This window comes from Tenrec ecaudatus, chromosome 9, assembly GCF_050624435.1.
Source record: "Tenrec ecaudatus isolate mTenEca1 chromosome 9, mTenEca1.hap1, whole genome shotgun sequence".
NCBI classification, from domain to species: Eukaryota; Metazoa; Chordata; class Mammalia; order Afrosoricida; family Tenrecidae; genus Tenrec; species Tenrec ecaudatus.
In genome coordinates this window covers 108,714,294-108,858,472 of record NC_134538.1, presented here as the reverse complement: position 1 = coordinate 108,858,472, position 144,179 = coordinate 108,714,294, and the positions used below count along the sequence as shown (strand labels likewise).

The window sequence follows — 144,179 nt, the reverse complement described above, 5'->3', positions numbered from 1 at the left end:
AAAGAGACAAAGAGGGGCACTATTATAATGCTCAAAGGAGCAGTAAACCAGAAACCAGTTAACATATTAAGTATTTACACTCCTAACAATGGACCAGTGAAATTTGTCGAACTATTCAAAAGATGAAAAAAGAAATCACAGATTTAACTATAATAGTATGTGAGATAGCTAATGTTTATAGTGCCAACCTGGCCAATAAACACACGAAGGGCAGAGAGATAAATGGTTCAGTGAACCTCGTCTTTCTAGTTCTTAGGTCTCTTGCTTTGTGATGGTTGGACCAGGGTGCAGCTGCCTTAGCCAGTTCCCTGCTTCAGCTGCCAAGGCTGACTTCCTGCAAGACATCCCTGAGGAGAAACCACATGGACCTACCCCGATGCAGCCCTGGGTGCTGGAGCAGCCGTGTGGAGACCCCTGCCAGTGCTCTGATGCTTACACACTCACTGATTCGGCTTTCCTCCTGCAGTCAGCATCATTACATATGTCTTGTCAGATGGAGGAGGACTTTGTGGATTGGTGTCAGACATGGGGGTTAATGTTGGACTTGTGGGCTTGGGCAGCACTGGGTTGAGATGTTTTCTTGATGTGCACTTAATCTTTATATAAAACTCTCTCTTATACATGAGTTTCTGTGGATTTAATTCTCTAAAGTACCCAGACTAACACAGTATGTGAATTTAATACACCACTATCAGAGAAAGATAGATCATTGGGAAAGAAGCTCAGCAAGGAAGCTATAGAGCTAAGCAATACAATTAGGCAACTGGACCTGATAGACATTTATAGAGTTTTCCATCCAAATGCCTAAATAATTCACATTATTCTCATGCCCACAAAGCTCATTTTTGAGAATAGACCACCTGCTGGAACACAAGTCAAGCCTGAGTAAATTCAAACACATAGAGATTATTTAGACATATTTTTCAGATCACCATGCATTAAGCTGCAGATTAAAAAAAGATCAGCAGAAAAGCAAGGGTAAACAATTGGAGGATGAACAATGATCTGTGACCTGAATGGGTACTGGCCCTGATGAGAACGGAGGCTAGAAAGTTTCTAGAAACTAATGAGAACGAGAAAATAATGTATCAAAACTCATGGGATACTGCAAAGGCAGTTGTCAGAGGTAGCCTGATACCAGTAAATGCATATATGAAAAAAGAAGAGAGGCTATGTCTAATATAAGGTGACCACATTTTAACATTGGTAAAGCAGGACACCAGCGGGACACTATTGATAAAACTCATATCCTGGCAAAACAGCCACATGGCAGCCAAAAACTGTATACCCTAGCTTGTCGTGCATTCTTTCCAAAAATCAGGACTTTTTTAAAACGCCGCGGGACATGGGAAAAATTGTTAAACATCGGGACTGTCCCGCCAAAAGCAGGATGTCTGGTCACCTTAGTAATAAGTTCTCACAAAACCGCCAGCAACCAGAAGAGAGTTAACAGAACAACCTCTCCAATAGCAGAAGAAAAGAAATAATAAAAATCATGGCAGAGTTAAACCAGTGAGAAGACAAAAGACCGGTGCAAAAGATTAATGCAGCAAAAAGCTGGTTCTTTGAAAGGAACAACAGAATTAACAGAGCGCTGGCAAACCTAACCAAGGAAAGGAAGGAACAAACATCAATAGCCAGGATGCGGGATGAAACAGGGGAAATCACAACAGACCTCAGTGAGATTAAAAGGATAATCACAAAGCACTATGAAGGTCTGTTTTCTAATGAATTCAAAAACATGGAAGACATGGATAAATATTTGGAAAAACAGTCACTCCCTAGATTATCCCACACAGAGGTCAAGAACCTCAACAAACCCATAGCAAAAGAATAAATAGATGTGGTTATCAAGAAGCTACCAACAAAAAATGCCCAAGACCGGACGGCTTCACAGGGGAATTTCACCAAGTATTCAGGGAAGAGTTGACACCAATCCTCCATGAAATATTCCAGAGCATAGAAAAGATGGAAAACTCCCAAACTCATTCTATGAGCCAGTATAACTTTGATACCCAAACAGGGTAAGGATCCCACAGGCATAGAGAACTACAGACCGACATCTCTAATGAACATAGATGCAAAGATACTTAACAAAATGTTGGCCAATAGAATACAAACGTATATAAAACATAACTTCGACTATGATCAGGTAGGATTCATCAGGGATGGTTCAAATCCAAAATTCCATCAATATTATACACCGCATTGATAAGAAAAGGTATAAAAACAACATGATATTATTTATAGATACATAAAAAGCATTTGACAATATCCAACACCCATTCCTAATGAAGGCACTCATGAAGATAGGCATGGAAGGAAAATTCCTCAAGCTAATACAAGCTATCTATGAAAAGCCAACAGCCAACATCATTGTCAATGGAGAAAAGATGAAAACAATCCCACTGAAAAAGGGGACCAATCAAGGATGCTCCTTGTCCTCACTTCTATTCAATATCATACTGCAGGTCCTAGCTAACAACATAAGACAGCAAAAGGACATTAAACGTATCCAGATGGGAGAGGGGGAGGTGAAACGATCGCTACTTCCAGATGACATGATTCTGTACATTGAAAATTCCCAAAGCTCCACGACAGGAATACTTATAGAGATAGAGGAATTTGGAAGAGTGGCAGGAAACAAGATCAACAAACAGAAGTTTACTGGTTTGCTGTACACATCAGACAAGATCATGGAAGAGGAGATTAAGAAGGTGGTACCCTTCACAATAGCCAAGAACAAATTGAAATACTAATGAATATATTTAACAAAACAATAAAACCTAAAGACCTATTCAAGGAAAACTGTAAGGCCCTACTATGGGAAACCCAAAGTGACCTCCACAAATGGAAGAACCTCCCATGCTCGTGGATTGGAAGACTCAACACAGCAAAGATGTCACTCTATAAGTTTAACACTATTCTAATTCAAATATCAACCACCTTTTCAAATAGTTGGAAAAGCTGATCACCAATTTCATATGGAGAGGGAAGAAGCCCAGAATTAATAGAGAACTCCTCAAGAAAAAGGGAAAAGTCAGACAACTCGCTTCACCTTATTTTAACACTTACTACATAGCCACAGTGGTCAAAACAGCGTGGTACTGGCATAATGACAGATACTCGGACAAGTGGAAAAGAACAGAAAGCCCAGAAGTAAAACCATCAGTATATAGACAACTGATCTTTGATCAAGTCTCCAAAAGCCTCAGATGGGAGGTGGATGGCCTCTTTAACAAGTAGTGCTGAAAACAATGGATATCCACATGTAGAAAAATGAAACAAGATGTTTACCTCACCCCATGCACAAGAACAAACTCAAGGTGGATCACAGACCTGAAGAAAAATCCAAAACTATCAGGACCATCAAGGAAGGAATTGGGCCTAGTCTAAGATCATTGGCCCAGAGAATAAATAGGCTTATCACAATAGGTGAACTGGAAATTGACAAATGGGATTTAATAAGAATAAAACACCTGTGTGCATCGAAAGGCTTCACCAAGAGAGTAACAGGGCAACCCATAGACTGGGAGAGGATTTTTAGCAATGATACATCAGACAAAGGGCTTATTACTAAAATCTATAACACCCTCCTGGCCTGCAAAAAGAGGAAAACAGTTAAACCCCTGACAGAGAACAAAAAGGGAGACACACAGCAGGGAGATAATGTGACCTGAATCCCCTGCAGCAGGACAAACCAAGAAGGGAACATAACAGATCAGCAATTGGAGCAAGGTCAATCCACAAAGCCCCTAAAGAGCCCCCCCAAATAGTCTTTGGGCCAGGAGGGACAGCCCCTGGAACTTCCCCAGGATCAGGGAGAGAGATCCATAAAGGCCCCAGACCTAGAACTATGTATGTTTTCGGGGGTGTTTTTTTTCTCCTTTTCTTTTTTTTCAACCTTTTGTTTTCTTATTGTTTAGACAAGGGCATTGCTGGTTTTCCTACTTATATAAGACAGACATGGGAAGCAAGCTTGGGGAGAAAGCAATAGGGGCAACAGCCCCGGAGGGTCTTGGGGGGAGCTGGGTGGGTGGTGGGCAAACAATGCCATAGACAGGGAAACAACCAGGGAATAAAAACCAACATCTAGGAGATTGTAGAGATTAAAGCAACACCAATCTAAGCAGTACTAAGTACTGAGAGGAAGTACTAAGAGATGGAAGAAGGGGGAACATGATGGAGGGGCAGGAGGAGGCAAAAGGAAATAGAAGAAAGCTCTAGGAAGCAAAGCTATATATAGAGTTATTAACAGAGGTTTGTACTTATGTAAATACATTAATCCATAAAACAGAGGTATTGGCTTCGTACGTATATTTATAAGGCAATAATACACTGAGGCTGCGGATGGGCCTTGGGTGTCAGCTCATAACCTCCCTCAATACAAGAAGACTTTGTTCTAACAAAATGGTATTTTGTGATGCTCACACACACCCCACACCCCCACACCCCACCCCACACGTTCGCTGAAGACAAAATGGGTTCATACGCAGATGTGATGAAGACACCGGATGGTGCCTGGCTATTAAAAAATATAGAGTCTGGGGTCTTAAAGGGCTGAAGTTAAAACAAGCAGTCATCCAACAGTGAAGCAACAAGCCCACATGGAAGAAGCACACCAGCTGATGCGATCATGAGGTGTCATTGGGACTGAGTAATAGGCATCAGAAGATTCATGACAAACAACAAACTAACAAACAAAAACGTGTTGGTGAGAATGAGGAGGGTCGGAGCAGAGACCCAAAGCCCATCTGTGGACAATGGAACATCCACAGAGGGGTCGCTGGGAGGGGATGAATCAGTCAGGGTACAGTAGAGCACCAATGGATCATGCAATAAAACTCTGGTCCCTTGAGGCACCCTCACCCCTCACCCCGCTGCCCACGATCATGGCCCCAATGCTGCTTCCCACTCTGGACTGGACCAGAGCATGTACATAGGTATAGGCAAGAGATAAAGCTCATGACACACAGAACCCAGGCACAGGAATGGGAACAGCAATACCAAAAAGGTAGGGGGAAGGTGAGGAGGAAGGAGGTACTGATTGCAATGAATGACACATAACCACAAATACCTCTCCAGGGGGAAGAACAACGGACACCAAAGTGGTCAACGTAGGATATGAAAATAATAACAACCTATAATCTACCAAGGGGCCTCAAGGGTGGAGTGTGGGTAGGGAAAGAAAGAGGAGCTGATCCCAAGGACTCAATAGAAAGTAAATGTCTAGAAAAGAACAATGGCAACATATGTACTGATATGTCTGATACAACTGATGCATAGATTGGAACAAGAGTTGTAAGAGCCCCCAATAACACGAAATATACTGAAAAAGAAATATACTGAAGGCTGGAAAACAACAGAGAATATATAGGACCAGAGCAAATGGTCGACGAGAGCTCACAATAAATATAAGAAAGAATGACAAACTATTTGAATAAGTATATTTTGTTTAGGATATCTACCATATATACTGGAGTAAAAGCTGAGTTTTTCAGCACATTTTTAATACAGTTTTTGTGGTAAAATTATGTGCCTTGGTGGATAGTTGAGTCAGCTTATACCTGAGTATATACGGTGTTTTTAAATAAAAATTCCACCCTGTATTTTAAAAGAGAAAAAAAATGGAAGCAAAGTAACAATTTATCAGCACTTCATATCAGAAGACTAAACCAAACCAAAGAACTAGCTACCATCCAGTTGATTCTGACGCAGGACCAATCCATCATGTCAGAGTAGAAAAGCATTCTGTAGGCTTTTCCATGGCTGAGATTCTGAAAGTAGGCATTTCTTGAAGAAACCTCTGGTTGTAGTTGAAACTCCAACCTTTCTGTTACCCTGTGAATGTGCTAACCATTTGCACCACCCAGGAACTTGTAAGTAAAATAATGACATTAATTCAGGAAACTATGACCTCAAATCATTTATAGTATCCAGGAAATGAGTAAATTTACTGCTATAAAATAGCTTAAGAATTCCTTTTTTAATCAAGCTTGAAATACATAAAGTTCAGTAGTTGCATTACTATATAATTACCTAACAATAAAAGACTAGAAAAATATTGTCCTTAGTACCTTTAAACAATCGTCTCCTAAGATGTACTACCAATTTTAAAAATGCCTTTGTAACTGGTCATCTATTGACAACTTTGGTGATTTGCTTTGAAACATATTACCTGAACTCAAAAATAACAGGAAAAGAATAGAGTTTGTAGTATGTTTTCCTAGTGTCTGTTTATTAAATTTTTTTTCTTATTATTTTTTAAAAATTCACTCAATTCTTTTGCCCATTACTTGAGCATAAACTGATGCTTCCCATATAAATTTGAGCAACTTCAAATACTTAAGACATTAATATTTTGATAAATACATACATTTTATAAAATGTTACCATTTGTTTACCTTTGTTGAGAATATACAGAATTTAAATTTTTAATCAAAATTATAAATCTTTATCTTTGTTATTGCTTCAATCAAATTTTAAAAGCCCCTTCTTTCCAGAAATAGAGCAAATGCTCATTTATAGTTTTCTGATTTTATCATCAGACTTTTACATTTTAACTTTTTGGCATAACTAGAATTTATTTAGGTGTACATTAGAAATGAGGTATATAAAGTTCTTTATTTATACACGCTATCATAAATTCTTACAATGTTTGTATTGACATAAATATTCTCTTTTGAGAGAGCTGAATTTGGATCCATAAAATTCCAACATTATGGAAGCGTTTTAAAATTTCACTCACACACGTTTTAAAATAAATGAACTATGTTAAAAGATAATCAGGCTGAAATTAAAGTAGCCTGTTTTATTCTCTTCCCTTCGTAATCCTCATTGATCCTCTTACAGTCTCATGTTGGGTCGGAAGGTCATGTCTTTAGTAACCATAGTTCAGTTTCACTTCTTAACGCTGGCTTCTTTTATTGGGTATTAACAACAGGATTTGTAATATTTGAGATGACTCAACTACTCCCGGAACCTACCGTCTTAAACTAGGCAAAAGATGATGAAATGGTATGAAACCACAAAGTTATGCCTTTCTGGTGTTGTTTTTTTCCTTTTTCAATAAAGAAATTTAACTATTTGCTACAAAATAACATAAAAAGGGAATTGGTCTATTGAGAAAATGTGTATGGTTTACCTTGAAAAATTTTAAAGTAGTTCACATGAGAGAACTGTAGAATAGATGTTGAACCAAGAGAAACTGAACTGTTTGGTTCTTATTTTTGGTTATCTACTACTGTTTAATAAATTATCCTCAAAACTAACAGCTTAAAACAATGTATTATCTTTCACAATTCCAAGCTGACTGACCTCAACTGGCTGATTCAGCCTCAGTCTTTCGTGCTTTTTCCCTCAGACAGAAGCTAGGGCTGAAGTCTTTTGAAGACTTGATTTCGCTTGACCTCCCAGTGGCTTCACAACTCACATGACTTGCACCTCTGCTGGAGAAGCTGGAACTGCTGGAGACTGGTCAGGCATCTGTCTACTTTCTATGAAATCATGTTGGGTTTCCCCCAAACACTGCATAAATGTCTTCCGATGCCACTTGCTTCTTCAAAGCAGTCATTCTAAGAGATCAAGGCAGGCGCTTTAAGGGTTCTTCTGATCTATCCTCAGAAGTCTCACAGTATCACCACTACTACTGCAGTTGTTTCATGGGAGTGCAGGAAACTGCACAAAGATGTGACCATCAAAAGGTGTAATTCACTGGGAGGTGATCTTCAGAAACCAGCACCACAGGGTGCCTTTAAATATCATTTTATTGGGGTTCTTACAGCTCTTATAACAACCCATATATCAATTGTATCAAGCACATTTGTACATATGCTTCCATCATCATTTTGGAAACATTTTCTTTCTACTTGAGTCCTTGGTTCTCAGCTCCTCTTTTTCCCTCCCTCACCCACACTCCCACCCTTATAAACCCTTGATAAATTATACATTATTTTCATATCTTACACCATCTGCTGTCTCCCTTCACCCACGTTCGTTCTTCATCCCCCAGGGGGAGAGGTGGATTACACACTGGTCATTGTCGGTTCCCCAATTTTCCCCGTTCTTCCCCCACCTTCCCCTTACCCAGACAGTGCTTCTTACAGCATGTTATGTAGAGGTTGGTAACAATGATACGCAAACGACTTCAAAAGAGTTGGATGGACTTTTTTCTGGGTGTGGTTTTTGTTGTTGTTTCTATTGGGGGTTTATCTAAGATGTATTTTTCATTGGGGGTGACCCTCGTGCATTTACGTTATATGTTTTTCAGTATATGCAACCCAGGTTGACGCACCTATAGGGACAGCAAATAGAACAAGGGTTTTGGGGTACAGTGGGGTGATGGGAGTTCAAGAAGGAAAAGAATGTTTTGAAACTGATTATGGTAGCAATTGTGCAACACTGCTTGATGTGACTGAACTCTGTATTAGCTCCCAATGAAATGGTTTTGAAAAAGGTGGAAGAAAAACAAGAATAGCTTTTTTTCACACCGTGAAGTCACTCTGAATCTTCCAGTTAATTTTGCAATCTGTAAATAATCCCACATCCCCTACTTCTCACCATCTTTTCTTCTTTTGCCTTGAGGAATATATCTGTACATTTAAATTAAAATGAGAAATAGAGAATGAATTCCTAAAACTCTAAACTAAATTATTAGAAGTCCAGCCTATTGAAAGATACATTTTCTCTAAAAGTAGGAGCGCATGCTGATTTATTAGAATATAGCCGTAAATATGCTGAAATGCCACTGAATTGAAGAGAACGTTCATTTTGAAGACAATATAACGATAGTCAAAGCAAATATGAGTAAAGAATAAATACCTTGAAAGGAAAAATGAAGGGAGTTATAAACTACAGTGAAAAGATTGACTTAAATTGTTAAAGTTACACAAATATGTTCAAATATAAAGCTACCTTTAAACTGCTTATTAGCACTTGTCCTATGAAAGTAAACAAATTCCAATTTTATTACATAATAATATCTAACTCATATACTGCTTAATACGTACTAGGTGATGTGCATAGATCAACCTATGTAATATTCATACCTATCCTATAAGGCAGAGTTGATAGGAGGCAGATGCTGTTATTGGGCCTTATTTAAGAGAGGAAGAAATTGAAACTAGCAGAAGTTTAAGTAACTTTCCCAAAGTCATAAGAGTGGTAAGTAGTAGAGCTGGTTTCACAAAAAGATTTAAAGGCAATTAAGTAAATGTGAAAGATAATGTGTGGCAGAATTTAAATAATTGCTTATAATGTGAGCGTGGTACTGACTGCAACCGTATAGCTCTTCTGGGTTTACCATACTGGGTTAAAATGAGCTGGGTAATGACTAATTTCTCCCATTATATGTTCTCTTCTTTCGACTGCTAAATGTACACTAGAAGAGCACCAATTAATGCCATTTGGTGAAAAGCAGCACTGTTACAAATTAAAGTCTACATCTGCTCTCATTACAATTTTTAAGACAATTCTTGTATTCTTTTTGCTTTAGTATGGCATTTTCACACACTTTTAGACTCCCTCATAATTCACATACCGTCAAATTCAATTTTGTAAAGTGAATCCAACAATCCAGTGGGTTTTAGTCTATGTGCACTGACAAACTTGTGCAACTATCTAATTCAAGAATACCTTCATCGTGCTGAAAACAACCCCCCACAAACATTAGTAGTCATTCCCCATCCCCTCTTCTCATAATCAGCAGATCCACAGGTATTCATCTTTTTTCAGTCTCTGAGTATTTTCCAAATACCTTGGTTCCTGGCAAACATGATTAGCTGGTAACTGTAGCAGGTAGAATGCACCAAGAAAAGCTGGGAATGGGTGTCCTTAAAGATGGCAGCTAAGAGAACCCTACGGAGCAGCTACATTCTGCAGCGCATGGGTCACCCTGAACTACAGACAGGGCCCTTGGCAGTTAACAACAGCATCAGGTATTTTTCTGAATAGTCTATATAAATGTAATCCTAAAATACGTGGCCTTTTGAACCTGACATCTTTCAGTCACCATTGATTTCAAGGTTTATCCATGTTGGGCATGGGTCAGCACTTCATTTCTTTTTATGGGTGAAGACTCCATTGCATGGATATACCATATGCTACTATCCCTTGATCAACTGATGAGCATTCGGGTTGTTTCACTATTGGGTGATTGTGAAAACATTGCTATGACCACTTGAAAATAAATTACATAGTCATATGTGCTCTATTTCTTCAATGATAGTCTCCACTTGGTGAGATGTTGCTCTCATACATTCCTTTACTATTGGAATTTGTGTCAAATTGCCCTGAAGTTCAGCTATTTGGCAGTTGTGTCGTGTAATGTGGCAGTTACACAGTGATGTAATTATCCTCTGTTTTGTGGTGTGCTTCTATGTCTGTGGCATGGCCCCATTTGGGAGTGAGTGCTCTGTTGTGTTAAGGAGGCAGGATTAGGGTAAGGTGCATCTTTAGTCACCACCTTACTCGAGTATGCGGAGTTTCTTTGAGAAATGGTCTACATCCAATATATAAGAATGCATTCACAAACATTTTTCGTGCTGTGGATCCTGCATCTGACTTGTCATCATCTGATCTCCAGTTTATCAAACTTGAACCATCAGTCTACAATCTGACCTGATGAGGCAGCTTACACAGTTTTGTGAACCAGCAGCCTAATGTATGATGACTTTAAAGATTGAGTTCATTGGCCCCTACAACCACATGAATCCAAAGAAGCCTCCTGACTGATGCTTGACCCACAATGTGTGAGCCCTTTCCTTGACAGTTGTGAGATCTCTGAGACAGTGTAGCAAATTACAAAACCTAGAGATGGGTGGAAGAGTAATGGGGGAGGAAGAGGAGTTGATGAAATGATGAAGTGGCATAGCAGTTTGATTATGTTGGCTATTTGGGACATCTTTAATGTCCCCCTCATAGGGACCAACCTATGTGGATCCTTCTAGAAGAAATTGTGCATACAATAACTCATTTCTCAGTTTTTCAAGTTTGTAGTCAGCTTCTCCTTTTCCTCTGCTATGGCTGCCTAACACAGCTACAACGTGAAATCATTGCCACCGGTGGCATTTAATAAATACCCCCTACAGAAAATGTTGCTCTCACTCGTTGAGCTCAGAATCTGATCAAATAACAAGCCCTGCAAATGGAGGGTCCCCAGGGAACTTCCATGAGGAGCCCTGGTGGTGCAGTGGTTACACATTTGGCTCCTAACTGCCAGGTCAGCAGTTCGAAACCACCAACCACTATGCGGGAGAAAAATTAAGCTGTCTACTCTGGCAAAGCGTTTCAGTCTCGGAAACCAATAGGAGCAGTTCTTTTCTATCCTACAGGGTGGCTATGACTTGAAATCAACCAATGGCAGTGGGGTTAGGTTTGCGGGAACTGCCACACAAGTCACCATTCTGGGAATGACGCCTTTGGAGCGAAAGTGGAATTCAAATAATTTAACAACTGGTTCACTGCCCTAGTGACCATTTTTAATATAAATATTACAGTTACAGTTTTATCTAATGTTTTATACCTCTGGATGGAATGAACATTATTATGAGTGCTTAGTATATGCTGTTGCACAAGTGAACATTAATAAACAATAAGGAATGTAAACTTGTGATTTCCATCTTGGGCAGTTGCCCAGCCATTGACCTTAGAGAGAATCCTGGCTACAGTGCCATTTTAACAACCAGTTTCTGAACGCAACAAAAAAATTAATACCAATTCTGTCAAACTGGTGAGAACTAGCTGACTCCTACTACGGCCTTGGGGCTCTGTCTTCATTTTGGCAGCTTTAGCGGTTGTTTGGCTGCTAGTTTTCAGCAGGACAGCAAAGTGTTTGTTCTTAAGGCCACCACAGAGCTCAGAAGGGATAAGAACAGAGCAAGTTACAACACAAAGCTAATTATTCAAAATATTCCATCTTTTTTCAACCATTTTTCCTGAATAATTACTCTCGGATTGTTGAAAGCCTTTTGTAGATTCCCAGAGTTCTGGAAAAGTTAATTTAGAAAAATTTTACCAGTGTTTTTATTGATGATACCGTTCAACTCCAATTAAAGTACACATGCAAAGAACATGGGCTCTTAGCTTGCACTGTCCTATCAGAAGGTGGTGAATGAACATATCTAGAACCACAACCGCTTACGCTGCTTTTTTAAGATAATCATTAAACAATATATGTATGTTTTTTAATTTTTGATAGCTCTGATTTACACATTGTTTGATCTGTGGACCTAACTCCCCATTCAAAGACAAGAGGCAGATAAAAGCTCTTTGAGTCAGGGGTGGGGTTTATTAAGTCTAAGATTTGAAGGTCAGAGTGAAATCTGAAAAACCAGGTCAGGATGCACCCATCAATTCTGTCCAGATCATCAAATGATGTAAGCACATAAGACAAGGCGACTGCCTCCATATTCTCTTGTTTTCTTCAAATCTGTGAAGAAATGAATATTCCTACCCTATCCTATTCTTTCTGAATCTTTGAATTTTTTTCTTTTCCCACAGGAATCCCCAAAGATAAGCTTCCTTACACTTAAAAAAAGAAAGAAAAAAAGGCATCGTGCTGATTGCATCTCATAGCAACCCTATATGACAGCGGTTCTCAATCTGTGGGTCGTGACCCCTTTGGGGGCCAAACAACCTTTTCACAGGGTCGCTTCATAACAGTAGCAACATTACAGTTATGAAATAACAACGAAAATAATTTGATGGTTGGGGGGGGGTCACCACAACAAGAGGAACTGTATTAAAGGGTCATGGCATTAGGAAGGTTAAGACCCACTACTCTATAGGGTTTCCAAGGCTGTACATCTTTATAGAAGCAACTGAGAGCTTTCCATCCGTGACCCTGCTGTTAGTCATCCAATGCTTTCTGACAGCACGACCAGGTCTCCATTCCTTATACTGAGGCACTATTTGCATTTCAGCTCCTCCGTCTTACATTGCTCCTCAATCAACTTTGACCTACAACAATGCCAAACCTAGAGTCTTTTCTGAGCATTATAATAATTGAAGATAGAATTATTTCATTATTGAAAAGTTCATACAAGTCACAAAAGCAAGGCACTTAAGACATTTTATGGATTCATGACAAAAAATGCCCCAATTTCCCTAAATGCCTTTGCTATTTCCTAAGGACAAATTTAAAACACATACATTTTAAAAGGTGCCTTAAAGTACTCAAAAACGTACAAATAATAAAACCCAAAGAGATACTGATGAGAAAAGCACATCTATATTTTGTAGCATTTTCCCCATTGTTATGAAAAGAAATATAGGACTATGTAACCAAAAATATCCACCATCTGTCATTTTGTCATACCGTGATGATTTCATATTGCTATGATGCTATGGCACTGATATTTTCAATGCCAGCAGAGGCACCCACGATGGACAGGTTTTATGCAGAGTTTCCAACTAGAAAGAAATGCATGGTGAGCGACTTTTCAGTCAATGAAAACTCTGTGGATGAGCATGGAACCTTGTCTTGTATCGCAATAGATGACAAGCCCCCTTGACCACAAGGAAGTAAAAAAAAAAACACAGTACCTGCAACAATGGACAGGAGCATATTAATGATCATGAAAATGGGACAGGGGCAGGCAGCACTTCATTCTGTTGTACACAAGGTCACAGTGAGATGAAGGCCACTCTACAGAACCTAACAACAACAACTAGAAATATATAACTGGCTTTAATCCACTAACTCCACATTTCAGACTAGATCTTGTGGTGGTTGGATGATTTACTGTCAACTTGCACTTATGGAGGCACGCAGTGCATCCTGTCAATCAGGTCACCGTCTCAGGGGAGGCGTGGCCTTTTTATAGGAAAGAAGCTGGGAACTGAACACACTCTCTGCCCCTCTGCATTCTTGTTTGCTGGGATTCGGCCTGCCTCCACGGGTGGTCCCATGTTTCTAGGCCCCAGTGCTGTCACACCGTGCTGTTCCTTGGAGCCGCAGGACTGCGCCCACGGGCCTGTGATCTTCCTGCGTCCGCCGCAGCTTACATCAGCTTGCAGCTACAAGAGTCTGAAGAGGGCCCTGGCTCGCATCAAGTTTTGGACTGGGCTGGGATACTTTCCTTGGCTGTATAATTACTTCATATAAAGTTCCTTCTTACATATATGTGCATGACACTGATTTGTTTCTCCAGTGAACTTAGCCTAACACAGATCTTAAAGAATAATTTGCTCAAGGATGATAAAGCAAGATTACTTATAAAATAACCAGAATTTCCCCCTTAGGTTTAGGGCAATGGAAACATTATTATAAACTATAAAGCTATTAAAGAAGCCTTGGGGGTGTTATGGGTTAGGTTTCATGAACATACGGAACCTAATGGGTTAGGTATTGGGTTGCTAATCACAAGGTTAGTAGGTCAAGCCCACCAGTGGCTCCTCCTAAGAAAGATGAGATTGCTCCCATACAGATTCAGTCTCAGAAACCCTGTATAAGTCACTATAGGTTAGAACTGACTCAATGACAGTGGGTTTTGAGGCCAAGCTCTTTAAGTATTTTAAGGATCCATAACATATTAATGCATGGAAATATGTTCACGAAACAACGTTATTTGAAAAACATTTAGGGTCAAGATTTCATGGGGCATCCCAGTTAGTTATTCTAAAAATGTGTTTAGTACTTTTGTTCCACCTCCTAATTTGTTGAGTAGTTCCTGGGGTCTTAAAAGTTTGCAAGCAGCCATCCACGGACAACATTTGATCTCTATTTCCCTGAAGCAAGAGAGGAAGGAGGAGTCAGAAACAGGAGGCAATGTGAGGCAAACTGCCTTCATCAATGTCAGCCTCCTTCTCCATGAGATCCGAGCAACTGCATGGTGCCCAGCTGCCGTCACTGACAGCCTGGTCAAAGATTGCATAAAAGAACCGCCATAAAAAAGGTTAAGATATTTTGAAAGTGAACTGAGCAAGTGGAAATAAAAAGTAAATACTTTTACAAGTAAATTTAAAGTAAACAACAACCCAAAAATCTATACTTTAATATATTCATAAATGTTTCCATGCCAGTTTGTTTTCAAATTGACAAAAATACACAGGGATTTTTTTGTTGTTGTTTACAAATCAATTAAAAGACGTGAATGTACCTTGACCAATAAATGCAATGCTAATGAACTGAATGGTTTCACACAAATGGTTCTGTGCTTTATTAATTGGCATTGCACACATAAAAGGAACCTGGGGCTCAGAGAAAACTGTCAGATTTTCTGGGAATAGGCTGAGAGGTCTTTACTATAGAAATTCTCAGTCTTAAATCCATATATGCACACTGTGCTTTTCTAAAATGAAGTGGCTCCTCTGTGCTAGCTCTCTTCGGAGCCTGTGATTTTCATGATAATTTATATTAGTTTTATTTGTGTAAATACACATCTATAAATTTTATTTGTGCTTGTTTACTCATTTTTCTTTCCTTCCAAATGACAACTTTCATCAGAACAGGGAGACATATGTATCTTCTAGGAACCATTGTACCTAGTGCCCCAGTCAGGGCAGGTAGCAAAACCTCACTTAATATTTGGAATAAAACTGGAGGAGCCTCTGGAGAGCCTTGGAGTTACACACTCCGGGAATGACCGCTCCAGTTATTCAACTGTATAATAACTTCAAAGGCAAAACGACGCTAACACCTCCAGGCCACTAGAGATCCATTTAATAAATTATTGCTGCGAGTCAGTGGAATCAATTACTACTTCAGGGAACTGAAGAGGGTTTTCAGAGAGCAGCTGATGACCTGGAAAAGGCTTGCGAAATCACTTTTATGCTCTGAAACTTCAAACGACAAACAGTAGTAAAAACGAGAGCTGCTATAACCTGAACTCAAAGAGATCATGCTTTTTGTCAACTGCTGCATTCATCTGTAACAAATTTGATGATGGGGGGCTGTTCTACATGGGCGTGATGGAGCTTCAAAAGTTCATGGAAGAATTCAGGATTCTTTCATTCCATTTTTCCATAAGCTTTTTGAGGCTGTCTCAAATTTTAACAGTTCAAGAAAAAGCCGATGGTCTTTCTGGACAATACAAATTATTATTATATGTAATTCATTATTTATAAGCATAAATTATATAAATACAAACATTTATGGTTTGGGATATTGTGGAAAAGACTATTACCTTTTAGTGACCTACTTTTCTAAATGATATACTATTGTTTTCAAAAATAAGACCAAAAGGCTATATACTTTTCAATATCTACTAAGATTTATTAATTTCCTCAACTGGTTCTCTGGTGGTGCTATGGAGAAAAATAGACAAACAACCCTAATTTAATTTTTTGAAAGTAGTACTGAAATAATAATAAAAGTTGTCATAGTCTAATGACTATTTTTCCAGTTGCTACATGGAAAGTATTTTACCAGCTGCCAATGCCCTCACGCCCTGAAAGGTCACTAAAGCATGGTTTATGCCTTAAACTCTAAACCAAAAGAATCTTTAGGGGTGGAGGAAAAGGTTGACATTTCAGGTCCATAAAAGTAATATACAGTGTGAGTGTTTTCAAGAGAGCATTTGCAAAAATTAATCTATGTCTGGACTACGGGTTAACTGGGCACTGTTCCAAGAATTGTGCCCAGACCCCAATCCGGGTTTTGTTTGTCCTAGTTAATGAGAGAGAATTTTTAAACCTAATTTGCACACGTGGTAATGAACTGGCATAGGGCAATTCCCCCCCTAAATCTTGAAAACTTTTGGTAACCCGAGTTTGTAATTGATGATAAAGATGTCTTGCTTCTTTTATGAACAGCTTCTGCCTAAAGAAAAAGGGATACCTGGCTACCTGGCAATCTGCTGCTGTGGGGCGGGGGTGGGGGTGTTTAAGGTCAGGGGAGGGGGGGTCCGGGAGGGAGATAGGCAGGTTCTCGGAGCTGAAGACCTTGGCACTGATCAGGGATCCCCTAACTCACGAAGCTTTCGCAGCCGGGGACCTTTCCTGGGAACCTCGCTTCTAAGCCTCCCGGCCTAATCCCGGATCGTGCGGGCGAAGCGCGAGTGAAGGTCAACATCATCAGATTAATCCCCGGAGTCGCTGGACTGTGAACGTCTTCCTGCCAAGGGATTTCTTAAACGTGGCTCATCCAGGGCATTTCTGCACGCGGCGTTCCCGGAACGCGGCTCGGCGCGAGGCAACGCACACTTACTCGGGAAAGTACCCTGAGAGCCGAGAGCCGGGCCAGGGCCTCGCAGCCAGAGGGGCGTCCTGGAAACGTCTAGCGTCGGAAGGCGGCCGGCCGGCCGGGGGGAAAGTGGGCTTAATTTTCCCGAGCCGACTCAAAAGGCGTCTGCGGGGGGCCTCGGGGAGCCCCGCGGGGAGCGAGCGGCGAGCGGCGGGGGCGCGCGGGGGCCGGGGGCGGGCCGCGCGGATCCCTGGCGCCGTCGCTCCCCGCGCGCCCGCCCGTCCTCCCGCCGGCCCCCGCGCGCCCCCGGCCCCCCGCGGCGCCGGCTCCTCCCCCGCGCTCTACGGCTCCCCCTCCCCGCGCCGCGCTCCCGCCCCTCGCGCCCCGCGCCTTCCTGGCGCGCGCCCCCGCGAGGCCGTCCTGGGCGCGCTCGCGCCGCGCTCCGTGGTCGCCCAGCCAGCCCCGGAGGCAGGCGGTGAGTAGCCGGCCGCCCGGTCGCCGCTGTGCGAGGCGCCGTCCGTAGGCCTGGAGCCCGGGCGGGCCCGCGGGGAGTCGGCGCCCAGCCCCGAGGGCTGCGAGGGCCGGCGGTGAGCGGGTGGCGGCGGCGGCGCAGTCGGAGTTGAGGGTCGGGATGCAGTGGGCAGCACGCGCGCCATCCCTCCCGCGCGCATCCGCGCCCTCTGCAGGCGTCCGCTCGGAACCTGCGAAGGTCCTTGAGCTCCAGGCACCTGGGCCGGCGGGGGGCGTGTGTATGTGTGTGTGTGGGGGGGGGCGTGCAGAGTGGGAGGGGTGCAGAAGGACCAGCCTGTTTCTCTTGCGCTTCCCCAAGCTCCTGCCAAGTCCTGAGGTTGGGCCCTGGGGGAAGGCGGCCGGGAGAAGCAGCAGCGTCCCCAGGGGAACGCGCCCCCAAAGGCAAGGACAAGCACGTTCCCCGCCGGCTCCCCGGTAGGCTGTGCACCGCTCTGGGCTGGTGCACTTCGTTTCCATGAAGATCCGTAGCGCAGCGCTCCTTGGCGAACGCAGGGTATTTCTAGTGGTCATTTTGTTTATTACCCAAGAATGCAACGGCGGTGTGTTTAAGGTCATTACGTGGCCTCTTCTTTTGAGTGTCCTCCGAATTCATCTTTCAGCCTCAGCCAAAACGTGCTGAAATGTATGCCCTAAAAATCATGCTCTTAAAATAGGGCAGAGAGATCAAGAGATTTCTATTTATTATCCCTCCCACCCCGTGGAGACATATTGGTGTCAGTTTTTACTCCCGGGCAGTTCGTTTTTAAATGGAAAAACTTACTCCAGGCCTTGGTTAATTAATCGCTCACGCCCTGTAGGAGCAATGGAAGGAAATGGAATTTCTACTCCTACACCACCCTCATGACTAGGATTACTATATTCTAGGCCCCTTGACAGTCCCTGGCCGTGAACCCTTGTTCTCTCAGGAAGTAAGAGCACCTTTCCCGCTCCCCAATACACTTTTCCACTTTTTATCTTTCATTGTGGTCTTCTTTATTTTCCCTTTCTGAATTTATTTTCCTCTAAGTTTTTTTTGTTGTTGTTTTCTTTTTGTAGTTAGTTCAGGGATCGTTTGTTGGCCGTTAGGAGTGTTTTCCAGTCTGTTGGGGCTCCATGCTTGCTTTGTTTTCATTCTGCATCTTTCCCTTGTGTCTCCAAAGGTAAAAGCTAGCTGAAGAAAAATATCCATCCTAGATATTTGTAGAACATTGAGGAATACAATCTGAAACGCATATGCTGTCATTGGTATCGATGCACATTTTTCTGCCTCTTGGCGCAAGTCAATCTTTGGAGGCAGAGGGATGAGACAATATCAGTAATGATTAAATGAGCAGGAAGGAAATCAAAAGCTTGATCCCAGCCACTTTTTATCATCTTGGTGCCACAGAAAATGTTCTTGTGGTAAATGAGCATCATTGTATTTTGTTACCAAAGAAAATCACAGGTGAAGATTAGTTTTTAAATTCTATAGAAAGAAGGCAATGCCAAAAGTTTGAAAGACTGAAACTGCAAGTATGATAAAGTACAGAGTCAAGACACAAAGAGGCGCATTTATTCTTGGCTTGGCCTGTAACCTTGACACCGAGTATCACCCAACCTGTCAGGGCCCATGTGTCTTAATCAGCATAATCAAGGGTCTAGCCTAGAAGTCTATTACATTTCTTTTAGACTCATCATTTTTTTGGTGCTTTCAGTGATGAAACCAAAACCAAATTCACTCTCATCTAGTTGGTCTGGCTCATAGTGACCCGAAAAGCACAGAGTATACTCACCTTTTTTTTTTTTTTGGAGGTGGGTGGAGTTTCCTAAACTTTCAATCTTATGGGAGTCAGCAGCCTAATCCTTCTCCCAAGGAGCCACTGGTGGGTTCTGACTGCTAGCGTTGGTTAACAGCCTAAAGTGTAGCTCATTATTTGGCCAGGGCTCTTTGCAGTCAATCATGAAGAATACTTATTTTATTCCTATTTTCTACATACCAAGTACTGTGCTAGACAGAGATGGTTATTCTGGGAAGGACAGGGGGTAGGGGGGAGTAGGGATAGTAAGGAAACATTGATATACAATGATTGCAAAGGAAAAGCTAACGAGGACCTATGAGTGAAAAATGAAAATACAAAAATGAGAATTATTCTACAAAAGAGACAAAAGGGCAGCATGGGCAAATCCCCAAATAGTGGGTAAATGATTGGTCTTTTTTACTCGAGATGCTGAAAGGAGAGTGTGGCTGGCCCACAAGGATGGTGATGAATTTGGAGAAGTGAATTTGCAGGGGTTAGTTAGTTCAGACCTGTTACGTCACGTTCGGGATTGTGACTTTCATTCTACGTGAACTAGAAAATCACAAACCAAGCAAATGAGTAGATTCGAACTTATAAGTGACCCTTTAGGACAGGGTAGAACTTCCCCTCTGGGTTTCTGAGAGTGTAACTCTTTACAGGAGCAGAAAACCTCATCTTTTTGCAAGCAGCTAGTGATTTCAAACTGCTGTCCTTAAGACCAGATGCCCAACATGTACAGGGCTTTCGGAGGGGATGACGTTGGATTTGCATTTTAAGACCAGGTGAGCTGGCCTGAAGAATGATTTGGCAAGGGCCGAAGGAGAAAGTAGGGAAAACCATTAAGAGATCTTTGCAGAGTTCAGGTGAGAAATGATAGGCAACCTCACCACCACCACCCCACCCCACCCCCCACCGGTGGCAGTGGAGAGAGACATAGGGCATCTTCTAGAGAACGGGAGTTGGCGAAGGTCCTATGTCAAAAGTGATCAAGGGTTCAAGAATGACTCCCATGTGACGTGAGACAGGAGGGTGAGAAGTTGTACCACTTTCTGAGAGGAGGAAAACGGGGGTGAGTGGAAACAAGTCTGGCTAGCAAGGAGTCCCACTTTGAACCTGCTCGGGTCAGCGTGCCCCTGACAGGAGGAAGGGATGGTTTTCTGAACCAAGTAGACAGACTGGCGTCTGATAGGTTAAGCTGGTGATTAGGCATTTAAGGTAAAACTATGAGTTTAGCTGGCGAATCTTTGTTTAGCAACTTTCACCTACTTGGATGCATATATAGATGATAGATGGGTGCATTCTTCCAGGACTGGGGTTTTGCCAGATGATGGAGAACACCCGAGTTGAGGAGCTTTTGCAAGGGGTACCACACATCCACAGAGGAAGAGGGGGAAGAACAACCAAGAGGAGGTTACTGGAGTCTGAGGCAGTAGTGGGAGCTCAGATCCTATGTCTTTTGATGTCTAGAATTGTTAGTGCGAATATTAGATTAAGATTGCCAAAGGGTTAAGAAATAGTACTTGGAGGTATTTAAAGTGACCCAAGAGTGACTGAGGTAGAATGGAGTCAAGAAGTCATTGCCTTTGAGAAATAAGCCCAGGAAGCAAGAGCAGACATAATGAGTGGCTCATCCACTTGGATGATGAAGTACAAGGGCAGAATGACAGCTGTCAGGGTCTTCGAGGGGAAGACTGTGGGGGGGGGGGCCAAAGTGTCCGGTGACACAGAATAAGCTAGAAGTCTGTAGATGATAACTTGGAGGATGGAGAGAGGGTTTTTGAGTTGCCATGAACCTCAAAAGTGTTGAGTGTTTGCAGGAGAAAAGAACAGGTCAGATGTGCCTTGCGAAGTCAAGAATATGCCGTCTGGTCTTCTGGCCCTGAAGGATTATATTTCCTTGGTTTAAAACAACAACAATGAAAAAGAATAGCCGTTGCTGTGGAGTTGATCCTAAATATGAGGATCTCGGGTAATTCGGAGTAGAACTGTCATCCATAGGGTTTTCAGTGACTGATTAAAAAAATTTTTTTTGGAACTAGCTCACCAAGCCTATCTTCCAAGGGACCTCTAGAAATCAAACTTCTTCCCATGTTCTCTCTGTTGGACGAGTTAAACTCAAGGCAGAGAGGTCAGCAAAGAGGGTTATGGCAACAGTATTTAGGGATTCCAAAAGAGTAATCTTGATGGACTTCCTCAAAGGACATGGAATGACCATGGGGCATATTAGGAAGATGTTTTAAGAAAATGGAAAAGTGTATTGATGAGAAAACAGCTAGAATAGTTATGCCAAGGGTTTTCCCCCGTCACGACCAGGTACCTGCTTTTTCTTCAGGTGTAGAAAGGACTATGGTAAGAAATTCCTTGGAAAATATTATCCTCTCTTCCCCACAGCCCTGCTCTTGCCGTTTTAGGCTTCTTTTGTTCTTAAAACTCGAAGAACATTGAAAAAGAATACAATTTGAGGCCCTCTGGGATGGCAGAACTCCGCTTTGACATGGTGTAAACCAGAGTGCCGTTGCTTTGTGGAAGGATTAGATGTGGAAACACTGCCCTCAGGTGCATATAGGCTTAGATGGAGGATATGTTGAGAAACAATAGCTTCACATTATGACATTTTTGTTTCTATAATTTGGTACCCATCTGTTTTTACTTGCCTTCACATAGCCAGGAATTCAATGTCTGCTTTCTATTATCAGAGTGTGAACATCGAGCCAAATGCCTGGTATACCGGACTTTTTCAGATTCTGGATGGGTGAGTGGATAGCAATGGCTGGGTGGATGGATAAGTAAAAATCATTATCATCTTTGATTATCGATTAATACCTAAATAGACATCATCTCCAGAGATCCTTCAAGCCAGCAGCATCCAGTAGGCAGTGGCGCTCTTTGTAACTGCAGGTGTTTGTAACCTCTTATAGAATAGGAAATTAGGGGGACAGCTTTGATAGGGCAAGAATTCCAGATCTACCACAGCTGACTATGAACACAAAGTTACTGAAACACAAGAACAACACAATTTGCCAGTTAATAAACTCATGTGTTTGTATTTCAAAGGCCCATCTGCAGCATGGTTATCAAATAAAGACATTATTCCATTTCTGGCGATAGCTTCTACTCCCAGCTTTATGTGTGACATATTCTTGATTATGTTAATGTCCAGTGTGAGAGAAATCCAGGCATTCCCCAGGACACATAATTCTGCTTGAGTGAACAGGATCTTGTTGCTCTAGTTTATTGAAGATAATTCTAAAATTGTATTAACTAAAGTCCTTGGAAAATAAAGTTGCCGTTATTTTGTTTTTTAATTGAATTTCTGAGTTAACCTGAATTTAAACAGAAAATCTTAATATTAATTGGAGTGCTTCCTGCCCCAGTAATGGCAGTTTCATTGTTTGGTAAAACTCGTGTTTAGTGATTGAGGACCTAGAAATATGTTAGAATGATATCTGTATACAGCCATAGTGCATACATGACAAACCTAGGAAATACCTTGGAAATGGCTTCTTTTAACTCTTTGTTATGAAAATTCTGCTTATATAAGGAGTTTTTAGAAAACATGGAGGTAACCCTGCTTTAGCTATAAGATAACTTTTATTGTGAACATTATTTGGTTGATTGTATAAAACATAAACGCAAAATTTGTTTACTGTTCTGGTCATGTATAAACAAAATTTCAAAGTCTAAATTGATACAGTTTTAAACAACTCACTGTTGCTCATTACTGTTGGAAAATTATTTTCAAAGAAAGATGAATGCCAATTACCCAAGAGCTTCAGCTGATGGAATTTAACAGTTTGACGTAAGTGGATTTTAATGTTCAAATCAACAATGAAGAGTGGCTGGACTGTATTATATTCAGGCATTTGTTCTCAAACATTTTTAATGTGCTCCAGGCTCATCCGGAGGTCTTGTTGAGGCATGGATTGCTAGACCTTAGTCTCCAGAGTGTCTGGCTCAGTAGGTCTGGAATGGAATGGAGAATTTGCCTTTGTAACAAGTTTGCAGGTGATGCCTGCTCCGTGTGCTGGCCCTGGAACCACACTGGAAGAGCAGCTCTGTTGGGGAATGGTATTCTTTCACAACCAAAATTGCCTCTTTGCCTTTAAGTGGTTTCTACAGGACTGAATAGCTTCCCAAAGGTAAAAACAGAACAAACCTTTGCCTCCCCAAAAGTCACTCATTTATTTCTAAATAGTTGACTTTTGTTTGTGTAAATACAGAGGATTTAGAGCTTACCTTAGGAAAGCCCAAAGGTTGTGATAGTAAAAATCACCACCAACTTAAGAAAATTGGAATGGGATGTTTGGCATTTCAACTCCAAAATGGATCTGTACCCTTGTGTATTGCATAACCTAACCTCTGGCATCTGCCTCTGTAGGGCCCTTGCTCAAGGGAGCTTTCTTCCCCTCTCTGTGAAGGTTTGCTTCCCAGGAGGGTTAGCGGGCACTTTACTATAGAGCACTTCCTAGTGTCTACCAGACTAGCAGTCATCAGATATTGCAGACCGGTTAAGTAACTTTTAATTGTAATCTATAGAAGATGGCCAAGTAAGATATCTTATTATCTATCACTGCTTCTTATTTTTAGAAAGTACATTTTGACATCGCAAGAGTAAGAAAAACAATACTCCCAAACTAGAAGGCAAGTTGAATAATTTTGCAAATAACCTCCGACTCTGCACATATTAATGTTACTTGCCAAAGGCTGGTGATAACTTGTATTGGGTAGCCCATGACATGACAGACGTTACAGTGAGGTCACAGAAAGGCAGTTTTCTGCTTAGGTTCCTTCAGATTTTAAGTTCAGGAGCCTCGGTGGTGTGCTGTTTAAGCACCCAGAAGCTAACGTAAAGGTTGGAGATTTGAGCACATCACTTGCTTTGTGGGAAAAGGGTGATACACTCCCATGAACAGGACAAGCTAGCAAACCCAGTGGGGCACCTACACTTGCTCTGTTTCAGAGTCTCTGTGAGTCAGAATCAAGTTGTGCTGGTTGTTGTTTTAATTTTGTTTCCTTTAATGCATTTAGGTTTTCTTTTTTTTAAATCATTTTATTAGGGGCTCTTACAACTCTTCACAATCCGTACATACATCATTTGTGTCCAGCACATTTGTACGTATGTTGTCATCATCATTCTCAAAACACCTGCTTTCTACTTGAGACCTTGGTATCATCTCCTCATTTTTCCCCTCCCTCCCCGCTCCCCTCTCCCCCTGAACCCTTGATAATTTATAAATAATTATTATTTTATAATATGTTACACCATCTGATGTCTCCCTCACCCAGTTCTCCGCTGTCCGTCCTCCAGGGTGGAGGTTACATGTAGACCTTGTCATCTGTTCCCCATTTCTCCCTCACCCTCCCTCCACCCTCCTGATATCACCACTCTCACCACTGATCCTGAGGGGTTCATCTGTCCTGGATTCCCTGTATTTCCAGTTCCTTTCTGTGTCAGTGTACATCCTCCAGTCCAGCCGGATATGTAAGGTAGAATTGGTTTGAATTTTTATTATGAATTAAGTGAAAGTTTACAGAGCAGGTAATGTGTACGTGTTTTGTTACAACTCATCCATTGTGATCCTCTCAGTGTACCACCACTTATCCCACTTCCTCCCTGTGTCTGGTCCTCCTAAGGCTGCTGTTTTTATCTTAAATGGTTGATTATTCTAACGTGGGGCTGAGTGCAGCACCAGATTTAAGGAGTAACCCTTCAAATTTCTGACTCTAAAAGTCTGTGACCAAGAAGCCTGGTCTCTTCAGATTTTGAGTTGTTCCCTACTTTTCTCATGCTCCTCCAGGACCGCTTCATGTGATCCTTTTAGAGCAGATGATAATGGTAGTCAGGCACCACCTAGTTTTCTGATCTCAGGGTTGTGGATACTGATGTGTGCGTAGCTCATTAATCCACTGGACTAATGGTTTCCATGTGCCTTTGGATTTTCATCACTCTTCTTTCCTTTGGGTTGGAAGAGGTCAATAGTTACACCATAAATGGCTGCTCACCCACTTTTAAAACCCAGCCACTACTTACTCACCCAAGTGGAATAGAGAACAGTGCCTCTGGGAAAAGCCAAGGCTTTCTATTCCCATAAAGTGTTACAGTCTCAAAATGGGTACGTAAGCAAATGTGGTGAAGAAAGCTGATGGTGCCCAGCTATTTAAAGATATAACCCCTGGGGTCTTAAAGTCTTGAAGTTAAACAAGCAACCATCAGGCAGGGAAGCAACAGAGCCCACATGGAAGAAGCACACCAGCCTATGTGATCATGAGGTGACGGGAAGAGGTATCAGTAATTCAAAAGCAAGCAACCAAATCGATGTGGATGTAGTGGAGACAAAACCCAACTGTAAGATAATTGGACAGTCGGAAGGGCCACACGGAAGGGATGATAAATCCAGGGTGCGATATAGCAGTGATATGACTATCCTTTAGTTCTCTAATATTTCTTTCCTTACAGTTATGGTTTTTATTTATTTTACCTCACTAATCATATTAGACTTGTGTATGTTCATTTGTATATTTAAATCAGGTACATGAAAGCCAGTATAAAATGGTTCACCGGGGCACAGGAAGAGAGGGGTGGGAGAGGAGAATGGGGAGCGGACAGCATTGATGGCTTCCTAACCCCACTCCATGGGATCGAACAGCAGAATTGTGTGTGCATGGAGGTATTGGATTATGAGATATGGTTTAAAAAAAAACCTATTACAGGAAAAAAATAAATACCTGGCGGGTAGGATGAGGAAGGGAGGGGGTAAAGGGGAGCTAATATCAAGGAGTTCAAGAAGAAAGCAATGGCTTTGAAATTGATCGTGGTATCAATTGTACAATACTGCTTGATGTGACAACTATAGAATGTTATGATATCTGTAAGACATCCCAATAAAATGATCAATAAAAATAATAAATAAATACATCAGATTTTAAAGACCTAATATGAAAAATATATAAATAATGCAAAGTATATTAATATTTAAACCACAATGTGTTTAATATATTGGATTCAGTGAACTATAGTATTAAAACTTCTCTCACCTGGGGAGAAAAAAAAAGGGTTACAGTCTCAGAAACGCACAGGGGCAGTTCTACTTTGTCCAATAGGGTTGCTATGAGTCAGAATGGACCCAATAGCAATGAGTGTTTGTGAGCTAGGTCTGCGGATTGACCTTGGTGACTTCCAGACTATGGTCTGAGTCAGAATCAAACTGATGGGACAAAAGGGACTTAAGCTAGAAAGCATCTGTAGTGTAGTCATCAACTTGGATTGAGGATGTTGCGTGTAAATTAGAAATCATTCTATAAATATTATACCAAATACACACACACACACATGCACGAGGTCCTTCAGAATGTGTGGAAAGTGGAATTAACAGGGAAGACTTGTTTGTTGGCTGAGGAGAGATGTTGCTGTGGACCAACAACTGTGACCTTACTGTTCACTCATCCTGACTTATGGTGACCTATTAACATTCTTAACAAACCTCCCTGTTTGGGGGGTCAGGGGGAGAAAAAGGAATTAAAATATAATGGAATTTTACCATGAACTCTTTGAAGCCGCATTTGGTATAGATACATACTGTATAGAAATCATTTGGGTAAAGGAACATTCTTTCTTCACTACTTCCCCTCTGATCTTCCAGAGTAACTCTGCACAGACCATAACTAACATCTAGTTCTTCATTATGTGCAATGTGAGCTTTTCCTGCTGTTGACCACAGGTGCATCCTCTGACCCTCCCCAGAGGGCAAATTCCGTAAGTTAAGCACCATGCCTTCCCTTGCCCTTTATCTCTTACGTACAAAGCTCACAGTGACCTGGATAAATTCATGTTGGGTCACGGATCACTACCGGGTAAACATTCATTTAGGTTATATATTTAATCTGTTAGGTAGCTAAAATCCTTAAATGTTTAGTTTGGAACTTACCTAAAACTGCCCTACATGTGGGTTTATATGTGCCATTTAATGTTAGTGTTGTTTTTGAAATTTTTACAAACCACTACTACTTTGTTGAGCTTCGATTCTTTATGCAGTGTTTGCACTGAAGTTCAAGAATGATCAAATACAAGAAGACTTATTTGAAGCTAGGTTGTGTCATTGTAAACTATACCATCTTAGAAAAAATTGTTTTAAAAAATCTCTGCTTTTGTGTTCTCTTCTTTAAAAAAGACATACTAATATCGTCTATACCTCGGCCATTTGAGAATTAAAGATAAAATTATATAAGAACATTCTGAATGATTAAACAGATCATAAGTATATGCTTACTATGTGCATGTTAGCAATTAAAAAAGTAGTCTCTCAGATTCATTAAAACTTTTTTGCTTTGTGATATTCTCTCGTGGATACTTAAAGTCCTACTGACGAGAAGCTCACATTTGTTAGCTTACATTGGTAGCCAAAGCCGCCTTATTCAAAGGTTCAGTTAGAACTTGCCATCCAAAACGCAACGTGAACAGGGCTCACTCAAACATACTACAACAGAGCCGCTCTTTAGCGTACACTGCAGCAGGCGGCCTCAAACTACGGCCCACCGAGGACATTTATCCGGCCCGCTGGGTGTTTTTGCCCCATTTGGGTTTTTTTGCTTCAAAATAAGATGTGTGCAGTGTGCATAGGAATTTGTTCATCATTTTTTTTAAAACTATACTCCAGCCCTCCAACGGGTCTGAGGGACAGTGAACTGGCCCCTGTTTGAAAAGTTTGAGGACCCCTGCCCTGGAGAGTGAAGGGCCCATAAAACCTAAGAAACCCACTGCTGTGAAGTCAGTTCTGACACAACGTGAACTAAAGGCTAGTTTCCTAGACTGTTCATCTTCGCCAGTGTCTTTCTCCCAGAAGCAGCTGTGGAGTTCAAACAGCCGATCTTTGCGTTAGCAGCCAAGCATAGACCACTGCACCTCCTAAAAGACAGGGCCCAGGATATTGCTGAATAGATCCTGGTGTATGTTCACATGTTCACATTTTGAATTTTAGAAGGAGTTTGAATTTTGTTTGTCAAATAAGTGAATTATTTTGGTTTTTTTAATTTGAAAAGCTCTTGATTATGGAGATGTTTACACTGAAAGAATTTTGTAATTCTTATTTGCTGGGAGATGCTATAATTTCTATTCAGGAGAACTCAGGACTGGGATGTTTTTGTAGGTGGGTCTGTTCACTTTCTTCACCCTTAGCTAACATCCGCAGTTGATGGGGGGTAAGATGGTCATTTCACCCTTCATTTTTGAAGGAGGCGAACATTGATTGAGAGCCTTTGGGTTCTTTTAATGGCTCCTTCTACCCTAGATAAGGGAGCTGTGTCCACGAGAGTGGGGACAGTTCTGTCACACGTCCCCTCCAGCTCCTAACCCCCACCTCGTCCGGCAGGGCACCTGCCTGGCAGCACTCCAAGGGCAAAGCAGACACTTGTCATCCTTCTGTCCTGAAAGTGTCTTGTGAAGTGAAATGTATGTAATAGATTCTAAGACAACTGAGTTTTCTCCTATCTGAGGGGTGACTTGGACATTTAAGATCCCTGGGTAACACAAGGAGCAATGAAATGGTCCGAAGAAGGTTTAATATATTCATGTGAATGTGTGACCATTTCCATGTGCCTCATCTTACATAATGAAAGGGGGGTACTTTTGTTACCCCTTGCTGTTGAGTTGATTCCTACTCACAGCAACCGCGTGTGTGTTTAGAACGGAAGTCCTCCATAGGATTGACTGGTATAGTCTGTATAGAAGCAAATGGCCACGCTTTTCTTCCACGGTGCCACGGGGTTGGTCCAAGCCACCAACCTTTAGGAGAGTAGTTGAGTACAGAATATTTGTGTTAGCCAAGTACCTTAGACCAAAGTAAGAGCAACAACAAACCCACTGCTGTCCAGTCATTTCACCACATAGCAACCCTATACAGCAGGGCAGCTAGCACTGCCCCATTGAGCTTCATCTTCACACGGCAGTGTCTCCACTTCCTCACCTGAAAAGTGAGAGGGCAAAGTAGTAGCATCTCTCTTACAGGATGGCTGTGGGAATTTAATCAGTTAATAAATGTGAAGCGAAGCCAGACCATAGTATTCACTCTAGATGTATGAGCTATTAATACTGTAGCTAATTATTATTTTCTAAAACAATTAAGTTTCTAAATAGTACTATCTTTCCAAAAATTAATTTACTGATATACTAATGAGTCATTGAATGTGACCTATTTCAAGGGTGATACTCAAAACTTCCTGGCTCCAATAATTTCAACCTTTATTTAGTAAAAAAAAAAACAAAAACTTCCAGAGCATGGTGTTTGGAAACTTCAACCTGTGCCTGGAAAATTCATTACATCCTCTGGAGCATCAAAGAAGTTGTGTAATGAGGGTGGAAGGGAAAATTATTTTTTCATTCCCAACAGCCACACTGATTCATAGCAACCTGATTTTGTGGTCTTATGCAACTTATGACAAATTCAAAACTAAAAGAAAGTCAGATATTAATCATGGACATGAAGAGCCCTTGTAGTCTAAAGGGTTACAAATCAAGTTGCTAGTCTCAAGGTCAGCAGTTTCAAACCAGCTGTTCCATGTGAGAAAGTTGAGGATTTTTGCTCCCTTAGAATTTTAGCATTGGAAACCACAGGGCAGTTCTACTCTGTCCTACAGGGTCACTATGAGTTGGATTCACCTCAATAGCAGGGAGTTTGATTTTTGGTTGGAGTCATTTACATAGAAAATAATTTGAAATATTTTTACAGAAAGAACAATTGTTTCACATTCTATACAAGCAATGAGTAAAAGGAGGAGAAAGAGATTTCATAAGCGTTAAACAATTTAAGGCTATAAATATGCTAGTCCCCTTCAACACTGGGCAAGCTATCTTGGTCAATCATAAGTTATAGATACAGGGTAAATGATAGAAATGAGTGACATTTAATTAAACCATTCGTCTATTTTGATACCTATATTAAAAATATGTTTAACCTTTTTTTGAGGGGCTCATTTGTCGTTAGCTGGTAGACCTTTATTTCACAAAAATGACTCAACCACTGAATTTGTGAGGCATACAGTATAGTTTATCTCTACACCAAAATTGTCTTTAGACTGTTTTATTTTAAAATATTACTTTGCTCTTTATACTTTTTATAGTTAGTGCTTTATCAAAGTATGGTCCTCCTCACGGCCTCGTCCAGCATTTATGATTTGCTCTCTCTGATCTGCTGAGAAGCTGGGTGTGTTAGACCAGGTGAACTACAGAAACATATCCAGGGACACGCATATGTGTAAGAGAACTTTATATCAAAGTCCAGATCAGGTCCCTAAGTCCAATATTAGCCCATATGCTGATACTAGCCCACACATTCCTCTTCAGGCTCACACAGCACATGCAAGCAATGATGCTGAATGCAGGAAGATCACAGGCCAGTGGGTGGAAAGTCTTGTGAATCCAGTTGCAGTGGAAGCATGTCAGTGCTGGCGCGGGTCTCCACATGGCTCCTCCACCTCCCTGAGTGTGTCTCCTCAACCGGAAGGCTAAACAGAGAGAGAGTGGCCCTCCTCTCAGGAGAAAGAAAGTTCCCAGAATCCTCATGAGAAGGTCACACCCAAAGGGAAGCACCAGCAGGCTGTGGCCTGATGGACAGGCTGGACTCCTCCCCTACACTCTATCGAGTTGACATGAAATTATGTAACTATAACACTGGGTAGTGATTAAAACTATTAAAATGTTCTGTTCATCACCACCATCTCCGTAGTTGCTGGCACGTCCTCCTGTCTGCAACAGGCATGCCACCAGCACTGGTTGAAACAACTGGATGAAAGGTGTTGCCATGTGAGAGCAAGATGTCACATCTGTGGTGAAGTGGCGAACGCCGTTGAGAAATTTGGAGGAATTGACGTTTTCGTGACTAATGCCAGTGTTCTTAGCTTAACGCGATGGAAACAGTGAGGTTGATGAATGTCAGTATCTGACGCCTACATCATCTACTCTTTCTTGGAAAAGAGCATGATTGCTTATTTCTGCGATCTCAGGCCTCCACTGAACCCAAATCCATTGTGCCTCAAACAGCACTATGCTTATCCTATTACTAAGCATGGTATGTCTGTGTGTACCTGGAAATGGCAAAAGAAATTATAGGTAACATTGGAGTCTAAGGCAGCCATACACACTGCTTCTCTGGATTTGATTGGAGAGTCTGGTATCGAAATCCAAGGTAGAAAAGTTGATATCTTGCAGATACTCCATGTTCCATTTCCAAAACGCTAAAATTTTACATTGGCAGTGAGAAAATTTTCTTAAAAGAAGAAATTAAAAAATTTGGACATCTATGCAATGAAACCAAGCCATCCATGGGTACCAGATTGCTTCTTAGATGAACTCCCAGATGAACTTGCCAAGAAAATATAATCACGTGGCACAGGTCCAGCATTCAAAGAAGGGAAGTAGGAGCCACACCAAAGTGAGGCTCTGGACATGTCAGTGAAGCATTTAGAACTGTCAGCGATGACACAGTTAAAGCCACGCAAGCAGACTGTCAGTTTCAACGCTCAGGGGAAGACAGTGGACCAGAGTCTGAGTTCTGTATCATTCTAGCAAGGGTGGGAAAACGATTTGGAGGACTGCTGAGTGAGCAGATGTGGTGATGAGTGTCTGCTGAAGATACCGTAAAACGGGTTTCTGGGAAAATACAACCAATGATGGCACTCAGGTCAGGAAAGCTAAAAATTAAAGGTAACGTGGCTGGAGATGCTACTGAGCCAGATGATGCCAGACTGAGAGGGGAGAAAAATGTCGATTGCTCATTCAATCAGCAAAAGCTCAGCTGTTCAAACTCTAAACTTTTTCCTTTCCTTTTGTGTTAAAGGACATATTCACTTTTGTCCTGTGAAAATGGAAATTCTCTGTCATGCTCGCCATTGTCATTAACTAGCATTCTAAGAAACTCAAAATAATATTTTGTGAGTTTTCCCCCTCAAAGCCTTAAATCTTTACATCATTTTTTCCCCAAGAAAGCTATAGTGAACAGTCAGTCTGGGTCAAAATATACGACGATCTCTTTTCATAGCTTCTCATGTAAAATGAGGCTAATCCAGTAGTTCTCAACCTGTGGGTCGCAGCCCCTTTGGGGGTTGAACAACCCTTTCACAGGGGTCGCCAGATTCAGAACAGTAGCAAAATTACAGTTAAGGAGTAGCAACAAAAATAATTTTATGGTTGGGGGGGGGATCACCACAACATGAGGAATTGTATGAAAGGGTCTCACCATTAGGAAGGTTGAGAACCAACCACTGGGCTAATCAGTTTTAAAATTTCAGTTTGGGATGGTGTACTAATGGGAATGTCAATGATATTTTGGATTTTTATACACTTGGAGGAAATATTCTGTGAGGTATTTTTCACAGAATCATAAACTGCTTAATAAGTACATGTGAATATTAAGTTTTTTTTAAAGAGTTCTAGGTGCAAATGCCATTCTCTTTCCACATGTGTTACTCAATGAGCCTCTACAGACTAGCCACACTCTTATGCCCAGGAAATTGTTACAAATGCAGATTCTTGCTTTGGCATCTAAATTTAAAATAACTTTTTAAAAATCCCTCTCTTTTTTATTTTTAATTGGTTATTTCCTAGCAGTGCTTCCCACAGTAGGCAATACTGCCCCTTGGGGATGCTAGCTAGAAGGATCCAGGGGTGCTGCAAAAGCAGATACCTACACTTTAACCTGAATTAGAGGCTGTAATACAAGACATGTTCATAGCCAAGGAAGTGCTGAATGAATTTTTTTTTCTGAAAAGGGTACAGTAGGACAAAAAAGTTTGAGAACCTATGAGCTATACAGAGACTTTGATGTGGTTGTTGAGAATCTACATAGCACAGACCAGTTGTAAACTTCCTACTTGTACAATTCAGTGACACTGATTACATTCTTCAAGTTGTGCAAACCTTCTCTCCTCGTCTTACCTAACTGCTTCTCCTTAACCTGAACTCACTGTCACTTCAGCATCCTATCTCTTCCATTGCTGCTGTCAGTTTGGCCTAAAAGATTACGGTGCTCAAGGCTAGTTTAAGCTAAATGAGTTAAGCTGAACTTGCTCCGTAAATTTACTAGTTAAGCTGAACTGTGGTTTGATATTAAAGGAGCCTGTAGGATCTGTGTTTGGTTTACCAGGTCCCGTAAGTGATCTGTGTGCACGGGCGAGCTTGCCAAGGCCTGCTGTGGTGCCCCATCTTTGTTTGATTTTTCCATCTCAACACCTAGCGGTTTAGCTTACTGTGCTTGCCAGAATCTCTGACCTCCGACAGACTTTTATAGCCTCTCAGAGTGTTTCCGTGCGTGGTAATCAGCAGTGGTTGAACATTTTCTTTTCTTCTCTCTAGGACACCAGTGCTTGGTGACCTTCGAAGAGGCCTCACCATGGAGTCCATCTCGGTGATGGGAAGCCCCAAGAGCCTGAGTGAAACGTTTTTGCCCAATGGCTTAAACGGCATCAAAGACGCAAGGAAGGTCACCGTGGGTGTAATCGGCAGTGGGGATTTTGCCAAATCCCTGACCATTCGGCTTATTCGATGTGGCTATCATGTGGTGATAGGGAGTAGAAATCCTAAGTTTGCTTCTGAATTTTTCCCTCACGTGGTCGATGTCACTCATCATGAAGATGCACTCACCAAAACCAACATAATCTTTGTGGCCATCCACAGAGAACATTACACCTCCCTGTGGGACCTGAGACACCTGCTGGTGGGGAAGATCCTGATCGATGTTAGCAATAACATGAGGGTAAACCAATACCCAGAGTCCAATGCCGAATATTTGGCCTCGTTGTTCCCAGATTCCTTGATTGTCAAAGGATTTAATGTTATCTCAGCTTGGGCGCTTCAGTTAGGACCTAAAGATGCCAGCCGACAGGTATGTGTGTGTGTGTGTGTGTTTATTTTAATCTTAGTTATATAATGCTTTGTAAAGAGCCAAACAATGGTCAGACAGTTGAATATCAGAGTCTGAAACTTTCCAAAGATGATTATTTTGAAAACTACAGGAAAGCCTGACGATTAAGGTTCTTACTTTGTAAGGGTGTATTTCTATTCCCAAATCCATAGGGAAAGCTGATAAAAGGACATGTCATTTCCTGTCATAACCTGTTATACTGCTGCGAATTACTTATTATGGTCCTCTAACCATCAAGAGCTCTGGTGACATAGTGGCTTATATGTTGGGTTGCTAACTACAATGTCAGTAGTTCAAATCCGCCAGTTGCTCCATTGGAGAAAGATGGGATTTTCTACTCCCATAAAGATTTCTAGTGTTGGAAACCCACATGGGCAGCTCTCCTCAGTCCTACAGAGTTGCTATAACTCAAACTTAAAGCCATCAAGTCGATTCTGACTCATAGCAACCCTGTAGAACAAAGTAGAATTATACCCTGTGGAATTCTGAGACTATAAATCTCTATAGTCGTAAATAATACAGTAGTAGAATAATACAACTAGGGTATATGAAACCCTACATAGAGATTGGTCTATTTTGCTATACGCTAGGCTTTGAATAATTCAGTGCAGAGGTAGGAACATGAGATCTCAGTGCCATCAAGAGAGAAGAACTAAGAGTGGATCATCACCTTGAAATTCCTGCACTGAACTGAGACACCAGAGATGGCAAGAGACAGCTGCAGAACCAGGAGACCGGTAGAAAATGGTGCAGGGGCCTCCCAGCTATGAGGCAGGAGGCTTGCTGACAAGAGTGGGGTGCCTTCCTGGTACTTCATCAGGGTTGCCAGCCCGTAGAGCTGAGCACTTTCAGGCAGAGGCTTACTTACAGAATGGGCATTTATTGGAAGACTTGAAGGAGCTTTGGAACCTTTGCCCGAGAAGGCCAGAGGCCACATGGTGGAGACCCTGGAGATCATAGAGAGCTGGGCTTGCAGGCATGCTGAGAGGACGCCATCCAGACTGAAGGGCTATAGCCTGCGTGTTTCTGATGCTGCATTATAACTTCTTCTTGTTGGTGATGATGGTGGGTGCTGTGGAGTCCGTTCTGACTCACAGCAACCTTATGCCATCCTCACAACTGCCACCATGTTAGAATCCATTGTCATTGCCACCGTGTCAAGTCATCTCATTGTTATGTCCCCATAATAAACTTCATAATAACTTGAATTTGGTCTGTGAGTTCTGTGTGGCCATTGCAATGAGTTATCAAACCCAGTAGAAAAGTGGGTAGTGTGTACCACGTGAGGGATGTTGATATCCGAGTTGGTTAAAAGGTTGGAAGGTGGAGGCAAGTGTAACCTCTGTCTTAGAGTAATTGGCCATGGGCCGACGCTGATGGTGATTCTCCTCCTCAGGAAGTTAGAGGAGGCCAGATTCCACCACCATCATCATTTTTACATCAGATAATTTTAAAAGAAGGTAAAGTTGCTAAATGAATAATGTGACACTCCATGCATTGTGTCTCCTTGCTTCCTCAAAAATAGAAACAGAAGCCCCTATCCTCCCTGGCCACTTCTGTCCGACCTTCCCTTTTGCTTCCCCAGATGGACCCCTTCCTCTTCCATCCTTCTCTTGTCACTTCCTTGCACCTACTGAATAACAGAATCTTCCACCTCTGTTGGAAACTGTGTTAGTTATCCTCAATAAACATGCGTTAGAAGTACCTTTCTATTTTACATAGATTGAATAATCATAGAATTTTAAATTGTAAAATTTCACTTTAAGTGTAGGTTTTAATCTGTGTGGGAAAGTAGAAATGGGCTGGATTTCTTTGGTGTTCTTTAGCATGAGCATCTGGGTAGTGCTTTATTTAGTGCACCTGGAGATTAAAGCAAATGCTGAGCCTGTTGAGACTGTGATAGAATGAAAATCTTGATAAGTAAACACAATAAGTAGAGCACTTCAGCTGTCTGTTACGATGTGGCCCTGCCTTTATAATTAAGCATGAAGGTAAGTGCTTTTATTGTTTTTGTAAAATGTTTTATTAGATGCTTTAAGCATTAATTTAGATACTAATTTATTACGCAAGTTCTAAGAGTGTAATTGTATAACAGTGTCATGATAACCATTCACTTCCAAGTACGTAAAAGAATACGTACATTCTAATTCTCTCGAAGATATTTCTGGATCCCTTTCTCTCTTTTTTTCATATCTAGCGAAGTTTGCATGTTACAGCTATGACCTGTGAAATGTAGCTGATTTAATCCTTTACTTTTACTTGTAATCGTTTGGACTTTTAAAACATAAAAAGCATTGTGAAACAGTTTATACATATAAAGTCACAGGAATAGTTCCAGTCTTGTTGTATCGTCCTTGTGCCCTTAATGACTTACACTTTTAGGTTTATTATTGGCGCTGACTTCATGGTCCTTAACAACAGGATAACACTTTACAATTTATAGACCAACTGCTTTGCAGTTAAATTTAAGCCTTAGAATATATTTTTTTCTCCACTAGGTATATTGTCATCATTTTAAAAATGGAAGAAGTATACTGACCAATAAAATACATAATTTACTAAATTCCATAGTAAAATACATAGTATAATTTAAAAGACAAAAAACAAACCCACTGCCATTGAGTAGAAAGAGTGCTACTTAGAACCAATCCGCTAGGCAGAATCACCACTGCCCTGGAACCAGTGGGGGACAGCCGGCCAGCCGTGTTCCTGCCTTGTTCCCTCGGGAGTCCTTGGAGAGGTGAGGGGAAGGGTGAGGCAGAGTAGCCGCTGCTCAGGCACCACCTGGCCCTGCACAACTGCAGGAGAGGCCTTCCTTGGTCACTGCCCCCGGGGCCTAGGAAAGTATGCCTTCTTTCTTACCACCTGCCCCCCCTGAGGAGCCACCCCCAACCGCAGGTTCTGCCTAGCTTGCTCTGCCTGTTATTTTCATGTCATAGGTAGCAAGGATTTTGTTATTTGTGTGACACTATTTCACCTGATCATGAATAGAGTAATACATCAATCAAGGCTTTATTTGATACCTGAACCTTAATCTCTTCCATCATTCAGTCCTCACCATCGATGCCCCTGAGATGACGGTGGAAGGTGGCGGCCTTAGCACTTTTATAAACCGCAGTAGTAATGACGAGTCTCTCCTTTTTCCTGCAGGTGTATATTTGCAGCAACAACATTCAAGCTCGGCAACAGGTTATTGAGCTTGCTCGCCAGTTGAATTTTGTTCCCATCGACTTGGGATCGCTGTCATCTGCTAAGGAGATTGAGAATTTACCCCTGCGACTGTTTACTCTCTGGAGAGGGCCCGTGGTGGTCGCCATCAGCCTAGCCACGTTTTTCTTCCTTTATTCCTTTGTCAGGGACGTGGTGCATCCCTATGCGAGAAACCAGCAGAGTGACTTTTACAAGATTCCCATTGAGATTGTGAATAAGACCTTGCCCATAGTTGCCATTACTTTGCTCTCCCTGGTCTACCTAGCAGGTCTCCTGGCCGCCGCGTATCAGCTTTACTATGGCACCAAGTATAGGAGATTTCCACCATGGTTGGAGACCTGGCTACAGTGTAGAAAACAGCTGGGATTGCTCAGTTTCTTCTTCGCCGCCGTCCATGTTGTCTACAGCCTCTGCTTACCAATGAGAAGGTCAGAGAGATACTTGTTTCTCAACATGGCTTATCAGCAGGTATGGAATGTGCTTGTATAATGACTGATGCATAACACACAAGGTTTAAAATAATGTCACGTTTGCCTGCGTTGTAACAGGAAATTCTTTCTGGTATATTGAAGGAGGGGGAAGAATTGTTCTTAAACATATGTCTTTACATAGGGATTTAGTAAATTATGAAATATGAAAGCTGTCACTTCTGTCTTTTCAGAATAAACACAAAGGCCTATAGTAAGGAGGTTTTCTTTTTTAATTTTAGGATCGTAATAATGTCTTTCCATCATTAAGCCATTAAATATTTTATTATCATTATCCAGGTCCCACAAAACAATAACAATTTTGGGCAAGCATATCAATAAAATCGTTGTTGTTAACCACTGCCAACTTTGTTCCGACTCATAGCGACCCTGTGTACAACAGAAGGAAGCATTGCCTGGTCCTGCTTCACCTACCTCCCAATTGTTCTTGTGTTTGAGCCCATTGTTGCAGTCCCTGTGTCCGTCCATCTTGGGAATGGTCGTCCTCTTTGTCACGGCCCCTCTATTTTATCAAGCATGATTTCCTTTCCAGGGACTGGTCTCTCCTTGTAACATGTCCAAAGTACATGAGATGAAGGCATTGCCATCCTTGCTTCTAAGGAGCATTCTGGTTGCGCTTCTTCTAAAGTGGACCTGTTCATTTGGTAACCGTCCATGGTACTTTGAACATTCTTTGCCAGCACCACAACTCAGTGCGTCGATTCCTCTTAGTCTTCCTTGTTCACTGTCCAACCTTCACATGCATGTGATGCAATTGAAAATGCCATGGCTTGTGTCGGGCGCACTAGTCCTCAAAGTCATGTCGGTTGCTTTTCAAGGATGGTCTTGTGCAGCAGGTTTACCCAATGCGATGCATCTTTTTTTTTTTAAACAATTTATTAGGGGCTCATACAAATCTTATCACAGTCCATACATATACATACATCAATTGTATAAAGCACATCCATACATTCCCTGCCCCAATCATTCTCAAAGCATTTGCTCTCCAGCGATGCATCTTTTGATCTCTTGACGGCTGCTTCCTGGAGCATTGATTGTAGGTCCAAGCAAGACAGATCCTTGACACCTGCAAGCTTGTCTCCAGTTACCATAATGTTGCCTGTTGGTCCAAGTGTAAGGATTTGTTCCCTTTCCATTAAGTTATAATCTCTACGGAAGGGCGCAGTCTTCGAGCTTCATCAGCAAGTGCTCCAACGCTCACTTTCAGAAAGCAGAGTTCTGTCATTTGCATATCAAGGAACCTGGGAAGCTTAAAGCAGAGTGAACCGAGACGGGGAGAAAAGGCGCACAATACCCCTCTTCTGGCTGTGTCTGTAGATAGCAGAGACTCGACCAGTGCTTCTCCACCTTCCTAATGCCGTGACCCTTTCATACACTTCCTCACCTTGTGCCCCCCAACCATAAAATTATTTCCCTTTTTTTTCTTCTTATATAAAATTATTTTCATTGCTGCTTCATAACTAATTTTGCTACTGTTAAGAATCAGGCAACCCCTGCGAAAGGGTTGTTCGACCCCAAAGGGGTCGCGACCCACAGGTGGTGAGCCGCTGCTCTACACAGTTCGACTTCGACTGTGAGTCTTCTTAAAGTATGAAGACAGAGACCTTTGTACTAAAGAGTAGAGCAGGCCTTCGTGGGACTCCCTTTTATATTTGCAGCCTGCTGGCAGCTGGTCCTCCCAGCCTCTCGCCCTGTTCTACTCTTTCTTTCTGTCTGCCCTTCAATAGCAATGGCCTCCTTCTAGTACATGGTATGTTTTCCTCGTTCATTCTGTACCTTCGTGGCTGGCTCCTTCTGTCAGGATGTAAGGTCCGTGAGTAGCGAGGTGGTGCTGGTCTGCTCTGTTCACTGATGTGTGCCCAGTGCTTAGAGCAGCAGGGTCTGGCACAGCGTGAGCGTGCAAAAGACTATTTAGGGATGCGGAGCTAACAACACTGAGGACCAGAACGAAGAAAATACTTTGAAATTGCCTGTGGTGATGGTTGCACAACTCTGCTGAGTGGACTGTTCGATTGCATTGTGTGTGAATTATATGCCAATACGACTAATTTTAAACAATTCAGCAGTAACTACATTGTAAAATTTTTCTCACCCCAAAGAGAAACTCTGTACCCATGGGGTAATACGTTCTCTTTCCTCCTTCCCCAACCTACTAGCAACCTTCAATTGACTTTACGGCTCTATGAATTTTCCTACTCTAGGTACTTCATCTAAGAGGAATCACAAAGTATATGTTCTTTTGTGTCTGGCTTATTTTACTTAACATTTCCAAGATTCATTTCTGTTAGAGCAAATATCAGACTTGCCTCTAGGTGCCTGGATAGTAAGTACTCCATTGTATATAAATATATATATATACATATATATATACTGCATTTTATTTATCCATTCATCTGTTGATGTACACTCGAGTTGCTTCTACTTTTTGGCTATTATGAATAATGCTGCAGTGAACATTGCTTTGTAATATTTGTTAAAGTATCTGTGTAATGACTGAATGAACTGGGAGAGCAGGTCGCTCCAGGTTGTAGTTCCTGGGTATGCCAAGAAAAGGAAAACAACTCACTGCCATCGATTCTATGCCGATTTATTGTGACCCCATAGGACAGGGTAGATATCCCCTGTGTGTTTCCGAGATTGTAACTCTTGACAGGAGTAAAAAGCTTTAGTTTTCTCCCTCGGAGCAGCTGGTGGTTTCGAACTGCTGACCTTACCGATTACAGCCAAATGCATAACCACTCCACCTCCAGGGCTCCCTGATGTGCCAAACGAAGCTGCTTAGAATAAATGAGAAGGTTGGAAGATGCTCTTTCCACGGAGATGGGCCCTGTGGTCTCTTTCCTCAAACTTTTAAATACATTTGGTTGACTGAAAATGGACAAAGTTAAGCTGGTATTCAGTTGGAAAACTTTTTTTTCCTATGAATAGATACTTATTTAAATCAAAGTGTTAGCCCAAGGAGGTCCACTGTCGACGTGCATTCTGATTTTGTGTATAAATTCAAAATTCTAAAAGTTGTCCCTATGCAGAATACTGTAAATTCAGAGAAAATCAAGTCCTGACTCCGTGTGTGTGTGTGTGTGTGTGTGTGTGTGTGCATTTTCAGTGTGAGGGAAGACATTTGGGCAAGTATATTACAAATGAGGCAATTGGACCTCCAGAAAAATGTCTTAATAATGAGTCATTTCAGTTCAAAATGGGTAAATATTTTCGCTTTGTCAAGCTTTGTCCTCAGACAACTCACATCTTCCTGAGAATGAAAGAGAACCCACATAAAAGTACAAGTCGTCTAGAGATTTCCCTGCCTGGTTTCTAACTTGACCTAAACCCCAAATGTACCAAGTTACACAATCAAGTGTAAAACGACAACTAGAACTAGCTCAGAATTAAGTGTGATTGTCCACTCCTCTTCCACATCATCCCGAAGCCCACTCTCTTCAGCTTCGTTCTCATGGCTTTGTGACTCCGGACTCTGTAACCTAAGATGTTCTTCATGTAAGATGACGTCTGTTTGTAATTCTCACATGTGCTTCAAAGGAGGAGAGAGGCTCAGTCACCTTTTTGCTTGACTCTCTCTCCCTTTCCCTGACACCGAAGCAGTATCATCCATTGTGTTTTACCACTTAGGTTTGCGGAAGGCTGCCTCGAACAGTGAAAGCCCCAAATCCACTGGCAGAATCTCCACTTGGGTTAAGCTTCCATTGAATTCCTTCAGACCATGAACTGAGACTGTGAACAGTCTTGCGCTCAGGCAAGGCGCATTAGAAAGTGGATTACTGCCACTCCTAAATTGCCCAGGGCGGGCAGCCTCCCTGAGGGGCTTACCTGGGTGTGTTCTTGATGGGGATTGGGGAAGAGGGGTGGAATTCTCCCGAGTCATGTTTGACAGCCTGGTCAAAGGGCCTACGCCCTTCTGGGTAGCATAATATATGTGTCCCAATCATGGTCCCATTCCTAATTCTGTAGTCCAGCCGGCAACTGTGATGTATTGATATGTCACACTCCCATGTCCTGTTTAAGCTATGGGTTCTCCAAAAACCCTTGGATGCTGTTAGGGCCCCGAACTAATGGGATCCCACTTCTGGATGGTCCATCTTGTGCTTGCTGCCTTTGCCCTGATTTAGACTTAATACATGTTCTCCCTCATATATTTGAGATGGGGGTCTCTTTTGTATCCTAAAACAAATGACAGGGTCTCTGGACCAGCTGGTTGAATTTAATCAGTACAACTTAAATATGTCCACATATGTCTTGGTTCTTAAGGCCGGTGTGAACTCAGTACTTCTGTACTACATCAGTTAATGCCTTCACAAATAAATGAACTTCACACTTGCTTTCTTGTCAGGTTCATGCAAATATTGAAAACTCTTGGAACGAAGAAGAAGTCTGGAGAATTGAAATGTATATCTCCTTTGGAATAATGAGCCTCGGTTTACTTTCCCTGCTGGCGGTCACCTCTATCCCATCCGTGAGCAATGCTTTAAACTGGAGGGAATTCAGTTTCATTCAGGTAGGTGGGATTTTGTTGTTTATTTGGGGAGGGATTTGATAGCATAGAAATTAACTGATTTTATAGATACCCCCAAATAAAGGACCTTTCTTAACTGCAAGGGGAAGGCTAAAGTCCCCAGGTAGAATAGAGCGCTTTCTCTCCGCTACTAAATGAAAACATGGCTGTTCCAATCTGCCCAGTAGCCCTGAGGAAGAAAGGCTTGGAAATGAGTTGAGCCTAAAAATCCTACAATTGTACCCTGAAATAGCCTTGGGTCAGCAGGAGTCCGAACTGACTCAACGGCACGAGGTTCGTGTATCTGCTGCTACCTTGGGAAGCCCATATCCCGGGAACCCAGTTTCAGATGACTGGTCCAGTCAGTGGACGCCCAGGCTGCAAGTCCAGGAGGACTTTGATAACACTGCCAGTAAAGAGAAAGGTTAATTTAAAATTAAATGAAAGTAGGGCAGGGGTGAGCCTAGGTAAAATTTAATGTTGAAAGTCGATTTGTTTATTAGATGAAAAAATAGTTTGAATATATTTTGAGTTATCTTGATTTATGCAGTGGGGGGAATCTCATTTGAAGTTAAGGAGTAAGAAGTTCAGGCTGAATATTTTACAAGAAACATGAGCAACACAAACATACACACAAACACAATCAGTGACAAGCCCAGTAACTACGTCAATGGATTACGTCAACAGCCAGGCTTCCATCTTTTTAGTGTATGTATTGTACTTCAGAGTGTCTGTAAAGAGGCTTCAAAACACCATCCTGTTCTTTAATAAGCTCAACATTTTCTTCCAGTAATAATAAAGGTGTATTTTCATAAATATGTAATTCAAGCCTAGACTACGACATATCACAAACTCTGTAATGGTTGTATCTAAAGGGGGTAGAAGTATCCACACACACACACTTGCAGATGCTGTCCTTTGGCGGTGCAGTACGTTTTGTTTCTATTTGCCTATTCGCTTCAGAGGTTTTTTTGCAAATGTCTCACTTAGAATAAGGACTGATCCCTCATCTAAATTCATTTTTTTGTTGAAGACAATGTGAATACTTTCCCAGTTGCTGTGTAATCACACCTGGAACGAACACTGATAAAGGTGTTATGGGTGCAAATTATCACCCATAAATTAAGAAGAATAGTTGCAAACAGAAGGATTTTTCCTGCTGGAAAGAAGACTTGACCCTGTCACAGGGAAGTTAGGCATGATGTCATCACACTGATGTCCTGGTACATCTTATACAATACAGTCCATTTCTCAAAGTAAAAGATTCTGTTCATGAGAATCGTGTAAACTACTTGAATACTTATGATGATGTCATTTAGTGTGGTCAGTAAAACCAGGCGTTTGAATTCATCTTTATATTCCGTATTCATTCTATACGCACTATCACCCACTGCCATTAAGTCCATTCAAACTTCTAACTACTCTACAGATCAGAGTAAGGCTGCTTATTAGGATTTCTAAGATTCAAAATCCTCGTGGGAGTAGGCAGTCACATCTTTCTTCCTCCGAGAGGCTAGTGAGTTTGAACATCCAGCCTTACAGTTAGTAACCCAATGCTTAAATCCCTAAGCCACAGGTTTACATGTGTTACCTATCGGCTTCTATCTGTGTATGTATAAATGTGTGTGTGTATATACACACAGGAAAACACTCCTTCACATTTCATTTTATTAAAAATGATTTTTTAATATACATACAACTGGTAGGAACATGAACAACCTTTCGAAAGAACAATTTGGCAGTTTGTGTCAACACAAGGCAGATGTTTTGACCAGTTATCACACTATTAAAAATCAGCCCTAAGAACATAAACTGGAACCTAGAATGGGGCTGCTTAAGTGGCATTATTTAGAGTTGCGGTGGTCAATACGAAGAAATGGTTGAATAACTGTATCATACATTCACTCAACAGAATAGTGAACAGCATTAAAGTCATGCTTTCAGAGTCGTTAATGGCCTGATGAAAAAGGGTTTTGATCTCTCACTCAAGTTCACTGCCATCAAGTCAATTCTGACTCCTTGTGACCCTAGGGGACTGAGTAGAACTGTCCCTGTGAGTTTCTGAGACTATAACTCCTTACAGAAATGGAAAACCTCATCTTCCTCCCACAGAGCTGCTGGTAGTTTTGAACTGCTAACCTGCGGTTAGCGGCCCAACATGTAACTACTATGCCACCAAGGTTACTCAGGTTCATGATCAGATATCCAACTATAAGCAGTGTCACCTTATTTGTATAACATAGTATAACTATATAAATGCATATGACATATGGAACAATGTTAAAATACCTTGATTGAGAACAAGGAATAGTTCAATAATTTAAGATAAAATAGTTATATCAAGATGCAAACGTGGTGTACCTGCTGGGTTGGTTTGTGAATTTGAATCATTTGTTTCTTTGTCTTCCTTCTCCCACCATTAGTCTACCCTGGGATACGTCGCTCTGCTCATAAGTACTTTCCATGTTTTAATTTATGGATGGAAACGAGCTTTTGAAGAAGAATACTACCGGTTCTATACACCACCAAATTTTGTTCTTGCTCTGGTTTTGCCTTCAATTGTAATTCTGGGTAAGATGATTTTACTCCTTCCTTGCATAAGCCGGAAGCTAAAAAGAATTAAGAAAGGCTGGGAGAAGAGCCAGTTTCCAGAAGAAGGTGTTGGAGGAGCGACCCCTCATCTCTCCCCTGAGAGAGTCACCGTAATGTGACGCTCAGTGGTGCTCACTGATGCTGCTCAGAGCTCTGCTTATGCTGTGATGCTTAGCGATGGGCGGTGAAGGCTTGTGTCGATGGGTGTCACATTGGCTGTGGGCTGAGACCTGTTAATGGAGGTCTTAACCAAATTAGTGGTAGATTTATTTTTTTGGCCAATATGAATTTTGGGAGCTAAACATACTGTTGAAATTTAGGTACATTTTGTTTTGTATAATCGTAACACTTGTTATTTGAACAAAACAAGATTTCATAATCAGGTCAATGTATTTCATTAGTAATATAAACGTACTTCATCGTGTTAAAAACCATTTGCAAACCAGAAGAATTTTAAGCTTTTAATATTGTTCAAAAAATATCATTCAAAGGATATGTTTTTTTCTTTTTCTGAAGCTTCAGGCAGGTTTTAATTGTTTTACAACTTAAGAACCAGAAATACATACTCATTTTTTAAGGGGCATGTTACATTAGCATCTAAGTAAGGATGCATGATAACATTCCTCTCTCATAAAATAGAAGATGAAGACCATCATTAATCATATGCGTCAATGTGACGCTGCACAAATGTAAAGGAGTTACTGATTGGTGATAGGAAACGTATACTGAAAATACATGGAAGGTTTCATTCTTAGTTTTGTTTCAGAACAGTTTAATATGTTGACCAGGTGAGGACTTAGTAATATATTCTGCCTCCAAAACGGATGTTTCTAGCATAGTACCAACCCTGGGATCTTAAAAGTATTCCTTTGTTAGAGGGAAAGTGTCTGTTTTACACACCAACAGTTGTCAGTGAACCCACGTGTTTGCACTGTAAGCCGTTGCTGCGCTCTAGTGTGCAATGGGAGAGTGTTTAGTGTGCCAAGCCCTGCTCGAAGCACTTTACTTGTCCTGTCCCATTCATACTTATGACAACCCTGTGAGGTAGGTAGTTCTTATCCTCATTGTACTTGGGAGGATACTGGGGTTCGAAAAGGACTTTGTCCAAGGTACTAGGACAAAGGTTAGTGCAAAGCTAACCTGGAGTTCCCATCCAGGGGCTGTGCTTTTAACCACTCGGCTCTACTGCCCCTGCTCCAGCCCCATGTGCTTTGCTCAAGATACCCGTCTCAGTAGGTGCCTTCTTGTATAAAGCCATTGACATTTTTTGATTGGGGCATAAACGCATTCTTGCTTGTTGGATAATCCACATTTAGCCATCTGGTCCTACCTGGAACGTGCCCCTTGAGATTAGAAGCAGACACAAGAAATCTCCCTTCTGCGGACTAACAGTCTTGAGCAGGAGGAGGGCCGGAACTCAGATAAGGCAGAAGGTCCTACAGAATCTTTTCAAAATTCCTGTCGGTTTGGTCGTTTTCTCTTCCTTAGATGTCCGCTGCCTGCTCAGCCATTCATTAGGGAGCAATCTGCAAGCATGGACGATATTAGGATAAGTGGTTAATTATAAATCTACTCCCGGAACATATAATCATGTGAATTATGCATAGCAATTTTTCTGTGCTGACATTCTACATTTAAATGCAGTTTGTTTAAAAAAAAACGTTGGCAAGAATGCTCCATTTGTTCTTACTCAAATAGCAAGTGGCAGGCTAGATTCAATTATATGCATTTCTCTTCTTACATTGATAATATATCTAAATTTACCCACTGACACATTGATGGATCCAGCTGACAAAATATAGAAGGACTTTATTTATGGGCTGCCTAGGGCATTGGTCAGGGACTCTGGAATCGCGCTCTTCTTGCCCTTGTGCTTTCTGGAGCTCTCCATTCCCTTCGTTTAGGTATATTCCTCCCTCTTAATGATCACCCACTAGTTCTTAGTAGGAATTCAGTTGGATGATAACTTTTAGGGGTTAAACACCTATAGAAATATTTACTACTTTAGTGCACAAGTGAAAACAGTACTTACTGATCCCTTAAATTTTACCTTCTCAAGGCCATCCTTTAGCTATGTTCTGTGAAAATACAATGGAATTGGTTTAAAAATATGATGTGTTTTGAAGTCTACTGTTGTATGTATATATTAAGTAGCCAGTAATATAGATAAGGAAATCACTATTGCAGATTAATGGAGCATTTGAAATATAAAATGGTGAACTTTTATGAAGGTGCGTAAAAAAATCATACTGTTGCTTCCAGTAGTAATATCTCCTTTTCAGGACTACAAATATTCAATAATTTCAAACTTTTGCCATAAATGTACTGTAGTCATTATTCGTTGACTTTGTGTTAGTTTACTTTGCTAATCTGATTACTCTTAATGGTTATTCTTAATAATCATTATTTTCCTGAGTCATATTCTGGCCTTAAAATTCTGTTGTTACAAATGAGGAAGTGGGTACGGGTGTTGGACTGTAGAGCAGTGGGGATTTGCTTCATGATCTATGTTTGGAGAAGTGCCCACGAGCATATTGTAAGGTTGTACAAAATATATTCAGTCATAATTCTATGCAAAAAAATCAAGTGATTTTTTTCTAAGAGGAAAATAACCATGGATTATATTGTGCTATTTAGCTTTTATGTGAAATTTTCATACCTCTTTTAAGAGCATTTGAAACCATACTTAATATTGAATACTATATATTAATGCTATCATATATTTTTTCAATACATACATAAGAAGTTAGCCCAGATTATCCACATGTGAGATTTTTTATTTCAGCATTAAAATATTTTAAATTAAAAATAAATTATATTTATAGGTATTTATTAAAGGCCATTATTTTGTGGTACACAAGGAAGTGACTTAGCACCAGTGTTAAACTACCTGATTAGTTTCTTATAAATCAGCATGACCTTGTCTTAATTAAGGGATTTTACTTTCCAAATTAAGTCTTTTGATAGTAATAATAATTTAAAGTCTATTCATATTACATTATAGCCCAGTTATGAAAGTTTTGGGTACGAAAAGACTTCAAGAGTATAATATATTCTTTTGTTGTTGTTCACTTCTTAGGCGATGTGATGAAACCTTAATTCTTTTTCATTGCCTTTTGCCATTAAACTATTTCATAATAAATGTACAAAGAAATTCTTCCCCCTCCCAAAATAAGAAGTTTAATTATAAAATTTAAGATTCTTATATGCTATTTTAAAAAAGAACCATAAATGTAATTCATAGCTATTTCTTTAGGTATACTGTAAGTGTTGAACTAATGATACCTGCACCAGACTACAAAATACATAGAACCTCCTGAAATGTCATGGTGACATTGTTCATACAACCTTGACTTAGAGCCATGCCACACGCAGTTTAATATACCTTAATCCATGTTAAGATTCATATCTGTGATATGTTGTGATGAAAGTGTGATGTTCTATTTTCAGTTGACCCTAAATCTCTAAAACGAGTTCTGGTATGTATATGTAATTAGCTCCGAGTGAGACTGTAATGTTTTCAGTGGAAACAGAATTTGTTTGTACCTTTGAACAGTGAGTTTTGTAAGTGAATAGTATTCACTTCTAAAGAAATTATAAAGTGCTTAGAATGCATAGGCTAAAGTTTCGTTCAGCCTCACACATGTGCACACTGAGAGGCTGTTAGCTTCCCTGCGTCCTCCTTGAAGCATCCTAGTTGAGGGCGGAACATACAGGTTTTCTCAGTGACTTCAAATCCTAAAAGCAGAAACTTTTTCATGATTTCCAAAATTGCCAGTTTCATGGGAGTATATTCTTAAGTTACGAAGATTTTCTTTAAAGGAGTTTCCCAGCTTTGTAGACCTTCATCTTGAACAGGTTCTGGAAGGGATCTCCCTGTTTCCCTTCCTTCTTTGAAAAGCTGCTGTCCCTTACATTCCCTCACTAGCCTTGTAGGCAAGCACATCCCTGAAACAGGGCTGGCCAGTGAGCTAGAAAGGGAAGCTTGTATGGCTCTCTGGAGTCCCTGGACAACGCAAACCATGAACTGAAAGTAAAGTTGATGGTTGAGTCTACCCATGAGTGTCAGAGAAAAACCCGATGATCCACTTCCATTGAGAAGCCCACGGGCTCAGTTCTCTGACACATGGGGGCATCAGCAGTCGGGGCTGGTTCCACAGTATGTGTGACTTCCTGGAAGTCTCCCTAACAGGAAAAAAAGCTTGTGTTCTTTATGGTCTTACCCCATCTTACTTCGGGAAATGTGGACAGGATGGCAGAGTGCCTAGCAACCGTTCCAGCAGGATCGAAGCCACCCCGTGAAGAAGGCACACCAGAGACCAGAAAGACGGACCGCATGGACTGCATTTTTCTCAGAGAGAAACACCATCATAGCCTCTGTTGATTTGACTTGCTTTGTTAATGAAGCCAAAACTAATCTTTTCTGTCTTTCAGTTCTCTGTCATGATACCGCCTAACACTGTTTGAATAAACTAGACTGCAATAATTCTAGACCTTTAAGACCTTTTAAAGGATCATGTGCAATTCATATTAGAAGTGATTTTTCATAGGTAATTGAGTTTACTCATCTTCTTGCCTTGATCTTTCATGAGATGCTTTTTTTGTGGGGGTGAGGGCGGGATGTTTGGACAAAAAGACTTTTGGAAAAGATCTGCTTGGAAAATAGTGCTTTCTTGATAACTTTGTAATTGATATTTGCTAAAACTCTGTCTCTAAAATACAGTTATCAAAGTATGTGCCATGTTTTTATACCATTCTCATAGATCTGCCTTATGAACATCTGAATAAAAAGTACTATATACTGCATTTTAACTTCTTTTTTTGAAATGGTTTGTACAAATAGACTTCTCTCTCTCGCTCGCTCTCCTTTTTATTTTGGTTTGGGAGGTTTCTGTTTTGTTTTTAAACAGTTTTATTGGCACTTCCTCCACGTATCTTACAGTTCAATGGGTCAAAAATATCAAGAAAGGTTGTTCAATAAATTTTAGAACATTTTCTTCTTCCTTGTACTCGTTGTTGTTAGTGTAATTACTTTTAATTGTGACACAAATATACACAACAAAACATTTTCCAAATCAACAACCTCTACACGTATAATTCATTGTCATTGATTACACTCTTCATGTGTGCAACCATTATTGATACCCTTTTCCAAATTATTCCTCCACAATTAACATACACTCAGTGCCCCCTAAGCAAAAACTCAAGACATAGCTTCAAAGACTAATGTCAACATATAATGAAGACCATCTCATTCTTTTCTTTTTCAGATTTCATCATTTTTATTTTTTTTAAGCTGGATTTTCCCCCAAGCTAGTTCAGAGCTTTCGTTTTTTAAAAAAAAAATCATTTTATTGGGGGCTCGTACAATTCTTATCACAATCCATACATACATCCATTGTGTCAAGCACAAATGTACATTTGCTGCCATCATTCTAAAAACATTTGCTCCCCACCTAAGCACTTGGCATCAGGTCCTCATTTTTTCTCTTCCCTCCCCACTTCCTCCTCCCTCATGAACCTTTCATAATTCATAATTCATAAATTATTATTTTGTCATATGTTACACTGTCCGATGTCTCCCCCCCCCCGCCCTCTTCTCTGCTGTCCATCCCCCAGGGAGGAGGCTATACGTAGATTCTTATAGTTGGTTCCCCCTTTCTACCCCACATTCCCTCCACGCTCCAAGCATCGCCACTCACCACTGGTCCTGAAGGAGTCATTCATCCTGGATTCCCTGTGTTTCCAGTTCCTATCGGTACCAATGTCGATCCTCTGGTCTAGCCAGATTTTTAAGGTAGAATTGGGATCATGAAAGTGAGGGGTGGGGGGAGGAAGCATTTAAGATGTAGAGGAAAGTAGTATGCTTCATCATTGTTACCCTGCACCCTGACTGGCTCATCTCACAACCCTTCAGTAAGGGGTGTCCAGTTGCCTACTGATGGACTTTGAGTCTCCACTCTGCTCTCACCCACATTTACAATGATAGGATTTTTTTTGTATTCTGATGCTTGATACCTAATCCCTTCGACAGCTCGTGGTTACACAGGCTGAACACGAGGTGTAGAAGGGACCAGTTATCAGACATCAAAGAACAAAAAATCATATCAGTGGGTACCCACCTTCCTGATACGATCACTGAAGACAAGCGGGTGCTTAAGCAAATGTGAAGAAAGCTGATGGTGCCCAGCTATCAAAAGATATAGCGCTTGGGGTCTTAAAGGCTTGAACATCTCATTATTTTCTAAGTATTTCTATTTTAGAAGAATATAGAAAGCAATTCATGTAATTTAGGTTTCCCTTCATTTGATGCTACTGTCATTTGAAAATTATTTAATTTCACTAGCATTCATGGTGGGGTGGTGGTTATGTCTTGGGCTATGATCCACAAGGTCCACAGTTCGAAATCAGCAGGTGCTCCACCGGAGAGAAAGACTTTCTATTCCTGTAAGAAGTTAGTCTCAGTAAGCCACAGGCGCAGTTCTACCCTGACCAGTAGGATGGTGTGAGTCAGAATTAACTTAAAGGCAGTGAATTTTTTCAGAGCATTAGCTAAACTTTAAAAACAAGACTCATACAATATTCATGGTGTAGTGATTACCTGTTGGGATGCAAACCACAGGGTCAGCTGTTCAAAACTACCAACGTTCCCAAGGGAGAAAGTCAAAACCTACTCCCACAATGCGTTACAGTCGCAAAAACCCACAGGGTCAGTTCTACCCTCCCCTATTGGGTCGCTATGAGTCAGAATCGGCCCGTTGGCAGGGAGTGAGTAAGGAGTGAAGCCCCCTGTTGCAGAAACTGCCTTATACCCATATCTACTATATCTCCATTATCTAATACAGTATGATCTAAGAGATTCTAATAAATATTTACTTAATTTATCAGAAAATTATGTCATCCATACAACGAAACCTTTCTCCCGCTACCTCCCTATCCCTGCTTTCACCCACTCGCGTTGCCTTGGGGCCAGTAGCCTGAAGCAGCCCTGTGCTGGGCTGAAGAGCTGCTTCTGCTGCTGACTGCCAACCGCCACAGGCAGCTGCTTACCAGGAGCCCTGTGCACTGCCCCACTGACCAGGAAAACTGACCATTGTGTTTGTGTACCTGACTTGTGAGGCTCTTGCTGAGCAGCTGCCTGGGAAGTCAGGTATGTTGATGGCCTGAGAGCAGGATTGACAGATAAAATCCTGGATGTAGAGTTAAATGTGATTTGCAGACAAACAACAACCTTTAAGTACACGTGTTACAAATGTTTTTTGGGGTGTGGTAAACCCTACTTTAGAAGAGTGCTTTGACTAAAGCGTTGAAGCTTCAGAAGAAATGGATGGATACATTCTCCCTTTCCCCCCAGTGAGACTTTCCACGGTACAAGGATTCATCAGACCTCAGTGAAAATATTCCCTAAGGCATCACACTTTGTTGAAAGCTCTGGCCAGGTTAGCCCCTGTATGTGTGCTTCCTTTTCAGCTGGCTCACTCCATTTCTTCCTAACCAGGCTAACACTCCCCCGGTAAAGTAGAAGCACTTGTTCATTTCGAGAAGGTTCAAGGGAACCTGGGCTAGGGCAGTCCCTGTGGTAGTGGGATATTCACCTGGAGAGTGGAGCCTGAAATGCAAAATGACTTAGACAATGTCAGCCATACATCCTTGAAGAGTCAAAATCCAGATGTGTGAGTGAGAAGGTACATTTGAGAGAGGTATATCCACCAGCCGTGCAGCCAGAGATTCTTCAATCAGAATAGTCTGTCGTGGCTGTAAGACATATTGGTGTCCTTTAGCAAGAAGACAAGTATGGTGTGGTCTTCATCTGCTGATCTTCCTGGGGGTTCAGTCATCACAGTACAACCTCAGTTGGAAAATAAGAGTCTAATGCAATGTCATTCACCTCGCTTCATCTCACATAATTCATATCACAATGTTGTAATTGTTCTATATTACCATTAGTTGATGTTAGCCTCTCACTGTGCCTGGTTTATAAGTTAAACTGTATAATAGGTGCATATATGAGCATAGGCTTAAGTAATCTCTGGAGTTTCAGGTATTATCTCTGATGGAGAAGGTGGGAAGAATGTATTACCTTAACTAAGCATATTCTGTCCTTAATTTCCTTGTAAGAAATCATATTAAATCAAAAGGTTGCTTGGGGACTGTAGAATCAAAACATGGCACCAGTTGTAGAAATTTAATAATTATATTTTTAGAATAAATTTATCTGACTAATCCTGCTCCAGATGAAGACAGTCGTACTTTATTATAACACCACCCCTCCTCCTATGGAAAAATGCTTGGTGGTGAATTCTAAAGGCTAGGGATATTTCATAGGAATCTTCCTATGTTAATATATTTTAAATGAATTTCTCATTTAACATCATTTATTTCATTTCTCTACCAAACATGAATAGATCCTCCAGTTTGCTGTTAAAAGTTGCTTGCCATTTGAATGGCTGTATTGTTAGTACACTTTGTATTAGAATGATTGAATTCAGGAGAGGCTAGTCTACTTTTATTCTGTGCCCCATAAACTTATTTCCCAACTTTGTGTTAATGATTCTGTTTGAAAGAGGTAATTACTGATGTATCTTTTCAGGCTTTCCTTCTATACCAAGCAACATGAAAGATTTTGTAAAATGTTGAAAGAGAATAAACTTTAGCTTTATATGTATTTTTGGTTACATAATTCCACCTAAACTGATCTACTAAGATCATTCTTTAATTACATTTTATAGATGCTATAAAATCTCTGAATAAAATAATTGACTCTGACTCAGAAATGAATTACATTTGCTTGAGCATTCAGAACATCCGGCATTAAGTTAAGCTACAACCACATTCTTGCATATTCCAAAATGCTTATTAGAAACCACCTTAATGCATGCTGATGAATAATTATCATTTTTCTAAGCATTGCTAATTAGATAGTGTGCAAACAAGAACCAGGCAAAACAACAGAAGCAAGAATCATAGTTTTAATAGATTTATTTAAAAATATATATTTAGCTTTATTACTAACTCTGGGTTCTCTAGAGGAATAAAATCAGTGAAACATATATACGAATTTAGAGAGGTTTGCATCAAGGAACTGGCTCCAACAACTGCAGAGACTGGCCAGCCTCAAATCCACGATGGGGTTGCCAGCTAGGCTTCTGTTGACTCATACACATGATTGCAGAGACTGATGAACCCAAAATCTGCATGTGAGGCAGCACACTAGACTTCTACATGCTGACATCCCAGTAACAAGAGGCCAGGCAATCAGAGGAGGGTAAAGTATAAAGAGACAGTGAGTGTGCCCTGCCAGAACACCCACTTACATGCTGGTGGTCTAACGATCCCGAAGACTTTCCCCTTTCCACCCTTTGGCTTATGACACCTCACGCCACAGAAGTGCTTACATTGTATTATAAATTATGGAGCAGCAATCATTCCAGTGTGTGCCAAATCATTGAGAATCATAGCATACCCAAGATGAAGCATAACATTAACTACTACTTACCTAAAAGTAAAAATTCTGTATAAGTCCAGATTTTTTTTCATCATTTTATAAGGGGCTCATACAATTCTTATCACAATTGATGCATACATCAATTGTGTAAAGCACATTTGTACATTCATTGCCCTCATCGTTCTCAAAACATTTGCTCTCCACCTAAGCCCCTGGCATCAGGTCCTCATTTCTCCCCCTCCCCCCTCCTTCATGAACCCTTGATAATTTATAAATTATTATTTTGTCATATCTTGCCCTGTCCGACGTCTCCCTTCACCCACTTTTTGTTGTCCATCCCCCAGGGAGGAGGTCACATGTAGATCCTTGTAATCAGTTCCCCCTTTAGACACCCACCCTCCCTCTACCCTCCCAGTATCGCCACTCACACCACTGGTCCTGAATGGATTATCCGCCCTGGATTCCCTGTGTTTCCAGTTCCTCCTATCTGTACCAGTGTACATCCTCTGGTCTAGCCAGATTTGTAAAGTAGAATTGGGATCATGATAGTGGGAGAGAAGGAAGCATTTAGGAACTAGAGGAAAGTTGTGTTTCATCGTTGCTACATCGCACCCTGACTGACTCGCCTTCTGCCCAAGACCCTTCTGTAAGGGATGTCCAGTGACCTACAAATGGGCTTTTGGGTCTCCACTCCGCACTCCCCACCACCATTCACAATGATATGATTTTGGTGTTCTGATGATGCCTGATGCCTGATCCCTTTGGCACCTCGTGATCACACAGGCTGGTGTGCTTCTTCCGTGTGAGCTTTGTTGCTTCTGAGCTTGATGGCCGTTTGTTTACCTTCAAGCGTTTAAGATCCCAAATGCTATATATTTTGATAGCTGGGCACCATCAGCTTTCTTCACCACATTTGCTTATTCACCCGCTTTGTCTTCAGCAGTTGTGTTGGGAAGGTGAGAATCAGAAAATGCCAAATTAATAGAAGAAGGTGTTCTTGCATTGAGGGAGTACTTGAGTGGAGGCCCAATGTCCTTCTGCTACTTTAATACTAAACCTATAAATATATGCATATAGATCTATTTCCCCATCCTCATATACATATATTTGCATATGCACATGCCTTTATTTAGAACTGTATAAATGCCCTTTGCCTCCTAGCTCTTTCCTCTATTTCCTTTGACTTTCCTCTTGTCCCACTATCATGCTCAGTATTCATTTGGGTTTCAGTAATTCCTCTTGGTTACATTACCCTTGATCACGCCCTACCAGGCCTCCTACACCCTCCTCACCACCGATTTGGATCACTTGTTCCCTTGTCTCTGGGTTTGTTAACACCACTACCTTTCCCCCCTCCCATGTCCCACCCAGAACTGTCAGTTCTGTTTCTTTCTCCTCCAGATTGTTCATCCAGCCTATCTTTAGACAGGCCTTCAGAGATAATAACATGCACGAAAACAAGACAGAGCAAAACCAAGCAACAATATACAACAAAACAACAAACCACTGACCAGAAAAAGAACAAGAATGAAAAGCGTGTCGTTAGTTCAAGGACTGCTTGTTGGCCCTTAGTGTTTGGCCTCAGTGTGGCGGGATCAGATCGGGCACAATTCCCACAATGTCTCTGTGTTGTCCCCTGTAGGGCTATGGGTCAGTGAAGGTCGTCATGTCTCATAGTAGGGCCAGCCATGTGGTCTGCTCTGCGGACTGGCTGCTCCAATCGGGAACATCGTCCTCAAGGCCTCGTGGGCCAGGATGTGCGGCACTCTCCTTCAGGTCAAGGTATTTTTTTAAACTACTACTAAATCTTTAAAGTACATCTCCTTTTATGAAATTGCTATTTGTAACCTAACTGGAAAAGATAAAATAATTCACTGCCAACAAGTCAATGCTGACTCCTAGCAATCCATTAGGAGAAGGTAGAACTGTCCCTGTGAGTTTCTGAGGCTGCGACTTCACAGGGTAGAAAACCCTGTCTTTCTCTTGTACGGTGGCTGGTGGTTTCAAACTCCTTACCTGGCATTACCAACCCAAAGGCTAACTAGTGTGCCAACAAGGCTCCCTTGTAACCTAACAGATGTTAACTTTTACAGAATTTTTATCAGATTGAAACATTTCTCATTAGTTTCTTTGCTATTAATTCACCACGTAGTTAAATAATTTACTAGGCTTCAATTGTTAGTTACTTCACCCTCTTATTTTTCTGTGTACTAGGTTATAAAAATGTCCCCTGGCAACATATAGCCTTCAAATATCTATGTCAAATATTTATGAATAATGGAATATATTAAATCTACAATTTTTACAATTCAGTGTTTTAAAAGTTAAAGCGTGTTTCATTCACTGAGAAGAAAAACAGTTCAATATAATCATCAGTAAAGAAACAAGGGACTTGGAAAATTCATAAATTGTGTAAGGCTGGATTCTCCAAAGAAACACTACCAGTGATGTTTTATTTATTTATATATGTATTTTAACATATATTTACATATATATTATATGAGAAGAGCGCTATAGCAAGAAAATGGTTCACACAATTGTAGACGCAGATAGCAAATCCAGTTCAAGTCCATGGGTCAGATGTTAAGCTGGAGGCTTCTCCTGGCAAGTGTAACTGCAGAGGCTGACAAAGCAGGAAACAGGAAGACAAACCACAAGACCACAGGCCTATGGGTGCAGAGGTGGATGAATCCAAGGTCAGCAGTCAGTTTTGTGTCTGCAGAGTCCAATGAATCTAAGGTCAGTAGATTAGATGGCAGGTTGCTGATGGGACCCAGTTGTTGTTGGCTTAAGTCCACAAGAACTAAGGTAAGTGAGTCAGATGCAGATCCTGGCCCAGCAAGAAGCCAGCCAGCCTCTCCACTACATCCACTTGTACAGGAATTAGGCTATACCACAAGAAACCATCCTTTCCTTTGCACCAGGACTGTGACCTGAGTAAGGAGCTGCACTGTACCCCAATCTTCTTACAAATGATTAGCTGCACACAGCAGATCCCACTATCCAGTTGTTATACCATCATGAAGGATTCAACTGCCAAGCCACTGAGAATCCCGAACCAGCCTAATTGACACAAAAACTAACTGCCACGTTTGGGGGGATTTTAAACATGCTGAAATCATAATAATGAAAACACTATAACAGTGTTTATCAAATTTCAACATGCAAACTAATCACCTAGACATCTTGTCAAAATGCAAATTCTGATTTTGTGCGCCCATTGCGGAGGTGACATCAGTACCCTATTAAAATTTTTTAATTGGGAGCTAATACATATTGAGTAGCCAAGATTTAGAGTGTCATTTATGAAATGCCTTTGCTTGCACATAAATTTCCTTTACAGCCCGTCCTCCTGATGGGCACAGAAAAAAGATAAGCAAATGGGTGCCAGATTCCATTGTGTTTATCCATTGTGATTTCAGTCTCTCTTTGATGTGGGTACATCAAAGAGAAGGTGCCAAAGCAATGAACATGCTCTCACAGTGCACTTGGCACACTCTCTGCATTCAACAGCCTTCAATATCGGAAACTGCTTTTACAATGAGAGCCTCTAGGATGCCAAGAGCACTTGTAAATAACAAAGAAAACCAAGAAGGGTTGTAGCTTTGAATGGAAATTTCAAGGTAGTCAACCATGTAAAACACTATAGAAAACATAGTAAGATGAGCACTACAAGTGTTTTTCTTAATTTTTTTATTGTGATTTATTTGAAAATTCATGGAGCAAATTGGTTCTCCATTCAACAATTAATACACATTTTATTTCATGGCATTGATTGCATTCTTCCCACTCCTTATATTTCCCGTTTCCATTTGTCTTTCTTATCCCTTCCTGCCTTCTGAGATTTATCCCTGGGCCAATGATGCCTTTTTGATCTTGGAGAATTGATTGTTCTAAGCAGTGTATAGCTCCTTGGTATTATTGTTCACCCAATAGACCTATCATTTGACTCAGTGTCAGTTCAGGTCCATTTGAAGCTTGAAGAGTGACTGAGGACCACAGGCTCAGTGGTTCTACGGGTCTCTATCAGACCAGTAAGACTGGTGTGTGTTTGTATTTTATGCCACATTTTTCTTCCATTCTATCCAGGACCTTCACTTGTGACCCATTTTAGAGAAGTTGGGAGAATAGTTGGGCATTATCTAGTTGGGGACTGCGGAGGCTGAGGTTCGTGTGGTCCACTAGTCCATCTTTGAGTTTCTTCATCAATCTTTGCCTTTAACAGGGAAGACCAATAGTTGTACTTATAGATGTCTGCTCACTAGCTTTCAAAACCCCAATCACCAATCACCATAGTAGGACGTAGAACATTGTTATTGTCAACCTTTGACTTAGCTATTTCCCGTGAGTCTGTAGTCATAAGAACCCCATAGCCTTAAGACTAATGACTCATTACTTCGAGGTATTTGGTTATGGCTAAGTAGCTTTCAACTTTGCCCCTTGTTTTCTGTATTATAACCATGAATATGTTTATAGCACAAACAAACACATATGAAGAAATATTCTCTTTTAAAACTAAATATGGTTGTGGGTATTGTCCCATTTGTCTACCCCTACTTGTTTAACTTGCCTATATGCCTATTGTGGTGGTTACATAATCTATTGTCAATTTGTAGCTTAACAGTGAAAAGGTGGAATTTAGCCTGTCAATCAGGTTGTAGCTTGATGACCTCATTTGGAGGCTCTAAGGAGATAAATAGTTGGCGGGAGATGGGACACAGACTCAACCCTGCAAGACATTCCTGGTGAGAAGACACATGAAGCTACACTGGAGCCCTGGAGCTGAAGGAGCCACATGGAGACTCCTGCCAGTGCTGAGATGCTTCCACTGCCACTGGATCCCCAAGACTTTCCACCCACTGGTCTGTGATCTTCCTGCATTCGGCATCATTGCATGTGTTCCATGAGTCTGTAGAGGACGTTATAGATTGGTATCAGTCATATGGGCTAATATCAGACTTATGGACTTGATCTGGACTGGGCTGGGTTATTTTCTCAATATTTAATTGCTCTTGTATATAAAGCTCTTATACACATGAGGTAATGAATTTGTTTCTCTAGTCTACCTGGACTAACATACCTCTGTATACACTTGTAGTTTATTTTTTGTTATTATTGATATTGCAGGATTATTTGTGAAGTAATATTTATCTTATTGTCTAACTCTGTGGATGTCTCCACAGTTTTATTTGCCTAAATGATTGAGGTAGTTAGTTTATTGTGCCAACTTGGCTGATAAACACATGTGGGGTTAATTGAAAGGCAGAGGACTAAATGGCTTGGTGAGCCTGGCCTTTTGAGCTCTCGGGTCTCTTGCTTTGTGGACCAGGGTGCAGGTGCCTTGTCCAGTTCCCGGCATTAGCTGGCAAATCTCACTTCCTGCAAGACATCCCTGAGGAGAAGCCACATGGACCTACCCTGATGCAGCCCTGGGTGCTGGAGCAGCCCTGTGGAGACCCCTGCCAGCGCTGAGATGCTTACACATTCACTGTCCCGGCTTTCCTCCTACAGTCAGCATCATTGCGTCTGTTTGTTGAGATGGAGGAGGACTTTGTGGACTGGTGTTGGACATATGGGTTAATGGGTCAATTTTGGACTTGTGGGCTTGGGCAGCATTAGGTTGGGATGTTTTCTTGATGTGCACTTACCTTTTATATAAAACTCTCTCTTATACATGAGTTTCTGTGGATTTGTTTCTCTAAAGAACCCAGACTAATACAATGATATTGTGCTAAACAATCCCCTATTGTGTGCTGCCCATTCCTTCACCCAAAGTAACACGAACATGAACAATGGGCTCAAATATGGCAACGGTGAGGAAGATACAGGACCAGTTAGTGTTGTGTTTTGTCTTATAAACAGTCACTATGAGTTGTAAACAGCTTCACAGCATGTAACAACATGTTCTAGTTAGTAATTTTTTCTCTCTTACCCTCCTACTCCTGTTAACCAATAACATTTTTCTAAGTATAAATTTTTCCTTGATTTTTTACTGAGTAATGTTTTCAAGATCCATCCATATCATAAAGTGTTTAGGAAATTTTTCATGATTCTTTAATGTCACATAGTATTTTGTTATATGTATGCACCAGAGGTTCCCTGGTGGTGCTGTGGGTTAAGCATTGGGTGGCTAACTGACATGTTGGTAGTTCAAACCCACCAGTTGTTTCTTGGGAGAAAGATAGGGTGCTTACTCCTGTGAAAAGTTACAGTCTCAAAAACCCTGTGTAGGGTCACTATGTGTGGGATATGAAAAGGTTATTCCCTAGCTTTTCTCCCCCAAATATATGTCAAACCTAGGAGACTGCTTGCAACTAATGGTAAATGATTGTCAAGTTATCTCATGAAGACGTCAGCTATCCAGAGCTATCAGACTACTGTCTGGTCCAACATAGGTGCCATTGGTCATTCACTCCCGCCTGTTATGGACAGTGGATTGTTTTCCCTGGAAAGCTTAGAATAAATCAAGTATCCAGCTCAAGGACAATCAAGGTTAGACCACCATCATGAATCTAGGATCCGCTCATTTTGTCACATGTGTACTCTTAATCCCTCCTTTTCCTATAGCATGTACACCCCTAGATGACCCCCCTCCCATTGCTGTATTACCCATGGTACCACCCCTTCCTGTGACGTAGGTCGTTACCTGTAATCAGGGAGGCTTGCATTCCCCCTAAGATATATAAGCCTTGCTTAGAAATAAATTGCTTTCTCCTCTGGTCCTCCTTCCCTCTCCCTCTTTCCTCCTTTCTAGCTCCCTCTCCTTCTCCCTCTCCTCCTTCCCCCTCCCACACTCTGTGCGGACATGGCCATTGAGTTGGTGAGCATGCTACCATAAAACGTGTTGGACTCCTTTATTTCACTCTCTCCCCAATCTCTCTTATTCCCTATGACTTTACTATAATCTTTATATATTATAACTGTACAATTGCGCCTGTGGACCCATGATTTATTGTTAAGGGCTGGTCTCCCTTGACAACTATGTTGAGATAGTTAAAGTTTATTGTACCGACCTGGCAGATAAACACATGTGGGGTTAATTGAAGGGCGGAGTGATAAATGGCTTGGTGAGCCTCACCTTTCTAGTTCTCTGGTCTCTTGCTTTCTGATGGTCCGACCAGGGTTCAGCTGCCTTGTCCAGTTCCCTGCTTCAGCCAGCAAGGCTCACTTCCTACAAGACATCCTGAGGAGAAGCCACATGGACCTATCCCAATGCAGCCCTGGATGCTGGAGCAGCCATGTGGAGACCCCTGCCAGCACTGAGATGCTCTCACACTCATTGACTGGGCATTCCTCCTGCAGTCAGCATCATTGTTGGTGTTTTGTGAGATGATGGAGGACTTTGTGGATTGGTGTCAGACATATGGGCTAATGTTGGACTTGTGGGCTTGGTCAGCACTGGATTGGGATGTGTTCTTGATGTGCACTTACCCTTTTTTATAAAACTTTCTCTTATACATAAGAGTTTCTGTGGATTTGTTTCTCTAATGTACCCAGACTAACACATATGTGTAGAAAAAACTTGATAGGACTAAATTAGCAGTGGGTAAGTTACATATCATTGTTTGTTTACATGTTGGTAAGCACTTAGGTTATTTTTATCTTTTTGCTGTTGTGGATAGTGCTACAGTGAACATAAATATCCATATAACTATTCATAGCCTAGTTCTTCTTTCGCTTGAGATTGCTGGATCAAACAGTGGTGTTTTTTTTCTGTTCAGAAACTCAGCAAGAAAACTCCTAAAACAGATAAAGTGAAGTAGCAGAATTCCAGAGCAATGTACAAAAGTCAGCCAGAATTCTGAAGAAGAACTAAAGAAAACATTACCATTTTCAATAGTTACCAAAATGATAAAATGTTTAGGAATAAACATAACCAGAAATACAAAAGAAAACTACAAAACACTAATGCAAGAAACCAAAACAGACCTACATAAATGAAAGAACATACTGTGCTCATTGATAGGAAGACTCGTTATTGTGAAGATGTCAGTACAATCCTGATCCTGTAAAGAAGGTTGATTCCATCACCCTTCTTTAAAGAAACTGAAATCTATAACTAACTTTATATGAAAAAGAAAGATAATCAAGACAAATACTACAGAGCAAAGGAAACAGGAGAAGGGTCTCACATTCCCTAATTTCAAAACCTACTATTCAGTCACTGTAATCAAAAACATCTGGCACTAGCTGAATGACAGACACATAGACCAGTGGAACAGAACAGAGAATCCAGAAGTAAATTCATGAAGCTACGGATAGTTGACCTTAGGTAAAAAGGCCAACCCATTAAATGGGGAAAGAGACTATTTTTTAACAAATGATGCAGGAAAAACTGGATACCCATCTGTAGAAAAGTGGATAAGATCTACACCTTATATCTTACCATATATACTTGTGTATAAGCCGAGTTTTTCAGCACATTTTTAATGAAGTTTTTGTGGTAAAATTAGCTGCCTCTGCTGATATTGGTGTTGGCTTATACTTGAGTATATACAGTATATAAAAGCCAACTCAAGATGGATAAAAAAATTAATAAAAATTTAATCTAAATGTAAATTAAATATAAATGTAAAACCTAAAACTATGAATATTACCAAAAGAAAATAGGGACAAGCTTATGTGTCCTAATTTATGGCATAACTAGCCTATCAAACAAAATGCACAAATAGCAGAAGCTACATCAGATAACTTTTGTGCACTGTGAAGGTTAGAGTTTATGTCAACTAGACACTCCTGGGTGCAGTTAGGGGTGTACCATCGCCTATCAATCACACCAAAGCCTGATTACACCTACTTTGGGGTCTGGCCTGTCGTATAAGAGAGGGACCATGAGTAGAGCTGAGTGCTCTGGTGCCTTCACTACTAATGTATCTGGATCCTGTGTCTGGCCTGTTGATCTCTTCTCCTGCCTGCCAATCCCAGTAGTCATCAGAAGACTGCTGATCTCAGATTTATTTGGTCAATCTCGCATTTATTTACCTCTGCATCCACCAGCCTGTGGTCCTCCTGCTTCCTCACCCTGCTTCCAGTTTGTCAGCTTATGCTGCTACATCAGTCATGAGGAGCCTCCAGCTCATACCTGCCTGGAACTGAACTTGACTTCCCTACTTCTGCAACTGTGTCATTTCTTGCTATAAGTCTCTTTTTATATACATACACATACAAGTGTCACATGTTTTGCTTCTCTAGAGAACCCAACTTAACACATACACCAAACGATTTCTTCAAAAGAATGTACGTGTTGAGGTACTCTTTCAAATAAGTTGGCTTCTTTAGCAATCATATATGTCACATATAGCCAGTTTAATCTAGTTTTTACACTTCTTTTTATTTGTGAGGCCAGAAATGTCGCTCATTGAATGGAAAGAACCCCTTAGAAATGATTGATTGATTTGATCACTTTATAAGTGAAAGGAGAAAACAAACTCACTGCCATAAAGCTGATTCCAGCTCATAGCAAGCATACAGCACAGGGTGGAACTTCCCTGCGGGCGTCCAACTCTGTAACTCATTACCATAGTAGAAAGCCCCATCTTTCTTCTGATGAATGAAGAAGGAGGCCCTGGACTATTTAAGTGACATCCATTTTAATGGAGTTTGTTAAGAGTAATTCCTTAAATGCATAAATTCCAGAGAAAATATAAAACTTGATTTTCAAGTCTTGAAAGAACATCCTCAAAGTTAAAAAGATGAAAATAATAAAATGATCTGTTAAAAGTTTTCATACCATGGTGTTTGTGGAGTGGTTGTTATATTGACAAGTCATGATGAAAGTTTGCCTTTAAAGTCTTGTCACTTCTAATATTAACTTATAATGAATAGATTTCACAGTAATAGGAAAGATCATGGTATTTTTTATCACTTACTGGGCACTTATTGACATGCATCACTTTACAAATATCACTATTTCTACTCTTAACAACCCTATTTTAAGATGAGAAACGTGGAGCTTCTAGGAGAATAAGAAACATGTGCTAAGTTCAAATCAGGTTTCACTAATCTGGAGGAGAAAACAATGGGACTGATGGTTCCAGGGGGCATGGGAGAGTGGGAGGTGGGGGAAAGGAAGTGGTGTTAACCAACCCAGGGACAAGGGAACAAATGATCCAAAATCATCGGCGAGGAGGGTGTAGGAGGCCTGGTAGGGCATGATCAAGGACAATGTAATCGAGAGGAATTACTGAAACCCAAATGAAGGCTGAGCATGATAGTGGGACAAGAGGAAAGTCAACGGAAATAGAGGAAAGAACTAGGAGGCAAAGGGCATTTATAAAGGCCTTAATACAGGCATGTTCATATGTAAATATATATGTGAGGATTGGGAAATAGATCTATGAGCATATATTTAATAAGTTTAGTATTAAGGTAACAGATAGACATTGGGCCTCCACTCAAGTGCCCCCTCAGTTCAAGAGTACTTTGTCCTATTAAATTGACATTCCATTATGCTCACCTTCCCGACACGATTGCTAAAGACAAATGTGTGCATAAGCAAGTGTGGTTAAAAAAAAAGCTGATGGTGCCCAGCTATCAAAAGATATAGCATTTGGGGTCTTAAACGCTTGAAGGTAAACAGAAAAGTGGGTGAAGGGAGATGTTGGACAGTGTAAGATATGACAAAATAATAATTTATAAATTATCAAGGGTTCATGAGGGAGGGGAGAGTGGGGAGGGGGAAAATGAAGAGCTGATATCAAGGGCTCAAGTAGAAAGCAAGTGTTTTGAGAATGATGATGGCAACAGATGTACAAATGTGCTTGACACACAATGGGTGGATGGATGGATTATGATGAGTTGTACAAGCCCCCAATAAAATTTTTTTTTAATCAGGTTTCACTTAAAAGCCTCCTAACACTAGTTTATTTAACTCTTGAACTCACTCCAGTCCCTTCCGATCTATTCTGGCCCCTTAGAACTGTACAAGAGAGAAAAGCTGCATCAAGGCTGCAGTCTTTGTGCCGTCAAGTTGGTTCAGACTCATAGTGAACCTAAGTAAAACAGAACAAGACACGGCCTGATCCTGCGCCATCCTCACGACTGTCCTCACGTTTGAGCCCACTGTGGTAGCCACTGTGTCAGTCCATCTTGTCAAGGGCCTTCCTCATTTCTGTTACCTTTCTCCTTTACCAACCATGGAGTCCTTCCCCAGGGATTGGTCTCCACTGACATGTCCAAAGTAGTTAAAGACAAAGTCTTGCCATCCTTGCCACGGAGGAGCAATCTGGCTGTACTTATTCCAAGACAGATTTGTTTCTTTTTTTGGCAGTCCATGGTACTTCCAACATTCTCACCAGCACCACAAGTCAAATGCATCAATTCTTTGGTCTTCTTTATTCAATGTCCCACTTTCAAATGCACATGAGGCAATTGAAATTACTATGGCATGGGTCAGTAAAACTGTCAGGACCTTCATTTCCTATGGGGCATGACTCAAAATAAGAAGAAACAGCTAAACGTTTTGATTAATAATTGGAACTTAGAATGTGCGAAATATGAATCCAGTAAAATTGGAAGTCGTCAAAAATGGAATGCATAAAAAACCGATATTCTAGGTGTCAGTGAGCTGAAATAGTCTGGTCTTTGGTATTCTGAATCAGATTATATCCTTTACTGTACTGGGAATGTTCCAGTGAAGAACAAGACTGCAGTCATCATCAAAAAGGACTTTTCAAGATCTAAGCATATAAAAGTCTAAGCATATCTTGAAGTACAATGCTGTTTGTGATAGGATTATGCCTATCTGAATTCAAAGAAATTCAATCAATATAACAACTATTATTCAAATTTGTGCACAAACATCTAAAGCTAGTGATGAAGAAATTAAAGAATTTTACCAGTGTTTTCAGTCTAAAATTGATTGGCAACTAGAATACAAAAGTTAGAAGCAAAAGAGGAATAGTAATTGAAAAGTATGGTCTTGGTGATAGAAATCACGATAGAATTTTGCAAGACCAACGACTAGATGGATGGCAGCAACTACCTTTTCGCAACAACACACGCGGTGACGATTCACATGGACTTCTCCAAACGGAATACACAGAAATCAAATGGACTGTTTCTGGGAGAGAGATGAGGGGAAAGCTCCATATCAGCAGCTAAAATCAGGTCGGGGTGAGGGGTGGGGCCTATCGAACAGATCATCAATTCTAGTTGAAGCTGGAGAAAATATAAACAACTCCACAAGCGCCAAAATACGACTTTGAGTCTATGGCACCTGAATGTGGAGACCAGGTCAAGTGCAGCTGCGAAGCATTGAGAGAAGCCCCGAGGAGGCTGCAGTCTTTCAGGAGGCAGATGGCAGCATCCTTGTCACGCAGAGTGGCTGGTGTGTTCACCTGTGAGGTTTGCAGCCCAGCCTTTAACCAGTGTGCCACCAGGGTTCCCTTTAACTGTCCACTGGGGCCTTCAAGTTCAGGGGCAGCAAAAGGCTGGGGAAGTAAGTGATTAGGTAACCTGCGTGACTTTCAACAGTGTCCATCCATCATGCATCCTCCCACCCACCCAAGCCTGCTGGAAGCAACACCCACTGCAAACTCCCCCGAGCGTGACGCTGTAAAGTGACCGCTGCTGGCCAGACCTCTCCTCCCGGCCCCGGGCTGACGGACGAAGCCGCCGTCTCCCGCAGCGCAGGTGCCAGGTCGACTTGGTGCAGTTGGGTCCCTGCGCTCCATCGGAGCCCGCGCCTCTGGCCCCGCCCCCTAGCAACGCGCCGGCGTGTGTTAGCAACCGGCGGGCGGGGCGGGGCTCCGAGACCCTTTCCCCATCCAGCACCGCCGAGGGGTTCTCCTGCTCCGGCGTAGGAGCGGCGACCCCCCAGCCTGCCCTCCGCCAGCCATGCCGACTGGGGAAGCAGCGGGCACAGCCGAGCTCCTGGACCCGGGCGGCAGGACCAAGTCGAGCAGCCCCCGGCAAATCCCGGTGGTCAGCGTGGTGACGGAAGATGAGTCGGAGCAAGTAAGGGCAGGTGTCTGTCTACCTGGGAGCGGGGAGGGGCCCGGGGCCCGGGGCCAGGCCGGGAGCCGGAAGGCAGTCACGGAGGGAGTCCGCGGGGCGGAGGTTCCCAGCGGGGCGCCGGTCCCCCGGGAACCGCGCGGCCTGCGAGGGGGCCCTGACGTCGCCCCCCAGCCAGCCTGGGACCGTGCCGCGGCGTCCCCCAGGAGGCTGCGCTCCTTGGAAAGAGGCCGCGACGGGCGGGGCTCGGGAGAAGGAGTCATTGGCTTGAGCAGCTTGCTTTTACGTAGATCCCAATACCCAGCGCTGTCCACGTTCTGCGGGTAAATTCCCCTGTGCTGACGTTTGCCGTCGGTAAAACGTACGCCCAGAGGGAAGAAATGGACGTCAGAAACCAACAATTAGAAATGAAATATTTTGATATGAAATCGGAGCATAGGGGTGGGGTAGGTAGGGCCGACGGAATGGAGAGAGCATAGAAATGGGTGGTGCGGTGGGTTAAGCGTTGAGGTGCTGCCGTCAGTCAGGCGAACACTTCAGCCCCACCAGACACTCTGGGAGGAAGATGAAGCTGTCCACTCCAGTAGGTTCCCATAAAGATTTACAGTCCCCAAGTAGTGTGACTACTATGAAAAACAGTATGCAGGTCCTCAGAAAACTGGACAGAAAAACTTACCTGGCAAGGAGACACCCCCATCACAAAAGTGGTTTTCCCAGGGTGAGGCTGGTCCTTTGCACTCCTGACGCGCTGACCCCTGCAGTTTCCCCAAATGTGGAAAACTTTGTGGTAGTGGGGTACTGCTTCTTTACAGTTCCTACACAGTCTCCTTTATTTAAAAAATGGGGAAAAAATGCTACTAAAATACAGCAATCCCACTACTGGGCATATATATTGTCTTAGCGAAACGAGAACCGTGATAGGAATAGATCTATGCACACTCGGGTTCCTTTGAAGCACCATGCACAAGCAGCACAAAGGTGGAAGCAACCTAAATGTTTACAATGGATAAACAAAGCATGGCACATCCGCACAATGGAATACTGCTTTACATTAAAGAATAAGCATGCCTCTGCGAAAAACCTCATAACATGGATGAACCGAAGGGCATTATGCTGAGTGAAATAAGGTAATCATGAAAGGACAAATATTCTATGAGAGCACGCTCATAGAAAGTCAAGAAAATGTTTTCTCACCAAAAAGAAACATTCTTTGACGGTTACCAGAGGTGGAAGCGTAAGTTACTGGTTAGAAGTTGCCCATGTTGAATTGGGTGCAGGGGAGGCAATCAATAATGGAAGCAGAGGATGAGGCTGAGAGGAGTCCAAGCGTTCAAGGCCACAGAGAGAGATTCTGTTAATACACCATCCTCTAGTAGTGCTGATCCATGCGCGTGACTGAGTGGATGGATCCACAGGCTGACTGGGTGAGAGAGGGGTGTGCAACTGGACCTATGGATATATACGTAGGTTTGACAGAGGCTCTTTCGCCACGTTCCAAATAAATCCGTGGATATGGTAAAGCAGACAGGAAGGAAATTCTGAAAACTTCTTAGACCTAACCAAGCAGCAGAGGGGATGAGTCACTGGTCCTGAGGGAATCAGGACTGTAGTCTCAAAAGGCATCAAGGTCAATTGGCATAGCAGAGGTCACAAAGACAGGGCTCTACATCTTTCTTTGGTGAGTAGCGACTGAAGTCTTAAAAACTTGTGAGCAGCCATCTAAGGCACAACCATCGCAGGTCCAGAGGAAAGAGCAATGATGAAAACTGAACGTGTGGAACTTATTTTCTTTTTAAAATCATTTTATTGGGTGCTCATACAACTCTTATCACAATCCATGAATACATCAATTGTATAAAGCACATTTGTACATTCGCTACCCTTATTACTCTCAAAAGATTTTCTCTCCCCATAAGCCCCTGGCATCAGCTCCTCATTTTCCCCCTCCCTTCCTGCTCCCTTCTCTAACTTATTATTTTAATGGACCACTTCAATCTCAGCATCTAAGACCTAGAAGAACTAGTTGATGCCTGACTATTATCAACTGCTCCGGAATGGGTCACATGAGAAAGTCCTGGATAGAGAGGAAGAAAGGTGTGGATCATAATGGAAACCACACACAAAAAACAAACAAACCCAGGCTCGCTGGTCAGAGAGAGACTAGTGAAACCCGCAAGACTCTGGCCCTTAGCCACCCTTTAAGTCTAGACCCGAACTCTTCCCATTAGAAAGGGAATAACAGCTCTTGGGAGGTCTGCATACCTTGGAATAATCAACCATTTGAGATCAAAAGGCCTATATTTACCCAAAGACAGAGTTCAGAAGGGTTGGAAGAGAAGGAAGAATGGAAACAGCAAATGGAAGGAGGAAGTGGGATAAGGGAGATGGCCTTGTGGAGCTTGCAGTCAATTGACGTGGTTGTTGTTGTTGTTAAGCACCATCAAGTTTGTTCTGACCGTGGTGACCCTGTGCACACAGAAGGAAGCCCTGCTTGGTCCTGTGCCGCCCTCACAATTGTTGGAAGGCTTGACCCCATTACTGCAGCCGCTGTGTCGAGGGCCTTCCTCTTTTTAACTGCCCCTCTGCTTGCCAAGCAGGATGTCCCCCAGGGACTGGTCTCCTGACAACATGTCCAAAGGCCATATGTTCAAATCTTCCCATCTCTAAGGAGCGCTCTGGCCATACTTCTTCCATGACAGATCAATATTCTTCTCTAGCAGCACAATTCAAATGCATCAGTTCTCCTTTGAGCTTCTTTATTCAGTGTCCGACTCTGATATGCATATGAGACAACGGAAAATACCATTAAAAATACTTGGCTCAGGAACTCCTCATTCCTGAAAGTCCTTGCTTTTCAATACAGCAGTCAATTAGAAGAAGTGAAATGTATGTGAATTGTTAAGGGGCAACTGATTTGCTCTGTAAATTTCACCAAATTCACAATAAACAGCCTTTTGAAAAATGATTTCGTGTCAGACACCCTGTGGGGCAGTTCTGCTCTGTCCCTTAGGGCCTCTATGAGTCAAAATTGATTCAATGGCAGTGGGTTTGGTTGGCTTGAGGTCATTAGTTATAACAGCAGACACACTTTTTGTAAGCCCTGTGTACATGGGGAAGGGCTTCAAAAGCTGAGGAAACGTTTTCTACACATACCCACAAGGCCTAAATTTCGTGCTACGAACTTCTTGAGCCTGCCTTCTGCTGCTCTCAGGTCAGAACGGTCTTCATTGCCCTAGGACAGCGGCATTTCAAATCGCGTGGTGTCATCTGCATAGGCTACAAGCAAACCGTTGTTGTTGTTGTTGTTGCTACCAGTGTTTTTATAGTCGCTGATTTTGCCAGATTTTCTTGAGAATGAAACGGCAATTAAAAGAAATGAGGGAGAAATCTTTTTAAAGGCCGCTACTCAATTACAAATAAGGTTGTCAGTCACTGTAGAAAGATTCTAGAAAACAACTTTCCTGTTAGTGCCTGTACAATCCAGAGTGCTGGTTGCACAGTGGGTAAAGTGCTCCGCTGGTAACCTCAAGGTCTGCCATTCAGCCTCACACCTCGTTTCACAGGAGAACGATCTGGCCATTTGCTTCGGTTAAAATATGCAGCCTTGGCAGCCCTCCAGGGCCGTCTGACTCCGTCCTATAGGATTGCTGTGAGTGGAGTTGGAATTTCCCTAACAGCAATGGTTTGTTTATTCGTGCCATCTAAGAAACATTCCATCCAACAACTTAGAACTACACTTATCACATTTCCCCTTCTGATTAAATTCGACAGCAGAGATTCTTAAGGACCCTGCGTGGTCTGGTATGGCAGGGGACCCATGAGCAGGGTATAACACCATGAGTTACCACACTGGGACACCAACCTTCGTGATGCTTAGTGGCCCACTCTTGGAGCTCCATTTGTGGCAGGGTTGTTTTGAAAGCCCAAGTTGTTTATTTCCTAATAGGGTTCCACTAGGCCACTAAGGAACTGGGATTGCATGTCTGAAAGCTGTGAATTCTATGGTGGAATCCTGCCCTAGCTCCTCCCAGTCAGCGTGTGGAGCCACTCTGGGAATTCCTGTTGTGGCCTCGAAAGTCTCAGGCTGCGTCAGGGGCAGTGCCTCCTGCGTCCTTCTCCAGGAGCCCTAGAGAGTCCTTGGGAGTGGCCAGTTGACTCGGGACCGCTTTTACTGTAGGGATGGAGTTGAGCTCTCAGAGGACTGTCAGGCTGTTGCACAGTAGCCTGTAGAGCGACCAACATGAGGAGGAGGAGCGGGTATTAGGGGAATTTCCCTAATCACTTTTGTGGAGGCATGATGACCCAGATGGAGATGAGCGCTTTGGAGAACAGCATCTCCCTGCTCCCCAGACTGCAAGGATGCTCAGTACCACCTCTGTGATTTCAGGTTGAGGGCAAAACGGAGAAGCAGGTGAGTTGATATCAGGGGGCTTTCATTCTTTCTTTATGTGGTGCAGGTGGTGGGGCAGAGGGGAGAGACTGAGGGATTAGAGAGGGCCTTAGGCATTCCCAAGAGTCAGAGGATGGATCAGCTAAGGAAATAAACCTGTTTGAAATCTGGAAAAAAAATAGAATGGAGAAATATTTTCTAATCTTTTATCCAAATAGCCCACCACCACACCAAGTGAAACAAAACAAATATGTCTGTGTATGTGTGGTGTGCATGGTGTGGTGTGTTTGCATGTGTGAGGCTTATCTATAGTGTGTGTGGGGGGGTGCACGGTGTTTTCTCCCATCCCTTTTCTTTCTTCTTTCCTTTAATTATTGCCTCTCTTGTCAGTACCTAGGAATCTCTTTTTAGAAGAAATAAATCAGCTTGTATTCAAACATGTTCCTACCTTGCTCTTATCTACTTTCAGTAAGCTATATGTATATATTTAAAATGAAATATTGAGAAGGAAGGATGCTTTCTACCCAGTGAAAGAGAAAATACGAGAATAGACACCTTTTGGAGTTAGGAGAAACCGTAGTGACCATTGACTGTTGCTGTGGATGATTTTACAGAGGAGGGCCTCTGCCGTCATTGAACGACAGCCTTGCAGAGCTCTGTGACAAGCCAGTGGAGACTTCGGCACTGGAAAATGTCCTGGTCTTTCAAACCATGCCCCGCTTACTGCCGCTTCCTCTGGTGGTGCCTGAAAGTGCTCCCTAGTAGCAAAGAGTGAGAATGTGGGCTCTTCTTCTGGGGATTGAGTGTTGCGAGCACTCGAGCACCCCCTACTTCCTTAATTTTATCAAGAGACTATCTATTGCCTTGGTTTTGTGTCCCTTCTAGAAGCACATCAGTTCTTTACGAGGCGTGGGGGCTTCTTTAATCCAGTGCCGTTATCTTTGAATCGAGAGCCATGCCTGGCACTCACAAAGCATTTCTAGAATAAATATGTTATCATGAATAGTTGACTTGCGCAGGTATCAGGATGAGCGTCCTTCCCCAAATTTGCTCTCCCCTTGAGAACCCGATGTTGTTCTCTGTCACTGTCTATAACATTGTCATGGTCTGTGGCCTTGAAATTCTTATTTGAGGCTTATTGTTAGGCATAATCCCCATGATCGTTTGAAGAGTCAGGCAGGAACTAAGGTGCAAAGAACACACACCTACCTCAAAGAGATTTGCTATCCTGTCTACGGTCAGTGTGACCTTAGCAGTTAAGTCTTCAGGTTAAACAATACGATCCCTATGTGGTAGATTTGAGGATTACCCGATGAAGTGCCAGATACATTTAAAAGACGACAACAATAAATATTCATTCCTCTCTCTTTAAGTATCAAATAGTCAGGACTTCTCCCCCCTCTGCAGTCTCTCTTGGGAAATGGGAACATAAGGTCACCCGACCACTCTAGGGAGTTCTAGTGGGATAGTGGATTAAATGTTGGCTCCGAACTGAACTGTAAGGATGGCAATCCATCAGCATTTCCATAGGAGAAAGATGAAGCTGGCCACCCCTCGGAAGCGGTACAGCCTCAGAAACCCGAAGGAGCAGTTCTGCTCTGAGTACAGGGCTGGACAAGTGACAATTGACCTGAAGGCAATGACTCTTTTGCTTTGGTTGGTGTTTGGTATAACTTGATATGAGTGGATGCCTCGCTTTCTTCAAAGAAGTTTACTAAACTTTTGTTCTGAACAAAACATTTATTTTAAAATGTTCTTCTGTTTCTTCATTAGCATCTGATGATAACAACAGCATTTCTTTTCATAGTTGCATTTATATTTTATCTTTGCTTCTCCAATCTCCAAAAGCAAACTCGCTGCCACCCAGTCAACACCAGCCCATAGAACTCAGCCCCTGTGAGGGTCTGAGACTTTCAAGGACGCCTGTAGTAGAAAGTCCAGCCTTTTTCCCACGGGGCGGCAGGCGATTTCAGCCTGCGGGCATGCGGATTGCAGCCCGGTGTATGATCACTGCACTACCAGGCCTCCTTTTGCTGCTGCCCTGTGTTATTATGTATGACCCAAGAATGTGTGTTACATGTATTGCTTCTGCCCTGTGTTATATGTATTAGACAAGAATACGCCTAGTGTAGAAGCAGAAGTCTTTACCAAAAATTTTTAATGATCACTTTAAGTATATGATTCAGAAGTCTCTATTCCAAATTTAACTTATCTCCAGCCCCAACCCAAACCTTTTCTTTTAGCTTTCCCAGTCTCAGCGAACGGTGCCACCGTTTATGGAACTCCACAAGTCAGAGAGTCACCTTCCCGTTCTTCTCTCTCCTAACACAGCCACTGATGTCTAATCACTCTATAGGACTCTGCTGATTCCATCTCAGTGTTCCTTCCTCCATTCACGGTGGTCTGTCCCATTTGGTACTACCTTAGTCGAGGCCCGAAGCTAAAACATTGCTCTCCTATCTCCCGTCCACCTCTATCCTGCTCCTTCATATGCAGGAGACAAATGCTCTTTCCTGTTGTTATATTCCCCTGGTTAAAGCCTGAGAGATAAATGAGGGCCACCCCAGTGAAAACAAACAGATCTATTTATTCAGCGCTTGCTACATAGGAAGCGAGTCAGCACATTATTTGCTCTAAACTAAGACTTGGGGACAAGCTAGGAAGTATGAGAACGCTATACTAAAAGAGGAGGCTTCTGGTGTGCTTCCTTTGGAGGTGGTGAGGAAGCTGGGTAACTTTCTCAAGGGGCATCTCATGTGATTAGTTTGAGGAGCATATTTGACTTCTTCTGATTACTCCTGGGTTAAAGTCAGGGGCGAAAAATAGGAAATCAGGCAGTCCTTGACCAGTTTCTATAAGGTTACAGTTTGTTTGAATTCTGGCCTTCACACATGCTGTTTCTTCTGCCTCCGTTGAGTGTATTTCACTGGATCCTACCCCATCTCAGCTCTTCTGTTTGATCACTTCCTCCAGAAGCTATCCCAGATTCGCCTCTTCTCCTCCTCATGCCATCTCGTGTCTTTGTACTGCCTGCAGCACTTTGTTGAGTGGTTTCTGTATCATTGACATCCCAGACCAGACTGAAAGTTACCTGTGTTCAGGGTGATGTGCTGTCTGTTTGGTTCCTTGAAATAATATTTGTGACCAGAGGAAAAGGAAAGGAAAAGGGAGGGTAGGAGGAAAGGAAAATGAAGGAATCTTAGAAATATATACCAGGCAGTTAAAATATGAAATAACATAACGTGATAATGCAAGGTAAAATCTAAGTGTCTATGCTTTTTTTAAGTCATTTTATTGGGGCTCGTACAACACTTATCACAATCCATACACAATATTGTGTCAAGCGCATTTGTACATTTGTAGCCAGCATCATTCTCAAAACATTTGCTTTCTACTTGAGCCCATGATATGCTTTTATCTTCACTACTTCTTCTTTCATTTAAAATGAATGCCTACGTATTTGGAAAAGCAAAACAAAATATTCTGATGATGTCCAAACCCCAAAACTCACTGTAATTAAGATGATTCCAACTCACAGAGACCCTACAGGAGAGTAGAAATTTAGTGTTGAAGAAAGAAGTCTAAATTTCACTGGCGTCACTGGCAAAAGCAAGGCTTCGGGCATTAATGGAGTACCAGTTGAGATACTTCAGCAGATAGATGCAGTGCTAGTAGTGCTCATTTGTCTATGCCAACAAATTTGGAAAGTTACCTGACCAGCCAGCGCAAAGAGTTCCATATTCATGCCCATTTCAAAGAAAGCTAATCCAACAGATTGCAGAAAATATGAAACAATATCACTTACAATAATAATTTTGCTGAAGATAACTCATAAATGACTATAGCAATACATTAACAAGGAACTTCCAGACGCTCAAGCTGGATCCAGAAGCGGGCGTGAAATAAGGGATATCATGGCAGATTTCAAGTGGACCTTGGGTGAAAGTAAAGAATACCAGATGTTTGCCTGTGTTTTGAGTCTGCACAGGTTTTCAACTGTGTAGATCATAACAAATTATGGATGACACTGTGAAGAATTAAAACTCCAGAACACTTAATTGTGCTCAGGAGGACCTTCTACTTGGTCCAAGAGAACAGAACAAGTGAATGTGGCACACTTTAAAATCATGAACAGTGTGTGTCCTGATTGTTGTATCCGTTCACTATGTTTATTCAATCTGTACATGAAGCAAATAATCAGAGAGGTTAGAGCCTATGATCATATCTCCATGACACCAGGAGAAAGACTCAATCACATCTGTAATGTGCAAATGGCACAACCATGCTTGCTGAATGTGAAGAGAACTTGTAGGCCTTGACTGATGAAGAAGATAGCTTTAGTATGCATGACACAACACCAGAAAGAAAGCAAGAGTCCTCACAATTAGACCAATAAACAACATCAAGATAAATGGAGAAAAGATTGAAATTGCCAAATATTTCATTTAATTTGAATCAGTAATCAATGCCCATCATGCCGAGGGCCTTATTCTTTTTGGCTCCTCTATTTTACCAAGCATGATGTCCTTCTCCAGAGACTGGTCTCTTCTGATATCATGTCCAAAGTACCTGAAGCCTTGCCGTGCTTGCCTGTGAGGAGCACTGTGCCCATAGCCTTCTGGCAGTCCACGGACTGTCCACGTTCTTTGCCAGCACCATCGTTCAAATGCATTGCCTCTTCTTTGGTCTGCCTTAGTCAGTGTCCAACTCTCACATGCATATGAGGCAACTGACAATACCATGGCTTGGGTCAGGTGCACCTTTGTCCTCAAAGTAACATCATTGTTTTTCAAATCTGTTAAGAGGTTTTGTGCATGGCATCATTTGATCTCTTAATTGCTGCTTCCAATTGACTGTGGATCCAAGCAAGAAGAAATCCCTGGAAACTTCAATCTTTTCTCCATGTATCACAATGCTACCCATCGGTCCAGTTGTGAGAAAGGTTGCTTCCTTTACATTGAGTTGTGAGCCATACGGAAGGCTGCGATCCTTGATCTTCATCAGCAGGTCCTCCTTATTTTCAGCAAACAAGGTTGTGTCATTTGCATATCAAAGACTGGCCCCATTCCTGAGTCACATTCTTCTTCATATACTCCAGCTTCTCTGATGAATTGCTCAGCATGCAGATTGAATACATATGGTGAGAGAATGCAGTCCTGGAGCACACCTTCCCTGATTTTAAACCATGCAGTATTCCCTTGTTTCCTTCAGACAGGTTCACATGAGCACAATGAAGTGTTCTGAACTTCCCCTTCTTCTCAAGGCTATGTGTAGTTTGCTATTGCCCATACAGTAGAATGCCTTTGCATAGTCAGTGAAACACCAGTAAACATCATTCCGGTCACCTCTGCTTTCAGCCACGATCCATCTGACATCAGCCTTGATATCCCTTGGTCCATGTCCTCTTGAATCCGGCCTGAATTTCTAGCAGCTCCCTGCCAGTGTACTGCTGCAACTATTGTTGAATGATCTTCAGCAAAATTGTACTTGTATGTCATATTAATGATATTTTCCTATAATTTTTGTATCTTTTTTGGGGGGAGTCACATTTCTTTGGAATGGGTACAAATATGGATCTCTTTCAGTGAGCTGGCCAAGCAGCTGTCTTCCAATGTTCTAAGCAGAGACGAGTGAGTGCTTCCCGTGCTTCATCAGCTTGTGAAACATTTCCATTGGTCTATTCCGCCAACTCCTGGAGTCTTGTATTGAGCTGATACTTTCAGTGCATCTTGAATTGGTTCTGGCTCATGTGTTATCTCGTGAAATGGGAGAATGTTGACTAATTCTTTCTGGCACAGTGACTCTGTGTATTTTCTCCATCTCCTTTTAATGCTTCCTGCATCACTCGTTGTAACTACCAAACCACTGAGAATCACGGCCCAGTGGAGCCAAGTGGACACAAACCTAACCCACTAAGACATAATTTTTCTCCATGGCATGAAAGTGTTATTATTCCTGGTGGTCGCTAATGTCTCTCAGGGCTAGTGAAATTTAAAAATATGAAGATTTTAATATAATACTGAAATCTAGAAAAACTTTTACTCCAAAATTTATTTACTACTATAAAGTCTCATCTATGCTTTATTCTCCCGTCTTTTGTTGTCATTTTTTGTTGTCAAGGGAAAATATCATATGAAAACAATGTTTGATGATGTGTTGACATCTATTACATAGAAAACTAAGTATTGTATTTTTTAGGGTGTTTTAAAGCCTATGGACCTTAATCGTGTCATCAAACTCCTGGAAGAGACTGATGAAGAAAATAAGGTTTGAGAGAAATTTATTTTATTACTCTCATAAATTTTTACCTTCTTGGAATTTCCTAGATATCTTATTCCTTTCATTTTGTTTCAAAGATTTAAAATATTATGTATCTTATATTCAAATTTTGTATGTTTAAATTTAGTATGAATACACTTGATCATGTAGGTAAGAGTGGAGAATAATAGATTGGATTTTGTGGATGGGCAAACCCAAGACGGATATAAGCAGACTTCCTTTTGCATATCGTAAGAATAAAGAAAGAATCATCTAAGCTCTATCATTTTCTTATTACCTGTGAAGATGGAGGAATAGAAAAATGTATCTGGGATTCTACCTAAAATCGCTAGGTATTAAATCAGAAGATACACGTACACATATGTGCATATACACATACATATAAGTATATCATTTATACTCAGAGATATATTTTATAGACTACAATGGAAATAAAACTTTTCCAGATACTAGACTCTAGTTGAGGGTGTAGACATGACTAAAAGTATGATGAACACGTATGTACAGTTGTGCACACACACCCGACACTCTGTTGATGTTATCCAAGAATTGCATGGGTGCCTAAAAGCCAACCCATCATGTAAAACTATTGTGTAGTGATTTCCAAAGAAGATGGTGTATTTTTCAATAAGTGAATATAGTTGGTGATAGTCCAGCCTATTAAAACAAAACAATATCTCTTGAATAGTCAGTGAAAATTTTCATCATTGTTTGAGTATTTTCAGTCTGTCCCTTTTTACATAAAAAGCCATGAAATTAAAATAATGACTATTTGAGAATAATCTATCCTTTCCCGACTATAATTGTTGTGAAGAGATGTTGTTTAATCATGAATATAACTATATCTATATTTAAAGCAAAGTCTATTACATGGAGCTCCACTGACAACAGCCACAAACTCCACACTCGCTGCCATCAAGTAGATTCAGTCTCTGGGTGTCATCATAAGGACATGCCTGTGGGTGGGTGTTGTATTGTGCATGCATGTTTATTATCCTTTCTCCTGATGACTAAACTCTCATCTTTAAATCCTGTATCTGAAATAATTGCATTTCCATTATATTTTATAAAAGACATCAGGGCATCATTCAAAGTAAATTATCGTGACTGCATGTGTATCTTCTGATTTTATATCCAGAAATGTAAGTAGTCCAGCAAGATATCCTGTCTATAATGGGCTACAAATGTTCATAGAAAAAGAGGATTGAAAGGTAACAGATTTTTCCCTATGTGTGGTTCGCTTTACTGAAGTTCAGAAAAAGGCTAGAAATCTTTTCAAGGGTTTTAAAGATGTACATGCAGGATGTGAAAGTGATTGTGATGGCGAATTTGTTGCCAATAGGGGTCGGTTAGCAAGCCGTGGTCAGGCAGTGTTTAAAGCACCCAGCTACTAACCAAAAGGTCAGTGATTCAAGTCCACCAGGCACTCCATGGGAGAAAGGACTAGGGCGTTCTACTTCTCCCAAGATGTGCAGCCTTGGAAACCACATGGAGCAGTTCTACTTTGTTCTACGCATCATTATGAGTCGGAATGGATTCGACCACAGTAGTTAATGTACTTTGGGTTTTTTGAGGAATTGGTTCAAAGTGAGGGCAAATCCACACAACATTAAAAGGCAAGTAGGAGTGGTCGGGGACTACCTATATATATCCATCACTTTTCTGTCCGCTTGTCATACTGCGGTGGGTAGTGTGTTGCTGGGATGCTGGAAGCTATGTCACTAGTATGTTCAGATATGAGCAGGTTCACCCAGAGTAAACCGTTTCCGCTGAGATTCCAGACTAAGAACTGACTGCAAAAAAGGAATAGGCTTCCACCTCAGAGGAATCAGTCTCTGGACACCTGTGGCCACCATTGAAACATTGTCAGATGCTGGGAAACTCGCGAAGAGCAGCAGAGCCTGGTCAGAGGTAGTGGCAGAAAAGGAGAACCTCACGTCAGACGGTGCTCAAAATGTGGCTGAGCAAAAAGTGCCTTCATAAAGGAGGGTTGACCATCACGACGTTGACTGGAGTAAAGCCTGTGGGAGCAAATCCTTCTGGTCTTTCACTTACTGAGAGAGCACAGCTCAAAAGAGTACCAGCTGCTGCAAACATTGATTAATAATTTGAACTTGGAATGTATGAAGTATGAATCAATAAATATTGGAAGACCTCAAAAATGAAATGAAACACATAACAATCAATATCCATGGCATTGGTGAGCTGAAATAGGCTGGAATTGGCCATTTTGAATCATAAAACACTGTAGCGTACTGTGCAACAATGACAGATTCAGGAGGAATGATGTGGTATTCATCAGCAAAAAGGACATGTCAAAATCTGTCTTGAAGAACCGTGTCATCTATGATAGCATATCTATCTGCACACAAACAATCCAGTCAATACAAGTATTATTCAAATCTATGCACCAACCACTAGAGTGGTCATGAAGAAATTCAAGCATTTTGCCAATGTCTTCAGCATGAATTTAATCAAATGTGCAATCAAGGTACATTGATAATTATTGGCAATAGGAATGCAAAAGTTAGAAACAAAGAGGAAGGAACAGAAGTTTGTGGTAGAAAGGAAGCCAGAGGACACATGATAGAATTTTGCGAGACCAAAGACTTCTTTGTTGCAAATACCTTTTTTCAATAACACATACAGCAACTATATACAGGGACTTTTCCATATGGAATAAAAAGGAATCAAATTGAAGACATCTATGGGAAGAGACGATGGAGAAGCACAATGTTAGCAGCTAAAACCAGGTCAGGAGCCGACTGTGGAACAGACCATCAATTGCTCATACGTAAGTTCAGAAGCAGAAGAAAATTAAAACAAGTGCACAAGAGTCAAAATAAGTCCTTGAGTATGTCCTGCTGAATTTTGAAAACATCTCAAGATCAAAATTGACACATTGAACTCTACAGACAGAAGACCAGATGAACCCTGGGAGGACTTCAAGAACACCATACATGAAGAAAGCAAAAAGCCATTTAAAAGACAGGAAAGAAAGAAAATATCAAAGTGGTTGTCAGAAGAGACTGCAACTAGCTTTTAAAGCAAGTTTGCAAATGGAAGTAATGATGAAGTATAAGAACCGAGCAGAAAATTTAATCGGACAGCTCAAGAAGACAAAGTCAATTATTATAAAGAAATATGCAAAGACCTAGAGTCAGAAAACCAAAATGGAAGAAAATGCTCAGTATATCTTAAGCATAAAGAACTAAAGAAAAATTCAAGCAATTATGCTGTAATATTGCAAGATCCTATGGGCAAAATACTGACTGATGCAGAAAGCATCAAAAGAACATGGAAAGAAGACACAGTCACTGCACCTAAGGGAGCCAATTAACACGCCACATTTCAGGAGATGGCATGTGAGCAAGGACCAATGGCCTGTGAAGAAACAAATTCAAGCGGCACTGAAAGCACCAGCCAAAAACAAGACTCCAGGAGTTGGCGGAATAGACCAATGGAAATGTTTCACAAGCTGGTGAGGCTCGGGAAGCACTCACTCGTCTCTGCTTAGAACGTTGGAAGACAGCTGCTTGGCCAGCTCACTGGAAGAGATCCATATTTGTACCCATTCCAAAGAAATGTGACTTCCCCCCCAAAAAAGATACAAAAAATATAGGAAAATATCATTAATATGACATACAAGTACAATTTTGCTGAAGATCATTCAACAATAGTTGCAGCAGTACACTGGCAGGGAGCTGCTAGAAATTCAGGCCGGATTCAAGAGGACATGGACCAAGGGATAACAAGGGTGATGTCAGATGGATCGTGGCTGAAAGCAGAGATGACCGGAATGATGTTTACTGGTGTTTCACCGACTGTGCAAAGGCATCCTACTGCATGGGCAACAGCAAACTACACATAGCCTTGAGAAGAAGGGGAAGTCCAGATCATTTCAGTGTGGTCATGTGGAACTTGTACATGGATCAAGAGGCAGTTATCTGAAGAACCATGGAATACTTCATGGTTTAAAATCAGGAAAAGGGTGATCCAGGGTTGTATCCTCTCAGCATATTTATTCAATCTGTACGCTGAGCAGATCATCAGAGAATGGACCCAGTCTTATTTACATATGCAGATGACACTCCTTGCTTGCTGAAAGAGAGGAGGACTTGAAGCACTTGTTGATGAAGATCAAGGATCGCAGCCTTCAGTAGGATCACAACTCACTGTAAAGGAAGCCACCTTTCTCACAACTGGACCGATGGGTAGCATCGTGATACACGGAGAAAAAACTGAAGTTTCCAAGGGTTTCTTCTTGCTTGGATTCACAATCAATGCTCATGGAAGCAGCAATTAAGAGATCAAATGATGCATTGCACTGGGTAAATCTGCCGCATGAGACCCCTTAACAGAGATGAAAAGCAAGGATGTTACTTTGAGAGCAAAGGTGCACCTTCCCCAAGCCGTGGTATTGTCAGTTGCCTCATATGCATGTGAGAGTTGGACACCAACTAAGGCAGACCAAAGAAGAGGCAATGCATTTGAACGACGGTGCTGACAAAGAATGTGGACAGTCCGTGGACTGCCAGAAGAAGGAGTGCGTCTCTCCTGGAAGGCTATGGGCCCAGTGCTCCTCACAGGCAAGCACGGCAAGGCTTCAGGTACTTTGGACATGATATCAGAAGAGACCAGTCTCTGGAGAAGGACATCATGCTTGGCAAAGAAGAGGAGCCTCAACAAGATGAACCGACAGAGTGGCTGCAACAAGGGGCTCAGACATAAGAACACTGGGGAGGGTCTTGCAGACCTGGGTGTCATGTCATGGTTCTTCATCGAGTCACTCCGCGTCGGAGCACACTAGATGACAGCTGTGTATATGTGTACATGAACATGGAGATTCAGTTTTCCAGTAACTATTTTAGAAGATTAAAGAGCAGAATTGATTGAGTCTTCAAAATACATTGCTGTAACAGGGTCCCCTTTCTCTCCCTGAATTGGATGACATGTTTAAGTTGAGCAAGTAGACTCGGTTTCAGAAGTTAAAATGACAAATTCTAGACTAAAATGCCAAATATTACTCCTAGCACTGCCACTCACTTATTAGTCCTACGGTTCTAGACAAACTGTGTAAAGAATTTTAGTTTGAATTTCCTATTTTGGAAAAGGACAGCAATAGTAACTCCTGAAGAGTGTTATCAAGGAGCGCTTGTGATGCTGTTGCTTGGGTGTTGGAATGCTAACCACCAGGTCAACAGTTCAAAGCCCAGGTCATTCCACAGGACAAAGATGAAGCAGTCTGTCCCCTAAAGATATACAGCCTCAGAAATTATACTTAGCATTGCTACAAGTCAGAGTCAACGCGATAGCAAGGAGTTTGGTTTCGTTTTTAATAATGCGTGGGTAACCTTGATTGCTCAGTAGGTTCCGCACTTTGCTATGACCAGAATGCTTGTTTGGTGGTTCAAACGTACTAAAGGAAGCTTCTGGAAACCTGCCTCTTCTAAGATTGACAGCCTTGGAAACTGCAGAAAGAGTTCTACTCTGTTCTTTAGGGTTGCTCTGAGTTGGAATTGACTCAATAACAGTGAGATTTTGGTTAATAATGTTATTTTGAAGGTTGAATGAAGTTTTATATATAGGGTATTTGCCAAGATACTGCATGCTATAGAATAACTTTTCAATATTTTACCTCTTATTAGTATTATTTCTGGATGTAGTTACTGCTTTTATATTAACCTTGTTTTGATTAATAATTTTCGCTTGAAATTTAAATAACTCGTTTTTATCTTAACTTCTCCAAGAAACAGTTGAGAATGCTTATAGCATAATATTTTAAGAATTACTTGATAATTTTAATGTTTTTCTTATTATGTTAAAGAATAATTTTTAAGTCTCGACAAATTTGATAGCACAGAAGACCTAACCTAGATGGTTTGTTTTAGAACGACTTGGAAGACAAACAGCTGAAGTGTGTCAAGAAATTGGTCCAGTGTTACCAGAATGGACTTGTATCCTTTGCATTTGTGTGTGTGTTCATTGCATCCGTACAGGGAGAATTGGTTTTGCAACATGTATTAGCTTTGTATTGCTTCTGTAGTAAATTATCACAGGTTTAGGGGCTACAGGCAATGCACAATTAGTATTCTATAGTTCTAGGGGTCAGAAGTCTAAACTCAGACTCGGGGACCTATGAAGTCAGTATGTTGGCAGGGCTGGTTCCTTGTTCAGGATCTAGAGGAGATTATTATTCCTTGACTTTTCTAGCTTCCCAAGGATGTCTACATTCCTAAGCACCTGGTTCCATCAGTAGCATTACTGACACCTCCGCTTCCATCTTTGCATCTCCTTCTTCTCTCTCTGGCCCTGTCTTACTTGTTGAAGGACCCTGTCCTTATATTGGGCCCACCTAGATAACCTTCCTATTTGACGATCTTGAAATTAATCGGAACTTCAAAAGCCCTCATTCACAGGTTCCAGAGATTAGAATGTGGCCATCCTTGCAGAATAAGCGTGAACATTATGCAGACAACCACAGAAAACATTTTATATTCTGGAGTACTCATAAGATTATATTTTTATGAATTAGATAATATGAAATTGACAAATCAATTACACAGTGATCTCAGTGTCGATAGATTTTATAAATTCAGAGAGGCAGTGGGTTTAGTTAGGAGGCCTATGTAAAAGTTTTGTTTCTACCAAATACTTGGGCAGTTGTACCTTTGAGAAGCTTCCTAGCATCTGCACTCTTATAAAATGCAGACAACAGCACCTCATAAGGTTGTTATGAAGAGTAGGTGAGCTAACGTACATGCAAATGCTCGGTAATCTATAAAACATTGTATAGATATAAGGTGGTATCCCTCGGAATCAAACATCCTTACCAGAATCCATAGAAACCAATGCTTCTCAAGCTATCTGTGCTGAAAATGTATTACATATTGTTGTTGTTTTTAACGATTGCACACAAATACCATTGTAAAAGTTCAATAAAATATCACAGAAATATTAGATTGTTATAAGTTTTATGTTGTTGTAAAAATACATATCACAGATTTAAAGATTCAACTTTTTACAGCTGTACACCTCTTTGATATTAATTATACTAATCAATCGTGCAACTATTATCCTTGATTAATAAAAATTATCTGTCACTATAAACAAAAATCCAGAGCTCTATAAACAATTGCTTCCTCTTGACTCTCTCTCTTCTGCTGCCCCTGGAGCCACCAACTAACTTTGGTCTCCATAAGTGTACTTATTCCTGTCTTTTTATAGGTGATGTCATACAGTATTTATAATATAGTATCAAATATTTTAAATATCCACACTGATTTCATCACAGATTGGAAACATACAATTCTGGAACTACTAATGTTCCATACAGTATTGTTTGAGGGGAATTAACCTGAATGTTCTCCATCAAAGGTAGCAGTCTGTCATATGAGGTTGTTTCTGTATTTCAAAATGCCCGTTCAAGGAAGTAGGCCTTGTAGGTTTATCTAAATCTTTCCTTGAATCTAGCCTTTGTTTTCTATAGGTTGTGGTGGCATTAATTATTCAAAGGCATGCAGCTATCGAGAATTATTTGCTGGCATCTGAGAAAGTCTTTCAGCAAATGATTCCATTTCCCACCTTCATCCTCCCTCCAATGCTGGCATCCTCTTTTCTTTAGTCTTAGAAGCTCTCTGGGTGGCAAATGCTAATTCTGAGTGTCTTTGGTAGGCTGATGTCAGGGGTAACAAAAAGCAAAGATAAATTAGAGAAGTATCTTATTTCTTTCTCTCGAGAGTTAACAGAGCTTTGTATTTTTGTATATTTCAGTCCTTCCATCTCTTCTTAAGAAATTCCCCCCAAAATAGTTTTCAGTTATAAAACAAAATCCATCTAATTTGCTTATCTACTGAGTTTTAAAAATAGGCAAAATAAAAAAGTTGCTCTTACCCAGCATACCAGTTTAAAATGTACTAAATACCCAATTAAGTTCAACCTTAAATGCAAGAAAATAATCTGACTTCAATGTTAATTAAGCAGCACAATAAAAAAGAGTGAGAGTTAGGGTGCTTGCTCCTTGACGGTGCATATTTGTAATGGTGTAGGGATATGATGAACACATCTGATAAATTACGCTATTTATCAGTGTTTTGTTAATAATAATAATAAGTTATTGATAAACTGAATCTATAGTGTCATAACTAATAAACAACTGCAATGTGTTGAGAACAGAATAATATTATTCTGACTAAGAAGATACGGAGACAGAAATTGAATGATATTCCTATAAACATACATGGTTCTTATATTTCTACCTTATTCTTCAAAATAAATCTTATTAAAAAATGTCAACCACATTTATCCAAATAGGTAGCAGTCTTTATACTTTCTTAAAAGAAGTTCTGTAGAAGATATGTTGAATTAAAACTTATTCTTAATTTTACTTCTTAACTAAAAACATGAAAGCCGCTGAGGGATTTAGCACAGATGTTTAAAATTCTAAATCTGTGTTCTGGAAAAATTGAAAAACAGCCTCCTTTTGTGCACTGTGCATGCGATGTCCTGAAATTGTGTGGGTAAGTCAAACCATTTTGTCTTATGACTTAGAGTATTTATGGTAGTTTATTTTTATTTACAAATAGATTGCACATCACAGTGCTTAGACAAAATAAGTAGCAAAGTGCTAAGGCACTCGGAGAACTTTTGTTGATCCCTTGATCCCACAGCTGACATTCTCAAAGGTTATCAATTTTATTGTCATGTGAGATTGCCAGCCATCTGGGATCAAAACGCTTAGGTACATTGAAATATATTTCCTTACAACCAGCTGCTCTCAAGAGGATGATAAGTACTGATGAAACCAAGATTCTTAGAGAATCCTTGAATAGTCTAATTAAAATTTGATAGGAAAATATCAATCTTCATTTATCTCTCTAGAAAATTGGATTTTCATGGCAATATTAAATTTATTATCAAATTTTATTTGATTTTTCCAAATGTGAATAAGGAATAAAATGTTGCCAACAATTTTGGCATATTTCGAAAAACACAAAGGTAAGAATCATACAATTGACACCACATCCCTCCTCATCTCTACTGCTGTACGTACCTTCAGCTAATTCTGGCAACTCAAGATCCGCTGGGCTAGCTTGCTGCCACATAGTGGCCAGTAGAGGCAAATATTCTCGTATCCGTGGGTAGTCCTCCAGTAGAAAGTTTGCCATCCAGTTGATTCCAACTCACATCCCTCCGATGAGACAGAGCAGCCCCGCCCCTCAGGGTTCTTGGCTACAGTCCCAGTGGGGATGGATCACCAGGCCTTTCCCCTCCCACCTGGGGAGGCTTCCAGTGACTTCAAGTCACCAACCGTGTGATTAGCAGCGAGTACTTAACCATGAACTTTCTGAAAGTGAGAATAAACTTCCTGACAACCTTTTAAATCTTTCCACGAACCTATCCTTCCTAAAGTGGGATTTCTTTTAGTGTGTAAAAAATAGCATTTAGGACATCTCCTCACAGAGGGTCACAAAGAAGCGATGAGTCAACCGGGGCGCAGTAAAGCTCCAGTAAAACACACAATATTCCTCTGGGTCCTTGAGGCTCCGAACCCTGACCTCAGCCCTGCCTTTCACTGTGGGCTAGACCAGAGCACATGCACAGGTACAGATAAGAGATGAGAGCTCACGACACACAGAATCGGGAACAGGAATGAGAGTAGCGATTCAAGAAGAGGAGGGAGACGGAAGGGACAGTAGGGATTGCAATGATTGGCACATAACTACACTGATCCCCCCCCCCACCTTCAGGGGGATGGAGATAGCCGCCAGTGTAAGATATGAAAATAATAAGAATTTATAATTTATCAATGGGTGGGGGTGGAGAGGAACAGAGGAGCTCAATAGAAAGTAAATGTCTAGAAAATCATGATGGCAACATATGTGCAAATATGCTTGATACCATTGATATACGGATTGTTATAAAAGCCCCCAATAAAATGATCTTTGAATAAAAATATGATAATATCATTTGTAGGTCACTGTGCGTATGGTACACTTGCGCTCTCAGTTTTAAAGTTAGCAGCAACAGTGCTTAACATTTTGTAGCCCTTATGCTCATCTCGATTTACTTCTAAATATGTCTATAAAGGCTTTCTAACAGAAACAAAAAGTTTAGGTTATTTATTTTTGTTTGGGTTCAATATAACAGTCAGTGCCCCAGGGCTAAAGATTAGGATATCACCCTCTTTTATTCTTCAGAAAGGAAATTTCCCCTACTTTGAAAATGATGTCTCCATCAAGCAAGTCATTAAAATTCGCTCTTACTTTTCTCATTCCTGTTAAAGCTTGCCGTTTTTGAAAAAGAAAGCATCGGATGAAATCACATATGCCGAAGACACTGCTAATTCCATTGCACTTCTGGGTGAGTCAAGATTTCCTTAAGGCAGACGGAAGCAAAGACAGGCCCTATTATTGCACAAAGCAAAGGTCTCGTTTCACTGAGTATATATTTAAGAGGAAGAAAGAAACACCTGATTTCCGAAAACACTCAAAAAACTCAAAACTCACTGCCACTGAGTTGTTGCTGACTCATAAGGACCCGATGGGACAAGGTAGAACTACTCTGTAAGTTTCCACGACTGTAACTGTTTACAAGAGTAGAAAGCCCATCTTTCTCCTAAGGAACGGCTAGTGGTTTCGAACTCCTGATCTTACGTATCATAGCCCAACACGTAACCACTACATAAAGCCGCTATTTTCACTGAGATTGTGTGTTCTCCCTACCTGGGCTCTTAAATTTGAATTGCCAACTCATCACAGTGTGCTTTGTGCAATTCGTGTGTGGAATTCTACCCAGATGTTTCATGAAAGCAAGCAAATTGGAAGTTTCTAAAGCACGAGGACTCCCAGACACGACATTTAGTCAACCTGATGCAGTTTTGTTTAGCAAATATTTGTGTTCAGCTATTTTCGGAAATCAGAAACTTCAATAATGATAAAATTGTATTACATTTGCACTCTTAATAATTACTGTAGTCCTTGAAAACTGAGTTATTTGTTGGTATAGTGTTTTAAATATTGTAAATGAAAAAGTAAGAGCTTAGTATAATGCACACACAAAGGCCAGTGCTTTTTGTACGCAAAAATATGGAAAATTGCGAGAGAGCAAGCAACCTCCCCCCTGGGTTATTGGTTGCTTGATTTTCTAGAAAAATAAAATAATAATTTCCTGGGGAATGAGATCAGTCCCTGAAACCGCTATTTGGGTCATCCGAAACCTGACAGTATGTCCCCAAATGACGCTACAATAAATTTATCCTTGTTTACTTAGCAGGGAGTTTGCCTTTGCAATAGAGAAATAAAAGATAGCTGACTGGACCTGTGAAATTTTTAAAAATCAGTAAGTGTTTACTGAAAAGTTATATTCCCAGTACATCCTATACTGAAAGATGTTAAATATTCAAATGTCATGAATAAAAATAAATTTAAAATTGTAACATAGGCACTCACCCTTTTTACATCTACATAAGCTTCATAGTCTTCAACCTAGTCGTTTGGGGAGAAAGGATTATAACTTAGAGTGAGCGGCAATGTCAGAGAGATCAGCCTAAGCATAGGAAGTTTGAGAAAGGGACATTAGGACACAGGCAATTTGAGAAATATCAGGAAATTTTAATTCTGCAAATCTCTGTCATAGTTGGTAAAACGATGAGAACACATGGTAGGAGGAATAGATAATAGGTACAGGTGTGATTGGTGATGCTTGTTTTAAAGGCTTTCTGTTGTACTTATTATTTTGAAATATTGCTACCAGCAATGTTGGCTACCAATTCTATGGTAAATACTTGGCTCATGACCATCTGGCTACAGGACATGTTACTGTCTCTCTTGACAATGAACTTAAAGTGAACTCCCTTCACTGATACCCAACTGAAGAACCGCTGTGCCTCCCCTTGTTTTTGTTTTGTTTTGTTTTTAGTTGCTGGGAAATGAGTATAAGCAGAAATAACTGTATAGTAGGATAGGTTGAGTGAAAAGCTATTCATGATTTTTATTATTTTTTAATAATAACGTCCAATTTTAACAATGTACTTGTAAGTTCCAGAACTTTGTCTTCTAAATGATGCACACTATTCCTGACTCTGGGGCAGGCATCTGGAAAGAAATGAGGGAATAAGCACATATTCTGCCCAAAGATTATAAAACAAGGAGTGGTGAGATATTACCGAAGCAGATGAGAAGTTGCATGTGTGGTTTGTTTCACTGGGAAACTTTAGTTATTCCAGTTGACAAAGTGTTATCGAAGCCTAAATAGTGCTTTCTTACCTCCCAAGGGAGGGTTCAAAAGAGTGAAATTAAAAATAAGAATAAACTGCAATCCAGGAATAGTAAACGTGTAGAGACAGTAACTGGATTGATGATTTCTTGGGGGACAGCCCGGAAGGTTGGGCAGAAATGAGAGTTAATAACAACGAGTACAAGAAAGAAGAAAATGTTTTGATTGCGGCGATGATTATACAGTTTTCTCCATGTGATTGAACTCTTGACTTGGATGAGCTGTGGATTATGCACCAATAGAATGGTTTGGGTTTTTTAGCTTTACTTCTGAAAAAGGAGGAAGGCTGAAAGCGCCCTCTTTAACTTGGGCTCTTTGTTGACCAGAGCCCCCGGAAGCAGAGGGAGGGTTTCTCTTTTGTCCACTTGTTGTCCCACTCGCCGGCTGCTGAAAGATGAGTACAGACAAGGCCTGATGCAAAACCTAAGTCTCTGAGGAACAGCTTTGTTGTTAGGTGCCATCGAGTCAGTTCCATCTCATAGCAACCCGCGATACAAGGGACCAGAACGCTGTCCAGTCCTGGGCCATCCGCACAGTCATTCCTGTGCTGGACCCCATGTTTGCAACTGCTGTGCCAATCGTCTTTGGAGGGCCAGCTGGTTTGGTCTAGCTGTTGTCCCACTGGCTCTGTCATTTACCACGCATGTTGCCCTCCAGGCACTATTCTCCCCTAATCACATGTCTGAAGTATGTGAGATGACGTCTGATCATCCTCACTTGTAAGAACATCCCAGATGTGTTCTTGTAAGACAGATGTGTTTGTTGTGTTAGCTGTCCATAGTGTATTCAGTATTCTTCTCCAGCACCCTAGTTCAAGCACAGGATCCTGTGGTCTTCCTTATGCATTGTCCTGCCTTCAAATGGATATGAGACCATTGAACGCAACCTGGCCAGGGCTCCCTGGTGCCTTAGTGGTTAACCATGGAGCTGCAGTCCGGCCTTCCTTCAAAGAAAGACAGGGGCTTTCGACTCCCCGAAACACAGGTACAGTCTCAGAACCTCAGAGGAGTAATTCCACCCTGTCCTATAGGGTCGCACTGAGTGAGTTTGTTTGTCTTTTTGGTAGGGGGGTGAGAGGGGGTGATCAGGCACATCTCGGTCCTCAGAGTGACCTCTGTACTCTTTAAAACTTTAAAGAGATCTTGTCTTCTACAGCAGCTTTGCATAATGCAGGCCATCATTTGATCTCTCGAGTGCTGCTTCCGTGAGCACTGACTGTGGAGCCAAGTACACTGAAACCCTGGGCAACTTAATGATTTCTCTCCGTTTCTTACAGTGTGCTCCATCGGTCCAGCTGCGAGGATTTGTTTTCTGTACAATGACTTATAATCCATTAGAGAATCTATGTACTACTACAACCAATTTTGAATTATCTGCACAGTTTTACTTACCTAGGATATTGATAAAGTTGGTCAGCATGGATCTCTCGTAGTTGGTTTTTCTCAGTATGGATAAGTAAGCACCTCCATCCAGCACTGCATCAGTTGGTTGACGTCATTGTAACTGGTGTCCATTCTGTTTGTCACCAGAGGCTTCAGTCTAATTTGCACTTCTTCCTTCAGAGCCATTAAGGAAGGAGGTGGCGGGGTGGCAGGCACAAACTAAACAGATGTCAGACGCTGATCTCAGCCCTTTTCTTATATTAACGCATTTAATCTTCACAGCTCTCCTAAAAGAAGTAACTGTGTTAGAGAGAGAAAACTGAGCTGTATGTGGTCAGGGCAGAGCCAGGATTTAATCTTAGGCAGGGTTTACACTCTTAGCATTCTATACTTCCTAGACAGAAGTGGCTGAGTTTATGAATGAGACAAGTGGAAAATGATGGATGACGGTGTATATGTGTGTGTATTGATGGAACTGAAGATAATGGAATTTTTTCACACATTTTGAAGCTTCTGTATGTATGTATATATGCATATATATGTTATAATTCAGGTTGAATATCTAATGAGAATACTTTTAATGATTATTATATCATTAGTATTTTATACTTAAATTTACAAATAAACTTAAGACAGCTATGAAGTGGTGCTTATTTCTTTTTTGACAGGTGACTTAATGAAAATACCAAGCTCTGAATTAAGAATACAAATTTGCAAATGTATAGTTGATTTTTATCATGCAGAGCCAAAGAAGCATATTACAGGTAAAATTTTCAGTACTCTTTCAATAGAATCTGTGTCATTAGAAAACAAAATATTCTGGCCTGTTGATCTTTTATCCTATAAACATATGGTGAGTCTACAAATGTAATACATTAAAAACAAGAATGTTTTTGTGATTTTGAACGCAATCATTTGGAAAAAAGGTATAATTTTCAACTTTGGGCTTGCATGATAGTCTCAATCTAATGATGAAATTTAATAGATACTAATTAGTTTAATGATATTTTAATGCAATTATTATTTCTGAAGACTGCTGATAATATTATTTTTATTTTCTAACATTTTAGGGTAATTCCAGATGTCTATCCCACCCAGCTAGAGCTTAAATTTTAATGGTAATACCATTCACAGTCATATTGGGGAATTTTAAATATGTGGTAAACAAACTTACTGAAGCTGATGATAGGAAGACAGTGAACATTAGCACTGCTGATTAAGATATGCTTACATGTTCTTTAAGACATGCTTCCTGCCTTCACAGTTTCTGCAATTTATCAATCTAATAAGGAGAAGATACATAAGTAATGTTGTTCAATCTATCTAGTCCTTAAGACAGGTGAACATAGGTCTTTGGTAGTTCAAAACAGCAGGAGCCCTGCTGTCGCAAGTATAAGGCACTGCACTACTAACCAAAGGTCGGTGGTTTGAAGGACCTCTAAGTTGACTCGCTGTGGGAAGCAGAGGACTGCTGTCCCTGCTAGGGTGTGGATTTGGACTTGGGTTCAAATCTCTTACTTTGAGGTGCCCAATAGTAGGCCACGTAAGACTAGCATGTACTTGCTATTTTCAAATTTCCTTTGCTTTCTGGGACATGCCTCAGTCCTTCAGATATAGTTTTGTCTTAGTGAATGAGCGTTATTGAAATAATTCTCATTGCTTTCTTTCTTTTTTTAAATCATTTTATTGGGGGCTGGTACAACTCTTATCACAATCCATCCATCCATCCATTGTGTCAAGCACATTTGTACATTTGCTGCCATCATAATTCTCAAAATATTTGCTTTCTACTGGAGCCCTTAGTATCAGCTCCTCATTTTTCCCCTCCCTCCCTTCTCCCCCTCTCCCATGAACTCTTGATAATTTATAAATTATTATTATTTTGTCACAGCTCATACTGTCTGACATCCCCCTTCACCCACTTCACCAGTGTCTGTCCCCCAGGAAAGAGGTTATATGTAGATCCTTGTAATCTGTTCCCCTTTCTCCCTCACCTTCCCTCCATCCTCCCAGTATCGCCACTCTCACCACTGGTCCTGAGGGGTTCATCTGTCCTGGATTCCCGGTGTTTCCAATTCTTATCTGTACCAGTGTACATCCTCTGGTCCAGTGGATTTGTAAGGTAGAATTGGGATCATCATAGTGGGGTGGGGATAGGAAGCATTTAAGAACTAGAGCAAAGTTGTATGTTTCATTGTTGCTACCCTGCACCCTCACTGGCTCATCTCCTCCTCGTGTCCCTTCTGTAAGGGGATGTCCCGTTACCTACAGATGGGCTTTGGGTCCCCACTCCACACTCCCCATCATTCACAATATGAGTTTTTTGTTCTTTGATGCCTGAAATCTGATCCCTTCAACACCTCATGATCACACAGACTGGTGTGCTGCTTCCATGTGGGCTTTTTTTCTTTCTCAGCTACATGGCCACTTGTTTATCTTCAAGCCTTTAAGACCCCAGATGCTATACCTTTTGATAGCCAGGCGCCATCAACTTCCTTCACATTTGCTTTGTCTTCAGCGATTGTGTTGGGAAGGAGAGCATCGCAGACTGCCGAATTGTTAGAACAAAGTGTTCTTGTGTTAAGGGAGCACTTGAGTAGGGGCCCACTGTCCATCTGTTTCCTTAATTCTAAACCTATAAATATATGCAGAGAGATCTATTTCCCCCTCATTGTATAGAAATATATTTACATATGTATACGCCTGGATTTAGATCTCTATAAATGCCCTTTGCCTCCTAGTTCTTTCCTCTATTTCTTTTTACTTTCCTCTTGTCCCACGATCATGTTCAGCCTTCATTTGGGTTTTAGGAATTCCTCTCGGCTACATTGTCCTTTATCTAGCCCTGCCAGACCTCTTGTACCCTCCTCGCCATCGATCTTCGGTCACTTGTTCCCTTGTCCCTGAGTTTGTTAACACCCAGTTCCTTTCCCCCGCCTCCCCCTCTCCCATGTCCCCGCAGGACTGTCATCCTGTTGTTCTCTCTTCTGGTTTGCTTATCGCGCCTATCCCATCCAGATGGACATGCAGTGACAACAATATGCACTGACACAAGACTGAGCACAATGAAGCAACAAGAGAAAACAAAACAATAGCTACAACAAAAACAACAAAAAGGCAACCACACACACACAAAAAGCTCTATAAATAGTTCAAGGTCTATCAGTTGTCCTATATGAGTGTTTTCCATTCAAGTGTGATGGGCTGCCACGCCCTGGCCCCACAGTCTATTTTCGGTGTTCCCTGGGACTTCATTGCTCTGCTCCCCTTGCTGCTCTGTTGCACACCCCCAGTGTCTGACTTTGGCGTGGTGGGCTCAGGGTGGACACCGTTCCCAATGTGTGTCTCCAGTGTTGTCCCCCATGGTGCTATGGGTCAGTGAGGAACGTTGTGTCTCATGGGACCAGCCCTATGGTCCTCTCTGTGCATTGGCTGCTCTGAACGGAAATATTGTCCTCAGGGCTAGGTGGGCCAGGATGTGCTTCACTCTTTTTTCACCTCCCCCCTCGTTGGCTCCTGCCTGCTCCCATCAGACAGGTCCCTCTCCTTGAGCTGTAGCTTCAGTGCTGTCCTCTGAAGTGAATCCTCCTGGGGGGTGGGGGGTGTTCTCATTGATTTTCATATATATATTTTTCCCTTTCAGTAGAACTTTAAAATCTATACCATTTTCTAGATCAATTTATCATTAGAATTAACAAATGATTCTTGGAGTTTACTTAAATTATTCTCAACAAGTGATAATATTGCCTCAAAAGTGGACCACGGATCCAGACATATATACAAGGGGGTAGACCAAAAAACCCAGATTTTTTTTCCAAAGCTACGTATTTAAATTTTTTTTAACCAAAAAACTTTATCACGTTCAAAGTACTCTCCATTACCCTTAATACATTTGTCAAATCTGCAATTCCATTCTTGGAAACATTTTTCAAACTCGGATGACTAACAGCATCTCCCTCATTTTTTTCTTCACCTCCTCCACATCATTAAATTGCTGTTTTTTCGTGTCGCTCTTCACTTGCGGAACTAAAAAACAGTATCATGGCGTGAGATCAGGTGCATGGGGCAAGAGAGGCATGCTGATTTTTGCCAAAAAGTGGTGTACTGGGATGGCCAAATAAGCAGGTGCATTGTCATGGTGGCAAAACCAGTCCCCGCGTGTCACAAATCAGGCCTTTTGTTGCACATTTATTATGCAATCTTACAGAACCTCTAAATAGAAAGCCCGTTTAACAGTCTGACCTGGTGGAATGTACTCCAAATGCACTACAAGTCGACATTTTCATCTGTTCAGGAAGTTGATGGAGGTCCACAATGAGCTTTGTCATCAATCGACATTTCACCTTTTTTGAAATGAGAAAACCACTCATGCACTTGAGTTTTCCCCAGAGCACTGTCCTTATAATCTGTGTTCAACATCACAACAGTTTCTGCAGCATTTTCCCTAAGCAGGAAACAAAGTTTCACAGCCAGACGCTGTTCTCTTAAACCAGCTTTGACAAAAACAAACAAACAAAAACACTGAAGTGTGAGTGAAACTGCTTTCACAAAAAAATTCACTGTTCCCTGAGAGAACCTTCCCAGGGACACCACTGGGTGCACCACCCCGGAGCCAGCTGCCCGAGGCTCAGCTAGAGGGAAAAAATGCGTACTACAAAACTCCACCCAGAGGAGATTTTTCCCGTTTGTTTTGTTTTGTGGGGGCGGGGTACCCCCTTGTATTGGTTCTTATGATGTGGCCCTGGCCAATACTTGCTCACATGAAATTATCACTGAAGATAGAGGTGCTATCGTGAAGTGGAGTGAAAAACATCTGATGGTGCCTGGCTGTCAGAAAGGACAGTTAGTATCTGAGGACTTAAGGGGCTGTCTTAAAACCAACAGCGTGTCAGTTAACTGTCAGCTAAGTCCACACGGGGAACACGCTAGGCCATGTGATCCAAGTACCAGAGATACTTAAATCCGAAGTCAGCGGGTGAAATTGCATCCACGCTTTAATGCTGCGCATGCAGTTGGTAGAAGGCTGAGGATGACAGGGCAAGCCCGTCATCCATTTGCAGATGTCCACGATGGATCACGCCTCTGTTGACCGCCTTCACACTGTTGCTAGGCCTGTGAATAGTCCTGAGCTCAGACACAGCGCACTGGAAAGTGGATTACTGTCATTATAGTCAGGTTAAAATTCATCAGTCATCATTTTCTTTCCCTTTGACTCATTTGTAATTTGTCCTAGTTTCTATGATCTTCTGCTTTCTCTTGGGTGGGTTTTCGTCATTCTATTATGTTATCATAGTTTGGGTTTTTTGTATGACTTCCTTTATATGAAATCCAAGCCAAGCAATGCATAGAGACAGAAACTAGATTAATAATTCTTTAGAGGTATAGCTGAGGAGTTTGTAAGATAATGGAGAATTAATGATAATGGGTAAAACATGAAGAAAATGTTCTGAAGTTGACTGTGGTGATGATTGCACAACTCTTTACTGTATTTAAACCATTGAATTGTACGCTATGTGGTTACATGCCAATAGAACTGTTAACCACGTAAATCCATCAGCTTTCTCAGCACAGCACTTCGTTCCTCACCTTGCTGCATGCTGGCACCACACAATTGACCTTGAAAGCTCTGACTTAAGGGGGAACATTCAATATTTGTAATCGTGCTGCTTTCATTTACCGAGAGATTACCATCTGGCCTTTTATGGGAAAGGTTTGTCTATCCTGTGCTGTATAGCATGATTTCCATTGTTGGTGCTATCTCGTGGTAAACTATTAATCACTTTGTTTTAATGTAGATGATCATTTTGTCAAGTGACTGTACCTATTTCTTAATTAATTGTTGATAGGTTACCAGCAGGTTAGTTCATCCTACAAGATTCACATGGCTGAAGTTGGAGGACTGGCAAAAACGATGGTCCAGTCAATGGCCTTGCTTGAAAACCAACTTGTTGAGAAACTCTGGGTGCTTAAAGCTCTGCAGCATCTCTCCACTTCTGGTTTGTGCATTATTATTCCTCTTGAATGCTTCTTTCCCTTTTGTCCCATCGAACCATGGAAAGGCCATATAACAGAAATCATTCACAATTTCATTTTTAGAAGTTAATTGTACTTTCATGACGAAGGCACAAGCAGCCAGTGGAATCTGCGCTCACCTCAATGACCCAGACCCCTCTGGACAACTCCTGTTTCGTTCATCAGAAATACTGTGGAACTTACTGGAAAAGTCTTCCAAAGAAGAAATTATCCAGCAGCTTAGTAATTTGGAATGTTTGCTGTAAGTCCATCTCAGTAAAATAAGAGTGCCTTCTAACTCTCACACTTACAGCCAGTGACACAATGCACATCTAATTTGAATCTATACTAAGCAAGCTTTTGACTCCTGCAGTGTCTCTGTTGCAGGACATCTGCCTGTACCGAGGTAGAACAATCTGCACAAAAACCAGCCCTGCATTTCTGTGTAACCGCTCTAGTAATAGCTTGTTAGTAACACTAAGCTACGTATTTAAATATGCATAAATCAAATTAAACATCCGTAAGAACAAATTCTCTGACTCACTCAATAAATGTATTATTGAATGCTAGCTAACAGATACTACTGGAGCTCTGGCGTTATTGGGCTGCTTATCACAGGGTCCGTTTGGCAGGTTCTGACCCACAAGCTGAGTCTTTATGTCCCTGTAGAGTCCCTGTGAGCTCAAATTGACTCGATGGCAGTGCGTATGATTTGTTAGAGTTTTTATTAAGCAAATACTACAGTAAACACCCTAGCAATAAAATATGAGTAAGTGTTCAAATTTATTATGCATTCAATCATTCAACAAATAATTATTCTTTGCTCCATATCAAGTTCTGTACTGGCACAGAAATAAAAGTGTTAAAAACAGGTGGGTAGTAGAAATAAAATTGAAAACAATGAGGAGATGGTCTCTATTTTTGTGGAATTTACAATGTGTCAGGCAAGATGGACAAACAAGTAACTAAAAGAGAGTGTACTAAATGTTACAAAAAAAGATTATCACCAGGGGATATGTGTTCTTCAGAAGAGGCCACATTAGCAATTTGGGGTTGCAAATGACAAAAAACTGATTAAGTGCAACTGACTTAAGCAATATAGGGAATGTATGGACTCATGGATACAGTCATTTTCAGACCTCAGAATGCGTATGCACCTGATCTCCTGGGTGCTCTTTCGAGCCAGTGTCGAGAGTTGGCCCTCTTCCTCTGTCCACACTGTCTCCCAGTGCACTGGCTTCATTCTTCGGCTTCACAGTCGAGATCCATGTCACCAAAATGCCAAACCAAGCAAAGGACAAGGCTGCTCTTCTGGAAGCTCCAAAGAGTCTTCCGATTGAGTTCATGCTGGCCTTGAGTGGCTTGGTATTGATCACATGACCATTCGGAACCAATTGCTGATGCTAGAGAAAAGAAATACTGGAGCGCCTTAACAGGCAGTTGATCGGACCAAGAATCAGGGAGGATTGGATGCTTAAACAAAGGTACTGTTATCAAAAGAAGGGAAAATAGGCCTCAGGAGGCGAAATAACAGATATTCACTCTCGACTAGACAGAACCTAATTTATTAAAAAAATAAAAATGCTTCATGGAAGAAATGAACCCTAATTTGGTATGTGAATGTAGTAGGAATTGGCAATAAATAGTTCTGTAAAGAAGGAATCTTAGAGGGAACAGACGTGAAAATAGAATGTAGCAAAATTTTAAAACAAAGAATTCAGTCTGACAAAGCCAAACTATGGGGTAGAATGGGGAGAGATGTTAGCAGGAACCATAATATGAAGACTGGTATGCTTTCTTCAGGAGGTATGACTTTATCCTAAGAATAAGAGAAGTCGTTAAGTGGTGTTGAAAAGTACCTGATCTGATTGAATCTTGGTTTTAGAGAAGTCACTTGGACTACTGAGTGTGGAATAGATTTGTGGATTCTTATCAGGCGCACAGTGAATTGGAAGCGGACTTGGAAGTGTGACTAACAAGTGTGAAGAAGATTAGAACTATTTTGAAACAAATATTAATAGTATAAAAAGGGGGAGTTGGGTGAAATAGTATTTCCATAGAACATAAAAAATATGATTTTACTTTCTAGGACTTTGAAGGAAGTATTTAAAAATCTATTTATGAGAGGTTTCAGTCATTATGATCGTCAACTGAGAAATGATATATTAGTGATCACTACAATTATAGCTCAAAACCCGGGAGCACCAATGATTGTAAGTACAAATTGCATTCAATTTCATTGTGGAAGTAGTGGGGGTGTTGGGAGGTGATCTTAAAACTACGTTGTAATGTTTATTTTAATCATGTTGTGATGGCCACCAAGGTACATGTTACTCTGCATTCCTCTGTGACGTTGGGATCCACTTAAATACTTTATCATTTTCCCACTTCTTTATCAATGATGATGTTTCATTTCTTCCTAAGATCTAAGTTTCCGTCTGGTAGCATTTCATTTTCCTCTGAAGGACTTCTACCAGTTTTTTTAATGGTGCAGAACTGCTTAGCTACTGGCAACACATTCTCTGTTTTCATTTCTCTGAAAGCATATTTATTTCACCTTAATTCTTGAAGTGTCTGTTCACTGGATATAGACTTCCATGTTAAATATTTTCACTTCCAGCCCTGAAAAAATATTATTCCACTAAAGATGTTGGTCCACACCTTCTGATCTCCATTGTTTCCGACAGTAAAGCATTTGTCATCGGAATTGTTTTCTCCAACAGCAGCTTTCGAGATTTCTCCTCTTACCATAAAGAAGATTTTTATTCTCTATTCAGCAGAGTACAGAAAAATCCTAAGGTGCAATTTTCCTTGCACTTAACCTAATTGGAGTTGTCTGAACTCCTTGAATCTGTAAATGTCTATCTTTCGCACAGTTTGGAAAATCTTTGTTCATTGTTCTTCAGGAACTTTTCCAGTCTCCCTTCTCTCCCTCTGACATTCCAATTACACATCTCTTTGTCCTTTGATAGCATTTCACAGTCTGAGCTTCTCTTTTCACCTTTTTTAGTTATTTTCTCTGTATTCTTCTGATTTGATCATTTGTTTTGGTCTGTATCTTTACATACTCCCTTTTTTTCTATATCATTCCATTATGATGTTAATCTCATCCACTGCTTTTTTATTTCAGATACTTTTCAAAGTCTGTGTATTTCTTTTTTTTATCATTTTATTAGGCGCTCATACAACTCTTATCACAATCCATACATACATCAATTGTGTAAAGCACATTTGTACATTCATTGCCCTCATCATTCTCAAAACATCTGCTGTCCATTTAAGCCCCTGGCATCAGCTTCTCATTTCCCCCCTTCCTCCCAGATACCCCCTCCCTCATGAACCCTTGATAATTTACAAGTCATTATTATTTTGTCATATCTTACACTGTCCTATGTCTCCGTTCACCCACTTTTCTGTTGACCGACCTCCAGAGAGGTGGTTATATGTAGATCCTTGTAATCGGTTCCCCCTTTTTACCCCACCTTCCCTCCACCCTCCAGGTAAACTATTTCTTAAAACCTGCAAAATTTAGTATAAAATGAAATAAATTACGAATATATCTGGCAATATGCTTTCTTTCCTTGTGCGTAATATTTCATGATTTAAAAAATAGCAATAAGTAATGATTGTTAAATACTAGGCAAATACAGGGCATCTGTTTTAATTAATTGAGTCCTCTGTTTGTTTTGTGTATTATATCAGGAAAGTGGATTTTCCCAAGATTTAATATTATTTGCAACTTTTAGTGAAGGTAAGAACTATTTTTAAGAATTCAGCTTTTTAATAATGATTTTCATGACTCTTGAACACTATTTTAATTTTCCCCTTTTTTTATTTCCCCCACAGTTAAAAGTCAAAATCCTTTGGTAAAAGGACTTAAGCTTACTAATTCCTATGAAGATTTTGAGTTGAAAAAATTGCTTTTCAACATAATTGTGATCTTGTGTAAAGATTTGGCTACTACACAGGTAAAGACTCATCCAAGCAGAAAAATCAATAACTAGCATCTCGTCTTGTGGCAGTATAACTTTCCTTAAGTTGTGACTGCAATTCTTTCATCTACCCAAAGTTTGCCACAGGGAGTCAATTCTTACTGATTTAAATTGGAATTTTTTACACTTTGCTTTATCTATTAGTAAACAGTGAAAGTAGCTAAATTTATACCAGATAAAACAATGAAAACAAGACAACCTAACATTTGCTAATACATATAAATCTCTTGAGTTACAGAACATAAGATCAAAGAACTTCCCTGCAGATCCCGCCTACCTAGGATAGAGACACTCTACTCCTTGAGCTTCCCTTTGTTTTGTTTGCTTGTTTACAAATTGAAGGTCTATAGTAAACTGACCAAGCAAGCCTGTCAGCACAAATTTCCCAACAGCACGTGGTTACCTTGTGTCTCGATGTCGCATCTTGGTACTTCTCACAGCGTTTCAAACTGTTCACAGTGCTGTCGCGCACACAATAGGCCACAGTCTCTTGTAAGCGTGACTTCTATACGCACTAGGAAACCAAAAGAAGTTGTGTGGCTCTCGATTGTGATACTCATTTTATTGTGGTGGCCTGGAGGTGTGCCCGTATCCTGCCTCTGGCCTTAGACAGTGCTTGGAAGAGTTTGGGGACTAAAAGGCAATTCAAAGCAGCGCCTCATGTAACTAAGCTGCTGGAGTTGTTGGCGACACACCTTTCTGTTGCTATACAGTTCACAAAGCTCTCACCTCAGCCTCACACAACCGCTCTGTGACCAAAGCAGAGCTATTAATTACACTGACTCTGTTACAGCAGGAGCTGAATCTCACAAGGGTTAGATGCTCCTAACGAGAATGTGCTTAACCAGAAGTGAAATTCACTCCAGAAAGAGTGAAAAACTCTTTCTGTGTAAATGTTTCTTTAATGTCCTGTATGCACAGAGAGATGCACTACTTATTGAGACAAATATTTGACTGACTGACGTGAGATACAAACAGTGCCTGACTTCTGATTTACATATAAGTTCACTGTGAAGACTGGTTTGGGACTGGAGCGCCTTTGTAATCCAGGGCTGCCTCTATAGCGGCTGAGGATTTCATCAGGCAGAATCCCAGGGTTGTCACCCTCCAGCCAGGGGATCGTGAATCGATTGTTTGGGCGCTCTACATTGCAGCTGGCTTGGCTTCAAACTGAGGATAACACCACCTCGGGGACGATTATGAGGATTGAATGGACCCAACATCCCCTCAGTCGTGCCACTGAAGATAGTCCCGCTGTTGGAGTTGCTACACATCAAGACAGCTTCCACATGGTGGGGGCCCCATGTGTTACTGCATAGAATTGCTCCCCCAGACTTTCTTTGTTATCTATAAGCAAACAGATCTGAAATGATTGAAACGTCCTTTTCCTCCGCCGGACTCTGAGTGGATTTGAACAACCAACGTTTCGGTTATGCCTGCTGTTCCTCGCAGAGAAACCCTCAAGCCTAAGGCCTACCACGGGCCGCACCAGTGGCTGGAAACACATCAACAAGACGGAACAGGGCCAGGCAGCATTGTACTCCGGTCTACGTATGGCCGCCATGAGTCGGAGCTGACTTAATAGGGAACTAGCAACAGCAATGCAGACTTTCAGTGTGTCCTCTGAAATGCCAAATAAGCATTCGATAAAATATGGCTTATTATGAACACAGAATATTATATAAAATTTAAATGATCGCTATAAAGAGATAAAATTAACACGAGTTGATAAACCAATGTTATTTCATGAGGCAGCCTCATTAGGCAGTTAAAGTGATCTTAGATAATAGTAGCTGCCGAAAGTACCGTGGAAGCAATGAAACCAAATGATTTTTGTTAATGCCATGTATTGTGACCTCCTTGACAGTTCACAGATTATTGGTGGGAAAACATACCTTTATCAGCTTCATTCCCTAACTAGTTCCTGTTTTGCAATAGAAGAAATTAAGACTAAGAGAAAAGTTTAATAATTTCCTATCAAAGGACAGATATTCGCAACTCCAGATCTTGTGTTCTTTTCTATGTAGACTATTAGAGAATTGGGGTGGGGGGGTGGATGCATACATGTTATTGCACAAAGGTTTTTTTAAAGCCCAGTTATTTAGAAAATGAGTAGAAACTAGTACCTGGTGTTTACTATGTTAAGCCACAGCAGTGGAGTTAATTCGGCTTTGTACAGAGTAGAATTGCTCCATAGAAGCTTCTAATATTGTAAACCATAGTGGGAGTAGAGCGCCTCGTCTTTCTTCTGAGGATCGGCTAGTGAGTTTGAATCATGGACCTGTGGTTAGCCAACTAGTGCTTATCCCACTGGTCTTTCACTGCTGCCACCAAGTTGATTCCAACTCAGAGGATCCTATAGGACAGGGTAGACTTGCCTCTGTGGGTTTCCAAGACTAACTGTTTACCAGAATAGAAAGCCTCTTCTTTCTCCCTCAAAGTGACTGGTGGATTCAAACTGCTGGATTCCCAGTTAGTAGCCCAATGAGTAAGCACTATCCTACCAGGGTTCCTCGTGACCTACTGGATCTAGAAACCTTAAATATGTAATGACTCCAATCACTAATAATACTAACTCTTTTCCATATAGGTGTTATTTTTGTTTCTTTTAGTTTGATAAAAGTTATGGATTCAAATTCATTATAAAACATTAAAGCATCTAACTAGACATGGCTTGCTACCTGACTGACATTCATTTGATAGAATGTTTGTATTTGTCCTCCTATGTATAGTGGAGAATTAGCCATAGTCATACTCTAGTGGGGAAAACAGTTTTTGTAGTTCGGAACTCAGTTTGTGAATTGATGTTTTTTTAAGGGAAGGATAGGAGACATGTCAGAGTTTCTTTGCCTCCAATTTTCTACTTCTGTGGTTTTATTATAAACAGAGGCAGCAAAATGAATGTTTGTGTGAGAAGTCTCAAGTAGAGAATGCCTAGCTGTGAAAAGATGACCAGAGCCGGTGTGTTATTTGGGGACCACCGATACTGTTTAGGTTACGGCGTCACCTCTCTTAGATTGGGGATGTTTAGGAAGGAAACATTTTTAAATTATTAATAAAATATGACACTGGGGGGGTCTTTTATGTATTTTTCTTAGATGAAGTAAGATTGCTCTAATTTTGTGTCTACAATGTTTTGTTTCTTTCTTTTTCTTAGCTATTAGTTCAAGGCAAAATTATTTTGGCTTTATTCACCTACGTTAAAAAACCAGAGAAGCACAAAATTGTTGAATGGTCAGCAGCACAGCATGAAGAATTACAACTGCATGCAATCGCCACCTTGTCGTCCGTGGCCCCTTTACTCGTGGAAGAGTACGTGCTGTGCCAGGGGAATGCCCGGGTGCTTGCGTTTCTAGAGTGGTGCGAGAGCGAAGGTGAGCGGCCTTTCACGTTCTTCGTGGACAAAGGACAATCGGCGAGTGATGGCTGGACGCTAATGTTAGTTTCCTCCCGCAGTCGAGTGTTTGTTCTCCTTGCTTTCTTCCCCTTAAAGTCTGTTTTATCAGGCATGAATCTCGCCACTCCTGCTTTTTGATGGTTCCCATTGCCTTGCTGGATTCTTGGGCCATTCTTTGCTTGGTAGTCCATTTTTGTCTTTGGGTTTAAGGTGTGTCTGTTGTAGGCCGCATATCGATGGGTCTTGTATTCGAATCTGATCTGCTACTCTCTTTTCACTGGTGCATTTAATCCATTGATATTCCATATCATTATTGATATAAGCAGGTTTGTTGCTGCCGCTTTGCTGTGTTTGTGGTTTCATAGGCGTCTGTGTTCCTCTATTTCTGTGCTGTTTTGACTGCTGCCTCCATCCTACTGGTTTCTGAGTGGTCTCTTGCTGTGTGATGCTGTCAGCTTTGTTGATTCTCTGCCCATAGTTACCCGTCAATATTTTTGTTGTAGTTTTCTTGTTGTTATGAATTCCTTTAATTGTTCCTTGTCTGGAATTACCTTTCTTTCTCCCTACTATTTGAGGGATAATTTTGATAGACAAAGTATTCCTGGTTGGCAGGCTGGTTTCTTTTTTCTTCATTCAGAATTTTACATATCTGACTTATTTAAAAATGAATATGGAAAGCATTCTAATTCTAGGGGTTGCTCTGAGACAACGTTGGGTGAATGGCAGCAGTTGGGTGGTGTGTGTATAAGGTGATCTAAAGATACCTGTGATGATTTGAATAATTTTTTTAAATGTTGAGTAGCAAAAGCATGTTGTAAAAGTTATGTAAATTCTGATACACGTGTTCATTTCTAAAGCACACTGTTCTGGGACCAGAAGGAGAATGGAAAAGGGATAATATTTTGTTTCTCTTTTTGAAAACAACAACAAACTCACTGTGAAGATTTAACAATGGTTCAACTTATAGATAAATATATAAGGTGTCTGCTGTGCTCTGTTTTCCATTTATTTGAAATACTTCATTTTTTAAGTTTCTCCGTGTAAAGTCAACCGTTAATATTTCCCCGCAGATCCCTTCATGAGTCAGGGGAACAGTTTTCATGGCACAGGGGGGCGTGGCAACAAGTTTGCCCAGATGCGTTACACGTTACGACTGCTGAGAGCCATGGTCTCCCTGGAGGAGGAGGGATCCATCAACCAGGATCTTTGTGAGAAGGGTCTGATTCAGCAACTGATAGGTAAACACACACGTTAGTTTACGTATGAAAGTAGAATGTTTATCTTTTTTGTCCTTATAGCTGAGAATCTCTCAGATGTTTTCTTGATTTATGTCATGCTATCCCTATAGTGTTGCTAGAAACCACTTTGTTTTTTATTAACCCTTCACAATCATTAATACTCTAAATGTTTGTTTCCTTAATTGACATGTAACTTCACTTAAGGTTACCTTTATTATTATGATTGGCTACTATGTTCCATTCTTATTTTTTTAATCATTATACCGGGGGCTCGTCCAACTCTAACCCCAATCCATTGTGTCAAGCACATTTGTACATTTGTTGCCATCATCATTCTCAAAGCATTTGCTTTCTACTTGGGCCCTTGATAATCAGCAACTCATTTTCCCCCCTTCCCCACCCTCCCTCTCTCATGAAACCTTGATAATTTTTTTTTTATTTCCCACATGTCTTACACTGACCGCTGTCCCCCTTTACCCACTTTTCTGTTGTCTGGCCCCCTAGGAAGAGGTTATATGTAAATCATTGTGATTGGTCTCCCTTTCTTCCCTTGCCTTGTCCTTGCCCTCCTGGTATCTCTGTTCTCATTATTGGTCTTGAGGGGTTTATCTGTCCTGGATTCCCTTTGTTGTGGGCTCTTATCTGTACCAGTATACACGCTCTGGTCTAGCCAGATTTATAAGGTAGAATTGGGGTCATGATAGTGGGGGTTGGGGCAGCATTAAAGAACTAGAGGAAAGTTGTATGTTTCATCGGTGTTATACTGCACCCGGACTGGCTCATCTCTTCCTTGTGACCCTTCTGTAAGGGGATGTTCAATTGCCTAGAGATGGACTTTGGATCTTCCTTCCATTCTCCTCCCCCCCCCCCACCGCATTCACATTGATATGATCTTTTGTTCTGGGTCTTTGATGCCTGATACCTGATCCCATTGACACCTTATGATCACACAGGCTGATGTGCTTCTTCTATGTGGGCTTTGTTGATTCTAAGCTAGATGGTCTGTTTTCCACAGATGCTAGCTATATCTTTTCATAGCCAGGCACCATCAACTATCTTTACCACATTTGTTTATGCACCCATTTTGCCTTCAGCGATCGTGTCAGGAAAGTGAACATCACAGAATGCTGGATTATTAAAACAAAGTGTTCTTGCATTGAGGGAGTACTTGAGTCGAGGCCCAATGTCCATCTGTTACCTTAATACTTAACAAATAAATATAAGTACACAGATCTATTTCCCATCATTATATATAAATATATGTACATATGTACATGCCTGTATTTAGACCTCTATAAATGTCCTTTGCCTCCTAATTCTTTCTTCTATTTCCTTTTACTTTCTTGTCCCACTATCATGTTTGGCCTTCTTTCGGGTTTCAGTAATTCTTCTCAGTTACGTTGCCCTTGATTAAGCCCCACCAGACATCCTACATCCTTCTCTCCATTGAATTTAGGTCACTGTGCCCTTGTCCCTGGGTCGGTTGAAACCCCCCTCCTGTGTGTGTCCCCCCAGATTTGTTGGTCCCGTTGTATGTTTCATTCTTGTAGTAATAAGATCACCACTTTTAGTGAAAATTTTTGGAGCAATTTCAAAAAGGATAACATTTTGTTTCCTGATGCATCTGACATACCAGGACAATGGTCCATTGACATATAGAGGAAAGAGCACAAGTTTCTTTTCTGATGGGAAATACTAGAACATCCTTGAATTTTTATATGTAATTCATTATGCTTAGTTATCGTTATCGTACTCCCACAACATGCACATGCTAACCCAGTGTAAAATCCAGAACCACTAACAATAGCCTTGTCTCTTGGGTTAATTAGGAACTGTACAGTTCCTCCAGTCCTTGCTTTAAAATGTAAGAGTGATTCGTAGGCATTGGCGACCTGGCGAATAAGAGATTGTCATTGCAGTATAGTTTGCTTAATGTGAAATGCAAATGTTGACTTGAAAGCACTTCCTCTAAAGTGATTGTGGAGTGAGGTGGTTTTTTCCATGACTAATACTGATGGTGGGAGGAGATACCAGTGGAGGAAAGGAGACTATTGAAAAGCCTTAGGCAAAACCCCCTCCCTGGGGGATGGACAACATAAAAAATGGGTAAAGGGAGATGTAGGATAGTGTAAGACATGACAAAATAATAATAATTTATAACTTATCAAGGATTTGCAAGTGAGGGGTAAACATGAGGAGTTGATACCAAGTACTCAAGTAGAAAGAAAAAGTTTTGAGAATGATGATGGCAACAAATGTACAAATGTGCTTGACATTATGGATGGATGGATTGTGATAAGAGTTGTATGAGCCCCCAATAAAATGATTTTTTTTTAAGAAAAGAAAAGTCTTAGGCAAAAACATTCGCCTTCTTGATAAATTTACCTAGGACTACCAAGTCTGCAAGTAGATTCCATCACTTCTGTCGATGCACAGAACTTAAGGCCCCAGACCAACTGAAAGGAGTCTAGGAAATACGATAGTCCATATGTCGCAGACTAAATCTTAAGTCTACCTAGACCAGGGAATAGAGTAAGGAAAGGGGAAGACAGCTAGTGCAGGTTTTCTCTACGACCTTTCCCCTTAACCTGAAAGAAGTTGATTTTTATCACATGAATTCTAAGAGCAAGGATTCTGTCTGATTGAGTCCTAACAGTGGGCTTTGTATCAGTCACAATTACAATACAATATACAGTATCAATTACAATAAATTGTAATTGTATTATAAATGTAAATACTTGCACATCTTCTGTGTAGTCACAGAGGAGCCCTGGTGAGGTAGTGGGCTATTAACCACCATGGCCAGCAGTTCAAACCCAAATGCAACTCTGAGGAAAAAAGATGAGGCTCTGTGCTCCTGTAAAGATTCACAGCGTAGGACACCCACGTGAGCAGGTCTACTCTGCCCTCTAGCGTGGCTATTAGTTGCAGTCGACTTGATGGCAGTGGATATTTTGGGTGCAGGGCACTAGGATTACAAGGATGTGTATAGCGGGGCACCTCAAGGCTTTCACCTTGACAGGAATAAAAGAAAATGTGGGTAACAGCGAAACATAGCATGCCTTACCTTGCACCAGATAGGCCCTTGATGCGAATACAGAGAGTAGATGTTATTAGAAACTTAGAGACTTGTGTCAATTCTGAAGGTTGGTCAATTTTAACAGGAGCCTTTATTGAACTGAAAAGCACGCAGCTGCTAGCTAATAGGCAGTGGGTAAAACCTACCGGCCACTCCACAGGAGAAATAAGTGGCCATCTACGTCTGTAAAAATGTCACCTTTAGAAACCCGTGGGGCAGTTCTGCCCATCCTTTAGGGTCACTGTGAGTCAGAACCAAAGTTGCATTCTAGTAGCTGCTCCTGATAAAGAAACATAGACCCCTCGTCCATGGCATGGCCCTATTGTGGGCCTCCAGCAACCTCCACGAGTCTCCCTAGGATATCACCCTCCACTTGTATTTTCTCCTATCAGAACCAAGAGCCCTGGTAGGACCGGCTGTGGAGATGTGGCATCATTCCCATGACCTTCTACTTTGGAACATAGTTCCATACCTTCACACTAATACCAATGAAGCCTTATCAGAGGAAAAGTAACTTTTGTTTCTCGTTAAAACTCAAAGAATGAGCTTTGGTTCTCCACTCCATGCTCTCCCTCACACATTACCATGATTTTTTATTCTGTGTCTTTGATGCCTGAAAACTGATCCTATCGACACCTCATGATCATACAGGCTGGTGTGCTTCTTCCATGTAGACTTTGTTGCTTCTCAGCTAGATGGCTGCTTGTTTATCATCAAGCCTTTAAGACACCAGATGTTATATCTTTTCGTAGCTGGGCACCAACAGCTTTCTTCACATTGGTTTATGCACCCATTTTGTCTTCAGTGATTGTGTAGGGAAGGTGAGCATCACGGAATGCCAGATTACTAGAACAAAGTGTCCTTCCGTTGAGGTAGTACTTAAGTAGAGGCCTACTACCTTAATACTAAACCTATAAGTATATGTACATAGATATATTTCCCCATCATCATATATAAATATATTTACATATGTGCATGCCTGTATTTAGACCTCTATAAATGCCCTTTACCTCCTAGTTCTTTCCTCTATTTCCTTTTACTTCCCTCTAATCCCACTATCATGTTCGGCTTTCATTTGGGTTTCAGAAATTCCTCTTGGTTACATTGCCCTTGATCAAGCCCTAACAGGATTCCTATACCCTTCTCACCATTGATTTTAGATCACGTGTTATTCCCTTGTCCCTGAGATTATTAACATCCACTTCCTTTCCTCCCACCTCCCCCTCTCCAGTGTCCCCCAGGAACCATCAGTCATGTTGTTTTCTCCTCCAGATGGTTTATCCCACCTATTTAATGCAGATAAACATGCAGTGACAATAATAAGCACAAAAACAAGGCAAAATGAACAAAAACGCCTTTAAATAGTTCCAGGTCTATTTGTTGACCTTTACAAGTGTTTTCCAGTCAAAGCTGATGAGGTGCCATGCCCTGGCCCCAAAGCTTTTTTTGGTATTCCCATGTCTGTGCTCTCTGCAGATCCCTGCAGACAAGCTCTCTCAGTAATACAGTTGTGCTGCTCTCCCCACGGTGCCTTCAATAAAAAGTTCAATACAGTAGCTTCCAAGGGATCTGCCGGACCAGTTAAACCCAAGGCAGAGCTATCAGCTGAGAAAGTTAGGGAGAATGGTGTTTTGGGCTCCCACAGGAGTCATCTCGATGGATTTTCTCATCGGTCACTGGATGAACATGGAGGATGGTTGCAAAGATGTACTTTAAGAAAGTGGATGACTACGCTGGTGAGAGCAAGGGCAAGAAAGTTGTGCGGAGGCATTTTTCCTTCATTAAAATGCACCTGCTCCTTCTCTGGGGGCAACAAGTGCTGTCTTATCAGATTTTCCGTGGGAAAGCTTGCCCCACCCTTCCTGGAGGCCTGGCCTTGTCCCCTTCGGGCTTCCTGTTGTTCCCCAAACTAAAAATCATCGACAATTTGAGTCCCATAAAGGAAGTCAAAACCACTGTTTTGTGTGGTGTAGATGGAAGGATGCAGAATTCCTATAATTGTGTATCAATACTTTTTAATTTACCCTTGTGTGTGGAGCTATCGATTGTATTGAGAACCAAAAGAAGCCATTCTCTCCACAGCTTCTAAATAACTTTGGAATAAAAATACCACCTTTGAAACACATCTTAGTTAAAAGTAATCAGCAAAGAATGCCTACCTTGAGCATGGTGTATCTTCACAGAATTATCTAGCAGGATCAAATGGGCAAGGTTAAAGTCAGCAAGTTTCGGTCAGTTTCGAATGGAAGATGAGAAGGTTTGCAGAGCATGAAGAATGTAATCAATATAACTGAATTGTGCACTGTATTAAACTGGTGTGAATTTTGCTGTGCATATTTCAACAACAATAAAAGAGAGAAAATTGTTCTTTTTTTTTTAACAATTTATTGGGGCTCATACAATTCTTATCACAATTGAAAATTGTTCTTCTAACCAAGGAAATTGTATTGGAAAGGGGATTTCAAACAGTAATCGATAACATTAAAATATAATGTCTAATAACTTCATATTGCTTACATTTATTCATGTAGGAATCTTTAAAAATACAATAAGCAAACATAGTGAAAATGAAGAGGCCATTGTTTTGGAAATTCAGTCTGATATCTTACTCATCTTATCTGGCCTTTGTGAACATCAAGTGAGCAGAAAGGTGAGTGTACCTGTGAGTCGGTTTTGGTCAGTCTCCCAGTCACCTACCACACTGAATGTTTTCTTAGTTGGTGCTAATAAGCCTTATCTTTGAAAGGCTTATAAAATTTTAATTTAATATGATTGCTCATGATTAGATTGTAAGTAAATTGGAATAGCATGTACATATTTTAAGTACTCAGTTGAAGGAGTTTTAACAACTGTATACTTCAATAAACCAATGAAAGCGTAGAATATTGCCATCTCCCCACATTGACTCTGGCCCTCTTACTGGCCATCTCCCTAGCCCCAGACAACCATGTTCTAGGTTCTATCCCCATAGATCAGTTCTGGTTACTCTTTGCCCTTTCATGGGCAGAGCTGCACACTATTTGCTATTGTGTTGCTTGCAGAGCTGACCCCGAGTTTCAGAGTTATTTCCAGGTTGCTGGATGTGCCAGTAGTTCATGTCATTGCATTGCTGAGCAATTTCCTATTGCAAGAGGACGCCAAAGTGTGTCGATCCTGTCTCCCAGTGAAAACCATTGAGCTGCTCCCATTTGGAGCTATTATGAAGAAAGTTTGACAAAGAACTTTATACAAACATTTCTGTGAACCTATTTGTTCTCATTCCTGTTGGAATTGCTGGCCAGAAGGCAGTGTACATTTAACTTTCTAAGATGCTGCCAAATAGATTTCCAGCATGAGCTAAATGATTATAAATGATTTGGGTTTTGGTTATTTGAATTGGGTTCTAATACTAAAAATGAAAACAAGAGCTTAATAGTCTTTGATCTTTTAAAACTCAGTTACACAGTTACAAATCTGAGTCTCTGGGATCGATAACGTGGTAGCAGGAGAAGAAATTGGAAAGATAGCAATAAACATGCAAGGCTCGGTGGTTCCAATGAGCAGACTGGGGGGCGCAGGATGGTAAATTCTTACTTTGGTTCAGGCTTTGATGCAAGTGATCTTTCTATGACACCACCCTGTGCTTGGCCTTTTCTACAAAAATAATCATGATATACATATAATATATAATATATATATATAATGTATATTTTAACTGAGACCTAAAACTAAGCAGCCAAGCAATGGAAAAGATAATTGTAGAGGAAAAAATTTGACTAGTAATAACTTCATTTAAATTAGTAAAAGTTTTAACTACTATTTGTTTGTATAGTTCTTTCTCAGAAGCTTTGGAAAATCTTCCACAGTATAATTTTATCCTCTTAAATTAGTTGTTGCTATCTAATATTCCTCTGATGTACTGCTAGACTACATCCATTGTAACATGGAAGAAAGCCAGGGGAGGGCCTCACAGTTTATTTCTAAAAAGAGAGAGAGAAAGGATTAAAAACAAAAAAATGTGAAGGACATTAATTGTTGATTGGTACTCTCTCATAAAATGATTAGTTGTACAATAGTTCTTTTTCTTAAATTCATGAGAATTTTTGCTTCCCTGATAATATTATATATTTTTGGTAAATTTGGTAAAAAAAAAAAAAAACCAGCTTTAGGAGAAAAGTGAAGGGCAAAGAAAGGGACTACTTATTTATTTCTTTTTCTTTAATTAATCATTTTATTGGGGACTTACAAATCTAATGATCTTATTATTTCAATAACTAATTTTAAATGAAATTCTTAAACAGGAAACTTTTGGAACTGAAGGAGTAAATATAATTCTCCATATAATGAGAACAGACCCCAAGAAGTTACACAGTGGATTAGGCTATAATGTACTTCTTTTTAGTACATTGGACAGCATTTGGTGAGTATTAATGTAACCAAGTCAGATATAATCTTACAAAAAAATACCTCTGTAGCTATGAAGGCCAATTTTCTCTACTCAAAACATGCCAGGAAGATGGTTCTCTGTGTTATTTTCTTTTAGATAGTACAAAAATGACATTAATATCCTTTGGAAAGTTTTTTGGGTTTTTTTTTCTATCAAATTCAAAACTATCTTTGTGTCTAAACTTAATTCTTGTTTTTGTGATTTAAACCCCTTACTTTAACCTGATCTAGCATCTACTGTTGGTATTGTTCTTTTTGCTTTTAAACACTGCTGAGTTCTTTCGTTTTCTCTTCAAGGAATTGAAAACATGGATTAGGTATTTTCTAATCAATACTCGCTGCCATCGAGACCATTCCAATTCATAGCAACACTATAGGGCACAATAAAACTGCCCCTGTGGGTTTCCAAGACTGTAAATCTTTATATGAGTAAAAAGCCTCGCCTTTCTCCCCCAGTGCAGATGGTGGCTTTGAACTGCTGACCTTGGATTAGCAGCCCAACACATAACCCACTGTGCTGGAAGGTTATCCTCTAATCAGTTTTATATCCGACTCTCTTTAGTATTGCCGAGGGATCCTAGTGGTGCTGTGGGATAGGTGATAGGCTGCTAAACACTACCAGGTTGGTAGTTCAAACCTACCAGCCTCTCTGTGGGACAAAGATGAGACTGTGTGCTCCCATAAACAGTGAGATTCAGAAGCCTTTATAGGGTTGTTATGAGTCAAAGCAACTTGATGGCTGTGGATATTTGCTTTCTTCTCTTGTGTTTTAAGGGGGCAGGTGGGTGGAGAAATACTGCTTTTCTTAAGTATTAATAGAACAAATTTGGAGAAAAATTCTTGCATTTCTGATATTATTAAAATTTAACATACCACCATTGTTCTGTCTGGGTGGAATCTATGATGGCCAAATATAATCATTCCCTCTGATTAATATTACTTTCCACCAGAGCAGGAAGCTAGATTTCACTACTGCTGAATTTCTGTTTATACAGAGCGCTGAACTGCTCTCATTCAAATACACATAGACAATTAGGTTAATGTTCTATTTCATTTATTACTATACAGAATAGAAGATAGTTTCAGTAAACTCTAAGCAACCAAAGTGCCATGTTAAGTATAGAAAAATAATCAGAGATGTGGTAAGTGTCTCCTCTACTATTAGCAATATATTGGGTTCAGAGGTTATTATAGTTGATAGCTTGAGGTTTCCTAATCCCTTCTTACTGTCTTCGAGTCAATGATGATTCAGAGCGACCTGGCTTTGGGTTTTTGAAACTCTGAGTGTTTGCAGGAGTAGAAAACCCAGTCTTTGTCCCATGGAGCTGCTGGTGGATTTGAACCACCAGCCGTGTAGATTGCAGCCCCATGAGTAGTAACTACCACACCACCAGGGGGAGTAGTAACTACACCACCACAGTGGACAAAGATAAAAATTATTAAGCTATTAGTTTTATTTCAAAAATTCAAACTCATAGCCAACAAGTCGAGTCTGAGCCAGTGACTCTATTTATTTACATGGTTTTATTACACACAATTTCAAATTCTATTGGACAGGAGATAAAGTAGAAGTAGCAAATAAATCAATGAAAAGTAAATAATTCTGTGTCTACAGTACTTACAGTGAATCAATAGCTTTATGGAATTCCTACTAGAGAGCAGGTAATTCCTCTAATAGATCTTATGATTTACTTATAGATATGAAAGGGCTTCAAAACATTGGGGGAGAAATTCCATTATCTTTTAATTCCATTTTTAATTTAAAAAGTTAATGAACTGTTTAAAGTCCCTTCATATATAACTATACTAGGGTATTTAGAATTACTATTTTATTAACATATTAAAACAACTCTAAAATATCATCTATTTTACATCTCATTTTTATCCAAATAAATGCATAATTATTTTTCCTGTCACTCCTAAGTATGATTAGGCCAGGTTTGTCACTTACATCCATATGGTTGACTTTGGATTTTTTTAAATGCATCTTCCCGATTTTTAAATTTTTAATGTATATACTGTCTTAGTTTTGAATTTTATTGAAATTTAGTATACATGCAGAAACATATATAAATGATAAATATATTATCTCAAAAAATACCTTTCCAACCACCATCCTCATCAAGATTTAGAATAGTCTATCAGAAATCCTCCCCGTCCCCTGACTCTCCTCGTCTTCCTCACAGAGAACCATGATCTTGATTTCTAGAACCATGGGTTATTTTGGCCTGTTTTCGAGGGGTTGACATCATGTTGATGTGTTCTTTTGTGTTTTAACTGTTTTAATTTCACATGAGAAGATTCTCCCAGGCTTTGAAGATAGCAGTAGTTGGTTTGATTTAATCACTAATATCTCATTGCATGAAAACTTCCCAATTTATCCTCTCTCTACTGATGGATAATCGGGAGAGAAACTGTCCCGTGCCTCCTAATTTCTAATGGTTTGCTGACAATACTTGGCCTTCTTTTGCCACTTACAGATACTCCCACCTCCATCATCACTTGGCATCTGACTTCTCCCTGTGGTTGCCTGTCTTCTCCCTTTCTGTGAGACACTATTAGGAAGGGACTAGGACCCTTCCTCCTCTGGGGTGATGGAGTTAATGGAGAACATCTGCAAAGAAAAATTGTATTTTCCCAAACAAGGTGACATTCACAAGCGCAGGGCTTAGAACTCCAGCATAACTTGTGTGGGATACAACTCAGCCCACCTCACATCCCAACCCCGACCACCACCACCATTATCATCATCACAAGGCGGGCAGCAAAGACTGGGGTCTCTAATTTCACGTGAAAGTCATGTTTAGAGAAAGGAGATCAGTGGTGATCCCAGGCACGTCTCTTTGCTACTTCAGTCCTTCGCGCCATGTGAGCTGCGCAAACCCAAGGCAACCAACACTTTAGCAAATAATACCAACTGTAAGCATGAGATTTAGGCGAGAAACACCCGTGCTTGAGGTACCCAACACCACTCGAGGGAATAAGCAGATACACCTTGAATAAATCATTGTTGCGGTTGTTATTGTTATGTGCTGCTGAGTCGGTTCCAGCCCCTAGAAATCCTGTGTACAACAGAATGCTACACTGCCCGTAGAGCAGTCAGAGTAGAAATATCATGAGAGATAAAAATCATGCATGCATGTGGAGGAAAAATATAGGGTAATATTAAAAAGTATTCGTTGACACTGGTAAAAAGTTGAAATTAGATTTCTTCAAAGTCCTGTTGTTGTTGTTTTTTACTTACAACTATTAGCTACTTTCTTTGAAAAAAATCTTGATAGAAAACTCTTGAGTATTGAGCTGAACAGTAAATTTTTGTTAAAGAAATAGTTTCCTGTACAGCTAAGAACCGGAAACACAGGGAATCCAGGACAGATAAACCCCTCAGGACCAACAATGAGAGTGGCCATACCAGGAGGGTAGGGGGAAGGTGGAGTAGAAGGGGGGGGACCAATTACAAGGATCTACATATAATCCCCTCCCTGGGGAATAGATCACAGAAAAGTGGGTGAGGGGAGACATCAGACCGTGTAATACATGGCAAAATAATAATAATTTATAAGTTATCAAGGGTTCATGAGGGGGTGGGCGGGGAGGGAGTGGGAAAAATGAGCTGATACCAAGGGCTCAAGTAGAAAGCAAATGTTTTGAGAATGATGATGACAACAAATGTACAAATGTGCTTGACACAATGGATGGATGGATTCTGATAGAGTTGTACGAGCCCCCAATAAAATAATTTTAAAAGAAAAAAATAATAACTTTCTGTTTATTTAAGGTGCTGCATTTTGGGGTGTTACCCCTCTGAAGATTACTTTCTTGAAAAAGAAGGTATTTTTCTCCTTTTGGATTTATTGGCAGTAAGTATGTTCATAGCAACAGTAAGACAAAAGACAGATTTTTATTAACCTTTTATGCACTGAATTCCACCGATAGCTAGTCTATAAATAACTGTACCCTCCAATCATGTTCAAATGTATTGCTTTAAACTGTCCCCTGAAGTTTCATAATATCTATTAATATATCAAAGGTTCTCAAAATTCCCCTCCTTTAAAAATCACTTTATTTAATTCAATGCTCTCAAACACAGCTCAGCAGATTCCCTCTCCCCTTCCCCTTTGTCCCCAGTCAACCTTTTAATCGTTTGTAAGGTGACAGACTATATCAAAATTCATGCTCATTTATTAATAACTCCTACTTTCCCCCTCCACTTTTAGAAGTTAAGAACTACATTAGCCTAAAGCACAAAGCCAAGTATCTTTGGAGAATGGTGTGTCCTTCGGAGGTCAGAAGTCTAGGGTATCATCCTCACTGTCCCGGAGTTGGTTCCAACACAGAGCCACCCTGTGGGACAGGGCAAGCTGCTCCTGTGGGTCTCTGAGGCTGTCGACCTTTACAGGAGTAGACCTCCACCTTTCTCCTGAGGGATGGCTGGCGGTTTCGAACTGCTGACTTGCTGGCAGCAAGTGTCATGGCCCATCGCTTCCTAAGACGAGCAGGGGTGAAGTAAATGGAGTTTGATCTAATAGCTGACGTAAATGTCACAGACCCTCCTTAGTCTTCAAAGTAACCCCGGCTGGCCTCAGTCCTGAGCAGGGCTCAGTCACCATGTGAGAGGGAAAGTTCCAGGAAAACTCTGGAGAGTCTCCGCTAGAGTTCTAGCCCTGTCACTGCCAGTGAATACCGCCCTGTGCGATTTTTAATGACAGAAGAACCAATAGCAGGCAGAGGTACTAAGGTTATCTGTGTCCCTTCACTGCTTGAAAGAAAGCGTGTTGACACTAAGGACGAGAGAGCAACTGCCAGCAGAGCATCTCCATAAAAAGTGACCGTCACAATGGCAATTCATCTTGACAGACAGGCCTGAGTCGTAGCTGGAAGCCCTTGGAAAGTTCAGGAAAGCGAACACAGTCTAAAGGAATATGTACGCTGTGGGACAAGGTGATGCAGCTGCCCGTGTACCTCTGACTCAGTTTCCCTTTGTTCAGAGGTCCGTGGTGTCCGTCAAGTAATTCCCAAAGTTACAGAATTAACATGGCACACCTTCCTGGTACAGCTCTTTTCCTTAAAGACTTGGGAGTGGGGACATATATTAAACATGACTATGTTAATTTTATAAATCTTATAGTAATATATTTATGAGGGGTAAAAGACCTCAAAAGTATTTCTCCCCTTTTCACTGCTCTTCTTTTCTATTCACATTTCTTTGATGAAAAGGGATGAAAAAAATGGATGGGAAAGGCCGACTAGTAGAGTGGTTATGAGGATAGGCTGACGACTCCGATACTTGTCACTGTGCAAGTTGTTTAACATCCATGTCCCTCGATTTCTTCATCTGCCACGCGGTTCATCATCTGTGACACTTTATCATCTGTCACGCTGTTCATCATCTGTCACATTTCATCATGTCACGCGGTTCATCATCTGTGACACTGTTCATCATCTGTGACACTGTTCATCATCTGTCATGCTGTTCATCATCTGTCACGCTGTACATCATCTGTCACGCTGTTCATCATCTGTCACGCGGTTCATCATCTGTCACGCTGGTGGGGGATTCAGTGTGTGTGTTGGAGGGGTGGAGTTAGAATAATACCTGAGACATATAAGGGGCTTCTGAAAGTTTTTGGGAAAAGTCCATGATCTTTTAATCCCATTTTTCCATGAATATTTTGAAGCCCTCCCCTGCTATATAAGTAATTGCTTTCATTACACATATTATTATTAGATTGCTTTTCATATTACTTGGGCCAACCTAGTGAATTACAAATACATTTTAATGAAGTTTTTATTATCAAATTGACCTTTGACATTTGTTTTTTACTCTGGAAAGGAAAGGAAGATAAAACTCAATGAAGGTTTATAATTATTAAGAGTCTGGAAAAGAGTTATTCAATGTGCCTAAAAACATCTCTATTTTTACCACTCTCCCTCCTCTAACTTGACTAAATTTAGTACGTTTGGGGTATGGCGTTTGTGTATAAGTGATTCTGAATTGCATTGAGTCTTTTTCTTTTTATCCTTCTGTACTCCTAATTTCCTAATGTACTAATCACAACGAGGAGCTCTTTTACAAAATGTTGTTCCAGCTTACACTCTGCATTTGACAAGCTGACCATAAGTCATTGTCAGTGCTACTGCGTCTCTTTCTGTTGGTTTAAAAGTTGGTGTGTTTTTTAGTCTTTCTTGAAACATCTGTCCTTTTCTATTTCCTTGCTGTAGTTGAACCACAAAAAATTCTGTAATCTAATCCTTGGGATAATGGTTGAGTTTTGCGACAATCCCAAGACTGCGGCTCACGTCAATGCTTGGCGAGGGAAGAAGGAGCAGACAGCCGCAAGCCTTTTGATCAAGTTGTGGAGAAGAGAGGAAAGGGAGCTTGGAGTCAGACGCGATAAAAACGGGAGGATCGTCGGTAAGTGTGTTTGCAATTGTTGGCAGAAGCAATTGTGCTGATCATTTCAAAAGAGAACTTGAAAAGACATTAGTAGAGAGTTGCCACCCCTTTGCCTAAAGTTCTTTCACGGGGTTTGAAGGCCCTGCGATGGTTAGGAGAACAGGAAGTAAGAAGTTCATCATTTTATAAAATATTATTAAGAAATGGTATGATTACATTCTTTAACTTAAAAAAGTAAAAGAACTTCCTAAAGAAATTTCTTTGTGTTACTTCCTCGCTTTTCACTTGATCTTTTATTACTAGAATTCGCAGTCTCAAAAGAATGTTACAAACAGCAAACAAACCTATCTAGGTAAACAACGTGAAGGCTCTGGTCATCCACCCCCTGTGGGTGGGAAATCACCAGTGAGGGGCACTTTGCTCCCCTCCGGTAGTTCCCAGGTTGGTCCCGCTGCAGTCCCACGGTGCTGCTGCTGAGAGAGCACGGGCGGAAAGGCAAGACGCTCCCGTTCCAAACCCACGCGGGCCGCCCCACCGAGCTGGGTGGCTTGCACTGTCCATGTGCCTGCCCCTGCTCTCCAGGAAGAAGGGCCGCTCCTGCGGGGCAGGCTTCACAGCAGGGTCCCGGCAGTGACCCCAGTGACCCTTCAGAAATGCTGGCTTTCACACCCAGAGCCCTCACCCCCCACCCCACCCCACCCCACCCCACCCCAGAGGACTCTCTCCAGGGAGGGTTTTTCCAGACTACTTCTGAGGATAGTCACGCCCCGGTCCCCGGGCATTTGCCTTCCTGTTCCCTCTGCCACAGGAGACACTTGTGCTACCTGCTCTTCTGAATAGATTGAGTAATGCTTAATTTACCAGTAAAATTTTGGACAAGATAGAGTACTTTCAAAACAGATTTAATGGCATCTTGTACGTTCTTATTGACTCTTGTTTATACAATTAGTTTTTACTGTGAAAGAATACATTATTTTCTAAATAAAAATAAGCTGAAAAATCGTAAAGTTTAATTTCTAGATACTAAATGAATGAGATTTATAGTATGAGAAATGATGATTCTTGTATATATTCTTATCATGTTACACATTTTATACACTATACGTTTTATTCATTATATCATGCTAAACCTTTTAACACTCCTAGTTCATCAAAACTCTGTTATTATTCTTCACTTCAAATGAAGAACTCCCCTCATTTTAATTTTTATTTCTAATTTTTATTACTGTTTTGAATTCCACATCATAAAAATTGTTATTGTATAACATATAGTAAGGGAAACAACAGAGACTATACCATTTAAAACCGACATTATTTCATTTCGGCATCTCAAAATGAAAACTTATTTACAACAAAGTTTTACTTGTTAAAGAGTAACTTTTTAAAATATTGTCATATTACAAATAAATAATAAAATGGGAAACTTTCAGTTTTTCTATAACATGGGAGAGAAATAACTTACTGCTTACTTTTTAAAGAGTAACCATGTACAAGCGACAATTTTAATCTATGCTAGTATTTCTATAGCAGCCCTGGTGGTATAGTGGTTAAGCATTGGGTTCGGATCCTCATGGTCAGCAGTTCGAAACCGCCATGGGAGAAAGACCAGGCTTTCTACTCCCATGAACAGTTACAGTCTCAGAAACTTACAGGGGGTTGCCATGAGTCAGCACTGACTTAATGGCAGTGAGTTTTGGGGTATTTCTCTGTTTTATGCTGTGCAGACTAAAATTTCCAAGTTAAGCAGTTATTTACTGTTATTCAAACTTCTGTGTTTCATAATATCCCATGATTAGATACCAAGAAACCCCTACTTACTAGCTTTCAAGAAGAGCAAAAGGTCATGCCACTGCCTGCCAACTGCCCAACAGTTGCAGTCATGGATGTTGCTGAGAATGTCCGCGCAAAGATTTATGCTGTGTTGGGCAAACTGGGTAAGAAGTAACTCTTCAAATTCACGAGACCATCTCATTTTGCCGAATATGTGTATCGACTTTGCTGTGCCATGTCTTTTTTCAAACATCGTTAAGTCCCTTTGTGCTAAAGCATGCCCTGGTGTCACAGCGGTGAAGCGCTCAGCTGGCAAACCAAGCAGCCTCTCCATGGGAGCAAGGTGTGCCACTTGAATTCCCTAAACTTGTACTGCCGGGAAACCCAATGGGGGCCTATCTATTCTGCCCTTGGGCATTGCTCTGAGTCAGAATCACTTTGGCGGGTTGGGTTTTTTCTGTTCTTTTACATGCATGACCCACTGCTTGTCCCAGCTGCACCCCTTACCAATTCAACCAGAATCTCTGTGTGGCGGACCCGGGCGCTAGTATTGTTTTCATGGAATCCCTTTGGTAATTCCAGTGTGCACCCAGGTTAAGAAATATTGAACAATTAATCCTCAGTACGAGGTTTAATCACCTGAGTTTTTTTAATCCCTGACTCCTGTAAAGGACAGAAAAATTCCCAGTTCCAGAAGGGGCACGGGGAGGGGAGGAGTCAGTCAGGGTGCAGTGTAGCACCAAGGAAACATACAACTTTCCTCTAGTTCTTAAATGCTTCCTCCCCCACCACTATCATGATCCCAATTCTACCTTACAAATCCAGCTAGACCAGAGGATGTACACTGGTACAGATAGGCACTAGGACAGATGATCTTTTCAGGACCAGTGGTGAAAGTGGAGATACCAGGAGGGTGGAGGGAAGGTGGAGAAGAAATGGGGAGCCTATTATAAGGACCTACATATAACCTCCTCCCTGGGGGATGGACAACAGAAGAGTGGGGGAAGGGAGATATCGGACAGTGTAAGATATGACAAAATACTTTATAAATGATCAAGGGTTCATGAGGGGGGTGGAAAAAGGGAGGGAGGGGGAAAATGAGGAGCTGATGCCAGGGACTTAAGTGGAGAGCAAACGTTTTGAGAATGATGAGGGCAATGAATGTACAAATGTGCTTTACACAATTGATGCATGCATGTATTGTGATAAGAGTTGTATGAGCCCCCAATAAAATGATTTTTTAAATATTCCCCGGTCTTCAAGTTCCATAAGTTCAAATCAATTGTCTGGCCACAGAACAGGAAGACAGGTGCCTGGATGGGGATGACCCAGCACAGGTTTGTTTTAGGAGGAAGTCAGGTGCTCACAAAGATGGCTTCCTCATAAATGAAGATGGAATCAAAAGTGGGTGCATGGTTGTTGTGTTGGCTATATATGTTTTAGGAATCACTTGCTGTGTTTGCGTAATGCCCTCTTTGTACCCTTTATTTAGATTTTGAAAATTTGCCTGGTTTATCCGCTGAAGATTTCGTCACTCTTTGTATCATACATAGATATCTTGATTTTAAAGTGAGTACCTTAATAATTTTGTCATTCATATTAATATGTTAAAAAATAAACTTGGCATGTAAAAGCTCTGTTGTTGTGAGCAGTAATCCACATCCCATGTAGTCTTGTTATCCAGTGTCCATGAATCCACATACCATGTAGTCTTGTTATCCAGTGTCCATGAATCCACATACCATGTAGTCTTGTTATCCAGTGTCCATGAATCCACATCCCATGTAGTCTTGTTATCCAGTTTCCATGAATCCACATACCATGTAGTCTTGTTATCCAGTGTCCATGAATCCACATACCATGTAGTCTTGTTATCCAGTGTCCATGAATCCACATACCATGTAGTCTTGTTATCCAGTTTCCATGAATCCACATACCATGTAGTCTTGTTATCCAGTGTCCATGAATCCACATACCATGTAGTCTTGTTATCCAGTGTCCATGAATCCACATACCATGTAGTCTTGTTATCCAGTGTCCATGAATCCACATACCATGTAGTCTTGTTATCCAGTGTCCATGAATCCACATACCATGTAGTCTTGTTATCCAGTGTCCATGAATCCACATACCATGTAGTCTTGTTATCCAGTGTCCATGAATCCACATACCATGTAGTCTTGTTATCCAGTGTCCATGAATCCACATACCATGTAGTCTTGTTATCCAGTGTCCATGAATCCACATACCATGTAGTCTTGTTATCCAGTGTCCATGAATCCACATACCATGTAGTCTTGTTATCCAGTTTCCATTTGATGCTGTTCAGGAGACGTATACCATTATGATCAGGCTATTTCCATTGGACAAAACTTCTCCAGGTTATTTGTTTATAAGAGAACGTGAATGTTATTGTTACAGAGCTATTCAAATCCTAACCAAATTTTAAATACGTCATTTCTTCCCTTTAGAGAGTACTTGCCACTAGAATGTGTAGAGCACCCCTGTGGTGTCGTGGGTTACGTTTGGGGCAGCAAACTGCAAGGATAGTAGTTTGAACCCACCAGCTTCTCCAAGAGAGAAAGCGGAGGCTTTCTGCTTCCAGAAAGGAGTGATAGCCTTAGAAAGACTCGGGAGAAGTTTTGTCCTCATCTATTGGGTCAGAATCAGTTAGGTTAAGTTTACTCCCTCCCTCACTCAGTGCAATCGAGTCAATTCTCACTCCAAGCGACTCTATACACAGGGTACAACTTCCTGAGTTTCCAAGACCATAACAGGAGTAGAAAGCCTTGTGTTTCTCCCTCAGAACACCTAGTGGCTTTGAACATGCTGACCTTGTGGTTAACAACCCAACGAGTAACTACTAGGCCGCCAGGTTAAGAGCTAGAATTAAATCTTTACACACAGTCCTTGCCTATTGATGTGGTAGCTGCTTAAGACCCAGTCATTATGTGAAACCATGTTATGTGAAAATGGCGGATGACGGCATGAGACCACCACAAGGAGAATGCCCAAATCATCCCCAACAGCTCCAAGTCACGACCCAGCCAAGTTGGCATAGACCTTCACCATCACAGCCAACATTGCAGGTTTCTCCCACTTGGTGTGTGTTACTGGTGAACACTTGGTGTATGCTGCTGGTCATTAGTGTACAAAGTAGTGTAATAGTAGATTTTAATGTGGAGCATTTAAACACAAAATGTTGGGTAACAAAACTGCCAGTGTTATACTTATTAAAATAAGTTATGAATGCATATTAATATTGCTGTATTATATCATTTATAATTACTCTACATCTCAATCAATTACCAACTGAAAGATATTGGGTTGCTTATCTTACTGGTTATATTTTTATATGTAAATAAATGATTTTGAAGTCTCAAGAGAAAGTTTTTTAAGTAAATAAATATTATTATTCTAACATTAGAATTATGAAAACAATCTGAATTGCACCCTGTGCTGCATGTGAACATCTGTTCTCATCCCCAAGAAGTCAGGGGAAGCTAGCTCACTGCGAACTTTGGAGTGGCCACCAATAAAGAATTACCTAAAATTGCGTCATTTATTCCCAGTTAATTATAAACATAAACTTTGTCTCAACAGATTGGAGAAATATGGAATGAAATCTATGAGGAAATAAAATTAGAAAAATTAAGACCAGTTAGCGCAGATGCAAAAATTTTGGAAGCTATTACAACAGCATCAGAGAACATTGGAAAGATGGTTGTTTCCCTGCAGAGTGAGATGATCGAAAGCCAAGCACGCCAAGATGTACAAAACGAACAAAAAGCTTATTCAAAAGTAAGCCGCAGAGACCATCAAATCACAAATGTGCCTTTCACTGTATTAATCAGTTTCAAAGATCCCTAAGATGTTTTGGTTCTCTGAGAATTCTTTTACGTTTTTGTGTATGTGGCTTTTTAACACTTTCAAGGCCTCTCTTTACTGTATGGCTTGCTGTATTCTTGCATTATAATTTTTGTCTATGGTCTTCCCTTGTACAAGGTAGAGAGATGACTGAGACACTTCTAGTTTTTGAAACACGAAACAGCGTTCCAGAACTGCGGCCTGTGTAAATGTACGACGGTGTTCCTGAGGGTCGCTGGGCCACCTCAGCTCTAGAGCTCCTGTGTCCAGCACACTGACCTGTTGCTTCTCGGGTCCCTTGTTGCAGCCACTGTGTCAACCATCTCATTGAGACTCTTTCTCTTGTTCTTGACCTTCCACTGTACCAAGCAATATGTCCGTCTCCTGTGGTTGCTAGCGCGCCTAAAATACCTGCCAGCCTCCCTTCTGAGAGCATTCTGGCTGTGCTTCCTCCAAGATACATTGGTTTCTTCCTTTGGTAGGCCATGGTGCACTCAATATTCTTTGCCAAAACCATAATTCAAATGCATCAGTTATTCTTCATTGCTCCTTATCCATTGTCCAACTTTTGAATGTATATGTGGCAATTAAAAGGACCCCGGCTTGGGTCAGGCATACTTTAGTTCTCAAAATGACCTCCTGGTTTTCAATAATTAAAGAGGTCTTTTGCCAGAGAATTTAAATATATATACTTAACAAATTCTGTCTGACAGAAAAAGTCTATCTCTGACTATATGTATAACCTCCTTTAGAGATAAAATTGACCCACTACCTTCATTCTATGATAAACCTGTCTTAACATGCCAACCATAGGCATATTACCTTTTTGTAAGTTGTCAAAGATTTTATTTTACTTGGGCCCACATCAATACCCATAGAAGCAAAAGTCAAAGGATCAAACACTATATTGCTTTGAGAAACTGCAGCAAAAGACCTCTTTAAAGGGTTACAAGGCGAAGATATCACTTTGAAGACCAAGCTGTGCCGGAGCCAAGGCATGATCATTTCCTTCCTGTTTTTAATTGGGAATTAGGTCAAGGTTTGCAGAGTTTCACACCCAACAGTTCCTGCACATTTTGTGTCAGCCCATCTGTTGCAATGCCCGCAATGTACCATCACTTATTCCGCTTCCTCTGTGTTTTCTGTTTTATTTCCTCCTTTCCTAAACTTCTGAAATTTTCCCTTGAGTAGCTACTGCCTTTTGGCTCTGAAATGACTGGTCACTCGACCAGAGTGGTGGTTCAGTTCCAGACGTCGAGGGTAGAGCCATAGTCTTTGGGTTTCCACCAGTCTCTGTCTGATCAGTAAACCTGACCTCTTTTATGGTTTTTCGTTTTATCCTGCACTTTTCTCTCACTCTATGAAGGTTTTGCTAATATCCTTTTCAGAGCAGTTGGTGGTGGTAGCTGGACACCATCTAGTTCTTCTTGTCTCAGGATCATGGAGATAGATATTTTCATGATCCATTAGTCCATTGGACAAACTATTTCTATATAACTTTCAATTTTCATCACTAACCTTTCCTCCAAAGGGAGAGAGGCCCATGACTCCACCTTAGGCGACTATTCACATGCATGTAAGACCCCCTCACTGTGAATCGTAATATGGTCTCTGTGAATTGTAATATGCCAATATACTTGTCCCCTGAGATGCTGACCTCTCACTATAGCAACTCATTCCTTCAAGGACTCTGTTATGCCTGAGAAGTATTCATGTCTTTACCTCGGGTATGTCTCACCACGTGTGTTAATATATTTGCAGCAAAGATAACTACCCATATATTACCATCCTCTGTCAAACTTTTATGTGCTTGTGGGTGTACTCCCGCTTTTCTGTCCACACCAGTTCAGCCTGCATAGCTACCTAACCCTCCGCTCATAGACTGCTGCAGTATTGTTCAGATAACAAGATTTGTATTGGCATATTGGTAGGTTTCATTCTCACCTGAGTGCCAAGATACTACTCTGAGCTTCTATAAATTACAGAGATCAACTCTCTGCCTTCAGCTGCTTAGACAATGCCTCCGGCAGGTGCTGATGGAACACTGAATACAATAGACCTTTTTAGCAAATGAGTTAGTGGCTCCTTAACTTGTCCAGAGACATGAAGATAACTTGGGTTCTCCTCTTCTGCCCTATGTTACTGTATGACCAGAGTTCATTTAAAGCACTTTAAAGCTATTTCCAAAGCGTTCTCTACTGCCTGAACTTTTCACATAAACCATTTCTAAACAATGAATTCTATCTTTATTTACCCATGAATTCTGCTCCACATTAGACACACAGTTCTTTAAAAGTATTTATTTTGTGGATCCTGCCATTTAAATCCATTTACTTGTTCCTCTTAAGTAGATATAAGTAGACAACCTTGTTGGTAAGTTTTACAGTCTTGATAGTTCTTACAGAAAATGAGCTGTCAGTTTGTTATAGGGATTTGTCCCTATTTGGTTTTTAGCAGTTTTATTTAGGTATTCTTAAATTCATAGTTAGAGCTTAACAACACATTGTACACCAACCAACAACCGTGTCTTCTGACTGTAGCTGTCATGAATAGTCAGTTGAGAAGTATACCTGTTGAAAACTGGTTTCCAGCTGATACCTCCCTGAAGATGACACCATAACAAACTCTGTGTTCTGACAAGTTGCCTGCTTTGCTGCAGTCATAAGTTAGAAGTTGCTTGACAATATAATATTGCCCAAATTATTATCAAGGGTCAGCATGAATCTTTTACTTTCTACTATGAATTTGCTAGCTAGGTCATTTAAACAGCATGTACTACATCATAATCTATTTTCACAAGTGTTGGTCATGTTAAACAATAAATCTTACTACGAATGAGTATTGTTATTAAAATCACAAGTTTTGCATTACAGTTCATTAAGATCAGTTAAAATCTTAACCATATAACTAAACCCACTACCATCAAGTTGATGCCAATGCCTAGTGACCCTGTATAAGTTTTCAAGACTGTAATTCTCTATGAGAGCAGACAGCCTCATCTTTCTCTTGCAGAGCAGCTGGTGGGTTTGAACCACCAAATTTGTCATTGCAGTCCAGTGTGTTAACCCATAGTGCCACTGGTGTTCCTGAGCCACATAACTAGTAAATGGGTTTTGCCCTTTAAGGTGTATTCAATGAATACCCTCATCTTTTTCCTAGTTGGCCTTAAATTTTATCTTGGAAAACTCTAGGAGCTTCAAGATAGATGGCAGGAGGTAAGAGAGCAATACACCCATGAGTACATGAGGCATGAGGTTTGGCAGATGATATTTCTACATATGTGTTTAAATGTGCTTCAACTGTATCTAAGGATACTGAAGAGCATAAACAGAGTAAAGTTTTGAAAACTGTTTAGCCATCACTAAACACTTTGAGGGATTGACTTCCTGAGCTTGAGAACTTAGGACCATGGTCTCAGAGGGCATCTAGAGCACGTGGCATAACAGTTCACAAAGACAATTCCCTTTATCCTGCGTTTGTGCATATCCGCTGGCGGTGTAAAAGCTTGTGAATGGCCATTTCAGATGAAACCATTGGTCTGATGAATGTACAAGAGAAGGTCTTGGGCAGAAAGGAAGCAAAATATCAATGTAGAACAAAACTCACAAGTATTAAGAAGAGCAGACTTGTTGGCAGAACCCTTAAGACTGGGTCCCTTAGACATCCTCCACGCCTGGAACAGAACCCACTTCCAGGATTCCTCTTTCAGCCAAAGAAAGACCAAGCATGATGCCCCCAAACAGTGCTCGAAGGCATGAAAAGCAAGAAGGACAAATGGAAATGGGGAAGCCAGAGAGGAAGTAGGAAGACTAGTGATACACTGAGGGGATCACAACCGATGTCATGAAACAAAATGTGTACAATTGTTGTTGGGAAACTAATGTGCTCTGAATTTTCAACCAAATTAAAATAAATAATAACAGCTTCCTTCAAAACAAGGGCTTTCCAGTTTTTTTGGTGTCCTTTGATATATATTGGAACTCTATTTATCTTTCTCATTTCAGATACAAGCCACACACAAGCAAAGAGAGTTGGCTAATAAATCTTGGGAAAATTTCTTGGCCAGAACATCAAATGCTAAAACATTAAAGGTAAATTTGTTTGTTGGTTTTTTTATTTTAAGAATATTACAATCCATCAAAAAGTAACCAACTCTCTTTAAAGGCAGATAGATTTTAGGAATTATTGTTCATTCATGTTCTCTAGTAACTGACCTTTTATGGAATACTAATTCTGTTATTGGATCCTTATATGCAACTTAAATTATACCTAAAACTACACATTTTCAATTATCAAAAATGCTACTTTGAGTTTCATTTGGTTTAGCATTGAACATGTTGTAAAAGTGATATTCCTTGGCTGCGTAAAAGAAGGAGCTCATAGCTAGCCAAGAACCAACAGGAGGAATGTGCTTCTGTTTTCCATTTTAAACATCCTTGCTCACAGATTTATTTATTTATTTTGTGAGAAGGACAGGGGGAAAGTCCTTTATTGTAAGGGTAGATGACACAGCACATCATCACGGGTCCAGTAGGCACAATCGTACAGTGAATAAATAAAGATTATAGTCAAGTCATGAGAGATAGAAGAGATTGAAAAAAATGGAGTCAGACACATTTCATGGTAGCAGAGGGTCCAAGTGGAGAGGAAGAGATTTATTGCTGACCAAGGGTTTTATAGTTTCTGGAGACGTGCAAGCACCCTAATTATAGGTGAAGACATACGTCACAGAAAAGGGTTGTGCTATAGGTAATACAGTAATGGGAGGGGGGTGATCTAGGGGTTCATACGCTATTAGAAGAGGAGGGAATAAGGGTATACATGTGACAAGATGGGCGGACCCTAGATTCATGATGGCAGTCTAACTTTGGATGTTACTGAGCAGGTTTGACCTGTTCTCTGGCTCACTATATAAACCATTATCAATAGTATGTAAACCCACCCTACAGGGACCAAGCTGATGGCCACAAGCCTTTAGGGAGAAGTAGCCCATTGCCCTTAACAGCAGGGACAGGTGGTGGGACCAGACAGTAGTCTGGCAACTGACTGCCTTCAGGGAGGTAACTTGGCAATCATTTACCATTAGCTGTTAGCAGTGTCCTAAGTCTAACATATATTTGGGGGACACGTCTTGGGAGAAATATTTCTGTTTCCCACACTTTATTAGCTAGCTATTATCTATGTCCCAAGCATTTTTCTTCTTCATAACCTCACATTATAAGTGTCACAAATACATCACAGCCAAAAAATGTGATGATCACCTTCGCTTGTAAACTAAACACAGATCCTGAAAGACCGAACCCTAACTGTTCACTTGAAATAGGTGAAAAGTACCACGGATGTCCAAACTCTCATTACTTTTTCACCTTTTCCATGAACACACTGAATACATTTTTTACTTAACATGACCATTCTTCCTCTGGATTGGAATTGCTAAATGTTAACTTCGTCCAAGTAAATAGTGGAACCATATTAAGATAGCAAAGCCAAAATTAACAAAATCGCCCAACGTACTCTGAATGTGTCCACTTTTTCATTGAAAGGTCTTCCCAACTTTACCTGGAAACCAGCCTCAGAGCCCAATGAGCCCAGACTGAACTGGTGGCAACTAACAACCACAAACCACTGGGATATTGTACAGTCCCTGGGTGTCTTCGCACAGATTACTAATTACAAAGGTTAACAGAGGAGTTTCATAGGGGAGCCATCTAGTGATTGCTACCGTCACCAACGCCTGTGGTTATTCACTTGGGAATGGGTTGTCTTTTTATGTTAGAGGCCAAATGTATTTGGCCTACTACTACTTTTTCAGAAAAAAATTACTGAGCACCCCATGACAATTTTTAAAATTTTGTACTGTCGTCCATAGTCCAGGATAAAGTATAGGTATCTGCTTTTGCAGTGCCCCTCCCCCTCACGACCCTTGCAGTGTTCCCAGAAGTGGTGTCGCCCACTCTGTGAAACACTGTGTCGGGTTTTGCTTGGGGTTAGTCTCTTGAGATATGAGAGACGAAACAAGGAAGCCAGTGAGCAGAGATGAGTTAAGATGACACTAAAACGCACGGAGAGTTACAAGGAGCCAGAAAGCAGAAACTGAAGAAAAAAGGGCCTTCCTCAGAGTGAGAGAGAGAAAGAGAGAGCCTTCCTCTAAAGCCAGAACCTTCTAGCTTCCTAAACCAGGAGAAAGATACGCCATCTCCTCTTTCTGAGACTTCCAGTCTCAGAAACCCTATGTAGTAGCTCCTCGTGGCCCTGTAGTGTCTCTGTGAGTCCGAATCAGCTTGAAAGCAACGGGTAACGTCCTAACAGGCATGAAGGGGCAAGAGAGAGGACAAATACAAGCAGGGACCCCAGGGATGAAGTGGGGAGCATGCTGTTACAATGAGGAGATTGCAAACAATGTATATAACAAAATGCCTATGATTTGCTGAATGGAAAATTAATGTGCTTTTTAAGCTTTCATCCAAAGCACAATAAAATGTCCACTACATGTGTTTGTGTTATACGGGTGCGTGTGTGCGTGTGTGTGTGTGTGGATATATATCTCCATCTCAGGACCTCCCACAAATTTGAGGAATGCTTAATGATAATCAAGCCCTGCTTTTTCAGATCATTTATCTCACATTTCAGCTCGTTTTAGTGTTATTATTGAGCTTGACTAGAACTGTAACAAACTATATACTGTTTCAATATATGATATAGTGAGGTGTGCTTGATTAGCATTTATGTCAAATACGTTGGCAATAGACATCCCCTGTTGTAAATTTTGTAGCTTTGTATAAGGTGCTAAAAATTGACCCTAACTTCTTTAGTACCTGCATTACTCTTGGGTTGTACATGACTGATACCACTGGAAAACGCACAGTATTTTCAGGGAGTGGGGTATCCCGAAATGCCCAAACACTAGAACACCCTAACCTCCAAAATGAGGAGGTAGAAATTCTGAAGCTTCCTTTTCAACAGCCGCCACAAGCCAGATACAAGTATTTTGTATATTCGTTGTGAGTGCATCTCATAGTTCATGCTTTACTAGAAACTAACTTTACTTTCTTCCAAATTGAAAACCCTTCAGAAAGCAAAGAGGCTTCAGGAGAAGGCTATAGAATCCTCTCGATACAATGAACGACCACAAAACGCAATCTTCCATCGCACAGATATCAAAGGCCTTAACACAACGGTAAGTTGTTTTTTTCCACCACAACTCTTCTTAATCGACATTTATTCTAGTCTCCAAATAATGTTAGTTCGATAAGACTACAATCCCATATTTTTTTCTTTTCATCATTCACATTTCACGTACTTCAGGCCCATTAGCACAGTGGATACTCCCCGCCCCGAGAGCCACACTCTAGGTTACCCAAGTCAGAGCAGCGAGAACTAGGGATGTTCTGACATCCGTCGGCCACGCCATTAGTAGCCTGGCAAAACCAGGTCCGCACATATCCCAGCGTGCCTAGTGTCTTCCTCTGGGCATGGTGGGCCCCAGGCTGCACAGCCGACAACCAGTTCTAATTAGGATCAAACGCACTCTTGCTCCCAATCGTTGCCTTACACTCACTGCACCCTGATCCATAAGCCGGAGGGTGTGCAGGGTGTGTGTAGGGAAGAAGACGCCTCTTCCGTACTGAAAAAAAGGTTTGAAGTTGGACTTGTATTTACCCTTTGTCCTTCAGGTGGCCTCTGGCCCGGTGGTAACAGTGGAGAGCACGCCTGCCCGGATCACCGGAGGCCCTCTGGCTGACACGGACATGGCTCTGAAGAAGCTGCCTATCCGGGGAGGAGCCCTGCAGAGGGTGAAAGCAGCCAGAACTGCAGAGGAGCCGAAGAAGAGTAATCCGAAATAAAATGCCCTGGAGACGCTGTAAAGCAAATCCTGCTGATAGTTCTCTAGTTAACTATATCTTTGTGTGAACATGTAAAGCAAATATTTTAGTAAATTATTATGTATAAAAAAGGAAGCACATATTATTTATTTTTATTGAAAATGTTATAGAGTCTCGGGAGAGTTGTCATCAAGTTCTCTGGAAAGATTACTGATTCTCTTCATTGAAATCATAGTATTTTCTCAGCTAGGACTCTCTTGGTTACAAGTGAGGGGAAAAAAAAAAACCCAACCCTATCTCAAGCTGATTTAAGGCAAACACGCACATACCATGGACTGCCAGCAGAACACACGAATTTGTCTTGGAGGAAATCCAGTTGGAACGTGCTTTAGAAGCAAGGATGGAGAGACACCGTCCCACGTACGTTGACACGTTATCCAGAGAGACCAGGCTCTGGGAAGGACATCAAGCTTGGAGAAGAGGGTCAGTGAGGCAGAGGAAGACCCTCAGTGTGATGGGCTGATACGGTGGCTGCTGCAGGGGGCTCTGGCATAACAGTTGTGAGGAAGGCTCCTGATGGGGCACTTACTGCTGCTGTGCAGAGAACCACGTGGGTCACCATGAGAGCACCTAGCAGCAACTCTACACGTCGCATCTGGGAGTGATTCCGATGACAAGCACCGTTGCGTCGAGGCACTGAGTCCACAGGAGTGGTACCTTCTCCTTCCCCAGCAATCCTGTCTCTCATTCTCTCAGGCTCCCGTCCAGGTGAGGAGAGTGTACATCTGTCTCGCAACAGACTCCGCATCGGCCTCTGCATCTTAAGGATCCTGACTGGGCCAAGAGACTGCTCCAGGGCCAATATCAGTCACTTGGACTTTGGTCAGAACTGCCAACCCCTGCGCTTGGAGCCAGGAGGAAGCCAACCCATCCAAAGTGTGTATCGTTTGGAGAGGGTGGAGGGAGACCCACGTTACTGTTGTCAGAAATATGTATGAAACCTAGGTGGTAAAATGAAATTAGTCTGCAACAAACATATTGGCCAAAGTCAAAATGGCATGAGGCTATAAAAAAGTAAATGTTTGTCATGAGCTAAACAATAAAAAGTGAAATGCAGGTGATGTCTGGAGAGAGATTTTCTGGGTGTGCCACGGGCCCCTTACAGTATGTGGGTGGGATGCACTCCCACGCCAGCCCTTTCAGTTGGAAATCCACATGTAACTTTTGAATCCCCAAAACATAACTGCCGATAGCCCATTGTTGACCGGTATCCTTACTGATAACTGTTGATCAAATAAAATGGATGAACCATTACTTCATAGGTGTATACTGCACCCATATTAAAAACTTGTGTTTTCAACGCTAGAGAAAAAGGTACATTCAAAGATAGCACGGTTTCCACGCCTGCTTGTGTAACTGTAACAATGGCTTGACAAATGTTCCCTTCTGCTTTTACAACGTCCTTACTCCCCGCTCTGGATGCGCTTATTTTGCAACGGTGGGCGGCCACGGCTGCAGACCTGCAGCTTGGCTACTTAGCCAGCAATGCAGCCTTTTCTCACGGTGGCACGACTGCCCTCTGCTTCTGGAAGCACTGACTCGAGGCCCTGCCTATGGGTTTTACGTTGCTATTTAAAGTTTGTGGTATTGTATGGTGAACAAATCGATGAACAACATGTGAGAGCATGAAAGCTTCATTTTCACTGCTAGAATCAGTTCATTGGACACATGGACAGCTCACACAATGGTTTTGTTTGAATTCCATCTGTGGGGGGCCTCTGTGCAATCCTGTGCTGCCCAAGGGTGAACCGTGGGTCTCAGACAAGGACAAGGAGATGCCTTAATGCTAGAAACAAGCTGTGAGGTTTCCATGGTCTGTTTGTAGCCAGGCTTGATAACTGTTTGCACCAGCCAGGGACCCCAACTCAGGAACCCCAACTCAAGGATCCCAACAGCTCAGTCCATGTTATTGAATAAATGCAGTAGCAGCATCCGCTCCTGGCCGTCTCTCCTTTGAGTCTACAACTGCAGTCACATCCTGGGCCTAAATGAAAGGTTCAGCCGGCAACATAGGATGCAGACAACACATTAAGGCAATTCAAATGTACTTACTTCTATGAAGACATGATATGCTTTTTCAAATTGCGAACCTTAAATGCTATTTCATGAACACACCCAAGGCACGGACATAAAATGGATCTTGTTTGAATATTATTTGTTAATATGTTACAATATCACCAGATTGATCAAGGCCACCTCAATTCAGATAATCTGTGGGCCCTTCCCCTGCCACATAGAAGGGAAAAAGTGATGGGGTAGAAACGGGGAAACGATTACAGGGATCTACATATAACTTCCTCCCTGGGGATGGACAGCAGAAAAGTGGGTGAAGGGAGACGCCAAATAGTGTAAGACATGACAAAGTAATAATAATTTATAAATTATCAAGGGTTCATGAGGGAGGGGAGAGCAGGGAGGGAGGGGGGAATCAGGAGCTGAAACCAACGACTCAAGTAGAAAGCAAATATTTTGAGAATGATGGCAACAAATGTACAAATGAGCTTGACACAATGAATGGATGTATGGATTGTGATGATTTATATGAGCCCCCAGTAAAACGATTTTTTTTTTTAAAGAGGGAAAAGGTGAAACAGAGCAAGTGATTGTGAAGCTTTTTAACAAAGACAGAAACATAGGTTGATGAAGCAGTCAGACTGCTTAGGAGCCCTGGTGGTGTGTGGTGGGTTTCAGACTGAGCTGCCAGCCCACGGGCGGCGGTTCCTGAGAGAAGCTGCTCCACCAGAGAGGGACGAGGCTGCTCCTGCACAGATGGAACGCCTCAGAACCCAGGGGCAGCTCAGCTCTGTCCCAGAGGGTCTCGATGAGTCAGAATGGACCGGATGGCAATATTTGTTTGTTTGTTTGTTTGTTTGATTGATTTTTAATCAAGCATTGCTTACTCCAGACACTTCTACCTGGTAGACGGGGACCATTATAGCCATTTGTATAACCCGTTGTGGCCAGCCCTCAGTGAGCAAGAGAGCCAGGCCCTCCCTGTGACAAGGTCACCCATCCCAGTGGTCTGCCTCTGCTCTCACCACCCAGACTCACCCTCACCACCGCGGGGAGTGCCACTTCCGCGCCCAGCCTGCCCGACAGAAGGACACTGTCTTTCAGCCACGAGCCACTGCAGACAAAATGTCAAGCTTTTCGGCCGCAATTTTTGTTACTAAATGGAATGAAAAAAGTAAAAGTAAAAAAAAAAAAAGATGGAGTTTGGTGAACATGAATAAAAGTGGCTTCAATAGGATCTTACAGGCTTGAAAGTGAACAAGCGGCCATCGAGCTCAGAAGCAACAAACCCACATGGAGAAGCACACCAGCCCATGTGATCATGAGGTATCGAAGGATCATGTATCACGCATCAAAGAACAAGAAAAAATCCTATCATTGTGAATGAGGGGAAGTGCGGAGTGGGGACCCAAAGCCCAACTGTAGGCAATTGGACATCCCCTTATGGAAGGGTCACAGGGTGGAGATCAGCCAGTCAGGGTGCAGTGTAGTAACGATGAAACATACAACCTTCCTCTAGTTCCTAAATGCTTCCTATCCCTGACCCTACCCCACTATGATGATCCCAATTCTACCTTACAAATCCACTGGACCAGAGGATGTACACTGGTACAGATAGCAACTGGAAACACAGGGAATCCAGGACAGATGATCACTTCAGGATCAATGATAAGAGTGGCAATACCGGAAGGGTGGGATAGAAAGAGGGAACCAATTACAGGGATCTACATATAATCTCCTCCCTGGGGGATGGACAACAGAAAAGTGGGTGAAGGGAGATGTAGGACAGTGTAAGATGTGACCAAATAATAATTTATAAATTATCAAGGGTTCATGAGGGAGGGGAAGCAAGGAGGGAGTGGAAAAATGAGGAGCTGATACCAGGGGCTTAAGTGGAGAGCATATGTTTTAAGAATGATGAGGGCAACAAATGTACAAATATGCTTTACACAATTGTTGTATGTATGGTTTGTGATAGAGTTGTATGAGCCCCCAATAAAAAGATTTTTTAACAAAGACACTTGAAGATGATTTCAGGTGAAGTACCGTATAGACTCGTGTATAAGCTGAGTTTTTCAGCACATTTTTATACCACTTTTGTGGTAAAATTAGGGGCCTCAGCTGATATTTGGGTCGGCTTATACGTGAGTATATAGGTGTATAGTTTCGATGTTAGAACACAATGTCATCATTTTTCCCCTCTGTAAATCAGTATAATTATCCATGAGAACCTATATTGAGCCAAATGAACTCACTAATGTAATTATAGTTACTATCAAGCTCGCAAAGCTATTGTGAGCATTAACAAGCCAGATGCATAGTTGAAATGACCACTGGTGGAAAAGAAATGTGATTAACCCTTCGGACTAAGGGGGAAAAAAGTGGCTTCAATGTTCTCAGCAAGAGGGGTTTGTTGCCACAAGAGGGAGCTCATGGCTTTGTTAAATGTAGCTGTCAGATGGCTTTACACTGGGTGGAAACAGGGAATGATGGAGTGTATGAGTAACTCGCATCCCTCCTGTCATGGGTCTACGTTCTGGGGAACATGTCACATTTCATATCAAAGCAAACAACTATGCTGTCCACCATAAGGCTTTTTCAAATCAAATATTCCTGATTTCATGATGGTTCCCAATTATGAATTGGGCCATCCCATTCTGAAATGCTACCATTTGATAATACCTCCTAAAGTAGTCAACATTTCCAAATACAGATTTCCAGGTATAGTAAGAGTCATACACCTACTTCCCCCAATTCCATTCTGACTCCCGGAAGCCCCGGCGGTGGAGTGGTTATGGATTGTGTTGCTAATCAGCAGTTTGGCAACTGTTCTCCAATCTCAATGGACTTATTTTTAATAATCCAATCTAGCATGTAGCTCAGTTAGGCAAACTAGGAAAACATTCGCAGTTGACACCTTGGAAGTCTAATTATTTCACTGTATTCATTAAAACAAGAAATTTCAGGAATGCAATTATTTTTTTTATGACCATGAATGGTTGGTAACAACTGGGTGAACAATTTTTAGGTTAAAATCACTGTGATCTTGCTTTATGGCACTGGGCTTTTGAGCTTAATCTTTCATTTCCTGACAGATTGTGAAGGACAAACTGAATCTCTATGTACTTATTTAGCTCATCCGTAGATAATGAATTTTAGGAATTTTTTTCTTGAAAATTGGATAGCTTTCAATATTTCTAAGAAAATATTAGTGCTATCCCCCAACACAGTTTATTCTCTGAGTTTAGAGACCCAATCTTAATTGGCCACATAAAGTATTTGTAATTTGTTAGACTTATAACTTTAGAATATCTGCTACTGGTTATTATACAGGTGTCCTAATATTTAAAAGTATTAATCTAAACCCATAAGTGTATATGAGGAGAAGTAAAAAAATGCTACAAAATCATAAAAGCCTTAATAAACAAAATTATGAAGATGTAAAGCTATTGTTTCTCAACGTATTTTTCATCTATGCCTGTCCACTTCTGATGTGGTTTCCACCTCCCAAACCCTTTTCCCAAGCCCTTCTGCACTCTCCTGTCTACTCCGCAGTGGCCTCAAATTGTGTTCTTTCAAGGGTAAATGTTCTTTGAGTTTTAGGAACAAAATGTAATCTGTGGGGTCAAGATCAGGGATGAGGGTGGATGGAGTAAGGTTTCACAAGGAAATCCTCCTGGGCCATCCCTTTCCACCCTCTAAGAAAGAGTCTGTGCATGGCCATGATGGGAAAACATTCCTGCCCCAATTTTCCTGGCCTTTTTCTCGCCAAAGCAGTTTTCAATTTTCTGAAAATGTCTTCCCTATAAGCCCCCAGGGTCATCCTTTGTGAGCTGAGGAAATTTGTCACGATCTTCCCCTTTGGCGTCTCCAATGACAGCTGCCACAATTTTCTGAGATGACCGCTCTAGCTTGAAATGAACTGGCCCAGCAGATCCCCTCGGGAGGCCTGGTGTTGACTGGGCCCTTGGTCATGGAAGGCATCCTAGAGAGACTAGGACACGTGCATTACTGAGAGAACTTGTCTGCAATCACCCATTGACCGCAGAGATGCATTTTAACTTGTTTTGCTTGGAATAAACTTGTGCATATATGAACTTTGATCCTAGTAGCAAAACTTAAGTTTTCTGTCTTCATTTGCCTGCTTTCAATTTCCTCATCTAGTTCATAATATCAAATATAGATGTTTCTGTAAAGTCTCCTATCCATTTTGGAAGGTTATATGTAAATAACAAGCATAACACCTACATTAAAAAATCGTTTCAGATAGGTATACTCGAACCAATGGATAACAATAGAGAATCCAGATATAAAAACAGCAGCATATAGACAACTGCTCTTTGACAACGACCTCAAAATATCAAATGGAAAGCAGATGCCCTTTTCAACAAATGGTGCAGGAAAAACTGGATATCAGTCTGCAGAATGAAACAAGACCCTCACTTCCCTGGATGCACAACAAAGGCAAGGTCGATCACAGACCTTGAGGTAAAACCCAAAACTATCAGGATCTTCAATGAGAAATTGGGGACAAAGGTAAAATCCTTAGTGCAGGGCATACATGGGCTACCAGAAATAAGGAAGGACACACATCCAGAGGAAGATAAAATGGACAGGCCGGACCTACTAAAGATTAAACCATTGTGTATGTATCAAGAGAATTCGTGGAGAGTACTGAGAAATCCCACAGACTGGGAAAAGATATTTAATAATAACATAAAAGACAAAGGGCTTATTATTAAAGTCTACAGAATCCTGCAAGCTTACAACAAGAAAAGAAAAATAGCCCACTGAGGAGGTGGGCAAAAGACTTGAACAGAAGAATCACAAAGGAGGAAATCCGAATGGCCAATAAACATGAGAAAACGTTCCCCATCTGGAGCCAAATCAAATGAAAACGACTTAGCACCCACAAGGAAAGCCCAATTCCAAAAGAGAGAAACCAACAAATGTTGGAGGGGGTGGGGTGAGACTCAAACTCTCATTCACTGCTGGTGGTCTGGCACAGCCACTGTGGAAATCAATTTGGCAATACCTAATACCATATGACCCAGCAATCCCACTACTGGGCATATACTCAGAAGAAATAAGAAACAGACCAAAAAAAAACACACAAACAAACAAAAAAGAAACAGACCATGGACCAGACTGGAGACCTCCAGTGTTTGTTGCTGTGCAGTTTACAATTGCAAAAAATTGGAAACAGACTAAATTTCCATCAATAGATGAATGGATTTAAAAAAAAACAACCTCTCGTGCATACACTCAATGGAATACTATGCATCCCTAAAAAGTAGTGATGAATTTATGAAACACCTCATCTCACGGAAAAAAATTATGCTGGATGAAGTTGGCCAAGGGCAAAAGGTCAAGTACAACATAAATCCACTGAGGCAAGTTCAAACAGCAGAATGGGAATAAGGGAAAACACGCAGAAACACAATTTCCGGGCTGAGGACCATATTTTGGCAAAAGCTAGACCAAACCCAATGATTCATATGGCATCCACGCCGAATGCAAACAGCAGCTCCTCTGAAAGGCATCTTTTCCTCCCTCTCATAGGCCTTTGAGGCCCACAGAGGGGTGGGGGAAGAATAGTGATGGTAATAGGGGTCAGGGCACTAACCCACCCCAGGGGAGGGTATTATTAATATCTCCACCGGAAAGGGAGAGCAAGAGTACACCTCATGCCGGTGTGCCAGTCCTTGAGGGCCATGTGTGCCTTCGGAGCGGCTCCTTCCCAGAGATGACTGCGGGGCTGGCCTCAGCGCGAGACAGGATGTCCTCTCTAAGTGACCGCACTGCAGAGAACAGCCCTGAGGATACAGCTCAGGGAGAGCAGTTGGTCTGACCCGCACACAGGGGCAAGTCAAGAGGAGAGGGCAACAGACCAGTGATGGGAGCAAAGTAACGATGGGAAACTTCTGGCTAGGGAGGGGGGACAGCACTTGGCATCCCATCTGAACTGGTTGGGCATTACTCACGAGGGGGCCGCACTGAAAGTCTAAAGGCATACTGGGGTGGGGTCAGAGCACTAGACCATTCCATCCTGACCACGGGATACCAATGCGGTCTTACAGATGCTCACCGTTTGGACACAATGGATGAAGACTCAAAGCATGTGTTGTTAGACAAGCAGGACCCGGGATAGGTAAATCTGAAAGAAATGGGGTCAGGACACACGGTTTATAACATGTCCTTCTCTATATAGAACACAGAGATACTCATCTGTTCCATGTCATGTGCCCTGTTAGACTTGTGACAATCTGTGTGTATTATTTTATTTATGTGTGGTGGGGGGGGGGGAGTTTGTTATCTTTTTTTTAACATTTTATTAGGGGCTCATACAACTGTTATCACAATCCACACATATACATACATCAATTGTATAAAGCACATCCGTACATTCTTTGCCCTAATCACTCTCAAAGCATTTGCGCTCCACTTAAGGCCTCTGCATCAGGTCCTCTTTTTTTTTTTCCTGTCCCTCCCCACTCCCCCCTTCCTCATGAGCCCTTGATAATCCACAAATTGTTATTTTGTCATATCTTGCCCTATCCGGAGTCTCCCTTCCCCACCTTCTCTGCCTTCCATCTCCCAGGGAGAAGGTCACATGTGGATCCTTTTAATCAGTTCCCCCTATGTTTGTTATCTTTTTGTTTGGCATTTATCTATACAAAACATGCAGGATAGACAAGCTTACAGAGACAGCTACTGGACCGATGGGACCACCGGGGCATGGGAGTGGAGGAGGGGAAGGAGAGGTGATCAGGGAGCCAACAATAATGGGTTCAGGGAAATAGTAAGTTTTCTAAAATTGACGGTGAAGAGGGGCAGCTTTTCTGATCATGTTTGTTCAAGCAATTTGCATCTGGAATTATGGAGAGGTGAATGATGGGTAAACATACCAGTGGTGTAGGAGGAAAAAAATATCTATAAAAGATAAATATACCGTATTTACTCGTGTATAAACCAAGATTTTCAGGAAAAAATGTGCTGAAAAACTGGGATTCAGCTTATACATGGGTCAGTGGTACCCCAGCGAGGTGTAACATCTTGCTGTCCCCTGTCCCTCCCTCCCCTCACCCCTTCGTAATGGGAAGAGCGGCCGTTATCTCATGGATGATTGCCATTTCTCTGCTGTTCATTCAAAGCTTCGCTGACACTGCAGGGCTTTGAATGTTTGTTTACTCACATCTAACCAATCAGAGCCATCCTATGATGTGGGCGGCTCCAATTCACAGAAGCACCAGTAGTGATTCACTTAATCCAGCAGCTCAACTGGTAAGGATGTGTCTGTGGCTGCGCTCCGTCTCTCCCCTCTGGTCTCTGTGTTAAGTCACATCCTGCATCACCCACCTGCACGGACTCCCCCCCTCCTCCCAGCTAACACGTCGGGGGTAGGGGGTGAGGAAGCATTACCATGAAAGTTCTTTTTTAAAGTCTTGTTTTTTCAGCCTATTAGAAATGAATACTCTTGAACCAAAACAAAAACACCATTCATATGAGGCTGGTTTCAAAATGAAGGTTGTGTCAAGAGCAGACGAAAGCAATAACAGTATTGCAAGTAGGGAATTTTGTGTTGATGAAAAGCAAGTGAGGGAGTGGCGGAAAATGAAAGGCTGACTTGGAACAGATTCCAAAAGCTAAAAAAGCTCATCATGACTTAACGTCTTTTTATGGGCCTCTAAAGAGTGAATTGCATAAGTGGGTTATGGAGTGTCGTCAAAATGGTTACTGCGTAGCACACATGGGAATACACATACGTGCTCTACAAATGGCTAAGGATGACAAATATAAAGCACTAGGCATTGAAAAATTTGCTGCGTCAGCAGGATGGTGTACCCGCTTCATGAATAGGTTTGGCCTACTATGTTTGAGACAAAAAACAAAGATTTCCCAGAAATTTCCACAAGACCTTGAAGAAAAAATTATGTCATTCCAGTCATTTATTATAAAACAAAGGATTTATAATTATGACCTGGCAGATATTGGGAATATGGATGAAACTGCCATGACTTTTGATCATCCAAGCAACACAACTGTGGCAAGTTTAGGAGAAAAAAACATTTTTCTCAAAAAACACAGGAAATGAATAGAAACACTTTACAGTTGTTCTATCATGTTTGGCTAATGGGACTAAGCTGTGTCCTGTCTTTATTTGTAAAAGAAAGACCTTGCCTAAAAAGATCAATTTCCCACCAAGAATTACTGTGCGTGCACATGTTAAAGGCTGGATGGATGAAGATGGAACAAAAAAATGG

At 41.2% G+C, this 144,179-nt stretch overlaps 2 protein-coding genes and 1 pseudogene across 2 annotated transcripts; all 3 read left to right on the top strand.

Moving 5' to 3' along the window:
• Positions 1–17,518: 17,518 nt before the first annotated feature.
• On the top strand, positions 17,519–49,981 carry STEAP2 (STEAP2 metalloreductase). Its single transcript, XM_075558452.1, has 5 exons — positions 17,519–17,597; positions 33,752–34,280; positions 37,470–37,997; positions 42,363–42,527; positions 44,948–49,981. Exons 2-5 carry the CDS (start codon positions 33,789–33,791, stop codon positions 45,233–45,235), a joined length of 1,473 nt encoding a protein of 490 aa, XP_075414567.1. The 5' UTR covers positions 17,519–17,597; positions 33,752–33,788; the 3' UTR covers positions 45,236–49,981.
• A 17,417-nt stretch (positions 49,982–67,398) lies between these two features.
• On the top strand, positions 67,399–133,863 carry CFAP69 (cilia and flagella associated protein 69). The gene is made up of 24 exons (XM_075557354.1): positions 67,399–67,518; positions 71,903–71,926; positions 78,104–78,172; positions 84,076–84,141; positions 86,594–86,703; positions 88,470–88,546; positions 92,511–92,606; positions 97,689–97,838; positions 97,939–98,116; positions 99,944–100,067; positions 101,557–101,605; positions 101,701–101,822; positions 105,004–105,220; positions 106,314–106,481; positions 112,092–112,210; positions 113,841–113,959; positions 117,764–117,845; positions 120,208–120,400; positions 122,179–122,316; positions 123,645–123,721; positions 125,756–125,953; positions 130,024–130,110; positions 133,092–133,196; positions 133,693–133,863. Exons 1-24 carry the CDS (start codon positions 67,399–67,401, stop codon positions 133,861–133,863), a joined length of 2,859 nt encoding a protein of 952 aa, XP_075413469.1.
• LOC142457404 (U1 spliceosomal RNA) lies at positions 68,184–68,334 on the top strand (annotated as a pseudogene).
• Positions 133,864–144,179: the final 10,316 nt, after the last annotated feature.

What these genes read in the sequence shown, in the direction of transcription:
- STEAP2 (XM_075558452.1), top strand. Translation starts at nt 33,789, where the DNA reads ATGGAGTCCATCTCGGTGATGGGAAGCCCCAAGAGCCTGAGTGAAACG. An exon ending in TCAACATGGCTTATCAGCAG is followed by an intron (nt 37,998 to 42,362) that starts GTATGGAATGTG and finishes CTTTCTTGTCAG; the next exon opens with GTTCATGCAAATATTGAAAA. An exon ending in GGGAATTCAGTTTCATTCAG is followed by an intron (nt 42,528 to 44,947) that starts GTAGGTGGGATT and finishes TCCCACCATTAG; the next exon opens with TCTACCCTGGGATACGTCGC.
- CFAP69 (XM_075557354.1), top strand. Translation starts at nt 67,399, where the DNA reads ATGCCGACTGGGGAAGCAGCGGGCACAGCCGAGCTCCTGGACCCGGGC. An exon ending in GCCAAAGAAGCATATTACAG is followed by an intron (nt 92,607 to 97,688) that starts GTAAAATTTTCA and finishes AATTGTTGATAG; the next exon opens with GTTACCAGCAGGTTAGTTCA. An exon ending in AGAGTGGTGCGAGAGCGAAG is followed by an intron (nt 105,221 to 106,313) that starts GTGAGCGGCCTT and finishes ATTTCCCCGCAG; the next exon opens with ATCCCTTCATGAGTCAGGGG.